Source organism: Pleurodeles waltl, chromosome 6 (assembly GCF_031143425.1).
Source record: "Pleurodeles waltl isolate 20211129_DDA chromosome 6, aPleWal1.hap1.20221129, whole genome shotgun sequence".
NCBI classification, from domain to species: domain Eukaryota; kingdom Metazoa; phylum Chordata; class Amphibia; order Caudata; family Salamandridae; genus Pleurodeles; species Pleurodeles waltl.
In genome coordinates, this window is record NC_090445.1 from 1,405,060,868 (window position 1) to 1,405,192,183 (window position 131,316).

The 131,316-nt window shown below is 47.3% G+C and overlaps 1 protein-coding gene across 1 annotated transcript; it reads left to right on the forward strand.

Annotated features, from left to right (window-relative positions):
- Positions 1-2,308: 2,308 nt before the first annotated feature.
- Positions 2,309-121,551, forward strand: CFAP107 (cilia and flagella associated protein 107). The gene is made up of 4 exons (XM_069240754.1): positions 2,309-2,557; positions 96,437-96,550; positions 117,318-117,489; positions 120,969-121,551. Exons 1-4 carry the CDS (start codon positions 2,453-2,455, stop codon positions 121,250-121,252), a joined length of 675 nt encoding a protein of 224 aa, XP_069096855.1. The 5' UTR covers positions 2,309-2,452; the 3' UTR covers positions 121,253-121,551.
- The last annotated feature ends 9,765 nt before the right edge of the window (positions 121,552-131,316 follow it).

Here is a 131,316-nt window from a genome sequence, read left to right on the forward strand (position 1 = left end):
TCTTCCATTGGAGGGTTCATAGGTTGGCTTCAAATTATCCAATCAAAAACTACAGTTCTCAAGCTTCTACCTAGGCATACATTATCCTTGGAGTCGGGAACGTAAGTTGCAACATATTTTACCAATTAACTCACTTTCAGAGCGTCCATTGTCTGCACCTGCAGATTGACCTTGGAGCAAAAAGAAGATGCCAGGCTGGCACGAAACCTTAAAGATAAGCATGTGAACCGATCTCACTGGAAAAGTACAGCTTCAAGCAAGAATACACGTTTATTAGCACATTGGAAAAATACGAGCATCTAAATCGTGAGACATGGCAACTAGGCCAAAGCCTCCACTGAAGTTATGCTAAGCTAAAGCATTTCCAACAAGCAAATCATGGCATACGTTTACGATTATGTCAAACTAGTACAATTCTAATACATCACGTTATATAAAGCACGCTTATAAATGTTGGCAAACTACTCTGAGGGCACATTTGTCCCCGTACAATCTTTATTAGTTCGGTTAAAGTCACACTTGATTATTGCAGCACTACGTTTATGCGCTAATAAATGTAAAACCTTCATTTCTGCGTCATCAGTACCCTGAGAGTCAAGAGTAAAAGGGGTGTACTTGTCTCAGTGCAGACCAACATTAGCATGGGCATCAGGTCATCAGAGGCAAATGAAGGCAAGCACCACAATTGTGGGCCAGTAGTCTCTTCTTGCCCTGTGGGCCACTAAATTGGGTCTGACGCCCACATAAGTAGATTGCGACTATTAGCTTGGTTAATAACTTTAACTATGCACATAGTTTGGTGTTAACCATAGCATTTCCATCAAAATGTAACTCCAATTTCTCTATGAGAAATTTCAGGTTCTTTACTATTTTATATGTGTTCTCACCTAAACACCCCACTTGGCGATTCTTCACTTAATTTAAAACTCAGAAACTCCCAGTGGGGGAAAATATCTAGACCCAGATTTACTAAGGCTTTCCATCACTTAGCGTTGCATTGCACTGGCACAAAGTTGCACCTGGTATTTACTACACTGTGAAATACCTTTTTTCTCATTGCAAAAATGCTGCTTTATATCAAGAAGGCTTTACTAGGGCATATAAGCACAAACACCCACAGGTTCTAAGGCCAAGTCTGATCTACTATGCTGGGCTTTGGGTCCAAAAATAACACAACGGCGTAATCACAGGGAAATGTGTTCAGTTCTCAAAAAAATACCAACACGTTGCATGTGTACTGCAGTGCACAGCACACATCCAAAGGTGGAATCTTTCTAACTTTGTCTTGGCGTAAGAGCTAGTACTAGAAGGCCATGCCTTCAGTACAAATCCGATGTTAAACAGCGCACACTTACCTCTATATCATGAAACAGCGCAATGCAATGTGTAAGGCAGCCCTGTTAGTGCACCAGTGCAGTGGATGACAGCAGAAGCAGTCCAATCTTAGTAGATACGGCCCTGCTGGGGTACCCCCCATGTGCAATGCAGCAGTGCAAAACTGGATGTTACATTGCATGAAAAAAATAATACATATGGTCCTTGGTCTTACAATGTTACCTTCAAATATATTTTGCTATGCAATTGTCACATTCAAGACCTAGTTCAGGTTTTATTCATATGCCTAATGTTAACTGTATCTTGTGAATTATAATTACCAATGTTGGGAACCTGGAAAGTAAACACATTATTTGAAACTATTTCTGCATTGTATAAGGCTGATTCGATCAACATTTCTTAGAGATTTTATAAAATGTTAGGATATTTTTATCATTATCATGTTAAGGTCGTTTAGTAAGGCTTGGAGGTTATTATTAGTATTATTATTAATAATAATATTATGTCCTATGAAACTTGCAATAAGCTGACTCACGTCCCAAAAAAGTCTCCCAGATGACGCTGCATTTGATTCTGCACACACCACTTGATTCACTCTATATATATACACTCTACGTCGGGGTGTATCTATAGGTCCTCTTCTCCCCTGTTGCTTGCCTCCCAGCATTTCTGCGGCTGCTCCATCCTAATTAGAAGCTCAAAGCGTTTGAATCCCTGAGGACATACCGGGCTTTTCAAGTTCTTTTAAAAGAGGGTACCACCGTTGTGTATTTTCAACACGTTACTGAATGTTGCGGTACTTGAGATCGACACTATATCGGTATAAAAACCCGAATAGTTAGTTGTATTTCGGAGCGAGCTCAGGTGAGTCATGAGAAGAATGTTCAAAGAGCAGAACACGCCGTGGCCTGAAGAGTGTTTTGGCTTCCGTTCCCATGGAAACTGTAAACAATACCATCAAGAATGGAGCGGGACATCAGAGAGCTTTGCTGGATCTGCCCTAGAGTGCCCTAGAGCGGTTCATTGAGGCGCTGAGTCCGGGCAAATCAAGAGACCACCGTCGGACACTGCGATCGGAGACACCTCTTTGGCCACCGAGGCGCTACAAAGCTCCACTATGGCAAGAGCTGTCTGTCCACAGCTCTCCATTCCTGGATGGCGAGTAGAACAGAAGTACTCCAACAAAGTCCTGGTTGGAAACTGGGTCGAAGAAAGAAAAGAGGTAAGGTCCCTGAAATGCATTTGTCATTATTAACAGTCACCATTTATTTAGGGCGCTAGAGTGGTAAACAGTGCGGTTTTCGGATGGTTTGTCTTGTTTTTGAGTGGCCTGTCCCCAGTATAACCTTAAGGAGTTTTGAGGTCCTATGCAATACATATTTTAGACGCCGCTGAGAGAGAGAGAGAGAGAGAAAATAGGGACGAGATAGAGAGAAATCCAACTTCCAATAAGGGCTCTGGACAATTGCCCGTTGCCATTCCTTAAAATGTATTTTCCTGTCCAGCAGCTCACAGTGACCAAGTATAGGTCTCCAAGGGCCAGATGTATCAAGAAGGCCTTTTGCGAGTCGGAAATAGCGATTTTTAAGAAATCGCTATTTCTGATTCGCAAAATACAATGTATCACATTTGCGAATCGGTAATAGCGATTTCTTAAAAATCACAAATGCTATTACCGAATCGCAAATTGCGATACCGGCCCCATTCGCACCTATGGGCCTGTAGGCCCATATTTGCAAACTTTTAGCATTTCCAAAATTGCGATTTCTTAACTGGAAATCACAATTTTAGAAATGCAAAACCCCAGGGTGCTGGGGGCCTAAGGCCCCCTCTGATGCACACCAAAAAGTTTTTTAGGACATGTAAGGTGCACACATGCCTAAAGGGCATGTGTTCTTTACATGTACATTTTAAAAACACATTTTAAATGCATTTTTTAAATTTGCACATGGTTACCACTAAGTTCACCTTAGTGGTAAATAGCGATTCCTTAATGCCCAATTCGCATTAAGGAATTGCCTCTTACATGTGCTTTAGAAATCGCAAATAAGGAATCCTTATTTGCGATTTCTTATTTAGAGAGTCGCAATTTGCGACTCTCTAAACAGGGCCGCAATTTTAAGGAATCGCTATTTTAGCGATTCCTTAAAATTGCTTTCAGAATGCCTTTACTACATTCTGAAATGGCTTTTTGCATTCGCACCGTTTGCGAATGCAAAAAGCTTTCATAGATCTGGCCCCAAATATTCTGCTTTTTGCCACTCTGTTCTATGTTGGTAATTTAGAATGTAGAAGGTGTAATGGAAAAAGGAATGTTGGGGATAGAATGTAGTGGGGGTTCTGGGAGAAAGAATGTTGAAGGATTTATTTTATGCTGGACTTTGGAGTGGAGATGTACTATGCTGTCTTCGATTAAACACACTTCAAGTTTATCACTGTGTGTTTGTGGATTTAACAATTGGTGACGAGTGACGACGCCGGCTACTACTTTATTCAGCTCAGATGCTGTGTCAAACCAAGGTGCAGTATCGGCTTAACCGAACCTGTGTTTTCTACTTGGAAAAGAAGTTATGCATCGTGTCTCCATCTACGATCTTTGGCGGTAGGATCACGGTGTAGAATTACGATATTTTGGGAGGATAATTATCATTTTTTCGGCGAACGCTTCGTATTAAGGAAGTGTCCTGCCGGTGACCGTTAAAACTGTCGGGCAACTCCGTCTTTTATGAGACGCGCCACATAACGTGTTTCATTGTCGCATGAGGATTCCAAGTGCACGGGTGTCTCAGCGTTTAGCCTTAGACACGTGCAAATCCTCTAATCCGCGTGTAAGGTGTTGAAGTCATCCAGACACTGCACTTCAAAGGAACTAGGGGCCAGATGTAGGAAACCATTTGCGCCTCGCAAACGGCGAAAAACGCAGTTTGAGAGGCGCAAAAGGCTGAACACGATGCAGAGTCACGTTTTGCGAGTCGGTACCGACTCGCAAAATGTGATTCCGACTTGCAAATAGGAAGGGGTGTTCCCTTCCTATTTACAACCGTATCGCGATGCTGAGTTGCTTTGTGACTGCGAAAGCGGTCGCAAAACAACTCGCAGTTACCATCCACTTGAAGTGGATGGTAACCCATTCGCAAAAGGGAAGGACCTTTGTGAATGCCCACAAAAATATTTTTTCAGAGCAGGCAGTAGTCCTATGGACCACTGCCTACTCTGAAAAAACCGAAACCAAATGGTTTCGGAATTTTTTCTTTTTACAGCTCGTTTTCCTTTAAGGAAAACGGGCTGCAAAAAGAAAAAAAAAACTGCCTTATTAAAAAAGCAGTCACGGACATGGTGGTCTGCTGTCTCCAGCAGGCCACTATCCCTGTGAGTGGCTAGACCCGCTATGGGGTCGCAAACTGCGACCCACCTCATTAATATTCATGAGGTGGGTCTTTGCGACCCCATAGCGAGTCGCAGAAGGTGTTTGAGACACCTTTCTGCTATGACTCGCAAATTGCAAGTCGCAATTTAATACCTACCTACATCTAGCCCTAGAAGTGGAAAACCGTACCTCCTGGTGTCTTCGTTCTGCTCTTCGTTGATCCAGGAAGTGTTTAATTTTTTTTTTTTCTTTTCTCTTTCTGACACCACTTCCTGTGATGAAAATCGTTGTAGGACAACAATAAAGTCACTGCACTTCAAAGGAGTTAGAAGTGGAAAATCTTACCTGCTTATATATTCGTTCTGCTCTTCATTCATCCAGAAATTGAGTTTCATCAGTTTAAAAAAAAATCTTTTTCAAACCACTTCCTGTGCTGAAATCTTTGTAGGACAACAAGGAAGTCAGGAAGTGTGAGAACTGGAGTTGTTCATGTATTGATGAAAGGAAAAAAGTTTTTTTTTCTATTGTTTTGTTCCACTGGAATAGTAACTTTAGGATTGTTGTTCTTATTTTTGCTCGCAATAGAAACTGTTGGAACTAAGGGCCAGACGTATCATCACGGCCCTTTGCGGGTCGGAAATAGTGATTTTTAAGAAATCTCTATTTCCGACTAGCAAAGTGCCATGTATCACATTTGCGATTCAGTAATAGCGATTTCTTAAAATCGCAAATGCTGTTACCGAATCGCAAATTGCGATACCGGCCCCATTCGCAGCTATGTTGGCCCATATCTGCAAATTTTTTGCATTTCCAAAATTGCTATTTCTGAACCAGAAATCGCAATTTTGGAAATGCAAAAGCCCAGGGTGCTGGGGGCCTAAGGCCTCCTCTGCTGCACCCCAAAAATTTTTTGGGGGACATGTAAGTTGCACATGTGTGCTTTACATGCTCAATTTAAAAATGCATTTTAAATGCATTTTTAAATATTGCACCAGGTTACCACCTGGTTTCTTTTCATGGTATTTTGCATGTGCAAAATGCCATTCTGCGAAAAATCGCAATTTGCGATTTTTTGCTGCATCTCCTTGCGATGTGGATTTTGTGAATCGCAAATTGCGACTCTCAAAACCAGGTCACAACGCAAAAAATCACAATTTTTGCGATTTCTTACTTTTGGTCTACGAATGCCTTTCATGCATCGCAGACCACTTTTTTGCACTCGCAAACGGCCCAATTTTGCGATCCACACCGTTTGCGAGTGCAAACAAATTTCATATATCTGGCCCTAAGAGTACTATTTTACAGATTTCACATGATTGTCTGAATTACATTTTTGTGTACAGTGTCTTGCTGTTGGGAAGAATTGTCAGAAATGTGGTAGGATTGGACATTTTGCTTGTGTGTGCAAAGATCTTAAGAAAAACAGTAGTAGTATGAGAGGAAAAGTGGCGAGTATGAGTAGTGGTAAATGTGATGAAGGATGACACGGAGATGAGGAAGAACATAGAGCAATGGTTTTGTCACTTAAGAATTGTGATGGTCGTATTAGACAACCCAGCTGTGTGGTACGGATAATGGGAAAAGATTTATATCTGATGGCTGACTCAGGATCACCTTGGACAATTATTACACAGGAATATTTTGAGCAGGTAATTGAAAGAATTTGGAAGATGTCAGACTAGAGTGAACCTGACATATTAGCTGAGAGTTTTGATGGTTCCAGCATTGATGTTATTGGTTTTGTGGAGACGGAAATTGTTTTTAAGGATAGATGTGCTTTGAAAAAATTGTATGTAGCCAAGAAAGGAGTTAATGTCCTGAGATGGAGAGATCAAGGGAAATTGGGAATTATATTGAATCCCAGAAGTAGAGAACCTGTCTTAGCAATAGAGAATGGTGAGACAAAGGCGTGGTTAGTATCGAGTTTTCCTCAAGTCTTTTCTAACAAATCGGGAAAGTTAGAAAACTACAGAATCAAGATTAAGGCTAATGCCAAACCTCTTGTGCAAAAACTGAGAAATGTTCCAACATGTGTCAGAGAAGAATGAAAACAAATCTTGTAGGAAATGGTTAAGGATAATGTAATTGAAGAAATTGAATCGTCGGAATGGGTCTCTCCAATTGTGTTGGCCCAGAAGGCTGACAAATCGTTGAGGTTGTATGTTGACTTGATGGCAGTCAATGCGAACATCATTGTGAATTGTCACCCTTTACCAAATACAAATGTGGTGATCAGCATGTTGGAAGGAGCAAGCATCTTCTCCACATTGGATTTGAGATCGGCATATCATCAAATTGAACTTACGGAAGATTCTAGACATCTTACAGCGTTTATCACACCATTGGAGTTGTCTCAATTTAAAAGAATGCAGTTTGTGCTAGCCTCCGTGGCATTGTTGTTTCAGAGAGCTATGTATCATCTGTTCAAAGATATGGACAGGTATGTGAAGTGTTTCCAAGATGATGTCCTGATATTTATTAAGAATAAAAGTGAGCACAAAGAGCATGTTGTGAATGTTTGTGAGGTATTAAGGAGGAGTGGTTTGACATTGAAAGAAAAGAAGTGCACATTTTTCTCAAAGTCTGTGGAATACTTGGGTCACACAATATCAGGAGAAGGGGTGATCCCGAAACGATTATTGATGAAAGCTATTGTCAATGCTCCTGCTCCTGACAATCGGGATAAATTGTTATCGTTCACAATTCTTTATGAATATTATAGTAAATTCATTAAAAATTTGGAACGAAGACAGAACCACTGAGAGAACATGCATGAAAGGGGGTTCAGTATGTCTGTACTGATAGACAGAAGACTGCATTTGAGAAGATAAAAAAATAAATTGTTGATGCCCCATCTCTACGGCCCTTTTGTGTGGGAGCCCAGTGTGTTGTGACTGTAGATGCTAGTATGTATGGTATAGGTGGTGTGCTATCTCAGTGTTGTGGAAAAGACAGATGGAATGTTTCATTTGCTTCTCGTACATTAACAGATGCGGAGAAGAGGTATGCTGTGATAGAAAAAGAACTGTTGTCATGTGTTTGGGCAGTGGAACATTTTCGGAATTACATTTGGGGTTCAAAATTTATTTTGCAGACGGATCATAAGCCATTGGTTGGAATTCTGTCTCCAGGCGGTGGGAGAAATGCTATTGCTTGTATTGCCAGATTAATTTCCAGTATTGCTTCAAGGTTGAGTTTGTACCTGGGAAAAGTAATGCCGTGGCAGATTGTCTATCGCGACTTCCTCAAGATGATGGAGAGGAAGTTGATGGGTTTTGTAATGAGCTAGAGAATTATGTTGTGTCGGTTTTTGGTTACATGACTAGTGAATTTGCTGGTATAGAAGTGGAGGTGTGGAATAAATGTGATGAGGAGGATTTGTTATTTCAAGAACTAAAAAAATATTTGCGGTGTGGTTGGCCCGATAAGAAAAGAGTTTCTGAAGAGATCATGACGTTTCATAAATTTAAGGATGAGTTAGAAATTGAGATTGAACTTTTGTTAAAAAATGGTAAGTGCGTTCCTCCTAAAGGACTGCAGGAAGTAATTTTAAAACTGGCCCATGAAGGCCATCCGGGCACGTCTTCTATGAAGAGGCTAATATGTACTTGTTTCTGGTGGCCGGGTTGGATAGAATGGCAGAGAAGGTGGTGAGAGAATGTGGTGTGTGTATCAATGCGGAGAAGATGTTGAGAACTGTTTCGGCTCCTCTTTTGCCGGTGCCCTGGTGGATTTACCCCGGCAGAAGTTAGGGTTTGACATTTCTTGTCCGTTTCTTTTCCTTCTTGCAGAACCACCTTTGCATTGGTGTTGATTGATTATTACTCTAAATGGCCGGAAGTGAAGTTGGTTTCTCAGATTACTTCTGGTACTAATATTGAGTTCTTCAAGGAGGTGTTTTCCAGAGAAGGATATCCTGAGGTGCTGATATCTGATAATGGGGTTCAGTTGGTGGCAAGAGAAATGAAAAGTTTTTTTAGGTATGTATATTGGATGGTCGGGCAGAGGAAGGGTGGCGCAACAGACCAAAAGCTATGTTCACTGTGAGAAACAAAAGAATTCAGTTGATGGTAGATTCGGGATCCCTATATACGATTGTACCCAGAGACCTATTTAAGCTGCATTGGCGTGAAGTACGTTTACTTCCCAAAGATTTTAAACTTGGAGGGTATCAAGGAGAAAAAATAGAAATAATAGGTTATATGTTAGCTAAGATTGAGTTTCAAGACAGATGTATACAAGGAAAGGTGCATGTGGCAGAAACTGGACCTCCAATACTGGGATGGGAACATCAGTATGATCTGCATTTGATAATCAATCCCAGGGCACCAAATCAAGTCATGGTAGTTGATGAGATTACAGTAACACAGATACTGGAAGAGGCAAGTACAGTGTTTTCGGAGAAAATTAGAGAGCTCAAGGGCTATGTACACAGAATAAAACTTAAACCTTCAGCAACCCCAATTCAACATAAGGTGCAGAGAGTTCCGATAGTAGCTAGGCTAGGAGTTAAAAGGATGCTTCAGGAGATGGAGGACCAGGACATCATTGAACTAATAGAGACGTTGAGTTGGATTTCCCCGGTTGTCATCACTAGAAAATGAGATGGTACCTTCAGATTTTGTGTGGACTTACGCCCTTTGAATCAAAACATAGTCATAGACAACTTTCCATATCCCAATATTAATGAGCTAATTTTGATGCTTAGAGAGAAGTATTTTTCCAAGTTAGACTTAAGAAGTGCATACCATCAGATAAGGTTACGTGATGAATCCTAACAACTTACACCATTTATAACAATGGAAGGGGTATTCCAATTTACTAGGATACCATTTGGACTTGCATCTGCAGCTGGAGTATTTCAAATGATTATTGGTCAAATTTTGAAGGGGTTCGAGGGTGCTGTGTATTTCCAAGATTACGTTTTTTTTTTTTCAGACACTATTGAAAACCATAACATAGTACTTAAAATGGTGTTGGCTAGGATAATTGAAGCTGGACTAAAACCTAAAAAAGAAAAGTGTACATTTTGTGTTGAAGAGGTGGAGTATCTGGGGTACACATTGTCTTCGTCTGGAGTGAGGCCGAAGAGAGACTTATTAGAAGTGATAAGGAAGGCACCATGCCCGTTGGCTAGAGATCAGTTGAGATCTTTTCTAGGTCTTATTGAATTTTATTCGAAATTTGTAAGAGACTTTGCAGACAAAACTGAAAGCATGAAAAAGTTGTTGAGAAAAGGATGCAAATTTGAGTGGATGGATGACCAGCAGAAGTCTTTTGAGAACATAAAGAATGAAATGTGTTCAGCAGGAATTTTAGCTCCATTTAATACGAGATACACACCCCTAATAAATGTGGATGCTAGTGCAGTGGGTTTGGGAGCTGTACTAACGCAGAAGCATAGGGATGGGGAGAAGACTGCAGCGTTTGCTTCGTGTTCATTGACACATACTGAACAAAACTATGCTGTCATAGAAAGGGATGCATTGGCAGCAGCATGGGCTGTGGAATATTTCAGGATGTATGTGTGGAGGTTACCAATAATAATACGGACTGATTAAAATCCATTAGTAAGACTTTTGGTACCAGGTGGAACTGGGAAGGTGTCTGCAAGGTTGGCTAGGTTGGCAGCACGCTTGCAGGAATTCCAGTACACAGTGGAATATATCCCAGGATGGAGGAATATTCAAGCGGATGGGTTGTCCAGGTCACCTTTACCATGGTATGAGGTAGACAAGGATAAGGTGGAGGCGTGTGAAAGTGAGGGTGCGGTTGCCAGTATAGATGATGTGATGGAGTGGGCTGAGGGAGCGGTGAAGGAAAAAACATAATGTGACTGCATGGGCAAAGATGCAGTGTTGCAACAGGTCATGGACTTGATGATCAAGGGAAGTAGGAGAGAGAGTACGGTGCCATCATCAGTTAGTCCATATATGAAAGTAATAGATGAGTTGATGGTGTACGACAATACAGTTATGGTAAGAGGCGATAGAATAGTGCCACCCGAAGATTTGAGATATGGGTTATTTAAAACTGCACATGAGGGTCATTTGGGTCAGACTTTAATGAAGAGGAGACTGAAGGAACATTTTTGGTGCCCAGGTATGGACAGAAGGTGAATGATTGGGTTGAATGATGTGATGACTGCAAGGCAGGGGAAAAAAGATTGAAAGTCGGTGAGCAAGCCATGATGGGTGCAATAAGTGATCCGCACATCCCAGGCATACAGTTTGTTTAGATTTTATGGGACCCATGGGGAAATTGAATTGTGATTTGAGATATGCCCTAGTGATGATGGATGTCCATAGCAGATGGTTGGTGGTGAGATTCATGTGCGATATCACTACTCAGAGTACGATAAGGACACTGGAAGAAGTGTTCAAGGAGGAGGGATACCAATATAAAATGATTACTAACAATGAAACTCAGTTGGTATCTGAGGAAATGACTAGATATTTGGAACATAGTGGGATTTACCATACGTGCACCTCATTATATAATCCCCAGGCAAATGGCATGGTGGAAAGGGCTAACCGCATTGTGAAAGGGGTGGTCCAAATGGCTATAGCAAAAAGAGGGTATGTAAGGAAGATGGTGTGCGACTTGGTATGGGCATATCGTACCACCAGTAATCTCTCTACAGGGAGGGTACCTTTTGAGGTGATGAGAGGGAGGAAAGCAAACATGAAAATGTTTCCGGCTTGGATGAAGAGGGTGATGGGTCAAGGAGATTTAGATAAGAAACAAAGAGAGAATGGGAGCAGAGTAGATAAGAAACAAAGAGAGAATGGAAGCAGAGTAGAGGTTGGGGACTGGGTGAGAGTGAAACCCAGTAGGATTAGTGGTGGGATAACCAAATTTCGAGGTCCATACTAAGTGAAAGAAGTACATGGGTCTTTCATCGTTTTGGAAAATGGAGAAAGGTGGAACATGCATAGGGTAGCGTTGCATGAGAGAAGAAAGGATGGAAATGTGGGAAGAGGAGATGATGCAGGCAGGGTAAAGTGCAGTGAGTTTACGATGATGGATGATGGAGAGATGTTAGGCAAGGAGGAGAAGGAACGAGGTACATGTTCTGGAATTGAAGAACATTGAGACAGAGTAAGAAGTGTTAGACAGAGAGTGCCACCAAAGTATTTGGCAGACTATGGGCCAGATGTAGGACGCCGTTTGCATGGCGCAAACTGTGAAAATCGCAGTTTGCGCCATGCAAACAGCCTAACGCGATGCTCATTCACAAATAGGAAGGGGTGTTCCCTTCCTATTTGCGACTCGCATCGCAATTCAGAATTGCTTTGTGACCGCGAATGCGGTCGCAAAGCAACTCGCAGTTACCACCAGTGTCACACTGGTGGTAACTTATTCGCAAAAGGGATGGGGTCCCCAGGGGACCCCTTCCCCTTTGTGAATGTGGGCATAAAGGTTTTTTCAGAGCAGGCAGTGGTCCAATGGACCACTGCCTACACTGAAAAAACAAAACCAAATGGTTTCGTAATTTTTTTCATTTTGCAACTCGTTTTCCTTTCAGGAAAACGGGCTGCAAAATGAAAAAAAAAATGCTTTATTGAGAAAGCAGTCACAGACATGGAGGTCTGCTGACTTCAGCAGGCCACCATCCCTGTGAGTGCAGGGACTCGCTATGGGGTCGCAAAATGCGACCCACCTCATTAATATTGATGAGGTGGGTCTTTGCAACCCCATAGCGAGTCGCAGACGGTGTCTGAGACACCGTTCTGCATCCGATTTTGCAAATCGGAAATTGCGAGTCGGACAGACTTGCAATTTCTGATTCGCAAAATCAGTATTTGCTACATCTGGCCCTATGTGTGTTGATACATCATGGGTATATAGTTGGTATTCATTTTTAGGAAGGGCAATGAATGTATGGATTGTAAAGGGAGAAGATATGTTGTAAAGTGAAATGCTGAGCTGTGTTCTGCATTCCAAGATGCTGGGAGCGTTCTCTCTCTTGAGTCAGTTGGCAGTTTACTGGTGGCTGGAGAGGGAGCACTGACAGCATCATTGTAAATGGTCATTAAAGATACTTATTTATCGTATCTCGAACGAAGAGTCTTTTTTTTCTATAACACAGTGACAATGCCATGAACCTAAGAATGAAAGGCTTGGTTCTGGCGATAAACTATCCCTTGTGGGTTACTTCCATTAAACCTGTTTCAAAGTGCCAGTGCATTGTCCCATAAATGGGAAGAGGTACAGTATGACTAGCCGAAGCTCAAACAGTTTGTTAACGTAGGAGGCACCACACTGCAGCATGGTACTATGATAGTAGTATCAATCAATCAATCAAAAAATTAATAGAGCTCGCTACTCACCCGTGAGGGTCTCAAGGTTCTTTTGGGGGGGTGAGGGAGGGGTTACTGTTCAAACAACCATGCCTTGAGGTTTGTTCTGAAGAGTAGGAGGTCTTTGGTGTTGCGGAGGTTGGTGGGGATGGAGTACCAGTTTGTGGGGGCGAGGTAAGAGAAGGCCCTGCCTCCTGTGGTGGTACGTTGGATGCAGGGGACTGTAGCTAGTGCGAGCTCAGCTGATCAGAGGTTGCGGGTGGGAGTGTGGAAGTTCACTCTTTCGTTGAGGTAGGTCAGGCCGGTGTTGTGGATGGATTTGTGTGCATGTATGAGGATCTTGAAAGTGATTCTCTTGTCTATGGGGAGCCAGTGAAGGGATTTGAGGTGTGGTGAGATTTGTTCGTGGTGGGGGAGGCCAAGGACGAGGCGTGCAGCTGTGTTCTGGATTCTCTGGAGTTTGCGTTTGCGTTAGAGTGTGGTGCCGGCGTAGAGGGCGTTACCGTAGTCTAGTCTGCTGCTGATGAGTGCATGGGTGATTGTCTTCCTGGTCTCTGGGGGAATCCATTTGAAGGATTTATTTAGAGTGTGGAGTGTGTGGAAGCAGGAGGATGTTAGTGCATTGATTTGCTGTGTCAAGGAGAGGGAGGGGACCAGTATGATTCCGAGCTTGCGTACGTGGTTTGCGGGGGTGGGTGCGGCGCCTAGGGCGGTGGGCCACCAGGAGTCGTCCCATATGGTTTTGTTGGGTCCGAAGATGATGATCTCGGTTTTGTTGGAGTGAAGCTTGAGGTGGTTAGTTGTCATCCAGTTGGCGGTGTCGAGGAGAGCAGCGTGTAGGTTGGTTATTGCGGTAGTGGGGTTCCGGGTGAGGGAGGGGAAGAGTTGGGTGTTGTTAGACCTGACAGCCTTAGGGTGGTCACCCCTAACTTTTTGCCTGCCTCCCTCCACTTTTTGGACACTGTTTTTGCTGGTTTTTAGACTCTGCGCACTTTACCGCTGCTAACCAGTGCTAAAGTGCATATGCTTTCTCCCTTTAAACATGATAACATTGGATCATACCCAATTGGGCTATTTAATTTACTTATATGTCCCTAGTAATGTGCCCTGTATGTGCCCAGGGCCTGTAGATTAAATGCTACAAGTGGGCCTGCAGCACTGGTTGTGCCACCCACTTAGGTAGCCCCTTAACCTTGTCTCAGGCCTGCCATTGCAAGGCCTGTGTGTGGAGTTTCACTGCCACTTCGACTTGGCATTTAAAAGTACTTGCCAAGCCTAAAACTCCCCTTTTCCTACATATAAGTCACCCCTAAGGTGTGCCCTAGGTAACCCCTAGAGCAGGGTGCTGTGTGGGTAAAAGGCAGGACATGTATCTGTGTAGTTTACATGTCCTGGTAGTGTAAAACTCCTAAATTAATTGTTACACTACTGTGAGGCCTGCTCCCTTCATAGGCTAACATTGGGGCTGCCCTCATACATTATTGAAGTGGTAGCTGCTGTTGAAAGGACTAGGAAGGTCATATTTAGTATGGCCAGAATGGTCATACAAAATCCTGCTGACTGGTGAAGTTGGATTTAATATTACTATTGTAGAAATGCCACTTTTAGAAAGTGAGCATTTCTCTGCACTTAAATCTTTCTGTGCCTTACAATCCACGTCTGGCTGGGTTTAGTTGACAGCTCCTTGTGCATTCACTCAGACACATCCCAAACACAGGATACTCAGCCTCACTTGCATACATCTTCATTTTGAATGGGTCTTCCTGGGCTGGGAGGGTGGAGGGCCTTCTCTCACACAAAGGACTGCCACACCCCCTACTGGGACCCTGGCAGACAGGATTGAACTGAAAGGGGACCTGGTGCACTTCTAAGCCACTCTTTGAAGTCTCCCCCACTTCAAAGGCACATTTGGGTATAAAACAGGGCCTCTGCCCTACCACCTCAGACACTTCCTGGAGAAGAAACTTGTAAGCAGAACCTGCATCCTGCCAAGAACTGCCTGGCTGCCCAAAGGACTTGCCTGGCTGCCCAAAGGACTCACCTGACTGCTTTCTCTGAAGGACTGCTGTCTTGCTGTTGCCCTGCTGCCTTGCTGTTCCCCGGCTGTGGTGAAGAAGTGCTCTCCAAGGGCTTGGATAGAGCTTGCCTCCTGTTCCCTGAAGTCTCAGGACCAAAAAGACTTCTCTCTTGCAACTGGACTCCTTGTGCGGCGAAATATTCAACGCAAGCTTGCTCCGCGGTGAAAAATTCACCCCACTCCGACCCAGGATGACGCCGCTCAACTTCGCAAGGAAAAGATCGACGTGGCGCCTGCGGTGCGACCGGAACTTTGATGCACGGCCCACCAGATCGACGCGCAGCCGACCTGGTACGACGCCGCCCGACTCCCAGAGGGGAAATCGACACAGCGCCTGCCGTGAGGGAGAAATTTCCCCGCATCTCCCACCGGAACGACACTGACCATGCCAACAAGCCCAGGATTCCACGCACAGACCCTGGGGCGTCTGAAAACCCCGCAACCCGAAGAGGAGGCCCGTCCTCGCGCCGGAAATCGACGCAACATCTTCCCCACATGGAAAATAATGACGCAAGTCCATGTGTGAAGGGGCGAAACTGACGCACACACCATTTTCCACGCATCTCCTCCTCTGCTGCCCTTTGCTGAGATTTTTCACTCAAACCAGGTACTTTGTGCTTGAAAGAGACTTTGGGGGTCATTCCGACCCCGGCGGGCGGAAACCTCCAAAAGACGGCACCGCGGTCAAATGACCGCGGGGGTCATAACAACTTTCCCGCTAGGCCGGCCGGCGATCTTCAAAAGATCGCCCGCCGGCCCAGCGGGAAAACCCCTGCAAAGAGGAAGCCGGCTCCGAATGGAGCCGGAGGATTTGCAGGGTTGCGACGGGTGCAGTGGCACAATCGCGATTTTCAGTGTCTGCAAAGCAGAAACTGAAAATCTTTGTGGGGCCCTGTTAGGGGGCCCCACGACACCCGTTCCCGCCAGCCTGGTTCTGGCGGTGAAAACCGCCAGAAACAGGCTGGCGGGAAGGGGGTCGGAATCCCCATGGCGGCGCTGCAAGCAGCGCCGCCATGGAGGATTCCCTGGGCCAGGGGTAAACCGGCGGGAAACCGCCGGTTCCCCTTTTCTGACCGCGGCTTTACCGCCGCGGTCAGAATTGCCCATGAAGCACCGCCAGCCTGTTGGCGGTGCTTCCGCGGCCCTCTGCCCTTTTCAAACCGCCAGGGTCAGAATGAGGGCCTTTATATCACTTTTCAGTGATATCTTTACATGTTCTTATTGCATCTTTGATCGTTTTTGACCTGCAAATATCCTGATAAATATCATGTATTTTTCTAAGCACTGTGTGGTTTATTTTTGTGGTGCTATATGGTGTTATTGTATGATTTATTGCACAAATACTTTACCTTCTAAGTTAAGCCTGACTGCTCAGTGCCAAGTTACCAGATGGTGGGCACAGGATAATTTGGATTGTGTGTGACTTACCCTGACTGGAGTGAGGGTCCTTGCTTGGACAGAGGGTAACCTGACTGCCAACCAAAGACCCCATTTCTAACAGGTGTCGTCTGCGTAGGAGAGGATAGTGATTCCGTGTGGTCTGAGGATGTTGGCTAGGGGGATCATGTAATTGTTGAAGAGTGTGGGGCTGAGGGAGGACCATTGGGAGACTCCGCAGATGATCTTGGTAGCGGTGGAGTGGAAAGGTGGAAGGCGGACACTTTGGGTCCGGTCGGTGAGGAAGGAGGTGAGCCAGTCTAAGGATTTGTGGTGAATTCCTGTGTTGTGGAGGCATGTGCGGAGTGTGTGGTGGCAGACAGTGTCAAAGGCTGCGGAGAGGTCTAGGAGGATGAGTGCGACGGTCTCCCCTTTGTCGACTTTGGTCCTGATGTCGTCAGTGCATGCGATGAGGGCGGTTTCCGTGCTGTGGTTTTTGCGGAACCCGGATTGTGAGGTGTCAAGAGTGTAGTTTTCTTCGAGAAAGACGGATAGGCGGGCGTTGACTAGTTTCTCGACAACCTTGGCGGGGAAAGGGAGGAGGGAGATAGGGCGATAGTTGGAGAGGGCCTCCAGGTCGGCTTTGTTTTTTTTAGGAGAGCGGTGATTTCTGCTTGCTTCCAGGGTTCTGGGTAGGTGGCGGAGTCGAAAGAAGAGTTGATTATGTCGCGGAGTATGGGGGCAATGGTTGGGTTGGCTTTGTTGTAGATGCGATGAGGACAGGGGTCGGTGGGGGATCCGGAGTGGATGGAGTTAATGGTTTGTTCGGTTTCTTCGTGTGTGGTGGGGGCCCAGGTGGTGAGTGTGGTGGGGGGTCATGAGTGGGGGTTGAGTTGGGTGAGTGCGGGGTGTGTGTGTGTGGTGGGTGTGTGTGGTATGAATCTGTTGTGGATGTCCAGGATTTTGTGGTGGAAGTAGTTGGAGAGGGCGTCACATAGGGGCTGTGTGTGTGTGGGGTCGATGTTGCTGGCTTTGGGTTTGGCTAGCTCTTTAATGATGGTGAAGAGTTCTTTGCTGTTTTGGGAGTTGTTGTCAAGGCGTGTCTTGTAGTGATCTCTTTTGGTGGTGCGTATGAGTTGGTGATGGGTGCGAATGGTAGTTTTGAGGGTGGAGAAGTTGGTTGTCGAGGGTTCTTGTCGCCATATTTTCTCTGCTTGGCGGCATTTGCACTTGGAGTTCGGGGGTGAACCATGGCGCGTTCTTGATGTTGCGGGTGGCGATGTGTTTTCTGAGGGGGGCTAGTGTGTCTGCGCAGGTAGTGATCCATTTAGAGAGGTTGTGAGCTTCTGCGTTGGGGTCGTTGGTGTGGGGGGGGAGGTTGTGAGCCAGTTGTGAGTTCAGGCGTTCTGTGGGGATCTTGTCCCACATGCGGTAGGGTGTGGTGTGTTGATGGTGGTGTGTGGGGGGTTTGGTGACGGAGAAGTGGACGCAGTGGTGGTCAGTCCAGTGGAGTTTGGTGGTGTGGGAGTAGGCTATGTGTTGGCTTGAGGTGAAAATTGCGTTGAGCGTGTGTCCTGCTGAGTGGGTGGGTGCGGTGACCATAGTAGAGTTTGATGAGGGACTGACTGGTCCATGAAGACCTCTGGGTTCAGAAAAACTCCCTGGGTGATGGTGTTGGTTATTATTTAGAGGCATAGAGGTAAAGTAGCATCAGGCACCAGCTTCCCCTAGCACCTGGTGGTAGGCACTCTTTCTCTTGCATTCATTAGCTGTTTCTGTGCGTCTGTTGGGAAGAACTAGACCTGAAGTCACAGGGGGTGTGATTTGTTTCCAGGTGCAAAGAGGGGCTGAAGAGCTACTTCATGCTTCCGTACCTTAAAGATGATAAGGAAGATTTTCAGATTGCTCCCAATCAGCATACGGAATACCATCATGCATGTTCTTGTCACAAAAAAAGGTGGACTGCGGCAACACCCTCTATCCCGAGACCACCAAAATGCACTGGAAGGCTGCAGACCATTCAGAACCCAGGGACCAGAATCACTCTCACCTCTCCACACTGCACTCCCATTACACCACATCTGAAGGAGCGCCACTTGCTCCCTATTCACAGTCGAGCACAATTCAGACTCCTCACCCATACTTTCCAGGCATTTTATAACACTGGCCCAGCATACCTCAACAATCGCATCTGCATTCACAAACCTTCTAGACACCTTTGCTCGCCGGACTCCTACTTGTACAAATCCCATGCATATGGAAAACCAGATCCAGCGGTTGAGGCTTCTGCATTATTCCTAAAGTGTGGAACGGCCTGCCACTATATATTACAGCCTCCTCCTCACTTCTTGAATTCTGCAAGAAGCTAAAGACCTGGCTTTTTGAGTAGTCCCACTACACCCTAAGTGCCAGATTTATTGAAAAGTGGCGTAGTGCTGCACCAAAATTGGCAGTGCCACGCTGCGTCACTTTAGAAACGCAGGGAAGCACCGTATTTAACTGAATACAGCTCACCCTGCGATTCCCCCTGCGCTGGTGCTAAATTTAGCTGCCAACGCCAACGCAGGCATCCTTGCACCATCATGCAAAGATGTCTGAATTGAAGGGTGTGATTGTTTATGTGGGGGAAGGTGTCCCTTCCTGCACATAAACAATCACTAATGGAGCTTTATCACTTCTGTGTCGCATTGTGCAGCACACACAGAAGTGCCAAAGCGCCATGTTGAAATGATTGTTTATGTGCAGGAAGGAACACCTTCCTGCACATAAACAATAATTTCTGGCATTTTGCTCTTTCTATGCGTGCTGCATAGTGCAGCACGCATAGAAAAAGCAAATAACGAGGAGGAATAAAAGTATTCCTCCTCGTTGCACCCTGCTAACGCCACCATGGGGGTGGCGTTAGATTTTGGCGCTGCCTCAGGTTTACGAAATTTCATAAATCTGAGGCAGTGTCAAAATGCAGTGGGTGTTGCTATGGCACGTCCATAGCAACACCCATTGCACGCCCCGTTCACGCACAGTGCTGTGTGGGAAAGGGCCGTATTTACAAGGTGGTGTTAAGCCACTAAAAGTGGCTTAACGCGACCTTGTAAATACGGCGCAGTGCTTAGCACCACAGGAGCGTCACAAAAAGTGATGCTCCTGTGGTGCTAGGGGCCTACAAATACGGCCCTAAGTATGCCTAAACTCACAACTCTCCCGGATGATAGTGCACTCTACAAATCTGTATAACATAACAATATTTTCAGTGCCTTAATGATGCCTATGATGCTTGAGATGATTCTAGTTTGATTTATAAGCTCCTGGCTTTAAAAGAATAGTAATCGTTCTGTAGTTTTGAGCTTGGCTGGTACTGATCTAGTAGATTGAGAGGCAGGTATAAGTAAGGCAACTGTAAGGGCCAGGACCATAATGCTAGTTTGCTAGGAGTGAAACCTGTCAGAAGGGTGTGTTTTTCTGCAGTACTACAGAGATCGCACCCCCATGTTGCTTGCCTGAATGAGATGAAAGCCCAGAAGGAGTAGATTTTCTCAATTTAGATGGTTTTTGGGTCACCCAAACAGTTTGTCAAGGAATTACAAGAATGCTTTGATTACTGTCCTAAAAGGAAAAATATAAACTTGTTCATCTCCAGTTGGGCCTAGAACAGACTACCTTCACATATAATTCTCTTGAGTCGCCTGCCAAAACAGGAAAAACCTACTGCAATCAGCTCCAGGCATACAGTAGGGATGGTGGAGTTGGCTAGGACTGGGATGAGGAAGAAGAATGTAAGCATTGAAATTAGTGGTAATTAATCGAAGCATTACCTTTTCCTCACTTCTGATCCTTATATCACGAGGAACTGCCAAAGCAGGCATTATTAGTATTGCCACTAAAGGCATCCAATCAGGAAGGGCAAAGTTGAGACACCGAAGAGGATGTACTGAACACTGAAGGTCAATACCGCCTTAGGTGTCAAAGCCAAAGTAAGTGTGGACAAGCACAAGAAGCCCAAAACAGAAGGCATAACATTAGAACCAGTACCGTGAAGCCCCAACATACTCATCGGGCAGTTAGTGGCACTGAAGAGATCAGATTGACAGAAAGACAGGGGGCTCCTATTATAGGAGCCCAAGTCCACCCCCAACTCAGTGACCAAAAGGGAAACTCAATTGCCTTCGATTGAAGGAGCTTCAGTGCCACACGCAGACCAAACACATCCTGAACTTAAGTCCAGAAGGAATCCAGCGAAGGGCAGGACAAAGAGTGGAACCATTATCACACAGCCCCCAACAAGCCTGGCAGAGAAACAGTGCATCACACAAGCCAAACAAGAGACAGTCAGATATATTGCATATTAGAAAGCCTCAAACCTATGTGTGAGCAAAAGGGAAAACCCTAAATCTAGCCCACACCCACAAAAAGAGGGGTCTCTCCTGTGTTCCAGTGAAGGGGCACCAGCGTTGCAAACACAACAGACGCACTCATTCCAACGTTTAACAAGGAGCAGACTTAGAGGGCCCATGCCCAGGCCACACAGTCTATAGGGTGGATGGGGTAAGTAATCCACATCCACAAGACAATGATCTACAACATCTTCTCAATGATAACATTCTGTACACGGTACCAAATATCAGCAAGGAGCCAGGAATATGGAGGCCAAATAGCAAAAGCAAACACTAACAGCCCCAAATAGTTCAGTAGGGATTTGTGGGTACACACACTGCTAGCCAAACCCAGGGCACACGCCCAGCAGTGGCCCAGGAAGCCAGCAAAAAGCAGGGAGGGAAGCAGCATAAACAAATTGGTGGAAAAAAAGAAAAAAGCTGCACACTGCAGAAAAAAAAACTTAAGAACTCTCACATAATTCAAATATAAATATTAGTCTTCCGCTCCTTATTTTCAGCTGCCAATCGAGTCAGACAAAAAGCAACTTTTATTATCTTTATTTACAATGTTCTTTAAAGCTCTATCCGATTAGTTACATATGTGCATATTTTGTGGCAATTCAAAATAAGCAGGGAATCCACGATCATGTTTAGTGCCTAGATGCTTCTAGTTCTGGTGGCACTATGGTGGTCATTACAACCCTGGTGGTCGGTGTTAAAGCGGCGGTAAGACCGCAAACAGGCCGGCGGTAAAATATTTGCAATTACGACCGTGGCGGAAACCACCAACAAAGACAGCCACTTTAACACTCCGACCGCCACGGAGGTACAAACAAACAGCACTACGGTCACCGCCAACAGACAGGCGGGAGACAAAGTACCGCCCACAGTATCACAACCTACCAATCCGCCACCTTTTCTGGGGCGGATTCACCGTGGATAAAAACACGGTGGAAACAGGATTCCGAAGGGAAAACGCTCCCTTCTACACACCCCACGAGGAACGAGGACACCGTGGATCCGGAACTCCAAATTCTCCCTGCAATAGACTTCCTGCTCCTCTACCAGGAGCACAAACGCCAGCGGCAAAGACCATTGTGAGTACTGCACGTACGACACAGGGGAGGGAAAAAACAGGGACACACACGCAACACCCCCACCCACACCCTCACACACACACTAATACATATTGATACATCACAGTTACAACCCCAATCCCCCCGGAAGAATGCAAAGACCAAAGGAACTGAGTGTAACCATTGTAATATATTAAAAGCAAGTACGCAAAAATATATATATACACCATTAACAAAATATACAGCAGCATAGTAGTCCAGGTAGTGCTCCAATTAAGTGCGTGGAACACTGGGCCCACACGGTATGGGCAAGGCCCACACAAGATCCCCGACCATGATGGAGAGAACACTGCAGGGGCATCAGAGAGCAAGAAAACAGGAACCTCAGGGGGAGGGAAGGGGGGGCACCTCAGCCGGTTGAGTGCACGATGCCAATTCCACAAAGGGGCCACATGCCCACTGTTCAATCCTGGGGAGTGCAAAGACACAGTCTCTCAAGTCTCTACAGTGGGTGGGTTGCCCACTGTTCCATTCTGGGGAGTGCAAAGCCACAGTCTCTCAAGTCTCTACAGTGGGTGGGTTACCCACTGTTCAATCCTGGGGAGTGCAAAGCCACAGTCTCTCAAGTCTGTACAGTGGGTGGGTTGCCCACTGTTCCATCCTGGGGAGTGCAAAGCAACAGTCTCTCAAGTGGATAACAGTCTCCACTGGTTCTGGAGGGGGCATGGTGCCCAGAGTGCTTCATCCTGCTAAGGACAGAGGTTGTGGATGGATCTCTCCACTGGTTCTGGAGGGGGGCATTGTGCCCAGAGTGCTTCATCCTGCTAAGGACAGAGGTAGTGGATGGATCTCTCCACTGGTTCTGGAGGGGGCATGATGCCCAGAGTGCTTCATCCTCCTATGGACAGAGGTAGTGGATGGATCTCTCCACTGGTACTGGAGGGGGCATTGTGCCCAGAGTGCTTCATCCTGCTAAGGACAGAGGTAGTGGATGGATCTCTCCACTGGTTCTGGAGGGGGCATTGTGCCCAGAGTGCTTCATCCTGCTAAGGACAGAGGTAGTGGATGGATCTCTCCACTGGTTCTGGAGGGGGCATAGTGCCCAGAGTGCTTCATCCTGCCCGTGACGGACTCAGTAGCGTCAGTGCCTTGGTGCTCATGGGCCAGCGTTGCTTGAGACGCCAGTAGCCTGTTCAGCGGTGCTTGAGACAGCGGTGCCGAGTTCAGCGGTGCTTGAGACAGCAGTGCCCTGTTCAGTGGTGCTTGAGACGGCGGTGCCCAGTTCATCGGTGCTTGAGACGGCGATGCTCTGTTCAGCGGTGCTGGTGCCCTGTTCAGCGGTGCGTGAGACGGCGGTGCCCTGTTCAGCGGTGCTTGAGACGGCGGTGCCCTGTTCTGCGGTGCTTGAGACGACGGTGCCCAGTTCAGCGGTACTTTAGACGGCGGTGCCCTGTTCAGCGGTGCTTGGAGCGGCGTGCTCCTTTGCCGTGACTCAGTTGCTGGCGGTCCTTCATGGCCCAGCGGGGCTTGTGCTGGCGGTCCTCTCTGGCCCAGCGGGGATGATGATGGTGGCCTCCTGGGCAGCAGGGCTGGTGGCGGTGGCCTCCTGGGCAGCAGGGCTGGTGCTGGCCTCCTGGGCAGCTGGGCTGGTGCTGGCAGTGGCCTCCTGGGCAGCTAGGCTGGTGCTGGCGGTGGCCTCCTGGGCAGCAGTGCTGGTGCTGGCGGTGGCCTCCTGGGCAGCTGGGCTGGTACTGGCGGTGGCCTCCTGGGCAGCTGGGCTGGTGGCGGTGGCCTCCTGGGAAGCTAGGCTGGTGCTGGCGGTGGCCTCTTGGACAGCTGGGCTGGTGGCGGTGGCCTCCTGGGCAGCAGGGCTGGTGCTGGCGGTAGCCTCCTGGGCAGCAGGGCTGGTGCTGGCGGTGGCCTCCTGGGCAGCAGGGCTGGTGGCTGTGGGCTCCTGGGCAGCAGGGATGATGGCGGTCTTCTCCGCCGTGCTGCTCTTCCCAGACTTGCTGAGTTTCTTGTGCCCCTTCCCCACCTTGGAAGGTTTCGCAGCTGAAACCACACTCCCACCTGGACCCCTGGGAGCGGCTTTGGTGGCTGGAGTCTTCCCCCTCTCCCGCCGGGCACTGGCCAACTTCTGATGCTTCACAGGTGGGGGACTGTCTGTGCTGTGGCTCCTTGCCACACTGGCTGCCCTGGTGGCCGGTGCACTCCAGATTCCGATGACTACAAGCACCACTGGTCGCGGAGATGTTGTAGCTGAGGTGCTAGTTCAGGACCTAGGAGACGGACAGGGTGGGGGAGGTGTGAGAAAGAGGTTAAGGTTGGACAGGAAATTTTTGGGGGAGACACTGTGATGGGTAGCTGAAGGGGGTTTGGGAGTGGAGGAAGAGATTGTGGTTGTAGGAGGTGTTCGTTTGCTGACTTTGGGTGAAGGTGCATGCGCTGGAGGCTGTCATGAGGTGGATGGCTGTTGGGTGGGTGTGTGCCTGCGTTTGTGTATCTTGGGAGGGGGCGTCACAGATACATTGGGAGAGGACACAGGGGACGTGTGAATGGTAGTGGGGGTGGTGACTGCACGTGAGCGGGGTGTGGTGGTGGGTGTGCTGGTGATGGACGTAGTGGCTGTAGAGGTAGTGCATGCAGGTGTGAGTGTAGACGAGACTGGGAGGGAGGAGGGAGACGAGGAGGAGGGGGACACAGTGGAGGCAGTGGATGTTGGTGTGTTTGCATGTGTCTGATGCTTGCGCGAGTGCCTGTGGGATGTGTGGTGCTTATGTTTATAAAGAAAAATACACTGTTCCAATTGAAGAAGGAGAGGATACTCAAGGGGGATCCTAATCTTTAGGAGCAGAAGCCTCACACACCTGTGAGGGTGTCATGCTTCATCATCGGCATTGCTCCTCGTCAGACTGGCGCTGCAATATCTGACGGGCACCACGCCAAATGGGGGGGCTCTTTGCCGGAGTTCTTAATTGATGAAGATGCCACAGCCCTACATAAGAGTGTGGGGAAAGGAGATCAAACAAAAAAGGGTTAAGATTGACTCTCTAAAACCGAAGAGAATAATCCATTTGTTAATCAGCACGGAAATCAGAGGCCAAGATTTAAAAAAAACGAGGTATAATCAAAAGAGTGAAACAGAGGCAATGCTCAATCACTCTATCGTAGAAGAGAAGAAGAACAGAGGGTGGAGAATTTCTAAGCCAACCCTCATCAGGGTCAACATGTTTCGCGTCGCTAGTGGCCCCTGAGGGTCCGGTGACACTTCTTCAGGACCAGTTAACTATATGTATCTCCTTTTAAAAAAATCACATGGATAAATACACACAAAAATAGTCAATACAAGCGTATCCAGTCACTTACACTAGTGTTGGGAGGAACATTTAGTCCTATCTGTCGCCCATCCCCATTTTAGGAACGAGCTACATGGGATAACATGGACCAATCGTCAGGAGTGAGACCAATTGTCAAACGGTGCTCCTAACTGCGTGCGACCTGCCCGTGTCCGTGTTTCCCGATGCTGGAAGAGGAGGGGGTTGTAGGAGGTGTAACTTTTGGTGATTTGGGTTCAGATGCATGTTCTGGAGGCTGTCGTGAGGTGGATGCATGTTGGGTGTGTGTGTGGCCGCGTTTGTGTACTTTGGGAGGGAGCGTCACAGACACACTTGGAGAGGACACAGGGGACGTGTAAATGGTAGTGGGGGTGGTGAGTGCAGGTGAGCGGGGTGTGGTGGTGGGTGTTCTGGTGCGAGTCCTAGTGGCTGTGGTGGTAGTGCATGCAGGTGAGAGTGTAGACGAGACTGGGAGGGAGGAGGGAGACGACAAGGAGGGGGACAAGGTGGAGGCAGTGGATGTTGCTGTGTCTGTATGTGGGTGATGCTTGTGTGAGTGCCTGTGGGATGTGTGGTGCCTATGTTTGCCTGAGCTTCCCTTGTGTGTTGACGTGTTTGCATGCTGGTCTGATGATGTGCTTGGGATAGGCTGGGGTACAGGGGATTGGGTCTGGGTGGAGGAAGTTGGAGGGGGGAGGCTAGAGACAGGGACAATGGCTGCCATCAGTGCTGAGGCCAGAGTCTGAAAAGCTTGCTGAAGGGCGTCTGACCAGAATGAATGCCCTCCAGGAATGCATTGGTTTGTTGCAACTGCCTTTCTACACCCTGGATGGCATTTCAAATGATGGACTGCCCAACAGTGAGGGACCTGAGGAGGTCAATGGCCTCCTCACTGAGGGCAGCAGGGGTGACTGGGGCAGGGCCTGAGGTGCCTGGGGCGAAGGTGATGCCCAACCTCCCTGGTGAGCGGGCACGGGGAGAAGGCTGAAGGGCTGCTGGGAGGGCGGTGCTGGAAGGGTGGGTGGCGGCTGTACCTGTAGAATGGGGGGGGGCACGGATGTTGCCGCCACCACAAGGGAGCTCCCATCAGAGGACGAGTCCGTGTCACTGGTCTCAGCTCCTGTCCCTGCCGTGGAGCTCCCCTCACCCTTCGTCCCACTGGTGAAGTCCGATTCCGTAGTCTGGCCCTCCATGGCCATGTGGGATGCAGCCCCCTCGTGCTCCTATGCCACTGCTCCTCTGCCTAATGAAGCTAATGCACACAAGAACAGGGAGACCACAAAAAGGGGGGGACGACAGAAGAAAGACATGTTGAGTGCATGCATTACCGCTACCGTTGGCAGACACAACAGACACAGAAGCCCCCTGCACTACGCCACGCTCTTGGGCTCCACTGTTCAATTCCTGGGAAATGGCCTACTAGGCTATGGATGACATCTGCACACATGGATGACACAGGGGCTTGACTAGGTGTACTTGGCACTCTACAGAGGTGCAGTGGGGTGTCACATGGACTGCCTTACGGAGGGACCTTGCCTACGGAACTCGCCCTGGCCTAGGGAAACCCACAGCCCACCTCCCCCACCCAGACCCCTTCACTGCACGCAAAATCAGCAGAATGAGAGTGTACTCACCCCCTTGTGGCTGCTGTGATGCCCTCAAGCGCCCATCCAACTCCGGGTACGCCACCGCCAGGATCCTGAACATCAGGGGGGTCATGGTGCGACGGGCACCCCTCCCACGTTGGGAGGCCATCCCCAGCTGAGCCTCCGCCATCTTCTTGCTCCAGCGGCAAATGTCCTCCCATCTTCTCCGGCAATGGGTGCTCTGTCTGTGGTAGACCCCCAGGGTCCAGACGTCCTTGGCGATGGCACGCCAAATATATTTTTTCTGGTGGGCGCTGACCTACATGAGTTGTACAGGGGGAAGAGAAACTTATTACCAACTGCACCGTCAAAGTGATTGGCCCCATCCCTACCCTTGCCATGTGGCACATGCACTCACCGTTGTTTCATGCACGCCTCACTCTCCCCCCTTCCTTCTTACATCCACCCCTCTCCACACAGGCATAGCCCATACAGCATGCTCCCAGTGTACTTACCTGTTTGTGTGGAGGACCGTAGAGTAGCGTGTACTGGGGGAGGACCTCATCCACGAGTTTCTCCAACTCCTCCGCTGTGAAGGCAGGGGACCTTTCCCCAGTCGCACGAGCCATTGTCTCTTCCCGACCGAGGTCACAGCAGCACTTGCAGTGTAGGTACTCTCCTGTCGAAGATCAGGTATCGAATGATTGAACAGATAGAAAATGGCGGTCATGTCCGTGGTGGTGCGTATCGTCACCGCCGGCGTACATCGTCATTGGCTCCTGGTACCCTTAGTGTCCAATGTTAACCACTGCTGCATTGCACCACGGTCTTCGACCGCCTACCGCAACAGTGTACAACGCCAGCGCAGTTACCTCACATCCCATTGTCCCACTTTACAGGTCAGGCAGCCGCCATTTCAGGGGCCCACATGGCTTCATTCTCAACTGCGTCACACATACCTAGGCCTAGACTCAACACACAAACAGGCCACTTTTTAGATTATGATTGGTGTTCTGTGTAAGCTGTGCGTACGTACCTCTGAGTTGTTTGACTCTGTGCTCGCTCTTGTCCTTCATAGGCACCGTCCGCTGGGACATGTGAGGAGATGGCGGCATCCTCTGGTGTACCGATCGTTGGTGGACCTGTCGACAATGGAGGAAAGAAATGTGATAATCACATACAGGCTTGACTGTGCCACAATCCAAGCACTGTGTACCCAGTTGGAGCCAGACCTGATGTCAGCTATCCGCCATCCCACAGGAATCCCCCCTCAAGTGGAGGTGCTGTCAGTACTCCATTTCCTTGCAAGTGGGTCATTTCAAACAACAGTGGCCATAGCATCAGGGATGTCCCAGCCCATGTTTTCCAACGTGTTGTCCAGAGTGTTGTCTGCCTGAGGTGGAGGATTTGCCTACAGTGAAAGGTGATTTCTATGCCCTGGGACATATCCCCAACATCATAGGTGTCATTGATGGGACACATGTGGCTTTGGTCCCCCCCACAGGAGTGAACAGGTGTACAGAAACCGGAAGAGTTATCATTCGATGAATGTACAGATGGTATGTTTGGCCGACCAGTACATCTCCCATGTGAATGCCATGTTCCCTGGCTCAGTGCATGACGCCTACATCCTGCGGAATAGCAGCATCCCTTATGTGATGGGTCAACTCCAGAGGCACCGTGTGTGGCTATTAGGTGAGCACATGGAAGCTAGTCAGTGGGAATGGTTGTATGGGTCTGGGGCTATCCCTCCAGGTTAGTGTGTGTCTAACAGTTGTACCTCGCCATTTGTAGGTGACTCTGGTTACCCCAACCTGTCATGGCTACTGACCCCAGTGAGGATTCCCAGGACAAGGGCAGAGGAACGCTACAATGAGGCCCATGGGTGAATTAGGAGGTTGATCGAGCAGACCTTCGGCCTCCTGAAGGCCAGGTTCAGGTGCCTCCATATGACAGGTGGATCTCCATTCTACTCGCCAAAGAATGTGTGCCAGATCATCTTGGCCTGCTGTAAGCTTCACAACTTGGCTTTGCGACGACAGGTGCCTTTTCTGCAGGAGGATGGTCCAGATGGCGGTGTTGTTGCAGCTGTGGAGCCTGTGGACAGTGAAGACGAGGAAGCAGAAGAAGAAGACATGGACAACAGGGACTTAGTGATCTAGAAATATTTCCAGTGAAACACAGGTAAGAATACAAACCTGCCTACTACATGTACTTAAACACTACTACCTCGCTACTGTCTGTCGTTTTCAGCCAGTGTATGGTCACTGAGTTGTCACTTTCCGTTATGATTTCACAGATCTGGGTCCCACAGTGTGGCATCTGCTTTGATTCCTCATGGACTAGAGCTGTGTGACATAGGTATGTTGACATTACAAGTGAAAGAGCTTTTTTCCACAGTAATTGCTAATACAATATTCCGAAATCACTGACTGACTCCAGATTGTTTTGTGCTTTAAGGGTGTTTATTTTAGTGCTCAAAATTGGAGGGGGTAGCAAAATGGTGAGGGGTGATGGCAGATGAATGTCCATGGCAGAGTCCAGTCTATTAGTCTCACAGGTGCATTGACCAAATGGGAATAGAAAGTGGAGCAGGGGCAGTTTAAGTATGGACAGGGTGACAAAGTGGGACAGTAGGATGACAATCAGGGTGGTCTCATTTCTTGGCGGGGGTCTTGGCATCGTTCTCTGTCTTGTTCCTGGATCTCAGGGACCGTTTGCGAGGTGGTTCTCCCTCTGCAGGGGGTAGGGTGCTGGTGTGGTGGTCCTGTGGCGGTGCCTCCTGTCCAATAGTGCTGGCGGGGGTGGTGGGCAGTTCATCGTCCAGGCTAGTGTCAGGGGCCCCTTGTAGTGCCACAGTGTCCCTCCTGGTTTTCACGAGTTCCTTCAGCACCCCTACGATGGTGCCCAGGGTGGAATTGATGGTTCTGAGTTCCTCCCTGAAGCCCATATACTGTTCCTCCTGCAGGCGCTGGGTCTCCTGAAACTTGGCCAGTACCGTTGCCATTGTCTCCTGGGAGTGGTGGTAGGCTCCCATGATGGAGGAGAGGGCCTCGTGGAGAGTGGGTTCCCTGGGCCTGTCCGCTCCCTGTCACACAGCAGCCCTCCCACTTCCCCTGTGTTCCTGGGCCTCCGTCCCCTGGAACGTGTGCCCACTACCACTGCCCCCAGGTCCCTGTTGTTGTTGGGGTGGTGGGTTAGCCTGGGTTCCCTGTAGTGGTGGACACACTGCTGATTGCCGTGTCCTGGGGACGGAGGTATGGGCCCGCTGGGTGGGTGCTGTGCTGGTGTTTCCAGAGGGGGGAAGCTCTGTGGTGGCCTGTGACTGGGTGTGGGGAACCGACTGTCCCGAGGTCCCCGATGGGCCGGGCTGGTCATCTAGATCCAGTTGGACAGAGGTGCTGTCATCACTGTGGGCCTCTTCTGTTGGGGGTGTGGACATGTGTGGACCCTCCTGTCCGGTGACTTTGGGTAGGGGTCCTGCAGGGGTATAAAACGATGTTTATTACATCTGTATGTGACATGGTGTGCAATGGGTGGGTGACCGTGTACCCCAGTGCTTGCGTTCCTGTGTGGAGCTTGTGTGATGATAGTTTAGGGGGGTTTATGGGTATGTGCAGTGGCCATGCTTTAGTGATGTGTGTCCATGCGTTGTTGTTGCATGCAGGGCTTGGTGTTGGGATGGGGGGTTGTGATGTAGGGACATTTGTGAGGAGTTAAAGTGATGGCGGTGAGGGTGAGGGTGGGGGTATGTGCTGGCATGCAGGTAGGGTGGGGGATGTAATAGTTAAGATTTGACTTACCAGAGTCCATTCCTCCACCTACTCCTGCGAGGCCCTCATGATGCAGAATCGCCAAGACCTGCTCCTCCCATGTTGTTAGTTCTGGGGGAGGAGGTGGGGGTCCGCCGCCAGTCCGCTGAACCGCAAGGTGGTGTCTTGAGACCACGGAACGCACCTTCCCCCGTAGGTCGTTCCACCTCTTCCTGATGTCCTCCCGATTTCTTGGGTGCTGTCCCACTGCGTTGACCCTGTCCACTATTCTTCGCCATAGCCCCATCTTCCTTGCAATTGAAGTGTGCTGCACCTGTGATCCGAATAGCTGTGGCTCTACCTGGACGATTTCCTCCACCTTGACCCTGAGCTCCTCCTCCGAGAACCTGGGGTGTCTTTGCCGTGCCATGGGGTGGTGTAGGTGATGTTTGGGGTGGTGTGTGGGGTGATAAGTGTGCTGATATGTAGTGGTGTGTAGTGTGAGGTGCGTGGAAATTATGTGGGTGATGATGTTGTGTGCCTGTGGATGCTAGTATTGTTGATGGTGGTGTCTCTCTCTGGCCTCCTCGCAGTAATTGTGGTCGTAGGGGTTTGTGGGTGATGTGGGTGTGTGTTATATATTGTATTGGGTGTGTGGGAGTGGTGTGTGTATGTGTATCAGGTGTGTGTATTTGGAATTGTCCAATGTGGCTGTGTTTTGTAAATGTGTGTGTATTTTGAGCGCAGCGGTGTGTACCGCCAATGGAAAACCGCGGTTGAAAGACCGCCGCGTGGATTGGTGGGTCGTGATAGTGTGGGCGTATTTCTGTTGGCGTGATGGTGGAGGTTTTGTTATCGCCAGTTTATCACTGACCTTTGGTGTGGCGGAATTATGTGGGTGTCTGAATTTTGGCGGATTCCGTGTTGTGGGTCATAATAGCTGTGGCGGTTTTCAGCAGCCGCGGCGGTGTGTTGGCGCTCTTCTGCACGTCGGTAAGCGGCTTTTACCGCCAATGTTGTAATGACCGACTATGTGTTGTGTCCATGTATCATAATGGCCCATTTCCAAATGTGTTTCAACTTTCTGCTCAAGCTAGAGACCCTTCATAGGTTCTCGGATGCTTGTTGTTCAGTGCGCTTGCCACAGTTTTGGGGGTTCCTCATGGTATCAACTATCATCCCATGTGGCATGCCCCCTTAGTGTAGGTGATGGAACTGAACTTCTCAAGGTCTTGGCTTAACCAAATAAACATTTAATTTCATAACAAACATTTCACTTCATAATAATGTCCCTGTATTCATATTGTAGCGTAACCAAACATTTAATTTCTTAAAGGATTTGGGGCCATATTTATGAAAAATGATGCACAACTGCTCTAGCGCAGTTGTGCATCATTTTTTTAAACGCAAGCTAGCGCCATTCCTTAGAGCCACCCTTGCATCATATTTAAGAAATGACGCACGATGGCGCTAAGGAATGGTTAGCGAAAAAATGACATTACCTATTGCGACATGGCCTATGGAAATATGATGATAATGCTGCAAAAGTGGCGCTATACCTCTTTGTGGCACGTAAATGTGTCGCAAAAAGGTTAGTGTCATTTTTTTACCACATTAGCGTCAAAACACAACACACAAGCAGGAAAAAAGTGTAAATTGAAGAGAGGATAGAGTTTTCAGGCCAGGAGAGATCTCAGGGAGACACCAAGGGGCATATTTATACTCTGTTTGCGCTGGATTTGCATAATTTTGTTTTTACGCAATTGTGGCACAAACTTAACTCCATATTTATATTTTGACGCTAGATATGTCTAGCGCCAAAATATTGGAGTTAAAGTCATTTTTTGCCTGCGGAAAACTACCTTGCGTCAATGAGATGCAAGGTAGGCGTTCCGGGCAAAAAAAGAATCAAAGGCCCTAGCGCCTTATTTTTCCTCACGTGCACAAATCACGCACGGGAGGAGGAGGGCCTTAAATAATGGCGCTAAGCCTGCTTAGCACCATTATTCAACGCCTGGGTCAGGGCAGGTGTTAGGGGACCTGTGGGCCTTTTCCCATGGTCAGAGAACGTGGAAACCGCCCACAGGTGCCCTCCCCTGCCCCCAGGGACACCCCCACCCACCTTCATCCACACCTGGAGGGCACCTAACGATGGGGGGGACCCATCCCAGGTAAGTCCAGGTAAGTATTTTCATTTCTTTTGCAAAGTGCCATAGGGGTGCCTAACTTGGGCCCCCCTACATGGCACTGTGCCCAGTGGCCATGTCCAGGGGACCTAAGTACTCTGGGCATGGCCATTGGGCTGGAGGGCATGACTTCTGTCTTTACTTAGAGAGGAGTCATGTCCATGGGAGTTGTGCATGGAAATAAATGACGCTAATCAGTTTAGAGTCATTTTTTTTACTCTAACCTGACTAGCGCCATTCTTTCACACACAACCTCCAGTTTACCTTACGCCTCCCCCACCCAGTTAGCATCAATAATTTTGACGCTAACTGGGCCTTACCACCGGCTAGCATCATAGCTTAAATATGAGGCCCGGCTGGCATCCAGGAATGACGCTAGCTAGCGGTATACTTTTTGATGCAAACCTGCGCTAACGCAGGTTTGCTTCAAAAAGTATAAATCAGGGCCCAAGTACCAGCCAGGAAGGTCCAGAAAAGTCCCAGGAGAAGGAGAAGAGAAATCACAAGTGCCGCCTTAGTAAGGAAGAGCATGACATCCTGGTCAGAGAGGTGACGGAGCACCAACACCAGCTCTTCGACACCTCCAAACTGCCAGTTGGAAGGAGAGATGGAATATGTCAGGAAAGAGTAGACAAAGTCAACAGCGTGGCAGAGGTGAAGAGGATTGTCTCCAAGTGCAAGAAGCGCTGGCATGATTTCAAGCGCAGGACTAAGGAGAAACTGGCCAGGAACCAAAAGACAGCACAGGAGGACCTGGATGAGCTGGAGGAGATGATTGCAACGGTCATCCCGGAGGAGCTGGTCACTGGAATCGCAGGGCAGCGCAGACTACCAAGAACCACCACAAATGCAAGGTAAGTTGTGGGTGGGGGGGTATCTGGAATTCCATAAATGGCAGAAGGGGAAGGCACATAGGACACACTCAATGCATGCTAAATTGTTGCGTCGGCACACATAGGCCCTGAATCAAGACGTGCCATCCCCACCCAAGCCACACATGTACTGATGCTGTGGTTGTGCTATGCACTCCAACATATATACAATGTCAACATAGGCCACTCACTACAGGTATTGTCCACCATGTAAATATGCAGCACATTGCCTGGAAGGGATGTGCAAATAGTGTGGCTGTGCCATGACTACACCCATTGCATATTGTCAAAGCCTTTGTACCAACACAACGTAGACATCAGAGACTAGGACGGAAGTCAATACCACCCTAGGGGTGGTGTCAGGGTGGTATCTCAGGCCAAAATGCTTCCCTTCCGCCTTGTCACATTGCCTTTACTCATGTGTGCTGCATCTTGCAGCACATATTAAAATGCCACCTTAGCAAAAATAGCTTGTACATGTGCAGGAAGGGACACTTCCCTGCACATGAACAAATCATCTCCTCAAGGCTGGCACCCCTTCATCCTACTGCAGCAATGGCTTTGTTGGTACATAGAGAACAAATCTGTGCAGGTGCAGGGGGGATTGCAGGGCTGTACTGTATTCAAGTAAATATGGCACATCCCTGCATATTTAAACTGGTGCAGTGTAGTGTAACACATATTGCAGCAGCCCTGAGCCATGCCACATTAGAAAAATCGGCCCTACAGCTTGTAACCTGTGGATCACAACCCATACACGGTGAACCACAACAACTCAGAGACAACCATATGCGCCATATGGTAATGGCCATAAAATAAAACAGGTACAACACATGGAGCATGTCTGTGAACATCATGTGTGCAGCTGTACAAGTAGCTGCAATCTCACCATCTGACAAGGTAGAAGCCCAGATCAAACAGTAAATGATGGTGCATGCAGCTGTGCCAAATTAGGCAGAATCATGCACCGTCATTTTCAAAAAGCAAGGATTCACCATATTCATAAGAATACTGCGCTCCCCTGTGTACCCACTGCACAAGCAGTAAGTTAGCTGTCGTGCACCACTGCAGCCACCCTTGCACCATAGTGCAAGGATGGCTGTGTTGAGGGGGGGATTGTGTTTGTGCAGGAAGGAACACCTTTGTGCACAAGAACAAGCGTAAATGGCAATTTGCTCTTCCTATGTGTGCTGCAAAATGCAGCACACATGCAAAAAGCAAACTATCTAGTAGAAATGTAAGCATTACTCCTAGTTTTGCATGCTAACGCCACCCCTGGGCTGGCATTAGATTTTGGCGCATCTTCCATTTATGAAAAGTCGTAAATCTGAGGCAGTGGCAAAACGCAATGTGTATTGCTGCGGCACGCCCACAGCAGTACCCATTGCACACACCTTTCACGCAAAGTGCTGCGTGTGAAGGGGTCATATAAACAAGGTGGTGTTAAGGCACAAAAAGTGGTTTTATGCCAACTTGTAAATACAGCGCAAGGCATTGCGCCTCTGCAGCCTCACCAAAAGTGACACTCAGGTGGTGCTCGGGGCACCTAAATATGCCCCAAAATAAGATTAACTTTACACTACCTCATTGCAGAGGATGATGGCTTACCTCTTGCCAAGCTGCCTGTCCTGGATTGTACAGATGAAACATGGATGAACAGCTGCCAACCATCAATGAACAGACTCTCCAGGATGTCCTAGGATCACTCCAGAAACCACCTCCAGGCGCAGGGAAGACACACAGCGTTGCGGGGTCTCCACATGAACCACCTAGCTACCAATACACACCACCAGCCAGTACTCACACAGCCCTGGACTCTGAGGACCCAGAGATCACCTTTCAGAGGACATTGGTAGGAGTCCGGGGGGAGCTGGCCAAGCAGGTGCAGGTGGGGATGGAGACCATGGCAGGCAGCCTAGAGGGAGTGCAGATGTGCCTCAGTCCAAATATGGACAACTGAGCTGCCATCAGAGGCACCCACTCCCCGCTACGTGGACTCCAGCTTTCCCTGGCTGGCATAGCTGCTGTCATGAGGCAGAGGCTATAACAACTGCCCTCCCAAACTGGCAGCAGCAGAGAAAAAGCTGGGGGCTATGTAGAATACCCTGGAGTCCATACAGTGGGAAGTGGCATCCCTCAGGGAAAACATCGCTGCCTACCACTGTGATGTTGCTGGGGTGTTGAAAAATCAGCAGTTACTCCTTGCTGCAGTGATGCCTTATGTGTTCCCAGAAATGGCAGCTGCCGGGTCCTTTGACTCCACATATCTCCTGAAGTGTGTGTGGCCCCAACTGCACTAGCCATGGCACAGGAGGTACCACACTCATCAGAGAATGAAGATGTGTAAGGAATAACATTCACAAGGAAAAGCACCCGGTAGCACCAGTCTGTGCCACATGGACAGTTTCTCCTTAGTTCTGGGCTTCGGATCATGCCAGTGTTGTGACAGTAGGAAATGTTCCCTTCTTCACCCAACCACTGTTGACTTGTATGCAATGCACTGTCATTGTCTCTTTCTTACCAATTGGCAATTTTTTACCTCCTCACTACTAATGCACACTACTCCTAACCACGTCTCATGCCTTGTCCCTCAACCCTGGACTCTGATTATGCTACATATGGCTAATGTTCACTCATGGGATCTGTGAACTGGACATTGTATAGAATTCATAAATACACTTGCACCTGTAAATAAAACACCTTGTACATATGTAGCATTTCAGCATGTACTGTGATCCATCTACCCAGCTAAATGATTGCATTGTATGAATCCATGTCAATGAGTACAGAATATCAGTACATGAGTGCATGACGGGTCAGGCACAAAGCCACACGCTAGGATCCTAACATGAGAAGGGAAGGATAGTTTTGTTGGCTAAAACCAACTTATTCTATACAAATATTGAACAGATATCCTCCGAAGCTGACATATGTCATGTATGATTCAGAACAAAGTCAATGGTAATTTATCCAGATGGGAGTACCAGTACAACTTATTTGTATGGTACAGGAGAAGCTAACCTTATTAGTGATGGGCACCTGTCAGTGTTGCAGGATACAGTTCCAATTTTGCCTATTGTCAGGTGTGCCCCACTTGCCAACAATGAAACTGCAGGACCCCACCAACGACAGTTGAAATTCCAGACTTACCTGTCCAAGATAAAGTATACATGCACATTGTGAATGGCAAATGTATGAACTAGTTCACGTTATTTAGCAGCCAATCTGACTGCTCCTTGGACATAGGGGATGCACATGGTAATCATTGGAAATCAAGACAGTAAGCATACCCGAGACCATTCCTCCATCTTTGCCAGTGCACTCATAAAAAGCCCCAGACACTTGATCAATTTCTTTAAAAATTAGTCTAATAGAAACTGGATTTATTGAAACATTTCTAACTACATATATATACTACTAACCTAAAAACTACCCTATACTAAACTAACCTACACTAACTTAACTTAACTAACAACTACACCTATCTAACCTATTCTAAACTTATCCTACACATGTAACACCACACTCTAAACATCATCCCCCGGCCCCCTTATGAGACAAGATACAGGTAGGACAACATAAACTATGACTACACATGTTCTAACCTAACCTATGGCCTAAACAAATATATATTGTTTTGGTATTTTTAATACATATTTTTTGAATTATTTTCATACACAAATACCCCAACATGACCCCCCACCCAACCTCCCAGCTATAAAAAGAATGTAGAAAAAAACACCTCCTAACTATACTTAAACTAACCTATGCCTACCCTATACTAACCTAATACTACCCATCTAAAACCTAATCTAAAACTATGTACAACAGTAAAAGAGAGGAGAAGGAACTGGGAGGCTCATTTAATTTTTTCATTTTTTTCTTTATGTACTTCAGTATCTTCCTGTTGTCAGCACTCTCTTCCTCCAATTTGTCCAGTCTATTATCTTAGCCATGTCCCTTTCGTGTCAATTTCAAATTGGCTGCCTGCTACTGCAGGAGGTGGCTAAAGAGGTGCCTTGCTCCTAACAGGTGCAGCTGACGTGGAGGGGCTTAGACCTGCAGAGACCCCTGCACCCTTGATTTTTTTCCCAACACTGTCCTTTGTTTGCTGCGGCTGTTGTAGAGGTCCCCCATGTGCAAACACATGCCATGCCCCAGTCGCCTTTTCCTTGAGGAATCTCCTTCCCATCCTGCGGTATCCAGCATCTACTTCCATAATGTGCCGGTAGCATTCTGCCCTCTTGTGGAATGTGTGCCTTTGGTCAGGTGTCATATTGGCAGCTGAAAAATGAGGAGAATCAAGCATCAGATTCAGCATTGGGTGGAGGTTGAACAGACACATAATGTACGCTGCACCTGCATATAACCCACACCGTCCACCACTTATTCCTCAACAATAACTTACTCCTCATCTATGACTATTTTCTACCAGCCATCTATAGTATCATGTACATGTCACTGGGATGATGGCTTTCCATTGTTGACCATCAGGGCCCAGAGGTGAGTGAACTAAATTGTCCATGATCAACATTTGTGTCATCAAACTTGTGAGGATCACGTGCCCCAACAAATCTGGATTTCCTGTGACCTTGTTCATAAGGGGGCTGTGAATGCAATCCACCACCTGAACACCCCTAGTGAAACATCAGGGCTTTCCCAGCAATCGTGGATGCAAGGTGGGGGGCCATATGACAGGGGGTCTGGAAACCTATCACTCGTAATTTGAAAGTTTGGTAAATCATCATTCATGTGTCCTGGTGTAAGACCTGGCCTGAGCACACGTTACAAGGGGCCACACCTTTGCCCATGATGTGCCCATGTGTACAACTAATGTACTGTCCCCAGAATTTTTGGCCAAAGCCTGACCTGCACATCAAAGTTGTCTACACATTACAGAACTAAAGCTCCCTACCCTGTGCTATGTTGTGCTACATGTGTAATACAACACACACAAGGTGGCTGGATGGGTGCCTTTAGGCCCACAGTGAGTTTGGCACTGCACTGGGTGTTGCAACAGTATCCTGATATGTTGAACATCATGTGCACATGCATGTCAGACATCATCAAAGTACCAGGTACGCACTCAGCATTCTCATCATATGCACATGTGATCTGACCTACATCACTCACAAATATCATGGTGGCAGGACCATGTTGTGAATACTGCTGAGATCTAGCTTGGGAAAAATCATAGACTTTTCGCCCAACCATATGGAGCTAAGTTGTCACCTAATTGTGTACACTACTGACTGTTGTCCAGCACAATATGGGTCCTTGCACTACTACAGCCTCAATATATATCTGAACGGTAGTGAGGCACCTGTGCTGCATGTGTATCCCACATACGCCCCCTAGAGACCTCCAAAGATATAACCTACATCTCTACCATATTTTAGTAAGTGTAACCTATGTGTGGCACACAGTGCTGTCAATAGTGCTGTGACAACGTAGTTGTCAACAGGCATGCTATTTACATAAACAGCTACTCTGACACCTATCATGATAGACATCAATGAATATATGGCCAGCCATTCTCTTTCCTAATACCGACAACTCCATGTCAGCACACGTTGCCCCTTGTGCTACAAGCAAGTCATTCCCAATCCTCAACATTCCAACAGACATGATTTTACCATCCATACTCCAATGATATAATATCATTGGTCAGGCAAAACCCTTATTTATAGCATTCAACACATCAGACTGATTCACACCGAACCCTGGATTGGCACACATGACGCACAAGATGACACTTAATGGCTGCATCGAGGTCTTCTAATCGGGCCACCTCACCAATGGTATAGGGTGGAGGTCCACCTGCAAGACATGAATGGAAAACATTTCTTAGTGAAATTTGTACATACCAGTTAATGGACGACATTGTTCACTATCAACTTGTTAGGCTCAGTGGGTAAGTCATCCTAGCTGTAGATCGGAGCAACTGACAAACATCTATGCTCAGTCAAGCACACATGGAGGGTCATTCTGACCCTGGCGGGCGGCTGGAGCCGCTCGCCTGGCGGGAACCGCCAAATGCCCGCTCCGCTGTCAGAAGACCGCGGATGCCATTCTGGCTTTCCCGCTGGGCCGGCGGGCGACCGCCAAAAGAGCGCCCGCCGGCCCAGCGGGAAAGGCCCTGCAACAAGGAAGCCGGCTCCGAATGGAGCCGGCGGAGTTGCAGGGGTGCGACGGGTGCAGTTGCACCCGTCGCGATTTTCACTGTCTGCTAAGCAGACAGTGAAAATCTTTATGGGGCCCTGTTAGGAGGCCCCTGCACTGCCCATGCCAGTGGCCCCACAACACCCGTTCCCGCCATCCTGTTCCTGGCGGTAAAAACCGCCAGAAACAGGATGGCGGGAAGGGGGTCAGAATCTCCATGGCGGCGCTGCTTGCAGCGCCGCCATGGAGATTCAGCCCATGCAGGGGAAATCCGGCGGAAAACCGCCGGATCCCCTTTTCTGACCGCGGCTTTACCGCCGCGGTCAGAATGGACTGGGAAGCACCGCCAGCCTGTTGGCGGTGCTTCCGTGGTCCCCGGCCCTGGCGGTCTTGGACCGCCAGGGTCGGAATGACCCCCAAAGTCTCAGATAATGGAGATCCAAGCACCTATAAACCATCACATTCACAGACACTCCCATGGTGCTTTTCACTGCAACATTTATACATGGCATTGTCATGCAGGTGTTTGTTAGCTCTACACCTCCAGGACCATATGGGACTGCATGACACTGTGTACTGCATCTGAGGGGCATGCAATGGTTTTTGCAGTGGATATCCCATTGTGAAACCCATAGCATTTGAGCCTTCCCCATATGTTCTAGACATCTAACTTATTGTCTCAGAAAACTGACAAACAACTGCCCAGGGGTTGTATGGGTCTTCCAAAGTGTTGAGAAATGCTGTGATACATCCTTGTGTGAAGTAACTAATAAGTATGTGCCATCACAAGGCACACACATAAGCAATAATGCATTGGGAGTTTACTCATGTTAAAATAGTTGTTCCTACCTGCACATTGACTAATTGAAACTATGGATGTATTGCCAATAGTGTGTGGCCAGCCATTGTTGGCATGGTAAAATGCGGGTAGATATATGCCTCAACAGAGACACACTTGCTCTGTGGTCAATGGATGCATTTTTTGGTGCAGGTTACTGAGTAATGTGCCAGTGATGGAGCAGATGCAGGGCAGCACCTTACTGACAGTAAGGTGCAGCAGGCCTGTGGAACTAAATCATCACATGTGTGTGTGGTAATAGACATAGTTTGGGGTGTATGTGATACACAATGTACAAGAAGAGGAAACTGTTAGTAGTCTGTAGCCAGTGCAAAGTCAAGCTCCCTTACATGGCCTTGGCCAATGACACAAAGGGGCAGATTGAACGATAGTGGCGTAGCACCAAATGTATCACTACAGTCCTTGTCGCCTTCAGTGCACCCCTTACCCCCGCCATGTGTGCACCTAATGAGAATTAAGGCACAACATGATGTAGGTAGGGTCCAACTGCATCTATTTATGTGTAGGGAAATGATGTACTCAGCAGGAGTTGCAACACAACAGATCATCACAGCTTCTGCTTTGTACATGGGGGCCCATCACATACATTACTTATATGCCCCCATATAACACCTGCTCTCAGCAGCCGTTCAAAGTGCATGAAATGTGGAATTTAGATATTTCAAATTTTTCCCAGAGGCTTTTACATTTGCCTCCCAAACAGGTTTTGGGCCCCCCTCCCGTACATGATGCATGGCGTAGGCCTCATGTTGTGCTGCTCAAATACGAGTTGCCCTATGCATGCATCTCAACACTTTGTAATAGTTGTTCAGGGAAGATGATACATCTGCCCTGCCTCAACTTCATTATTGTACATTGGATTGGCAGCCCTAAGGTGACGCTGGGGCTCTTCATACAGGCAGTATATGACATGTCCAGATCCATAACCATGACTCAACCATATCAGCACCTGTTATGCACATGCAAATAATGGACTCTGTATTGAAATGGGATACTTGCCAACTGCTCCACCAGTCTCGATGTCCAGGTGATCCAGCAGATCTTGCTCCTTTGTGATGAGGTCAGCCCAGCGGTGTTTCAATTGGTGGTCATTTCTTCCTGTGGCAAAAACTCTTGTCAGGTGGTGGAGCACCTTGCCCCACCACAACTTCCTGGCCCCTGTGCGTAGCCCTGTATGACATGGCCAACGAGTACCAGCATCATGGGAAGGTAATGCTGTACCAGCCATATGAAGCCCCCCAGCTCATCTGTCGACATCCTAGCCTTCCTCCATTTCCGTGATATAATGAACTGCAAATGCAGTTGGCCGAAAACAAAACATTTCCCTAAGACTACCCCGACTACCCCAAATACCCAAACAACTATACTACCCCAGACAAACACCCCACAATACAGTGACAGATACAGAACACTTACAATATAAAAGACAGATTAAATGACAAATAAAACACAACAGCTACAGGGCACAGCACAAAAAACACTCCCTCCAAATACTCCAAAACTGCAACAGCACCAGCTCCACACACCCTCACACAGTCACAGACAAAAAGACTGTGAAGTTAAAGTGAAAGAGGACTCACTGTACCATGTATGCAGGCAGGATATCCTGTTTCATCGCTTCCTGGGCCTGTGCATCACGTTTCCAGTCATGCGTAGTTTTTTTACGCATGACAGTCATGCATCTATTTCTTTCCCTGTGTGCGTGGAAAGGCTTGTGGACGTGCAATAGATGTTCAGAGGCTGGGCGTCTTTTAGCTTAGGAGAAATGTATGGTATATGCGCATGCGTGTCCATTTTTGATGCATGACAGTCATGTGTCAAATTTGTCCTCATTGTGCATGAAAAGGCCTCTGGACGTGTGATGGATGTTCAGGGTCCAGGCGTCTTTTACCCATGAAGACAAGTATAAGGTTTAGGCGATTGTGTCTATATTTTTGACGCATGACAGTCATGCGTAATTTTTTCACCATTGTGCGTAAAAAAGGCCTGTGAACGTGTAATAGACACTCAAGGGTCAGGCATCACTTTACCGATGTTGCAGAGTGTAAATTTGAGCTGTTTGCATAATTTTTTTGATGCATGATGGGATTGCTTGGAATTTTGCAAAGTGGGCCTTGAGTGCACCCAGATTCACTTACCATATCACATGGGCTATGCAACAATGTTCTAATTATAGTATGGTTACATGTGTGTAACTATCCAGTCATATCTTTATGGTGACATTGGTACGTTGACCCTATAGGTTTTTTTTTATGAATCTGCTGCATGCGATTATTCATACCTTGTGCATATGTGCATGTGTAGCTACATTGTGTCTGTCCACATACATGTTAGCACATGAGTACTATGCGTGTACATATGTGTCTTAATACTAATTTATGGGAGTACTGCATTGTTATGTCTGATGTACAAATGTACATATACCAACAGCACAAAATATATGATGGCCTATGTCCAACACATGGTAAGTCACGTAACAACCATGACAATTTGTACTCAGGGTATACAGTGGACGTTACCCCTGCCAATTTGCGTGTGCATGTGTGTCCACTCTGTGGTGTGTTGTTGGTTTCGCCTATATGATGCTCTGCTACATGTGTGACATATACTTCCCCATGCATCATAGTTGAAGGAGGTGGCATGTACACATGTGTCACTGAAGGTTGGTATATGCCGTGTGTGTGTAAAGAAATGTGTAGTGTCATTTCAGTAACATATGACCACAGTGGTGTGTTCATGGGATATGAAACCTCACATCACTATCTTCCTGCATGGACACATGTTGGACTTTGACAAATGCATGTGTAGTCATATCAGTGCTACCAATGTTTCCGTATGTCAGAACACATGTGAAGGTCATTTCTTTCAGTCACAGATCTTGTGATACCTATGCTCTTACTTTTGTGCTAGGTTGCCTTTTGTTTAGAATCCTGTACACATTACCATCCCTGAGTCATTACAGCGGTACATGTGTGCTGAGATGTGGTATATGTGTGCATGCCTCCAACTAGGCACTCACATTTGTCCACATCATGTTTGTTATGACTGTCACATACAATGGCATACCACTGTCTAGTAGTGTTGCAGTCTGGCATAGATGGCAGTACACTCCTCATCACTTCTGTGGGAGTTTGTGAGGCTACACAAACTCATTGTTGCATGTGAAGGGACAGGTTTACGGAGCTCCAGTTTACTCAGCCCACTGTGCACATGCATCAAGCCCTTGTCTATGTCATAAGTTTATGTAGCCAGAGAAGTGGTGTTAGGGTGTTTTGAGGAGGGATCTACCCTCTTCATGATTGCTACTTAGCAGAACAATCCACACTCCCCTGCAGTCAGACACATGCACAATTGTGATCAAACAGACCGGGATATCACATTTTCCTCTGCTGTAATTGATGTCAGCCTTCCTCTCTCATGTACACAGGACAGGGTACTTGCATGTGTAGGACATGTCTCATCATTCGATGTCCTTAGTAATTTCCATGGGCAGCTTGGTTAGGGGTTGTATATCTGTTGTGACTTCTATTTTGGGAATGTGCCAGGGTGCAGATGGTGTTGTCTGTCATTGCCTCCTGTCATGTCATGCAATGGGCAACTAACAGATTATGGTAGTGGCAAAAACGACTGGGTTATGTACTGACCTGGCCACCCTCTCTGTACATATGTTGGATGTTGACATGTAGTCATTGATGTGTTGCACAGTCAGTATTGGGCTATGTGTGGTCCTTCTCCATGTTTCCCGAATTACTTGCAAGGTACATATTGTCTCCTGCATTGCTCCCATTCTTGAGGCTGCTTGCACTTTGTACACATCTTCTACAGCAACATTGTCTGGTCATACATGGGCAGGATGCAACATGTGACTTGTGTAAATTGTAGATGTACACATCTTCTATTACTGGCTACATGATAGTTACCGTTCCATTGATTGTATTTGTGAGATGTAATAAGTGCCACGCACACATGACATTACATCTGCCACAGCACTTGTGTTGTCTCCAAGTGACCTCCCATGTTGTATTTGCAAGTATCTGAGGGTATCTGTCAGCTGTACATCCACAACCTCCGTTGAACATGGGTATGCATTTCTTCCAGCATGCCACAACCTAGGTAACCCTTACCATGACTGAATGATGTTGAGGTGTGAAATTATCTCAGTGCTGTTTTTTTACCAGCTAAATGCAATATATATAGCTACTTCTACTCCTATTCATTTTGTGAGGGGTGTCTGACATTTTTGAACATTGCTGGACATAGTTGCACATTGCACACCTGATTCCCATGCTGGAGTACACCAGAACATGTATTGGATAATTTGTAACAACTGTTTATATCCTGCACTTGTTCTGGCATGTGATTGGCAATGATAGGTGTGTATTGCTGTGTGCTGTGTGATGTTCTTATACAGAGCATACTAGGTAACCATGCTGACACATATAATGCATTGTTGGTACTAGCAAACCCTTTGCTACCTAGGACATACACCTGTACATTAGTCTTCACATGTTTAGCTGGAATTGCTGTAGGTAAGTGTCAAGACAGCAACTTGTGTGAAAAGCGTGCATCTTATGTACATAGGGAGTGTAACACACTCTGCCTACATTTCACCTCAACAATTATTTGGTGGTGCATTGTCCATTTAATTCTTAGATCCTGACAATGGGTAATGTGTTTGGATAGCGATTAACTGCTTAATTTGTCTGGCAACCCGTAGCCCACTCCACAGCCAACATATGTGTGCCATAAGTGAGGTACAGTCCACCGTGTGTCAGGGTTACGCCCAAAGGCAGTGCCAGGACATAATCCAACAGATACACTGTGCAGGCTCTCCCTCTAACATTGGTTATAATCCCTGTACAATTACTGAAGATCCATAGTTACCAATGCTGCCCCCCCCCCCCTTGTCACACATGCACCATGCAGGCAAAGAAGTAATCACCCTGAGATGTGACAGTCTTCAGTTTCTACATTACTTAAACACCATTGGATCACAGCCCCTACCTTACGTGTGCACACCTTGCATACATCCTGGTAGGTGTGGTGTTGATTTGGGGAAAGGGCTGGAATTAGCACCTTGCCCACTGGACGGCAGAATATATTTAGTGGTGCATTGATTTAGGCCTTCAAGAGTCACATGCCTGTGAATTGGGAGTCACTGATATGTGAAATGGAGGCAGTAGACCCTCTTACATCACAAACGATGTTGCTACCATACTTGTAATATTGTGTTTCTTATCTTCTTCCTGAGGTTTGAGTTACATTCCAACAGTATATGTAGTGGAGAATGAGTAGACCAAGGAGATTCAGGTGCAAAGTATTGTATTTGTGCTATTTACAATGTGATGATGATATCCAGTCACTATGTATAAACGTTCTGTACTATGTGGGGTCTCCTGCAAACTCCTGCAGCTGTGTTCTGTTGTTCTCCCTCCAAATTAGCTGCTCCATCATCATCCTCCTCCTCATTGGGGACCTCAGCCTGTTCATACCAGGGAACATTTGTTCTTATGCATATGTCATGGAGGAGTGCATATGCCAGTATGATTTTACATACCAGTGGTGGAGCATACAAGAGGCTTCCTCCTTTCAGGGCCAGGCACCTGAACCTTGACTTCAGAAGCCCAAATGTCCTCTTCACCACATTGTGTGTTCTTCTGTGCCCTTTGTTGTATGTACTCTCTTCCACCATTGTGGAGTTGGCAAATAGAGTAATAACCTATGGATGTATGCCATAACCTTGATAAGCTGGAAATGAATGAGAGAAGATGTGTTGATAAAGCATGATAGTGGTTTGGAATATACCGTGGCAGTTGTTAGTTGTAGGCGGAGTGATGACTCTGACATGCTTGTGGTACTGTATATGTTCCTGTGAAATGGTTTCATAGGTCTGTGTTGATGGACATGACAATCTTAGGTAGTGTCTCAGGGACCTGGGAATTTTTATATTGATTCCAAACTGATGGTTAAACCATTGCAAAAATGTGTTGTGTACTCCATATTTGAGTCAGTGTCCTATGTTGGATGGAACCTACCGTCTCCTTGCACCACAATGGTGTCAGATGTAGAGACACCATGGTAGCCCTACAAAGCCAAACTGCCGTCCATGTTACCATGTGGCACTATGCATGCACTGCGACACTTAGTTACCCTTAGTGGCAGATGATGGTTGTGCAGCCATCAAGTGTACGAGGGTGTGCATCATACACTTGTAGGATGACCTAATTTAGTGCAGTAGTATCTCCTAGCTTCCAATACAGTACATGATTTATCACAGTTACTTTCAACACATGCACAGTGCAGGCTTTGGGAGGAGGCACACCTACTTTTACCATGGGTCCCTATGTACTGTGCATGGAAGGTAAGGTATGTATTCTATACTTCTGCCGAGTCCTACTATGGCATGCATGATCCTTACGGTTGTGCACAAACTCTGCACCATGGTAGAACGTTTCTAGTATATGGAACAGACATTTTGGTGTTAGGGGGCGCTAAGGGGCGCATATGAGGTGGCACTGGAGTAAGTGCTGCCCCATTTCTCATGATTTTTCCCCATGGTCTTTCATGGCAGATTAATTTGTATTCCTATGTGTGTGACACAATGCAGCAGACAGGTGTAAGTGCACATGTTGGAAAATGGGTTATTGGTAGGGCAGGTAGGTACCTACACCTAGCAACAAGCCACTAACCTCCACATAGGTACAGTTAGGTCTCAGTAAATTAATCCCAGCTCAACCCTTGGTAGCTTGGCAACGAGCGCCAAGGCTTAACTTAGGAGACAAAGTGTAAAGCATTCAAATATCACAAAACAGTAATTAAATAAAACACAGGAAACAGTTTAAAAATCCAAAACCAATTTATAAAAATAGTTTATATTTTTATCTTTAAAATGACACAAAAACGATTAAAATCGGTTCAGGGGAACCGGAGATATGAATTTTTAAAGAATTATTACTTTTCTAGCGCTTAGAAACAAAAAGCGCCAATCGGGTCATCTGGTTGCACCTCGACCGGGGCAAAGTCAAACTTTCAGGCCGACCGCGATGGAGCCCTGCTCGGCTACAGGTCGCGGGAGGCCTCGGTTAAAAAGTTACCTTCTGACTTAGTCTTTATTTTGAAGTTTTTCTTCACCGGGACGAACCTGCCAGTTGAATCCGACCTCCTGGAGCCCTTGTCCGGATACGCGATGTGGGTTTCCTCGGTGGAGACTTTTACCTTCGGACTTAGACGTTTTTTCGAGATGAAAATCCTTCGACCGGGGTAAACCTGGATCTTGATCCGACGTCCATGGAGCCCTTCTCGGATACGATGGCTGGGAGGTCCCGGTCAACTTTTTACGTTCAGACTTAGGCCCTCATTCTGACCCTGGCGGTCGGTGATAAAGCGGCGGCCAAGCCGCCAACAGGCCGGCGGTCTAAAATATGCAATTCTGACCCTGGCGGGAACCGCCAACACAGCCCGCCAACTTAACACTCCGCCCGCCACAGCGGTACAAACAAACAGCGCGGCGGTTCCCGCCAACAGCCAGGCGGCAGACAATGTACCGCCCACCCTATTACGACCCACCAATCTGCCACCTTTTCCGGGGCGGGAGCACCGCCAATAAGAACACGGCGGAAACAGACTACGAACGGGAAAACGCTCACCTCTACGCACTCCACGCGAGATTCCGGCAGTATGGAACCAGAGTTGCAGGTCATCCCCGCACTCCTATTCCTGCTCATATACCAGGAGCACGCCCGGCGGCGCGGAAGACATCGGTGAGTACTGCACCTACGACACAGGGGAGGGAAAAGATTACCGGCACACACCCACCCACCCACACCCACTACAACACACACATCAATGCATTCCCACAGATCACTGTCACAACCCACAAACCACCCCCCTCCGAAATAATGCAAAGACCAAAAGAAGAGATCATAAACGGGCAGATATATTGAAATATGGACACCAGTAATCCCAATAAATAAATAAACTATGTACAAAATATATACAGCTACTAAATGTAGTCCAACCACTGTCCGTGGATCACAGGGGTCCTGTGCAAAGGGGCAAGGCCCAGTCCCACGACAAGAACTCCACGGAGAGAACACTGCAGGGGCATCAGAAAGAAAATAGGACAGGCACCTCAGGGGGAAGGGAAGGGGGGGCACCTCAGCCACTTGAGTACACGACGCCAGATCCACGAGGGGACTCCATGACCACTGGCCCATCCTGGGGAGAGCAAAGCCACAGTCCATACAGTCCATACAGTGGGTGGCCTGCCCACTGGGCCATCCTGGGGAGAGCAAAGCCACAGTCCAAACAGTCCATACAGTGGGTGGCCTGCCCACTGGGCCATCCTGGGGAGAGCAAAGCCACAGTCCATACAGTCCATACAGTGGGTGGCCTGCCCACTGGGCCATCCTGGGGAGAGCAAAGCCACAGTCCATACAGTCCATACAGTGGGTGGCCTGCCCACTGGGCCATCCTGGGGAGAGCAAAGCCACAGTCCATACAGTCCATACAGTGGGTGGCCTGCCCACTGGGCCATCCTGGGGAGAGCAAAGCCACAGTCCATACAGTCCATACAGTGGGTGGCCTGCCCACTGGGCCATCCTGGGGAGAGCAAAGCCACAGTCCATACAGTCCATACAGTGGGTGGCCTGCCCACTGGGCCATCCTGGGGAGAGCAAAGCCACAGTCCATACAGTCCATAACAGACCCCACTGCCACTGGAGGAGGCAAGTTGGCCAGAGGACATCCTGCAGCCCTGCCCGAGATAGATCCTGCCCTGCCACGTCTGCCAAAGGGCCAGCGGTCCTTGCCTTGAAGGGCCCAGTTCAGCGGTGCTTGAGACGGCGGGGCCCAGCGGAGCGGTGCGTGAGACGGCGGGGCCCAGCGGAGCGGTTCTTGAGATGGCGGGGCCCAGCGGAGCGGTGCTTGAGACGGCGGGGCCCAGTTCAGCGGTCCTTGCCTTGAAGGGCCCAGTTCAGCGGTGCTTGAGACGGCGGGGCCCAGTTCAGCGCTCCTTGCCTTGAAGGGCCCAGTTCAGCGGTGCTTGAGACGGCGGGGCCCAGTTCAGCGGTCCTTGCCCTGAAGGGCCCAGTTCAGCGGTTCTTGAGACGGCGGGGCCCAGCGGAGCGGTGCGTGAGACGGCGGGGCCCAGCGGAGCGGTGCTTGAGACGGCGGGGCCCAGTTCAGCGGTCCTTGCCTTGAAGGGCCCAGTTCAGCGGTGCTTGAGACGGCGGGGCCCAGTTCAGCGCTCCTTGCCTTGAAGGGCCCAGTTCAGCGGTGCTTGAGACGGCGGGGCCCAGTTCAGCGGTCCTTGCCCTGAAGGGCCCAGTTCAGCGGTTCTTGAGACGGCGGGGCCCAGCGGAGCGGTGCGTGAGACGGCGGGGCCCAGCGGAGCGGTGCTTGAGACGGCGGGGCCCAGTTCAGCGTTCCTTGCCTTGAAGGGCCCAGTTCAGCGGTGCTTGAGACGGCGGGGCCCAGTTCAGCGCTCCTTGCCTTGAAGGGCCCAGTTCAGCGGTGCTTGAGACGGCGGGGCCCAGTTCAGCGGTCCTTGCCCTGAAGGGCCCAGTTCAGCGGTTCTTGAGACGGCGGGGCCCAGCGGAGCGATGCGTGAGACGGCGGGGCCCAGCGGAGCGGTTCTTGAGACGGCGGGGCCCAGCGGAGCGGTGCTAGAGACGGCGGGGCCCAGTTCAGCGCTCCTTGCCTTGAAGGGCCCAGTTCAGCGGTGCTTGAGACGGCGGGGCCCAGTTCAGCGTTCCTTGCCTTGAAGGGCCCAGTTCAGCGGTTCTTGAGACGGCGGGGCCCAGCGGAGCGGTGCTGGAGACGGCGGGGCCCAGTTCAGCGCTCCTTGCCTTGAAGGGCCCAGTTCAGCGGTGCTTGAGACGGCGGGGCCCAGTTCAGCGCTCCTTGCCTTGAAGGGCCCAGTTCAGCGGTTCTTGAGACGGCGGGGCCCAGTTCAGCGGTCCTTGCCTTGAAGGGCCCAGTTCAGCGGTTCTTGAGACGGAGGGGCCCAGTTCAGCGGTCCTTGCCCTGAAGGGCCCAGTTCAGCGGTTCTTGAGACGGCGGGGCCCAGTTCAGCGCTCCTTGCCTTGAAGGGCCCAGTTCAGCGGTTCTTGAGACGGCGGGGCCCAGTTCAGCGGTTCTTGAGACGGCGGACGGTCTATGGCCAACTGCTAATTGCCTGGTGGTGCCCTCCTGGGCAGCGGGGATGGTGCTCCTTCACTGCCCACCTGGACTGTGGGTGGTGGGGCCCTCCTGGCCAGCTGGGCTGGGTCCTCCCTGGGCAGCGGCTATGGGGGTGGTGGGCTCTCCCGGGGCAGCTGTGCCGGTTCCTCCCGGGGCAGCGGCTATGGGGGTTGTGGGCTCCTCCTGGGCAGCAGGCCTGCTGCCTGACCTCTCCGACTTGCTGCCCTTGCCCTCCTTAGTCGTGGGCCTGTGGCCCTTTCCTCCCTTTGGAGCTGTGGCTGGTGACTGTCTCTGGGTGGTGTCCGGGGGGGATGTAGAAGGCGGGCTCCTGCGGCGCCCCTTCCGCCTTCTGCTCCTCTTCCCTGGGGGTGGGCTGGCTGTCCCCTTGCTGCTGGGCGAAGATCCAGACATGCGGGCTGGCGGGCTCCAATACCCCTGCACCCTTGTCAAGGGGGCTGCAGGGCTGGTGGTGGCTGAGGTGCTCTTCTTACCCCGACGAGAAGGAGGGGGGGGGCTCAGGGTCAGGAAAGAAGTTAGTAGTGGCGAGGAAGAGCTTCTTGGGACAATGGAGAGTGGTAGGTACAGTGGGAATGGGAGTGGAGGGAGAGGATGTGGTTGTAGGTGAGTCACGTTTGCTGTCTTTGGGTGCAGGTGCAGGAGGGATAGGCTGTCGTGAGGTGGATGGCTGTTGGGTGGGTGGGTGGCTGCGTTTGTGTGGTGTGGAAGAGGGGGTGACAGACACAGTGGGAGAGGACACAGGGGACGTGTAAATGGCAGTGGGGGTGGTGACTGCACGTGTTCGGACTGGAGTGGAGGGTGTGCTGGTGATGGAAACACTGGCTGATGGTGAGGTGAATGGAGGTGTGAGTGTAGACGTCACAGGGAGGGAGGAGGGAGACGAGGAGGTGGGGGTCACAGAGGTGGTAGTGACTGTTGGCATGTCTGCATCGGAATGTTGCGTGTGTGAATGTCTGCGTGATCTGTGGTGCTTATGTTTGGATGAGCTTCTCTTGGGTGTTGAGGTGTGTGCAGGCTGGTCTGATGGTGTGGGTGGGACAGGCAGAGGAACAGGAGACTGGGAGGAGGGAGTTAGTAGAGGCAGGCAGGAGACAGGGACAATGGCTGCCGTCAGTGCTGAGGCCAGAGCCTGGAACGATCGCTGATGGGCAGCCTGACCCGAATGAATGCCCTCCAGGTACGCATTGCTGCGATGAACCTCCCTCTCCACCCCCTGGATGGCATTCAAAAGGGTAGTCTGCCCAACAATGAGCGTTCGGAGGAGGTCAATGACCTCCTCACTGAGGGCAGCGGGGGTAACAGGGGCAGGGCCTGAGGTGCCTGGGGCGAAGGAGATGCCCGGCTTCCTGGCAGAGCGGGCACGGGGCGAACGCTGAGGGGCTGCTGGGAGGGCGGAGATGGTGCGCTGGGTGGCGGCTGTACCTGTAATGGCGGGGGGCACGGATGGTGCCACCCCCGCAAGGGAGCCCCCTTCCGAGGACGTGTCCGTGTCGCTGCAGGGTCCAGTCGTCCCCGTCGTGGAGCTCCCCTCGCCCTCCGTCTCACTGGTCCAGTCTGACTCTGTGGCATGGCCCTCCTGGGCCATGTGAGATGCAGCTCCCTCCTGCCCCGATGCCACTTCTCCTCCGCCTGATGATGCTGATGCACACAAGCACAGAAAGACAAACAAAAAGGGGGGGGGAGAGAGAAATAAAGGGATATTGAGTACATGGATCTCCGGTACAGTTAGCGGACATGACAGACACAGATGCCCCCTGCACTAAGTTGCGCACTTGGGGTCCGCTACGCATTCCGTGGAACATGCCCTACACGCCTAGAGTTGACAACTGCACCCATGGATGACACGGCCCAGGGATGGCTGTACTGACAAACTACTGAGGGTGGTGGCTGGGGACACAGGGGCTTACGGGGGTGCCCAGCCTACAGATATCGCCCTGGCCTAGGGGGACCCCCAGCCCTCCTCCCCCAACCAGACACCTCCACTGCGCGACAACAGAGTAGATAATGCTTGTACTCACCCCCTTGTGTCTGCTGTGCTGCCCTCACGCGCCCATCCAATTCAGGGTAGGCCACCGCCAGGATCCGGAACATCAGGGGGCTCAGTTGACGGCAGGCACCCCGCCTACGTTGGGAGGCCATCCCCAGCAGAGACTCGGCGGTCTTCTTGGTCCCGCGGCGGATGTCCTCCCACCTCTTGCGGCAGTGGGTGCCCCGTCGATGGTGGACCCCCAGGGTCCGGACTTCCTTGGCGATGGCACGCAAAATCCCGATCTTCTCATGGGCGCGGACCTATGTGACACGTACAGGGAGGGAGAAATACCACGTTCAAGTTTGTCAGCATTTTCCTTTCCAGTGGCCCAACGCCCCCCATCCCCGCCAGGCCCCCCGCCATGCCCCCCGCCAGGCCCAACATGCCCCCCATCCCCGCCAGGCCCCCCGCCATGCCCCCCGCCAGGCCCAACATGCCCCCCATCCCCGCAAGGCCCCCCGCCATGCCCCCCGCCAGGCCCAACATGCCCCCCATCCCCGCCAGGCCCCCCGCCATGCCCCCCGCCAGGCCCAACATGCCCCCCATCCCCACCATGCCCCCCGCCAGGCCCAACATGCCCCCAATCCCCGCAAGGCCCCCCGCCATGCCCCCCGCCAGGCCCAACATGCCCCCCATCCCCGCCAGGCCCCCCGCCATGCCCCCCGCCAGGCCCAACATGCCCCCCATCCCCGCCATGCCCCCCGCCAGGCCCAACATGCCCCCCATCCCCGCCAGGCCCCCCGCCAGGCCCCCAAGCCAGCCAGTGGCCCCAAATCCATATTGAATTAAACTCACTTGTTGGTCTGGAGGACCGTAGAGTAGCGCATACTGGGGGAGGACCCCATCCACGAGTTTCTCCAACTCCTCTCCAGTGAAGGCAGGGGCCCTTTCCCCAGGTGCAGCAGCCATTGTCCCTTCCAGACCGAGGTCACAGCAACACTTGCAGTATAGGTCCTCTCCTGTGAAAGTTCAAGTCGCAAGTGGATAAGTAGATAGAAAATGGCGGTCACGTCCGCGGCGGTGCGTACCGCGGCGGTGCGTCCCGCCACCGCCGGCGCCCTTCGCCATTGGCTCCTGAAACCCATAGGCTTCAATGTTAACCAATGCGGCTTTGCGCCGCGGTCTTCGCCCGTCGCCCGCCGCGGTGTGCCACGCCAGCGCATTGACCTCACATCCCATTGTCACACTTCACAGGTCAGGCAGCCGCCATTTCCAGGGCCCACATGGCTCAATTTCAACTGCGTCACACAGGCCTAGGCCTTGCATAGCCACTCAGACACGCCATTCACTGCATAGAGAATCGTATACTGTGCTAGCTGTGAGTACGTACCTGTGGGTTGCTTGACTGTGTGCTCCATGTTGTCCTTCCTAGGCACCGTCCGCTGGGTTGGGCGAGGAGACGGATGAATCCTCCCGTGTACCGACCGCTGGTGGACCTGTCGACAATGGAAGAACGCCACATTATCCTGACCTACCGTCTTAACCGTGCCACTATCCATGAACTGTGTGCCCAGCTGGAGCCCGACCTGATGTCCCCCATCCGCCAACCCACAGGGATTCCCCCTCTGGTGCAGGTCATGTCAGTACTCCATTTCTTGGCAAGTGGGTCATTTCAGACAACCGTGGGAATTGCTTCTGGGATGTCTCAGCCCATGTTTTCGAAGGTGTTATCCAGAGTGTTGTCTGCCCTGATGAAATCCGTGAGGAGCTACATCATTTTCCCTGAGGTGGGCGAATTGGCTACAGTGAAGGGTGATTTCTACACCCTTGGACATATTCCCAACGTAATTGGTGCCATTGATGGGACCCATGTGGCTTTAGTTCTCCCAAGAGACAGGGAGCAGGTGTACAGGAACAGAAAAAATTACCATTCAATGAACATCCAGGTGGTGTGTTTGGCTGACCAGTACATCTCGCATGTAAATGCCAAATTCCCAGGGTCAGTGCATGACGCCTACATCCTAAGGAATAGCAGCATCCCTTACGTGATGGAACAGCTACAGAGACACCGTGTATGGCTAGTGGGGGACTCTGGGTACCCCAACCTGTCGTGGCTACTGACCCCAGTAAGGAATCCCCGGACCAGGGCAGAGGAACGGTACAATGAGGCCCATGGGCGTACTAGGAGGGTGATCGAACGCACCTTTGGCCTCCTAAAGGCCAGGTTTAGGTGCCTGCATATGACAGGTGGATCCCTAATGTACTCACCTAAGAAGGTGTGTCACATCATCGTGGCCTGCTGCATGCTTCACAACCTGGCTTTGCGCCGCCAGGTGCCTTTCCTGCAGGAGGATGGTCGAGACGGTGGTGTTGTGGCAGCGGTGGAACCTGAGGAGAGTGACGAGGAGGAAGACGACGGGGCTGAAACAGACAACAGGGACAGAATCATTGAACAGTACTTCCAATAGGACACAGGTAACATTTCAAAGATAATTTAGTAAATGTTAACTACTCTCCAGCATCTCTGCTGCCTGTCTATTTGCCCCAGTGTATGATGACTGAGTTTTGGCTTTTCCCTCCCTATTTCAGATCTGGGGTCCCCACTACGAGTCCTGTGCTTCGTTTCCCCATGGACTACAGCTTTGTGGCAGCTGTTTGTTGACTTCACCATGTACAAGGACATATTTGCACTGTCATGTCAATTACAATCTATTGAAATCACAGCCAGACTCCAGATATTTTGGTGCAAAATAGGTGTTTATTGCAGTGCTCAAAATGGGATGGGTGGTTTCAAGTGGGTGGGGGCTATGGTGAAGGAATGTCCATGGCAGAGTCCAGAGTAACAGTCACACAGGTGCATTGTCCAGAGGCCTGTGGAGAGATGGAGCATGGGCAGTTCAAGGATGGACAGGGTGACAATGTGGGACAGTGGGATGACATCAGGTGGTACCCATTGCTGGCGGGGGTCTTGACATCCTACTCTGTCTTCTTGCGAGATCTCAGGGCCCTCTTGCGGGGTGGTTCTTCTCCTGCAGGAGGTGGGGGTCTGGTGGGCTGCTGCTGTGCGGGGGCCTCCTGTCCACTAGCGCCGGCGGAGGTGGTTGGCTGTTCTTGGTCCAGGCTAGTGGCAGGGGCCCTTGGGTGTTGTTCAGTGTCCGCCCTGGTGTTTACGAGGTCCTGCAGCAGCCCTACCATGGTAACCAGGGTGGTGTTGATGGCTCTGATGTCCTCCCTGTACCCCCGATAGTGTTCCTCCTGCAGTGCCTGGGTCTCCTGGAACCGGGCCAGTACCGTCGCCATCGTCTCCTGGGAGCGGTTGTATGCTCCCATGATGGTGGTGAGGACCTCGTGGAGAGTGGGTTCCCTGGGCCTCTCCTCCCCCCCCTGTCGCACAGCTGCCCTCCGAGTTCCCCTGTTTCCCTGGGCCTCTGCCCCCTGGCCGGTGTGCCCACTACCACTGCCCCCAGGTCACTGTTGTTGTTGGGGTGGTGGGTTATCCTGGGTGCCCTGTAGTGGTAGACACACCGCAGATTGACGCGCCCTGGAGACAGAGGCATGGGCCCGCTGGGTGGGAGCTGTGCTGGTGTTCCCAGAGGGGTTAGGGTCTGTAGTGGCCTGGGCCTGTGTGAGGGGAACCGACTGTCCAGAGGTCCCCGATGGTCCGGGCTGGTCATCGGTGTCCAGGTCGACAGAGCTGCTGTCATCGCTGACGGCCTCTTGGGTGGGGGGTGTGGAGAATTCTGGCCCCTCCGCCGCGGTGTGTTGATGGTCGGGTCCTGCAGGGGTATAGAGGTATGGTTATAGTTTCAATGAGTGGCATATGGGTGTATCTGTGGGTTCTCGTGTCCCCAAGTGCTGGCATTCGTGTGTGGGGGCTTTGGTGAGGGTGGCTTGTGGGGGGGATGTGTATATGCATTGGGCATGCTTTGGTGATGGGTGTCCATGCTTAGTGGACGCATGCAGGCCTAGGTTTTGGGATGTGTGGGTTGTGATGGTGAGACATTGGCGGGGAATAGGTGTGCTGGGGGTGGGGGTGAGGATGGTGGTGGGGGTGAGGATGGTGGTGGGGGTGAGGGTGGGGGTGAGGATGGGGGTGGGGGTGAGGGTGGGGTTCGAGGATGGGGGTGAGGGTTGGGGTCTGATTTGGCATGCAGGTGGGGGGGAAGCAGTATTGAAGCTTCAACTTACCAGTATCCATTCCTCCGCCGACTCCTGCGAGGCCGTCAGGATGCAGGATGTTCAAGACTTCCTCCTCCCATGATGTGAATTGTGGGGGTTGAGGTGGGGGTCCTCCGCCAGTCTTCTGCACGGCGATGTTGTGCCTGGATACCATGGTACGCACCTTCACCCGTAGGTCGTTCCATCGCTTCCTGATGTCTTCCCGATTTCTGGGGTGCTGTCCCACTGCGTTCACCCTGTCGACAATCCTCTGCCATAGCTCCGTCCTCCGGGCAATGCTGGTATATTGTATCTGTGTGCCGAACAGCTGGGGCTCTACCCGAACGATTTCCTCCACCATAACCCTGAGTTCTTCGTCTGTGAAGCGGGGTTGTCTTTGGGGTGCCATGGGGTGGTGTGTATGATGTGTGGGGTGGAGTATGTGTATTTAAGTGAGTTGAGTGTGGTGGTGTGTGTTGTTTTGTGTGTGGATAGTGTGTGGGTGATGGTGTTGAGTGGCTGTGGCTGTTATTTTTTGGATGCTGGTGTCTCGCTCTTGCCTTCTTTATGAATTTTTTAGCGTAGGGGTTTGTGGGTGATGTGGGTGTGTGTTTTATATTGTATTGTGTGTGTGGGAGTGGTGTGTGTATGTGTATCAGGTGTGTGGGATTCAAATCGTCCAATGTGGCTGAGTTTTGTTCGTTTGTGTGTATTCTGACCGCGGCGGTGTGTCCCGCCAATGGAATACCGCGTTTGAATGACCGCCGCGTGGATTCGTGGGTCGTAATGGCATGGGCGTATTTCTGTTGGCGTGACGGTGGAGGTTTTGTCACCTCCACCTTTCCGCCGACCGCTGGTCTGGCGGTCTGTTGTGGCGGTCGGATTTTCGGAGGTTTGCCTTCTGCGGGTCAGAATGACCGTGGCGGGTTTCCGCGACCGCGGCGGGATTATGGAGGATTTCTGACCGGCGGTAGGCGCCTTTTACCGCCGAGGTCAGAATGACCACCTTAGTCTCTTTTTTGGATGTTTTTCTTTACCGGGACGAACCACGAAGTCATGCCGGGTCGCGGTTGAGGCAAGCCGGCTAGAATTTCCGCGGCGGGTCGGTCCCTCTCTGGAGCTTTTTTCCAAAAATTCTCAAATCTTTTCCAAACTTCTGGGGCTTCACCCAGATGTTCTTTTAAGGTTCTTTTGGGGTCCACAGCTCACCCCAAGGGTCCAGAAGTTCTGTGATGGTCCTTGGGGGGTGCGGACTTCAACTCCCAGAATGCACCTGGTGCAAACTCCTTTTTGGCCACTGGACAGTGGTCAGCTGGTCGCTTTCTTCAGAAGTTGGTGCAGGGGACTCTGGTTAGCAATTTTTCACCTGTAGCAAACAGGGAGTCCCTCCTTGAACCAGTTGAAGCCAGGCAAAGTCCTTCTTGTGGTGAAGCCCGAGTGTGCAGCTGGTGCAGTCCTTCTGAGTGCAGGTTCCAGGTGCAGGCCAGGGGTCCAGCAGGGCAATCCTTCTTCTTCTTTAGTTCCTTTCTTGTTGAATTCTGGAGGGGATCTGAGGTGTGGGGTCAGGTCTGCCAGTTTTATCCTTGCTCCTGGGTGAAAAGCAGGGGGGTCCTGATCCTCCAATCAGGTACAGGGTCGTCCCCCTGTGATGACCACTTCCTGGGAAGTGTGGCAAAAATCCATCCCAAAAGGCAACAGTCTCTAAAAATCCAACATGGCTGAATCTGATTTTTGGAGGTTACATCTGGCTGAGCCCACCCACTGGTGTGGCTAAAAATCATAAACACACCCCTCTCCTGCCCTCTCCTAATCTAATCAAGGGGGCACCTAGTTGTCTGGGGTTGCAGGATGTGGGGGTGTTGCTGGGTGCTCCAAATGTCCTTCTCTGCCTTTGAAGACCAGTTTGGCCGCCCTCCCCCTTCCTGCCTCACCATCTGCTGAGGGGAGATTCTCTCCCCCCAAGCACATTCTTTTGTGTGAAGTCAGGCCACTTCACACCTCATCAAGGCAGCCTGGCAGAAGCTGCTGCAGGCTGGCCAATCAGAGCACAGCAGCAAAAACAATGCAGAGCTGAAATTGGCAACTTTTTAGGTAAAGTCTAAACTTTTTACCTGGACAAGTTATATTAAATCCAACAACTGGAAGTTGTGGGATTTATTACAACAATCAATTTGATACCAAATTCTTGGTATGTAACCTTTAAGGAGACTTTAAAATTTAAAATAAAGTCTAGCCTATGAAGGCCATTTACTTCAATGAGGGAAAAACGAATTTGGCTGTTTTTACCTCACCAGGGCTTATAAACCTATTTTTATAAAGTCCCTGCTTATAGTTACATGGCACCCAGCCCTAGGGGCACATAGGGCACACCTTAGGGGTGACTTATATGTAAAAATAAGGTAGTTTAAGACTTTGGAAGTACCTTTAATTCCAAAGTCGAATTTGCATATAACTTTAATTTAAAAGCAGCCAGCAAGGCAGGCCTGCTTTTAAAATGACACTGGGCACCTCAGCAGTGCACCTAGGTGTGCACCACCTATGCTGTGGTCCCTAAACCTACATGCCCTACCATATACTAGGGACTTATAGGTAGGTTCACTTAGCCAATTATAATTAGCCTAATTTGCATATTGATTTTACACAGAGCACAGGCCCTGGGACTGGTTAGCAGTACCCAGGGCACCATCAGAGTCAGGAAAACACCAGCATAAAGTGGAAAATGGGGGCAAAAAGTTAGGGGGCCTCTGCAATCAGCCCTGTTTTCCCACAGCACACTACAGGCATGTCAGGTATGTGTAGATGATATGTATTTGGTAATGACACTACTTGGGTGGCATTTGATATAAGTGCTGCCAGAGGCTTGTACACCATGATTTACGTGGGGCTGTGCGTATGTGTAACTTTCTTTAAACAGCCATGGCCTATGCCATTGACATAGCTGAGCTATTCTTTGCTTGGTGTAAGGAGTGTGGGATCTGTATTTAGTTGTCAACCAGTGGACACTTGTAGTGGTTTGTGGGCAGCTTCTGTATGCAAAGGGGACATGGCTCCACCTATCCAAACGTGGTGTGCCAGTCAGTTTGTGGCTGCGTTATGTTCCAGTGGGTGTATGTGTTTGTGATGTGCAATGATTGTGTTGTAGTGTGGCATGTTGCATATGTGTTGTTGCCTGTACATCTGTGTTCCCCCACCCAAGTGTATTTCGTGTGGTGTATGTCTTGTTTGTCCTACATGGTTAGTGTGTTGTGTGTGTGTAATGTTTGGTATGGTGGCTTACCTACGAGTAGGCCATTGCCATATTGCCCATCCTGGACCCACTCGTTCATAGTGGAATGGTGGACTATGTAGGCATCATGGATGCTGCTGGGATATTTTGCTAGGATGTTAGTGAAGAGCCCATGGTGGTCCACAATGGCCTTCACATTGATTTAATGGGTGTGCTTGCGGTTCGTATATAGATGTTCAGTTGCTGCAGGTGGCACCAGTTGCACATGGGTGCAGTCTGTTGCTCCCAGCACTTGTGGGAACCCAGCAATTTGGTAGAAATCTTGCTTGGTTTCCTGCTGCCGTTGCTAGGTGTTTGGGAAGCAGATGTGGTGGGGTGTGAGGCTCATGATTTTGTCCAGGACCTTAGGTAGGAGGACCGAGAAGGATGGCTGGGACATACCAGCCACTTGTGAGCCTGTTATCTGAAAAGATCCAGACACCAGCATGTGAAGGACAGTGAGGAGTTTTGTCATGGGTGCAAAAGTTGTGGGAGTTTGCACCCTTGCTGTGATGTATGGTGCAGTGTGGTGCAGCAGGCGTACAATGGACTCCCGGTTCAGTCGGTACATCCTGATGACATCTTGTTCCCTGAGGCCAAGGATGGTTGTCCGTTGTCTGAAGAGCCTCTCCCGCCTTCTGCGCTGCCTTTGTGGCTGCTGTGATGGTGTTCGGGTTGCTGCGGTGGTGGTGGAGGGACCTGTGGTCTTGGCTGACATCTGCAGCGTGTGTCCTGGAGGCTGCAAATGCTCCTTCTGTGTCTTTTCCTTGAGTGGTGGTGTGTGGGCCTCTTATTAACACCTGGTCTGACCAGGTGTTAAATTTTGACACTAATTGGACTTAGCATCATTTCTGCGGTCCACTTCCTTAGTATGCGTCGTTTTTACATCTGGAGATAAATATGGTGCTAGAGGGCTAGGGTAATTTTTAAGAAGGGAACACCTAGCTTGAATCTCATTGTCACAATGAGATGTAAGGTGGGTTGGTGCTTCCTAAAAATGACACTAACTTAGATATTTTGACTCTAAATGAGTCTAGCATCAAGATATAAATATGTAGTTAAGTTAGCACCACTTTTGTGAAAAAAAAATATGATGCAAAGGTGGAACAAACGTACCATAAATATGGGCCTTGGTTTTTACAAAACATTCTTTCTGAAACCTGAACTGTACTCTAAAGAGCTTTTGGAGGAAACAAAATTTGCTAGCTAAATGTAATTGCTCGATCAGCAACTACCTCTACAAACTGCCGAGTACCAAGTAAAAACTGAGGGCCAGGCTTATCAATATTAAACGCAGTGCAACATAGCAAGACAACTTGCGGCGCTATATCAAATGGTGAGGACACGAATTTGCAATATCCACTAACATATCTCACATTCCTGCCTTTCCTCTCCACTGGTGAAGTAGTGGCTGCCAAGTGTCAGTGCAGGCACCTTTGCACCATGCAGGCAGGATTGTTTTTGTGCAGGAAGGCACACCTTTCTGCACACAAAAAATCCTATGAGGCTTTTTCTTCTTTCTATGTGTGTCTCAGTACAGACTACTTTAGCTTTCGGGAACACACTTCACATCACTACTATCAGCCACACAAAACACAGAATGCATATTTAAACAGAATGGGGTTTTTGATCATTCATTTCAGCTGTTGGCTTGTTTGCGCGATCCCTCTAAAGGCATTGGCTCTGGAGGCTGTTCTTCATGTCTTGGATCAGCCAACAGAATTTTGCAGATGTTTACTATTTTCTGTGGTCCATATTGAGACTCCTTAAATATCAGCCTTGTGCTCTAGCACAAGGAGACCTGGATTTACTAAGCAACTGCATTTTCCTTGTGTCATGCAAGGCAACACAGTGGCTTAAGTAAGATTTACAATGTCACGAAGGGGCAGTTTGCACCACCTTCCCTGTTTTTGTGAAGAAATGTAATGCAAAGCGGTGTTGCATTACAATTTGTAGTAGTAGGTGTTTCATGGGTGGAGCATAGGCATTCCTGTGTATCCACCCTCGAGATTTGACACAATCCAAGATTTACTACAATCAGTAAACCTGAGATTGCGCCAAAATGATACGCCACCCCAATCATGGCGGGATCAGGAAAAATATGTTTATTTCTCCTTGTTATTTCCTTTTCTACTTGACATCCATTCTGCATTGCACGTAGAAAGAGGAAATTGTCTGTTTGGATTATTTTTCTGGCAGAAGTTATCTCTTCCTGCATAAACAGAATGCTGAACCTTCACTGTTTGGCGTAAGGCAGCTTCAAGTGTGCCAGCGCAGGCAGAGATCTAAGGTGAGTTATAATTTAGTAGATAAGACCTAGTTCAGTGCTCCCTTTAATGCAACGTAGCAGCTTTACTTGCTGCCTTGCGTTGCGTCAACCTTTAGTAATGCAGCTGTGCAGAAGCAATATTTGCATTTTGTTTTTTGTCGTTTCTACCACCAGACACTCACTGGAAATTCAGAGTCCCCTGCTCGTTAGTTTTCTGTGCTGGCAGTGTGTTTTTAAGTATTGCCTGACTCAATTACCCTGGCCTCGCAGTAACTAGTGGTACACATTAATTCTTCCCACGCCACTGCTTCCTGCAATTTGCCTTTCGTATTCAATACACAAACACAACACGTGCTCTACAAAGGCTTCTCAGCAATATAACCAGAGGTTGCCTTAGGATAAGTCAATCAGATCCCTGAATCAGCATCCAGCCTACAGCCTACTGAGCCCATGGCGTTTTGGGGTTTTAAGGGAGGTGCTGACCTCTCTGTCCTGCAGCACTCTGCAACAGGATTCTAAACAGGATCTGCCTAGCCCATAGAGCAGTCTGGCAGTGCCCGAAGGGCTACTCTGTCAACTCAGTAAATTGCCTGCTTTTTGGCTGTTTGTGGGCCTGTTTTATGGTTTTGTGGGCTGTTTTTTACTGTTGATTTATTTCTCTGATATTACCACAAACAATGCCTGCAGCAAGCACAAATGCGTGCAGTCTCCCATACCTTGCAAAACATCTATACAAGATGACTTTATACGTTTAAAACTACAGTGATCTGCAAATTTGGGCCACATTTCTAGTTATCTGGTTTCTAATAGGGGCACTTCTATATTTCCCTTGCCTCTATTGTTCGCTATAGGAGAGTATTGCAGTAATAACAATTGGTCCTGAGTTTAAACTTTCTCGTATGGGAGGCCGTTCCTTCTCTTCTATAGGCCCAGTCTCTGGAATGTGCTGCATATACAACTTAAATCTTGCACCTCACTGGTTAATTTTCGCACACAATTAAAGTCGTGCCTATTTTAATTTGTTGGAATCAGGCCTTCCTACCTGTAACATAAAGAGCCTGGAAACTCCAAGTGGGTAGCTGTTCGCGCTATATAAGCATTTAATAATGATAATATATGTGTACGTATGTGTATATGTTGTTTCTGTGCCTGGCATGTTTGTGGATCATTGCATGGGTTGTTATACTAGATATCTATGAATTTCTGCTCTCTTTTTATCACACTTATCTACTCATCACTCTTATGTCATGTCTCTATCAAACTATCCTCCATTCTCACTCGGACTCATCCCAAATCCCTTCGACCACTTTCATCTCCTAAATATCTCTGCCTAAGCTCTTCCCTCCACCTCCACATCTAACTCACCAAACCTCACTCTACCTCTGTGATCTCCCACACAACCCTACTAAATTCTCCTGCATTCATCTCACCCTGCTACTATGCTCTCCCTAACCCTTCCACATCCTCTTTCTCCTCCGCTCCCCTTTTATTCATCTCAAGCCTTTGGATTGAGTAAATGAAGGATAAACTCCCAACTAACACTTCTGGATTTCTTTCCTCCTCCACCCCTCCATTACTCCAGTCAATCTAACTAACAAACTCTCATATCCGCAACTCAAATTAACTCATAATAATACTAAAACTGTACTCCTTATTTAAATTATACTAATCCATCACTAATTCTTGTTGGGTACCGGAGTAGCGTGCTACTCATCGAAAAGCGCTTCGACGCCTCGTCAGGGGTAGTAAGCGCTATATAAATACGATTACAATACAATACAATACAATAATAATAATAATAATCATTGGCCATCTGTGAGGAGCTTGACTAACTTCAAGGCTAGGCTGGAGTACATATAAACCGTTTTAAACATTTTTAAGGCTGTAGTAAATTTACAAGTGCATTTTGTAAATTATAATGGTCTCATTCTGTTATTGATGTGTGTTTGTATTAGCATGCCTTCCAACTCATTCCATACACTTCCCTAAACACTACCTATTTCTGAGCAGTTATTCCCCATGTTCCCACCACTGCCACGGGTGTCTCCAGCATTTCATACAATATGGTATACCTATATATGTGGCCATCTCTGCCACTGTGGGGGTTTTGTCCACACAGACCGAGTAGGAGAATTTCAGCTATAGGTTAATGATTTGTATTTTGTAGTGGCATTTTATAGTATATGAGTAGTACTACTGGAGTACCAATGTTTGTACTACAAAATGCAGCTTGTGAATCAGTTCCCTTATGTATATCAGCATTGCCACCACATTTCCTTATATCACATGCCCCTTATTCAGCCTTTCCAAGCTTTTTGAAAATTTTACATTGTATGGTCTCACACATGCTAGTATACAAAGTACTACTGGCTACAAGTCCAGAACTGACTGAAGGGAACACATTTACTATTATGGGCACTTTATAGCTGTGCATAATCATATTCGATTTACTCCTATATGTAATGAGCCCTGTTGGCAGCCAGGTCTCAGGGAGTCTTGCCTTGTCAAGTGGTTTCAGGCAGAGTTTCCTACATCTTTACAAGGACACCGTTTCAGAGACTGTACCCCTGTATTGATGAATAAGGCCTTCAGCCACCAGGAAAGGGTCCTATATCCTGCACAGATAACAAAACTAATTTGCAGCAGAGCAGGGCAATGAACCCCGAACAAATAAAAACATGGAGGGCTGAAACCTGGGGGACTGGACACACTAGACAGCAGCTTGCCTTTTCTGGGTAGAGCAGCAGTGTCTTAATTGCCTTTGAGAATGTCTACCCAGGCTATGGGTGGGGGCAGTGGCGTGGCTACCAATGGTGCAGCATGTGCAGTGCACAGGCACCCAGAGTTCTGAGGGGCCGCCATAACCCTGATAATCACTGCATTTTACTGCCTCAACAGCTGTCAATTGAACCATTTTCCTTGCTTGCACCGGGTTCCATGGCATCCTTTCTACTCCTCTTGGTGGAGATGTGTATTAAGGCCCTGATTCATACTTTTTGGTGCAAAACTGCACTAACACAGGCCCGTATTTATACTCCGTTTGCGCCGAATTTGCGTCGTTTTTTTCGACGCAAATTCGGCGCAAAACTAACGCCATATTTATACTTTGGCGTTAGACGCGTCTAGCGCCAAGGTATTGGCAAATAGCGTCATTTTTTTGCGTGAACGCCTTCCTTGCGTTAATGAGATGCAAGGAAGGCGTTCCCGTCTAAAAAAATGACGGCGACGCAAATGCGTCGTATTTATACTCCCGGGCAAAAATCACGCCCGGGAGTTGGCGGGTCAAAAAACCCCGCATTTGCGCCACTATTTAACGCCTGGGTCAGGGTAGGCGTTAAGGGGCCTGTGGGCTCAAAATGAGCCCACAGGTGCCCTCCCCTGCCCCCAGGGACCCCCCCTGCCACCCCTGCCCACCCCAGGAGGACACCCAAGGATGGAGGGACCCACCCCATGGACATTCAGGTAAGTTCAGGTAAGTATAATTTTTTATATTTTTTAATTTTTTTTGGGTGGCATAGGGGGGCCTTATTTGTGCCCCCCTACATGCCACTATGCCCAATGACCATGCCCAGGGGACACAAGTCCCCTGGGCATGGCCATTGGGCAAGGGGGCATGACTCCTGTCTTTACTAAGACAGGAGTCATGAAATGGCGTCTGGGCGTCGTAAAAAAATGGCGCAAATCGGGTTGAGGCGATTTTTTTGCCTCAACCTGACTTGCCCCATTTTAAGACGCCCTAACGTCATTTTTGCCCAACGCCGGCGCTGCCTGGTCTACGTGGTTTTTTTCCACGCACACCAGGCAGCGCAGGTCTGCTTGCGCCGGCTAACGCCATTCCATAAATACGGCGCCCGCATGGCGCTTCAGAATGGCGTTAGACGGCGCTAAATTTTTTGACGCTAAACTGCGTTAGCGCAGTTTAGCGTCAAAAAGTATAAATATGGGCCACAGTTTTGCACCAAAAAGTTTAACAGCGGCTTGCACCATTTCTGTGCACCAGCTGGGCACCATATTTATGGAATGGTGCAATCTGGTGCAAAGGGTAGGCTAGTGTAAAAAGAAAATGACGTTAGTCAGGTGGGGCTGGCGGTATGGAAGCAGGGGGTTCTGCACCAAAAATGATGCTAGGCAGGTTAGAGTAAAAATATGCCTATAGTCATTTTCTGATGCAAAACCATTCATACCACATGACTCCTGTCTTAGAAAAGACAGGAGTCATGCCCACCACCCCAATGGCCAGCACAGAGGACCAGGGTCCCTTGAGCATGCCCATTGCACCAAGTGCCGTGTAGGGGGGCCCATTTCAGGGCCCTCAATGGCAATAAAAAATGTTTTTTAAATACTTACCTGTACTTTCCTATACTTACCTGGGATGGGGGTTCCCCATCCTCCGCTGTCCCTCTGGTGTAGGTGGGGGTGTCCCTGGGACCTGGGGAGGGCACCTGTGGGCTTATTTCATGGTGTTCCACCATGGAAATAGGCCCACAGGTCCCCTAACGCCTGCCCTGACCCAGGCATTAAAAAACTGGTGCAAAGCAAGCTTTGCACCATTTTTTGACCCCTCCTTCCCCCTGTGTTATTTTTGCACAGGAGGATAAATAAGCCGCTAGGGCCTTAGAGTCATTTTTTGCCTGGGAACACCTACCTTGCATCTCATTAATGCAAGGTAGTTTTCGGCAGACAAAAAATGACTTTAACTCCAATATTTTGGCGCTAGACATGTCTAGCACCAAAATATAAATATGGAGTTAAGTTTGTGCCAGATTTGCGTGAATAAAAATTACTCAAATCTGGCGCAAACAGAGTATAAATATGCTCCTATGTTTGGAGGAGGAATAAATAGTTTTAACATGTTCAGCACCATGTCCACTACTACTGTTATTGTCACTTGGTAGTATCTGTCAACGGTCCCATCCAGCATCTAACTCTCAGAGATAGGCTTTCACTACTACTAGGGTCGATGAGTATGTACTCAAAAAGTTGTTTTCTGCGAATAAAAGATAAACCTATGTTTGGAACAGTTAAGGAAGTACCTTGAAACTCTCCTTATTTGGAAGTGCTTTTGTAAATAATAACATATTTCTTTATGCCTAAATGATCTTTAAACTAATTTGGAAATTAAATCAGTGAATTTATTAAGATGTTTTGGCTAGCAGTTCACATTCTGTGTATCCTTCTGACCTAGAGCTTAGGTAATTGTATTAATTTTGAAAACAATTTTATCGTCTGCTTGATCAAATATATTGTGACAAATACATTATTTAAAACACTGGTAAAGGTGGTAGTCCTGCCTTTAATGTTGTTAGCATGCTCATTTGCACATGTGTCTGCATGCATTAGCATATTTAAACCAAACCTACTGGCTTTAGCAAGGGTTGTTAAATAGTTATGTTGTATAGAATGCCTTTTAGAAGGCACAGATATCTGCACCAGCATATAATGAGTTTCTGTTAGTGCCACTCAATATCATTGCGCTTCTGGGGAAGGCCAGAGAGATTTCAGGAGACTATTTGTATTGTGGAAACAACATTTTAACTATTATCAACTGAAATACTATTAATCGGCTCTTACAAATCAGTCATGAGAGTCCGAACTGTGTCATTTTGGGAATACACCTTATTAGTTAGGTGCAGAGTTGCAAAAAAGGGCTTTGGCTTGGCAGACTTTTTTGATAGAAACACTGGAGCAACTGGCAGTAAACTGACATTGAAGTGCCTTGCAAAGCAAGGGGGTGTACATTTATTTAGTTACAATAGATGGAATTGGCATATTAATAAGTAAAAGTGATCCATCAGCAGTTGCCTTGTCTTTTACTTTTATCAAAAGAATCAAAGGGCTAATTATGATATTAAAAGATTCAAAGGGCTACTTATAATTCCTAACCTAGTTCTGCATGGACAGCCACAAGCTCATATCTCCCCTGCCTTGCAGGCCGACACTGGTTACCAGTTGCCAGAAGATCCACCTTCAAGCGCTTTATATCACCCAAAAAACAATGTATGGCAAACGACCACTTTTCATCAGGAAGAACATTGCAAAATACATACAACAAAGGAACCTTCCGTCTTGACTGGCACCCCGTTCAGAATCCCAACACAGAAGAAAAAAACCATTGGTGGACATTTTCCTCTGTCCAAGCAGCCAAGCATGGAGTTCCTTAACCCCAAACATAAGATCCACTGACAACCATCTCAGCTACATATTAATCAAGAGTTGGCTCTTTATTATATGACCCCAGCAATGGATGTTTATGCATTACAGATATATGTCTGCGTATGTAAATAGGCTTATAGGTGATAACACATACAAATAAAACATTATATGCATATTAGTAAACAACATACATGTGTATTGCTGACATTGTAAATATTATTCCATGTATGTACTTATTGGTGTAGATATATAGGGATCAGTTCCTTGTACACAAATATAATGACGTTCAATGCATATGTGTGTATGTATGGATGTATAATTTTAGATATGTAGACTTGTCTATATGCATATACATATGATGTTAAGCTATTAAAGTGATTGTTATTTAAAAAATGTATTCTTTAGATGTATATTTCTGGAAATAACCATGCTTTGCATGGAATTCACCTAGATGTTTGTCTTCACTATCCTGTTTTTGCTGTACCCATTTTTGTTGGTATTGGGGCTCTACACACTTTGCTCCTGCTAATCAGTAGTATAGTGCTTGTGCACATAGTAAAATAAGTATAATTTCATTGGCACAGGTAATGTACTTATAAGTCCCTGGTAAAATAAATGCTACAAGTAGGCTTCAGCACTGATTGTGCCACCCACTAAAGTAGCCACTGCAGTCTGTGTGTGCAGTTTTAAAATTGACATTTTGACCTGTCAAATAAATCTTTTTCCAGGCCAAACCTTCCTTTTAACACTTTTAATCCACCCTTACAGTTAGGCCTTAAAAGCTCCTAGGGCATGGTGCATGGTATTTAAATAGTAGGACATGTGTATTTGGATTTTATGTCTTGGAAATGAAAAACACCTAAGGTCATTTTTCACTGTGAGAAGGTTAGATTAACAGATTAACACTGGGTTAGTTTATTATATTCAATAGGTGATATCTTAAGTTTGGGGAGAGCTAGAGAAATAATTCCTGCACTCATTTAAATTGCAATTTAAGATTTTTAATCGTAAAGTCAGATTTTTTAATTACTTTTACAAAAATGGCACTTCAAAAAAGCTGCAATTTTTCTGCCTAAACCAAATGTGCCTTTCTACCATTGTCCAGGGTCACATGACTGTTAATGGCTCTCCTGTAGTGTGATGTGTATTTCTTCCAGTCAGAGGAGAAAAGAACCTTTGGTGTGGGGAGGGGTGTTCCTCACCTGAGCAGGATGGCCTGAGGGTTGTACGCAGCCCAATCCTGAGCTTTAAAGGGAGGCTTGAGGGCTGTACCTAGTCCCTTCCGGATTTCTGAAGATGTCTGACCTCTGCCTGGCAAATGCTTGCCTTCTGTGTCCCTAGACAGATGGCAGCCAAATCCAGGGTATAGGTAAGAACTGACAACAACCAGTTTAGTGTTAGACAAAGGGGGTTTCCCTCACCACACACAGGCTGGCATTGGGTATAAAAGTGGGAATGGACGCTCAGAACCTTTCATCAGAACTTTATCTGACCTGTGGAGTCTCAAAAGAAGGGCTGCTTTGCTGTTTGAAGCCTGAAGGAAGACTGGACCTGTTTGCCTTGAATGCAGGACCCTGGAAGAGACTCTAAGATTAGGTTGGCTGACCTCCTGTTTGAGCTACAAGGAGACAACAAGCTTCCAGATGCTTTTCCCTGCCACTCCCTACCTGACCAGTGTCAACTGGATCTGCATGAACCTTGCTACAGACCTAGAGAATCCTAACCCCAGTAAGTGTGCCTCCAGGTGCTTGACCCGTGACTGGTGGAAAGAACTGTCCCAGTTTCCTTGCGAAAGCAAGTTGACTTCACCATGACCAAGTTGCAAACTGCATCTGATGAAACTGTTATTGAAAGAGGCCCCAAACTTGGCAGCCCAGAGCTCTTTACATCAACAGCAACGCCCAGCAGCACAAAGTTCTGATTGTCAACCAGATATTCACGCCGACAATGACTGCACTGCCAACTTGAAGCTCCGACCGAGGCCTGGGAAACCCACTGTCAACAATCCCCTCTCCAGATCAAGCTTGCGACCCAACTGCCGACTACCTCATTGATGAGTGCTTCTCAATTGAACCTGGACTAAGTTTGAATGTAAACTTTCCACCGGGATGAACCTGGTTCCTGTATCTGACCCATTCTCCATCACGGTTGGCCTTAACTTTTGACCTTGACCCAGCCCAGCATGACAAGATAACCACGATTGGCTGTTTGTGCTTTTTGACACTATTTCTACTGAAAACTTTAAAAATTTATATCTCCAATTTTACTATCTGAAGTTTTGTTGTATTGGTGTCATTTTACTTATTACATTTTTCTCTGTTTTTTTAAATTGGTTTGAGATTTTTGTTGGCACTCTCTGACTCATTCCAACCACTTTCTGACTACAAAGGACTACTAAACGACATTTTCAACTGTTCCATCCTTTATCCATTTCATCTAACTAATAGGTGCACAAGTTCACCACTCTAATAACTTCACACATCTTCCTATTTCTAATCCATGTCACTTCATCTAACCATTACTACAGTAAATGCATGAGATCTCTAGAGCACAAACTTTTTTGGATAAACAGATTTTATTAAGTTTTAGTAGAGAAATAACACATAAAATAAAGAGACAAAAACAACAATAGAGCTTCATGCACTCAGTTCCATTCCCCCCTTCAACCCCGCCTACCTCTTTCAGAAGTCAAACTACATTGCCAAAGACTCTAGTGTTGAAGACAATCCATAGTACTCCCACCATTTACCCCAAATCTTGGAAAGCTTTGTGGTGCATCCCGGGGCAATGTAGACTGGCTTATCCAGTTTAGTGCACTAGTCCATTCCAGCACGCCATTGTTTCAGTGTCAGTGGGGAAGGTTGTTTCCAACTGAGGGCTATGTCTATTTTAGTGACCAGAGTAGCCAGTCCAATTAACGTTCTTTCTCCATTAGACCCTTCCAGCTCATCCAGCACACCCAGAAATGCCACCTTCAGCGTTAATTGTTTGGAAGTCTCCGGGACCGCTGAGAGGGTAGCACCAACCTGGGACCAGGACGGGGCAATCTGTGGGAATAGCCATACCATGGGAAAGAAATCAGCTTCTGAGGGCTGGCACTGGGCACTCCTGGGATGAGTAAGATCTGCGTATGATCCAGTCTCTGGGGAGTCTCATAGGTTTGGTGCTGTTGGATTAGTCATAGTTGGACAGAGATCGCCAACTTCCCAGGAGCCATACAAGCCTCCCACCATTCAACCTCGTCAAGTTCCCCAATCCATCCCTCCCTCTTGTGACACAGTGATTCTAGTGACCCAGGTACATTGCCCACGAGGGCTCAATATAGTTTCAAAATTCCACCCCTACCCAACCTCCCCATCAACAGTTGGGCTTCATGGGGATTAAAGTCTCGGAGACCATGCAGATCCTCACTGTATGAATCAAGAGCATGGCGCACCTGTAAGAACTGATGGAATTGGGTATGGTAGAGAGAGAGAACTGGGTCTGGAGTTCAGCAAAGGAGTACAGGGTGGACCCATTTCAAACATCAGTCAATGTGTAGATTCCTTGAGTGGCGTCAATTTCTCCAGCCAACAACTCCTCCACAGTGGAATCTGCCCCATCAGACATCTACTCCAGTCGATAAATCAGAGAGCCATCTTCATATCAAGAAGACCACCATGGTGACCTCCGTAAGTGGAAGGGGAAGTGGATGACCATACATATAGTACATCACGCCATCCAGACCCAAACTGCATAGCCCCAGTTGGTATGCTGGATTGTCCCATCCACACGTTAGCCAGTCATTCATAACCAAAAGATGGGAGGCATAGTAATATAAGTGGATAACTACTGCCCCAAACTTTCCCTCATAAACAGAACGATGACTTGTACCTTGAGCGATGCGGTGAGAACGACCGTACCAGATGAAGGAGTAAAGTAGTGCTGCAACCTGCCTAAAGCAGGTGTTTGCAATGTGGAGCAGAAAATTCTGTAGTATGTATAAAAACTGGGGTAGCAATTCTATCAAGAAAACATAGTGGGAGAACCTGGCATGCAGTTAGTCTGGTTATAGTGCTACTCAAGAGTGGCACCAAGTTAAGAGCCTGGGTGAGGTCCGGTACGGTCGCAATGTGCATTCCAAAATATTTGAAGCTGAGTCTGGGCTAAGGAGGATGCCGACCCTTCAGTTGGTCCATGTACTGTTCCTTCTCAGAAGAATGAGGAAAGATTTTGCCCTGTTGAGACACAGACCTGAGGCCTCCACAAAAAGACAGTGGAGCTCGAGGGCTTGTGTGCCGCTGGGTTTGCTAGATAGAGGAGAACATCATACATGTATAATGTAATTTTGTTTACAAAGGCCCTCGTCCGTCACCAGCCCTTGAGCTGCGTATTGCACCTAACCAAGCGTGACAAGGGCTCAATGGCCAGGGCGAACACCAGCAGGGAAAGGGGACAACCCTGATGGGTGCCCCGTTTCATTGGAAATGTGCTTGACAGCATCCTGTCGAGTCTGACCTGAGCTGTCAAGTGTGAGTAGAGAAGGGCCACCATCACAAGGAAGCGGGCTACAAAGCCCATGGGGTTGACAAGCAGCAAAGCTACATCACCTTTCAGTATTCCCACTTGAGCAAGAGCACTTTGAAGGCATTGCATACATTGTTGGGTCCTATGGTTGGCATAAAGTCTGGCTACATAAGGGAGGTGAGGACCAAGTGGAGCCTTGTTGACAGGATCTTAGCATATATTTTAATAGCCACATTTATCAAGAAAATGGGACAATAGAACCCACAATCCAGGGAGGGTGCAGTGGTTTTGGGAATAACAACAATGATCGGTCGCTAGGTCTAGATCCTGAGGAAAAAAACCTTTTCCAGTGGCTTCTATTTAGAGCAGGAGTAGAAGTGGGACTAAATTGTTGCAAAATGTGGAATAATATTCAAGGGGGAAGCCATCTATGTCCGAAGTTTTCCCAGATTTCAGGTCTCCAAAGGCAGCATGAATTACATCTTCTGTGATTGGTTCCTCCAAGATTCTCTGTTGGATCAGAGTTAGAGAAGGAATCAGTATGTCATTGAGGAGCAGTTGAGTATTCTGTACAGGGGGCCGCAGATTGCGAGTATCAAGCCACAGATAATAGGCCACGAACACTGCTGAAATCTAAGTGGCTGTAGAGACCGTAGATCCCGGCTGGTCAGTCACAACAGGATTAAATCCTGAGACAATATCCTGGGTCGCCAGTCGATATAGGAGCACACCACTTTTGTCACCGTGCTCATTGATACGATGGGTGGTCACATGTCAGCAGTGGTGTGCCTCACAAGAGAGCAGTAGCTGTAATGCAGCTCTGTCTACATTGAGCTGGCGGGTGAGCGTCTCAGTGGCCACCCAGACTAGCGTAGATTCATTGCTAAGTATGCGAGTCTCCAAGTCCATAATATCTTATTGATTATTCCTCTACTTGCGCGTAAGATAACTCCTCGCCCAAACCTGAATCATTGGCTTTCTAGCCACTATGAGAGTACCAGGGCTATGTACGAACCCTGTATTAGTGTCAGAGTAGGAGGAGAGCCCTTCATACAGGTGTTCCACCAGTCGCTTGTCTACCAGGAACCAAGCATTAAGATGCAACATGTGGCGAACAGAGGAGACCGAGTTACCGAGCCAAAGAAGTTTTGGGGAGTGGTCAGATATACCCGGGGAAGTATTGAAGTTCATGTAGTGACAGAAACATCTGCCACCGAAAGAAAGACATAATCGATCCGATACACCGTCTTAGTTGGGGCCGATGTGTGCAAATAGGCCCTATCCTGTTGATTCCAAACTGTCCAGGCATCACAGAGTCCAAGGGAGGTCACCCAGCCATTTAGGGAATAGGATCAAGCATGTTGATCCCTAGAGACAGGACATTCACATCTAGGAGCAGGTCGGCCACTGCATTGAAATCGACCCAAAGATCAATGTGCAGCAGGGCAGGTTGGCCACGAGCTGAGTCAGGTCATGGAGAGTTTGTGTTTGCAAGTGTGGAGGGAAATAAATACTGAAGATGTTGTAGGGTTTTTCTTTCAGCTCACCTGGCACTCCCATGTATCTACTCATGGGATCATGTAGTATCTGGGTGACCACTAGAGTGAAAGTTTTATGATGGAGGATCATCGTACCTCTTGACCCTCTGGCAGAGCCAGTGTGAAAGACACAATTGTAACCAAATCTGCCAAGAAAGGGGCGCCTGGTGGCCATGAGGTGGGTCTCCTGGAGTAACACTATTCCTGGTCAGTGTCTGTGGAGAAATTTGAGGACAATAGTATGTTTGATGCGGTCTAGAAGACCGGTTCGTTCCAGGAGAGGAGGCTATCACCCATTGTGGAGTTGGTTTGGATGGGAAGTGTGTATATATTGGAAGGAACACAGATAGGGTATTTGGGAAGAATGGCCAGTGGCAAGGAACAGAGAACCCAGAAAGAAAACAAAAACAGTAAGTCAAGTCAAAGCAAGCAATCAATACCCACAACAGTACCCCCCATAGCCTGCACCCCACCCTTCTACCCCGGAAGCATCTTTCATTCAGTAACGTTCCCCAACAATCATGAAGGACATAACTGGGCTTTCAAAGAGGACTGCCAGAATACAAAATGATCAAAGTAAAGGATACAAAGACTAGTAGGCACCCTGGGTCAAGGGTGAGTGTCTGTCAGTTTGTGAAACTTTAAAGATCACTGTGTGACCATCAAGGATGTTGTGTCATTGGATGCACAGATGACCTCCTCTCCCAGGGAATATCAGGGTTGGCGGAGTGCTTCACCATCTCCAGAGTCAGGATGAGATCCAGGACGATCAAGGTCAGATGATGCAGGGGATCAAGTGCAGCCTCCCTTTCCACTCCTAGATTCACAGTGTCAACAAGAACAGGAGGGAGCAGTAGATGCCTGTGAGGATTTCAGGACCACCTGCACAATGACTTCTGGAGGGTCATGGCCGCGAAGAGACCACTTCTCAGTTGCCCATTCCCACACTACATCTGGGGGGGCGCCTTATTGAGTGCGGGAGCGATGCACTACTCGCAGCCTTGCAGGAAAATGCAGCATGTAGGGGATGGACACTGCCCTGAGCTTCTGTTTCACTGCGTCAAAGGATTTGCATTGCAGCAGGGTGACCCTTGTATAGTCAGGGAATATCATTATTTGTGATGACTGATAGAGGAGCTTATCTTGGGTGCGTGCCTCATGCAAGATTGCTTTGCAGTCTTGGAAGTTAAGGATTCATGTGACTAATGTGCCCACTCCACCACGAACCATGGTCAGTGTGAGGCCTCAGGCGTCCCGGATTGGATGCAAAAGTCTTTGAGCGGGGGGGTCTCAAGCCCATTGGGAATCCCACCAAGGGGAGGTTATTCTCGTAGGATCGATTTTTGGAGTCTCCTGCCCTGGCTCAAGCGTCTGAACCGTGGCCAGCAGGGGAAACATTTTAAATTTAATGTCAGAGGAATCATCTTCAGGGCTGGATATGGGCCCTTCTACCTCTGTCACTTGACATGCCACATTGGAGAGGTCATGTCTCAGGAGGGCCACGTCAACTCCGAACTCGCCAATTTTGGCTTCCAGGGGCTCTTTGGATGACTGGATGACTTGGAGGATGTGGTGCACATCAGGTGAGACTGTGCCTATCAAAGCAGGGTCCCTTCCTGTAGACTTCTTCGGAAGGTTGGGTGCCAGAGTGGCAAACTTGTCGATGTTGGCCTGGGAACCTGAAGTCAATGGTTTTTATTTCCTCATATTCGCTGACCAGAGAAATGAGCTGTGCCAGTCCCCTTGGAAGCCACATGTCACAAAGTTCATGAAGGAGCAGGATGTAACTAGAGGATTGGATCTCTCACCCTCTGCATCTCGGTACCTGTGGCAGATCGTGCAGAGCTAGTAGGTGATCCCGCCAGACCACTTACCCTGGCCCCGGGGTAGCACAGGCAGCTGGGCAGGATGTAGAAGCATTAGAGGCTGACCCAGTAGGGTTCCCAGACCGTCAAAAGTGGATTGAAAGGTTCTCCTCAGCTCCCCGGTGGGAACAGGGAGTCATAGTGGAGAGGTCCAGGTAGCAGTCAAGAGAGGGAAAAGCCCAATCATAAGGTGCATGCAAGGTCGATATCCACTCAGTGCTGGGAGGCTCACTCACACCCCACCATGCCAATGAAGGCAGAGTCAGGTGGCAAAGATCAGCGGGATGTGGAGGACCCAACACCCCTGTGCTGAGGATCAGCAATGTCTCAGCCCAGTGTTAGGTGTTCAAGGTGGGGAAGGCAAGGATTTAGAAAAGTGTATTGCAAGGCAAGTGGGCAATAAGAAAGGACCCACCACAGGTACCTTGCTGTTGCAGTTGTTGATTCTGGGCGGCATGTGGCTGTATTGGTGCACAGGCTGTTCTTCCTCCGCAGCCCCAGGCCCGCCCACATGCATTCAATCAGGTGCCTTGTGCCACATCAGAAATCCAATCCAGGCCCCAGGTGAATGTCTTTGCAGTCAGTCAGGTCCAGGCTCAGCAGGTTGCCGTGTTGCAGCAAGGCTCGCAGTCCATCTGGTGACTCACCACCTTAGCCAGGGGTGCCGGGTAAGGTGGGGCTACAATTTCAGTTACTCGACAACCACAAGTTGAGGTGGAAGTTAGAGGCTCTCGTAACCAGGGATGCCTTTCAACCAGAAATGTTGCGCCTCTGGGTCATGGTCCGCAGGCCGCTGCCATTTTGGGAGAATACGGGAGCAGCCTGGTCCAAGATGATGCCTGCAGCTTCCAGCCCTTTGGGGGAGCAGGGATCAAACTAGAGCTGTCCCCGCCATGCAGCGGGACAAGGGAGGCAATACTAAAGTAAAAGGGGACCCAGGGACTCCATAAGTAGGGGACCCATGTAATGAGGGAGGAATAAGGAGGCCTCGGTAGCCTGGTTAAGATCCATCCTCCATCATGGCTGCATCAGTCACGCCCTCTAGAGCACAAACTGAACAAACTTACCACAACTAATAGAAAAGAAAAACTAAAGCATGTATTACTACTATTTAGCTCTAACCTTGGGTTTCGGACTAGCGTGCTACTCACAACAGAGAGCTTCAATGCCTCATCAGGGGTAGTAAGTGCTATATAAATACAATTTACAATTGCAATGACTATAAATACATCCATAATTATATTTGATATAACTACTAATTAGCATTTCCCTGTGTCCACAAACTAATGTATGCATTTATATTTCAGGGCTCTCTTGTCCTCAAATTGAGTAATTTTTTTAACCAGAACTCAGTGCAAGAGAATCCTTTTGGGCAGGATGGCACTACCAGATGTACCAGCTTGAGAAGATCAGTACGTTGGCTGTTGTCCAGTCAAAAAAGCAGGACCAAAAACAAAATGTCCTTCTAGATGCTAAACAGTTTGAAAGGCTTGTCCAACACTGATACGGATGCATATCAGGAAAAAGGCACTATACTTGCTCTTATGCATAGTTATTTGGTGGGTTTTTTTGTGGTGGAAGAACAATTTGCATCTTTGTTGGGAAAACAAGGCAGAAATGATGAATGGGTACCTAAAGCTGACAAGCCATCACACTAGCAGAAACTTTCTATGACTTTACCTCATGGAAGAGGGAAGTTAGGCCCATATTTCTACTTTTGTAGCGCTGCATTTGCATCATTTTTTAACGCAAAAGCAGCACAAACTTACAAAATAGAAATATGGGGCATATTTATACTCTGTCTACGCCGAATGTGCGTCAAAAATTTTGACGCACATTCAGAGCAAACCTTGCCCCATATTTAAACTTTGACGCCCGGGGACTTTAAAATTATGCCGTGTGCGTAATTTTTGGGATGCGGCAACCCGCCTTGTGTTAATCATATGCAAGGTAGGCGTTCCCGTCCAAAAAATGACTTAAACGGCTGTGTGTCGTATTTATGCTTTTGGGCAAAAATGATGCACGGCCGGGAGGCGGAGCCGGAAAATGACGCACAGCCCGATTTGCGTAAAAAATTAACGCCTGGGTCAGGGCAGGCATTAAAATGGGGCAAACACACCTGTATTTAATCAGAACACACAGAAGCAACAGCAGAGCAGCAGAAAAGTAAAAGGGAGACATGGAGGTGCTTCTCATCCAGCGTGCACGCAGACGCAGAGCCCAGCAGCAACAACAGCAGCTACCACAACACCAGCAGGGACCCCAAAGGCAGCACAGAAGGCAGGAGAGAATATTCCGCACCAGAACAACCCTTTATGGCCTCAGGGAACAAGACATCATCCAGAGGTACAGGTTGAATTGGCAGGCCATTCAGCAGCTGCTGCGAAACATTGAGCCACAGTTGGCACCCACCTTGCTGATACCCGCACCATCCCAACAGAAACCAAGCTGCTTGCCATACTTCACATTCTGGCAAGTGGCTCTTTTCAAACAACTGGTGACCTGGTTGCCGGAATATCACAGCTATCATTCTCTGCCTTTTTGCTCAAAGTACTGGATGCCATCATTGGACTCACACCCGCCACATCTGCTTCCCTAGCACACTGCAGAAGCAGCAGGAAACAAAACAGGGGTTCTACCTCATAACAGCAACCCTCTAGGACACACAACACATACACCACAACAACAACATGTCGACAGGAACACACTGAGGTTGTGACATCGCTAGCCATGTTTCATAGGTCACCATTGAACCTGTCACACATCTGAAATTACTGTACAGCCTAATGTTAAGATGTGAATGATCACAACGTTTGGAGTGTGTTGCCTAAATGTCACCTTGCAAATTGTAAGTGTCTCAATTATGTTTACATTAATCCATTGCATGAGTCTAAAGGTATGTGATGTCCAGGGTACATTGATATGAACGTGTTAACAACACTGTCAATTTTTACCTGTGTATGGAACTATCATCTCACCCCCAGTGAAGACACAGGGACACCTGTATCTCAAGTCACAATGCTAGGGAGGGCGCACTGTACTGCAAATCGCAAAGCATACTGCTGACAGCCGGTCAGCAGCCAAACACTCGTTCAGCCAAGGAAACAACACAATGCAGATGGTACATCCTACAAGCCTAGGATGCAACACAATAACACAAAAGAGTCACAGACAACACAAGACAACTACTGCCATGCAAGCTGATATAAATGGGGCAAGCTACATCAACATGATCCCATTCATTTTCTATTGCAGCTGATCAGGGGTATGGGATCCAGCCATGGATTATGACACCTATTGGCAACCCATGTACTGCAGCAGAGCGTGCCTACAATGACGCACATAGGAGGACATGCAGCATAGTCGAGAGGACCTTCAGCATCCTCAAGTCGAGATTCAGGTGCCTCGACATCACTGGTGGTAGCCTCCTATATTCCCCTGAAATGGTCTGTAAGATCATTCTAACATGTGCCATCCTGCACAACATTTGCATAAGAAGGAACATTCCCCTCCTGAAACCAGAGCCACACATGCCTGAAGAGGAGGATGGTGGCCTGCAACATGAGAGGGAACAACAAAACAGGGCCGCCGGATTGCATAGGCGCCAACATATTGTGAACAATTTCTTTTAAATATAATCACCATCACAACTTTATGAACTAATGTAAATAAACACTGATAATAATCACCATATCATGGTCTGGCTAATCATTTGTGCTCACCTTTATCTCTAACTATCAGAATAAGAGTGTTGCCTCATGGAGCATTGCTGATACACCGATCATGACACAGAACATCCCAGAGCAATTGTGATGCGTATCATACAACGGTCACATACACACACACTGTAAATGACATAGATCCTGTACATTTCACCTTTGAAGGGCAATAGCAGAGGACCACACCTATTTCACACATACATGTTGGAAACATGGTTCATCGCAGCATATGGCACACAACTAAGACACCATCACTCAATAAGGGGAAAACAAGCCTCATACATGAGGCAGTTGATGTGCTTTTGCATCAGTAACAGGAATGTATGACCAGACCCTTGACAGCAGTAAGCCCAACTGCATCCAATCTTTGCAAGGACTATCTGTGACTAGAGTTCCATATAAGCAGAACATAGAGAGCACAAGTGCCACACATATGACAAGCATTGCACACATGACATTCCATGTACATGTCAGCCCATTTCCTAACTCCTGACACACCCATGCACCTGGTCACAACCCACCTGTCTGAAGATGTCCCTGGAATAGTAATATGTGTACCCCGATATTCCCTCCTATACACACACAGACTAACAATAGTAATCCAGTGTGCTACACCCTTTCCTATGGTATACCATTGTCATAGTACATCTGACTACATGGACATCAGGTCAATTAATACACTGGCTTGTAGTTTCTAAGCCCTGTTATCACCTGTAGATTGCTTCCTGTGTGAAAGGTACTGTTGGCCATTTCAATGCAAATCTCACCTACACGACTTGTGAGAAACTGATGCAGCCCACACCTGTGATCACCTCCATGCACACCACCCATTTCAAAATGCACTGCCCTTGCGGATGACTGGAACAGCTTAGAAGTTGCCATTTTGTCAAATACATTGTTATTCATTTCTAGTAATGAAGCCGTGTAACACAGCCCTTGGGTTCATGTGTCACCTTCAAAAACACAGGACATACACAGCTTTACATGTCAACTGTCTAGTTCTTCCTCTGACCAGTCTTAGTCAGACCACTGATTATGTAACTTGTGAGACTGCTGGATCCAGTTTAACCCTGCATCCTGTCAGCCTGACTGGCACCTGTCTGTGCGTCACCCTAAAGATTCCCTGTGGCTACATATCACACTTGCTTTACCAAACCTCTCATTCCTCAGAGGGTATTTTGTCATGTGCCTCATCAATGCATACCCAAATACATTGTATAGCATCACTTGTTTTTTAATTGTACCATATTTGTTAAATTGTCTTTGAATACCAAAATCATGGCCCATCCCTTGTCTGGGTCTCATTTATGCATGAACGACAAAGTGTGACAGTGTCCCAGGGCCCTATGCAGGGATTCGGTCCGGTGCCTCCAGCAGAACCAGCAACCTCTGATAATGTCCATGAAAAGTCCACAAATGTTAGGACCCTGACAGTTCACACGCTGAATTACATTGCTCACAACATATTGATGGGCCATGTGTGGTGAATAGCTGCGAAAATAATCAGCACAGAGGCTATGATGTTCCCAGATGCAGTGGGAATTTCAGAGGCTAACCTGTGTACAAATGTTGTAATCACACCTGCCGGAACATGACACCTGAGACATGATCTCACTCAGCACCCAAAGGTTGCCCTGTTAACAGTCTCCTTATACGTCTTCAGTGACAGGGTGAGTGACAGGGTGAGACCATCCCATGTAGGTTCTCATGTCCTCATTGACTTTACTCACATTGATCTCCGAAGGATACTCAGTAGATACAGGAATAGCTGCCAATCACTCTTGATGAGACCTGGACGTAACTGTGACAACATACACCCCTAAAAATATACAGGATCAACATTGGATCACACACATGAACAAGACACCTCTGTGCAATTGATCACTGGAAATATGTGGACACGTGCTGCCTCGTATGCTGGTCCACCACAGCCACTGGAGAGTTGTGGCTCAGTTATATGACCTCAACTGTGGCGTCATAATACATTTGTGGTTCACCTTTGGCTGCCTGGGCCAATTACATGATACCCACTTCGTCTATGCATGTGCCTGACTCACTGTTGGATTCACCAACAAGTGCCTAGGAAGCAGTTACCAAAAATCTAGGACATGGGATGGTGAAATTGTGGACCATTGACATGAGCAAGCGTCTGCCATCTATCTGGTGCATGCTTTGTCATTTGTGGTGTCTACTTTACCCAAAATCTTGGAAGTGCACACAACGGATGTTGCTACATGTATGACTAACCCATATCCTCTCTCATTTCCACAATGACTTGCATCTAAGGTTTGGACACATTGACTTCACATTCATACAAGCATATTTTCAATAATGCATCTTGTGATGCACACACACTGGGTCAACAACTACATTAGTTGCCACTGCACACACATTGAGCCATAGGCATTGAGGTTTTGTAATTATGTATGTGACCTTGCTATCCTTTCCTGATGCCAAACATGCCCAAATTGTGCAATACATATATGTAGGCCACACATATGGCCATCTAGTGCGTCAGCCAACCGTCAAACTCCTGTTAAGGAAGTAGCGGGTCATGGTCCGCTGCAGTATGATGTCTCACATGTGAACATACACCATCAACACCAAAGTGGGTGCAATCAGCCTATCTCAGTTGTGTCCCAAATGTAACATAACATAAAAATTGAAAAGATCCCCAAAACCAGTTCATGCACTGAAATCTTGACGTTTTTATCGGTATGCGTCATTTTTTTCCCACCAATACAGATTGTGCATCATATTTTTTGATGCACAGGAGTGAAAATTAGGCTGCATCCAAACAATTGTAAAGACAATTTCCTATTATTTGGATGCAGCCTAATTTTCACTCCTGTGCGTCGAAAAATATGATGCACAATCTGTATGTGTGAAACAATTTGACGCATAACGATAAAAACGGCTGCCATTTTATGCAGGATGTGATGTAATAGGATATCCCGTTTACAGATTATATACAGTGGGTGTACTTTCACTTTCACTTTGCAGTCTGTGAATCTTCTAGACTGTGTGGCTGTGTTCAGAGTGTTGTCCAGTGATTTTGTGCTTTGGTGTCCTGTGTGCTATCTCACTTGTTACTTTGTGAAATAAATATTGTTGTTGTATACTGTCTGGGTGTGTTTTGTTTACAATTGTCCGGGATTGTAGTGTATTTGTTGTTTGTGGGAGTCTGTTGTGGGTAGTGCTAGTTTGGGGTTAGTTGGGCTCTTTTAGTTGTTAAGTTTACTTTTTTTTGTACTCCTACTTTACCCCTTTTCTCCTTTCTTCTTCTTTCTCCCCTATTACCCTTTTCAGTGCTGAGATGTTGGGTAGGCCACGTCTTGGTGAGGAGGAGTTGGGGGGTTCATATGGTTGGTGTGCCATTTCCTCCCACTCATGATCTAGGCAGCGGGCAGGGTGATACAGGGGCATCACACTAAGGTGCGAAGAATCCGGTGGGGAAAGGTCCTGCATCACTTGCAGCGTGTGTATGGGAGCCAGAGGAATAACCACCAGCTGAAGCACCGCTGTGCTGCCCTCATCACCAGGGAGCAAGATCTGCTGGGCCACCTGGGAATAGTGATTGGTGGCCCTGTTGGTGAGTACAAATCATGTAAATGTGCACATGTAAAAGCTCTGTAGTGACAGCAGATGATTTGTACAATATCTGCCAGCTAAGTTGCTGACTGTGTGTAATGCTGCGGAAACATAAAGGGTAATTGATGCACTATGTGAAGAATCACAATTGCTAGCTGTCAGGAAGCACACGCTCTGCAAACTTACACGATACTTTTGCTTAATGTAATTTGGTGCCACCTTTGTGTCAGACAACAAAACAAAATAGGAGCCAATCATGTCTATATAGGTCACTTTTGCCAGTGAAGTATAGATGTATTAAAAGATTGGCAAACTTTGTTGACGAAATAGCTAGACTGACTTTAGAAACACTACATGATGCAGAAAATGAGTGCTGGCTTCACGTCAATTGATGATAGCAATGTGGCCCAGACATATGTCTCATGTGTGTCTGGTGAGTGTGAAGGGGAAAGCGTTCACGGAAGTTCTATGAATGTTAGGGATTATTGTGGTCCTTCATCTTTTTGGATACATGTCAGATCTGGATTTGAAAACATCGGGAAAAGGTGTAAGGTGCCCTCAGCTAACATCTTAAACTGGTATTTGGAGTTTATTGTGCCACATTCCAATTAGGGATGGCAGTCCAAAGGGGTTCATATCTCTATGTTTGGTGCAAATCACCATTGCTGGGCCATATCAAATGAAGAAACTGTAACAACATGAGGGCTTGCAAATGTCCCTGCCCCTCTGTACATTGTACCTATGTGTCATAAATGTGTCATGGCCACACAGGCTGTTTGACTAGTAATGCAGTCCTCAAATAACCAGGCTTTGAATGTCTCTCTTGGATGCACATGATGAGACGATTATACACCATTATTATTTCTGCTCACTAATGAAGGAGCATGTTTGCCACCACATGATAGTTAGGGCCACTGCATGTGTGTAGATATGTGTGTGACTGTCACAGGAGACCCATGCTATGTACATGTTGGCCATGATATATCAGATGCAGTATCATCATGTCTGAATGGCTTTCATTACTTATGTCAGCTTACACATTGTTTTTGTCTTTGAAATTGTTGGTCAGTGCACATATTCTGAGCACATTTCTTCCTTCAATGCCTTACAGGTGGACCGGCACCCTACACTGTGGGAGAGGTGGCTACATTTGAGGACCCCGACCACTCCAGTAAGTGTTGATATGTCTGTTATGTGTTGTGTTTGCTGGTGATGTGTGATGGACTCCTGTGTGTTTAACACATAGCAAGGTGTGATGCGCTGGCTAATCATTTGTCTTGTTCCATGAGTGGGATTTCATTTTCTCAAACATTTTGAGTTGGCCAATGTTATCCTATTGTATTATCTAGGGATTGTAGGTCATTCCTGTAGGCCCCGCAATGAGAACTGGGGTGAGTCATGTGGATAACACTTGTATCAACAAGAGTCACACTGGAACTCATCTCAGATTTAGTCTGCCTGTCAGACCCACATTCTCCCAGATTAGTACTGCAAATCGCTTTACAACAGATTTCTGCTTCCCTATTCACCAAAGTACTTATTAAACTGTAGGTTGAACAACTTCCTAGCAGCATGTACTTCCACATGTAGTGCTACAAGTATGTGGAACTTGAGTGCAATGGCCTAGGTGTGCAAGCAAATCATGATCATGGGTGTTCTTGCAACTCTGTGTCTGTTGTAAGTAATGCCTTACTGGAAGTATATGATGTGGACCAAGGTCTGCATTTGCTGACATGTATGGCACTAGGATTGGTCAAAGGTTTGCTGACTCCTAATTGTTGATAGACCTTACCTGTGGTGTGTGAGTACAGCCAAACACGTGTTGAGCTTTCTATACACTCCTGGGTGTCACTGTTGTTTGGAATTGTCGTTGTTTCCCCGCCCCCCACCCCCTCAAAAACAGGCATGGGTTTGTGAATAGGGTACCTAGGACTGATGCTACCAGTATGTTACACATACATGTGAATAAGTGAATGTTATGTGGTCGGAACCTAGTATACACACTCAGGTATGGAACATGAGTACTGTACTAGCAAGTCCAATTACAACTTGCAGACCACGTAGCTCTAGATTTCCATCCCGTACACTGACATCTGTACCCCAGGCATTGGCGGAGGATGTGCAGCATGATTGTTAGCTGACAACTGGCAGAACTCAGATGGCAAGTTAATGCCAGTTGTTACTCATCTTGTAGGTTTTGGATGTGCTATGTGTGATATGACCTTTGTAGGCTGGCCTGCCATGTACTTCCTCAGGGACATTCAATGATCTGTATGGTGATATGAGCTGTTACAAGTACAGTAAATGTATTGTCTGATTTACTTCTTGTGCCATTTCACACAATGCAGTTCCTAATGTAAATTGTTTGCCTTTGTCTTCACAGCTGTGAACATGACTCCCATCCAGGTCGGTGAGTTCCAGAGGCGGGCCATGAGATACCAACATATCCTGCTGCTGGATTCGGGGTTCAGGAGGATGGCCCGTAGATACCGGAATGAATGGGCCTCCAGGGCATGGAGGGCTTTCCCACAGGGTGGCCCTACTTTGCCCACCACTGCCACCACCAGCACAACCACCAGTTCCACCCAGGTGGCAGCACCCAAAGCTGGGACTGTTGTCCCAATGTCTGTAGTTGCCCAAGCAGTGCAACAACTTCAGGGCAGCCCACAGGCATTGGCTCTACACGCCCACAAACCTCCTCCGCCGGTACCCAGACTGCCCCAGCTGCTACAGTTGACCCTGCAGCTTTCGAGGCAATGGGACGTCAAATGGACCGTATGCTACGGAAAATTAGTCATCTGAGCAATGATGTTCGCCATATGAACAGGCGTGTGCGGTCCATAAAGCGGCCCCTCCGGAGGGCCAACCTCTAGACTTTTGTATATGGACATGATTCCCTCCCCTCCCTCCTCTTTCCTTGTTCTCATACTTAGGGGGCTTAGGGGTTTTATTGTTAGGTTAGTATAGGCTGTTAGTTTAGTTAGTGTTAGTGGGTGGGGGGTGGGGGGGCCGGAATCTTTCTATTTTTACTTATTGAGTGTGTGGGTGGGTGGGAGGCTATGTTGGGGTTCTTGTGTGTTTAAAAAAATATATATATATATAAAAATATAAAAAAATATATATATTTGTTTAGGATAGTATAGTATGTGTTTAGGTTAGTATCTGTTGTCCTCCATTTGTCCCATCTCATAAGTGGGGTGGGGGTTGATGTTTAGAACTTTTCGTTACATGTGATAATTAGGTTTAGGTTAGGTTAGTTAGGGACAGTTGTGGGTAATGAGTAGCCAGGGTTGATTAGGGTAGGTAAGACTTTTCCCTCAGTTTCCTCTTCTGTGATTACCATTCAATAAATATATAGTGAACCCTTTACAGTATGTGTTAAATGCTTGTTGATCATGGCCTTGGCATTAGTGTACATTAATTTTTTCCTATTACATTTGTGTCCTATGCTACAAACAAATCCCAATTGAGCTGTAAGATTTGCAGCTACCCCAGAGCTACCTTGCAAAGATTCCACCATTCGTTTCAACCACCAATCACAGTTAATATGGATCCCAACATGTTTTTGTCAATAAGTATGTTTTCTAAGTCACAAACAGTGCTTCCAGATTTGGTATTGGGGGAACAGTTTTAGGTCTGACTGCAGTGTGATGTTCAAGGACACCCTTATAAGATGAGTTGTCGTAAGGACTCTTGTAGTATCATCTTCATGACTCACATAGATCATTTGTGACACTGTTCAGCATGATTAAACTCAGACACCTTCATTCATGCAGTTTTTGGAGTGTTTGCTTAGATTTGTGTGCACTGTTAGATGTGTTAGTATTGCATGTTGACAACATTTTGCGGCCACTATTTGATGACTTAGATATCCCTTGAAGAAGCATTATTCTGTCCAACACAGCATGATGGTGTATGGTTTCTCACTTCATCAGATATTAACCTCAGGAAGGGCAGAGTATGATGCAGTCCTGGCCACTGTGCAGATTTATATGACTGCATAATTTCAGGACAGTTGTATTGACAAGCTATGTTATTTGACAGGAGGCACAGTTCAGTTATCTACTGCACAGTTGATGTATCACATTACCCAGAGACAGATTTGTTGTGTAAGTGCTATTTATTGAAAGGTGCTGTAGTGCTATATGTACATTGTCCATGATCGTGAGTCCATTATAGTGACATCTTCCATTGTGATCCTACACAAGGGGTAAAGGAAAATGCTTTTGACATGCTGGGGTGATGTTTCAGACGTTGCAGAGGGACAGGATTTGCCAATGAGTAAGAGAAAGACAAGCACTGGGCAGGCTGACAAGATATACAGTGGTTAGCAGAACAGTCATTGAGTACAGTTATTGTAAGACTGGCACGTTACAAAACGCAGGACCTCGGTAATAGTTGGCCATGTGGCAGGGACTAGTGCTTCCGGGTACTTTTCCGTGTGAATGTGATCTGTTCCATGTCTTCTTCTTCTGATGTGTGTGTTGCCTCCTCTGTCTTTGGTGGTGGTGGTTGTGAATGGGCAGCACACACCTCAGTGTTAGAAGACATGGAGTCAGACATCCCGGTCACTGCTACCTGTGAAGGTCTTAAGGGCAGTACTGCTGCAAGGAGGATCTGCTGATTCTTAAGAATAGCAGCAATGTCACAATGGTAGGCAGCCAGGTCGGCCCTGAGGGGGTCATGATTGCATTTGTGCATGCAGTGGAAGGTTTGGGGTGTGAGGTGTTGTGGCAACTCCCTTACTGCAGTAATGAATTCCTTGACAGTTTCTTGTAGTCCTTGCAGGATGGATGTTAGGGCTTGCATGGCTGCTGCCTGATCTGCAGATGACATCATGCACCAACGCACCCACTCTAGGCTGGCTGCCATAGTTTGCATCCCCACCCGCACCTCATTGGCCAGCACCTGCTGTACCCCAACTACAGTTCTCTCAAAGCTGGTGCCTGTGTCGTCTGAGTCCTCAGCTGTATTGGAGCTGGCAGGTCTTACAATTGGGGTGGTGGGTGGATCCTCTGCAATGGCTGCTTGTTCTGTTCTCCTCCTTGTGACTGAAGGTGGGGTCTGGAGGGTTCCAAGGACATCTTGGATGGTCTGCTGGGGAATGCTTGTCAACTCGTCATCCATGTCATCAGGGTATTCTGGGACAGGCATATCTGCAGGAGATCCATTGTCCTTTGAAATGAAATGGGGTACAATTAGTGTGTTTGTGTTGTGGCTTCTGTGATGTGACATGCCCGCCTTGGGATGATTTCACATTGTGATCTTGTTTCCTGTTCATTGCTCCAGTCTTTCAGATGGGCATTCTCCCAGGCCTATGCCCCACCTGCATGTCACATGTATTGTGGTAAGTTATTAGACTTGTCAGCATCATCTCCTCTAGGTGTTGGTTTTGGCCAAATAGTGATTTACCACCTTCTTGTCCTACTCAACCCTGCGTCTACTTCCATTCTCATGGTGAGACCTTTCACTGGCTGTGGGTGCGCTGATGGCACTAGCAGCACACTTAACAATCTGGATCTGCCCCAGTCTCTGATCTTTCACATCCACTTATATGTAGTTGACATGTAGCGTAGCCTATGCATAGCATTGTAATGGCACGATATGGATGTTGGAATTGGTAATGTGTACAGCTGATGTTAGGGAATGTGTGGTACATTGGATTGCCCTGATAGTCGTAGCAGTGTCCTATTTCCTCCTCTGACTGTGCAGGTGTATTTCAGTGACTAGTTACATGTGTCCTCCCCCTCAATGCTATTGTCTGAGCAGTATGCCATTTGGGATGTTACATTGTGACCCAGGCACAGGATGGACCCTGACATATGCAGCATGGGTGTGACCTTAGTGCTGTGTAGCTCCTGATGTTGATGACATTGGCTGATGTTTGCGCCAAACTATGGGCATTCACAATTGACAGGACGGGAACATTTGTCTTGTTTCAGGGCATTGCTAACTTTGTCATCCTCAACCCTCTAATTTAGGTATGTATGATCCATGGGGACGTTACTGCCATTGGCTACTTGAGCTGCACACAGAGCGGAGGTGGTAGTGGCAACTGTTGTCACTGTTACATTCCAGTTGTTGGTATGGCCAGAGGTTGTTAATTGGGCCCTAGTTAATGTAGGGGGTATAGTGGCTGATGTGTGCCGGGATGTCAGTTTGACATTGTGCCCTTCCCTCCTGGCGTGGCTTTACCTTTGCTCCATCGTTGGCATGGCAGCATGCCCCCATAGGACTGTTGTTTGGTGTAGTGTTATGGTGTGCCCCAGCTTCTCTCTGTGCAGGCCATGCCCCCATGCCATACCCCTTTACCCATTCCACTCCCTGGATATCATGACTTCCATGCATTTTGTGGTCGGTATCCCCCCTGCTTGCAGATGACATTAGTGCATTATAATTCCCCATGCGACTTACCCTGCATGTGTGTTGTCTCCTGGTAGTCTGCGCTGTCCTGTCCTTGAATCCCTGTGACGATCTCCTCAGGGATGACTGCTGCGACCATCTCCTCCATGTGGTCCCGGGCCTCCTGGTGTGCTGGACTCCCACCTCCAGTCTGCAGTGCTGCCTTCCTGGCCATCTTTTCCCTGGTCCTGCGCTTGCAGTCATGCCAACGTTTCTTGCACTCAATGACTTTTCTGCGTGCTTCTGCCACACTGTTGATCTTGTCAACAATTTGTTGCCATATTGCCTCTCTCCTACTGATTGGCAACTTTGAGGTGACAAACAGTTGGTGCTGTTGTTCCGTCACTTCTTTAACCAGGATTTCCTGTTCTTCTGCACTGAAGCAACACTTTATTTTCTTCTTTACAGTGTCCTGGTTCTTGTGTGGGTCATCCTGGCTTGTTCCTGGTCTGTTGTCATCTTCCTGGGGTCTGTACAGGAATTTGGGATTGATTTTGGCTCTCCTCTGCTGAAATGGCTGTGTTCGCGGGGAATTTTGGCGCTATTGCGTAAAAAAACGCCACATACCCGGTGTGTGGTGTCGTAAATCGACCCACAGTCTTTTCCGCTGCGTTAACGTCATTTTGCTTTACGACTTGACGCTGCGTGTGCGTAAAAAAAAAAGACTTACACCTGTGGTTTGCGCCGCTGGGCGTCAAAGTGTAAATTTGACGCCCGCACAGCGCACCAAAATGCCGTTAGCTGGCGGTAATATTTTTGACGCAAAACTGCGCCAGTGCAGTTTTGCATCAAAAAGTATAAATATGGGCCTGAATTTTGTAAGTTTGCGCCGCTTTTGCGTTAAAAAGCAGCGCAAATGCGGCGCTAAAAAAGTATAAATATGGGCCTTAATTTTAGGTTTAAGGTATAGAAAGCTTTAGCTCTTTGCTGTGGAAGACCTGTTGTCTACAGTACACAGCACAAGTAGTGGGCTTTGAGACATCCTCTTGGTCATGATGCCAATTATTTATTTTCTCAGTTTACCTCTTCTTATTTGATGACGTTCCTCCCTATTCTTTTATTTGTCCACACTGTGTAGCGTTTTGTCTTTAAATCCTTTCTGATTAAATGAGTTGCTTCGGTCAACTCCTGACAAAGGGGGCTATTTTTCAGCTTTACTTTAAATGTACATTGGACTGAATCACTACTGCTTTCGGCTATTCCCTCTCTTTTATTCTCCTTTCCCCCCCCCCCCCCCCAGTCACCTTTCATTGTATTATCTCACACGCTTACTCCGTATTTAAGTCTTGCCTTAGGCAGCGTACATTTTTTACATTTTCCCTACCCTTAACCACAGAAGGACACCGGGTAAAAAATATTACATACATGTATTTAATTTGAAAATATATATTTAAAATATATTAAAATGTTTTATGTTAACTTTTAATGTAAATTCGTTTTATGTATTTTCATGAAATGTATAACTATATAAAAAAATGCAGCAGCTCTATCAAATTCATTTTGAATTAGAACTTTAATTCATGGGAATACATTAAATTAAACGTACAACACTTTTCTGAAGTTTACATTTTAAAATATATTCCCTCCAGAAGAAAATATACATGTATACGTCGACGTGGAATGTACCTGGGGCACAGGAAAGCCTGAATTGGATCTGAAAGTTCCTATAAATACTAAAGTTCTAATGTCATGTCCTGTGTCTAGACCATTAACTCTGCTTAGCTGGAACATAGCAGGGCTGCGATCCAAATCTGACAATTCGGACTGGAAGAGCTTTATTTCCTCCTAAGATATAATTTGTCTACAGGAGACCTGGTCCAAAGATACGTTCCTTCTGAACGGTTTCACCTCTCTGTGTCAGCCAGCACTAACTTCCCAAATGGGGAGAGCTAGTGGCGGCCTTTTAGTTCTTGTCTCCGTACATCTTCCGCTTTTAAATGTGTCTTTAATCTGGTCTTCTCTTTATTTTATGGTTGTCTTGGTCTCTATTAGTGGCCTAAAGGATATCCTAATTTTAAATTTTTACAATAACATCCCTCGGGGCCTCCTTATGGGTCATCTGGAAGAGGTATCGGACCTCATAGATTCTTCACATGTTTTGTAGAATAATGATCTAATTATTATCTGGGTGGGCGATTTCAATACTCCTCTGTGCAGCAAAGAACACATGGACCTGTGTGCCTTTCCTGCATTTTAACCATACATCTGAAGGAGATGCCTTAAACCTTTTTACTTCTAAATTTCATCTGGTTCATGTCACCGAGAAATTGGCCCCCGACGCCTGTAATACACCAACCTTTACAGGGAATTTGAGGGGGAGCACTATCGACTTCATACTTATCAGCTCCTCTGATTTTTATGTAATTCAAGAATTTAAGATTACGCCTCATTGTGCGAGCGATCATAACCCCCTTAGCATTATATTGGACCTAAAAAATTTCCAGGCACCCAAGAATAAAAGCTTGAGCGCTGCCTCTGTTTATAATCCAAATTGTGGCATACGTCTAAAATGGGACAAAATAGATCCAAAAATTTTTAACCAGGAAATTGTAAGAAGTAGGTCTGACTCGATTCATATGGGTCTGTCCCAGCAGTTAGATTCTGACCGCATAGTGCGTGAATTTGAATCTTTAAGCACTGACATCTCACGCGCCCTGGCGGCGGACAGGCCCGCGAAGGGGCCGGTGGCCCACAGATGGTTCGATTCTGCGTGCTCATCAGCCAACAAAAAACTCAAAGATGCACTTAAAGCAGTTCCTCTCTCCCGTCAATTAGTTAAAATAGCAAGAGACGATTATAAGGCTGCCATTGACAAACAGAAATCAGAAATTAGGTCTAGGGCCTGGGGCAAACTTTTGGCTGCATCTGAGCAGAAGGATACTTCTAAATTCTGGAAAGTGATAAATCACTCTTACTTTTCTGGTAACCACTCTTTGGCCAATGAATGTCTTATTGCTGAGGACGTCTGGTTAACTCATTTTAGGAAAGTCTTCTGTTCAGGAACTTATGAGAATTCGCATGTAAATCCTTCTGCACCTTTTATTTTAGACTCCAAAACTAAGGCCCCAAACATTATTTTTGACCTCTATGAGGTCAAAAATGCCATTGATAGATCAAGGCAGGGAAAAGCTCCTGGCCCGATGGGGTTCCCGCTGATCTTTTTAAATTAGAAATTGATCTTTGGGGTCCGTTAGTTACCAATGTGTTGAATAGTGTGGTAAATAGTAACGTGCCCCTCTCATGGAAATCGGCTATTATTGTTCCTATCTTCAAAAAAGGAAATAGACAAGATCCTTCTTGTTACAGACCAATTTCTCTTATCGATTCGACGGCAAAGATTTTAGGTAGCGTGATCCTGTCCCGTTTAGAAGATTGGGTGTCCGTGGCCCAGATTTTATCTCCTATTCAATTTGGTTTCAGACCTGGTGTAGGCACAGTTGAGCAAGTTTTAAACTTGCAGCTGATACTCAGCAAATACGTGACAGTCAAAAAAGAGTCTATTCACATGGCTTTCATTGATCTAACCAGTGCCTTCGATATGGTTAATAGGTCAAAGTTATGGCAAATTTTGGAAGCCTTAGGCTGCGATCCGCCTCTATTGGAGCTTATTAAACGCCTACACACAGACCTAACGATTTCTGTTCAGGCCGGCTCACATGGGCAGAGAACCTCCCCCATCCCGTCAACTAGGGGTGTAAGGCAGGGATGTATCTTAGCCCCTTTTCTTTTTCTGATTTACATTAATGGGCTCTATGATTCACTGTTAAAACATGCAAAGGACATACCGAAGATGGGCCAGAGACAACTTCCAGTTTTATTATATGCTGACGATGCAGTTTTAATTGCTCGTACTGCAAACGGTTTACAGGGACTACTGGATGTATTTTATGATTTTATGTTGAACCTTGATCTGAAAGTAAATTACCCCAAGACTTTCGTTATGACTTGTGGCCCACGCAATACAAAGTCTAAACAATTTACTATGGGAGGGCACACCCTTATTAAGGTCAAAGAATTTTGTTATCTAGGCATGTACATGAGTTCTTCCTTGTCCTGGAAGACACACATTAATTTTAAGCTCCAACAGTTGATAAGGAACAACGAAGCAATTTTTCGCTTTTCAAATAAATTAGGTCACAGACCCCCTGCACAGTTGAAAACTCTTTATAATTCCAAATGCACTGCATCAGTCCTTTATGGGGCAGGCGTCTGGGGCTATAATAAAATACCGTCTCTTCAGAGTGTTGAAAATAAATTTCTGCGCAGATTATTGTTGGTTCCAAAATGCACCGCAAATATAATCTGCCATGAAGAACTTGGTCAGTGCTTTTTGGAGGACAGGGTCTTTATGGCCCCCCTACTGCTCTGGATCAGATGTTGGTCAAACCCTATGGCAAGTTTGGTCCAAGACTGTATCTCTGATTGTCTACAATTGGAAAATTCAAATAGGATTCCCTGGCTTATGTTTCTGCAAAACATTTTTGAGAACCTAGGGCTTAGATACATGTTTGATGATCCTCATTTGTTAACCACAAACTCTAGGTCTGTCTTGAAGTCTACTTACTCCAAGCACATATCAGAGCAGAGATTTTATAGTTCCCTGAAATTGAAATCTTTTGATTCCTACTCTCGGATTGTGACTGTTCCATGCCTTGAACCCTATTTGACTTGGTTTTCAAGTTTTAGAATAATTTCCTTTTTAACACTTTTTAGACATAATCTAATTCATTTTAAGGTAGCTTTCCCCGAACCATGTTTCTGGAAAAAGGACTTACCACTTTGTCCCTGTGACTCCAAATCAACTCAGAGCACTTTGCACTTTTTTCTTTTTTGCCCTTTATACGCTGCTCCTAGAGGGGCCTTTATTTTACCCACGTTACGCCTTCTTAGACCCATTCATTATAAGGAAGCCCTACTATATCTTCAGAGATTGCCTGATATTCAAATTTGTCATCATGTATTAGACTTCGTCACAGCTTCTTTAAGTATTAGGAAAAGGCCTGCTCCTTTTTAAAAAATTTATGTACGTATAGTATATCATTTTAAAGCTAATATTTGTACTTTTCTGACTTTGTGATTTTTAATCATGTCTTGTATATTTATCTATGTATGTCAAGGGGTTTCAGATTGGATGCTCATGTGGTGTTTTCAGCAATGGTTTTAAGTTTTATTTTTTACTATTTATAGATCGGTAAATGTGTCTTGGTTTGTACTTTTATGGCAATTGCCAAATAAAGTTATTTGACTGACTGACTATACATGTATGTATATGTTTTAAAGTGCATCCTGACGTTTTCTAGCGCGGCAAGGGAAAGAGAGAGGCAGAGGCTGTTGGTCAAGATGTCGTAATGGAGACGGCAGTGGTCCTGTGGAAGCTTTCATAGGCTGCTGCTGCTCCAGTGTCTTCAAAGGAACTGTCAGTTCCAATGTTCTAATGCAGGATAAAGTGTGGCTTACCAAGAGGGTCAAGGAATCCATGACTTTGGTGGATCACAGATTTTTTTAAGTTGTTTTTCCATTTTTATTATTTTCCTTCACAAACTCTGATTTTCTGGAATATCCGTACTCCAAATGAGGTCCAATAGTTCCCATAACCTTAAAAGGGCTTTAGGAAATACCATTGAGTATTGAGAGAAAAGCTGCTGAAGCAGAAGAATCACTAACGTGTGCTTAATATTGTGAACTGCAGTACATTGCCCACTGCTGCATGAAAAAGCTTGCGATATAGACAACCATGAGGTCTTTGTGTATGAACGTACATATATTTATTACCTAATAACTCGGTTCTGTACGTGAGGTGATGCGTTGGTGAGTCCATCATCAGTTGTACGCGTACTACAACTACAAAGAGTAATTTTTAAGTCTGTGCTCTGTTCGTCATGTCCCATTTCATGTTTTAATTTATGTGTCTGTCAAATCATGAATTTGAAAGATGTATGTGTGTCAAATATGGATCATTAGTCAGATTTTCTTTCAAATAAGAAACTCGATCGACTTGTTTCTTTTTTTAATGTTAATGTTTATAGGAGACATTAGAACTTTCAAATTCTCCGTTTAAATAATGTGTATGGGATATATGGAAGCCACTGTCATAGCAGAAACGCAACATTTTGATTTTACATCTATGTGTTATTTTTTCAGTTTATGAGGAAAGACTATGGGACTGCAAAGAGCTGTCAAACGATGGACTTCATTCCATTTCCTTGTAGCAAACCAGATACAATAGTAACACGAGCGATCAGAAGGAGAATGGAGGTAATTTGAAGAGTGTTTTATTGGTGCTGTTTGCTTCACAAAAATGTTTAAAATAAGAACAATTTCAGTGAGCAAGAAAATTCTGAAACTGTGCCAAACCACCGGTTTCAAAAGGGTTCCCCCTGACCCACAGCATAGATGATTTTGAAAAATCATGAAGTCAAATAGTCCATGTTACAGTGTAATTTTCTTGAACTGTGGCTAAAACACAAATGTTTTACCGACCATTTTAAATATCCTGATTCTTCATGGCTTCCTGAAGAGCGCCACCTTGCTTTTGGTTTTTGAGTGGGTCTGCCCTTAGGAACATTTTTAGCAAGAATTGCTAAAGCCGGTAGGTCTGATTAGTATTTTTTGGTGTAAATATTATATAAATTGAGAAGCTTATTGTTTTGGGTGTTTTATTGTGACCTGCACAATTAGAAATCCTTAGGGGCTGATTTAAGAACCCCTAGAGCCTCCTTGTGCCATATTACTGTCCTTTTTTTTACTCTAATGTGGCCCAACAAGGCCAAAGTCAGTGCGCCAAATTTACAAGGTGGCCCAATGCATGCATTGGGCCACTTTGTAACTCTGTGTGCTACATTTTGCCTGTGCCAGGAATAATGAATGCAAAGCGGGCTTGCCCCGTTATGGGTGCCGACAAAATGACGCAAAGAAATCTAAGAGATTTATTTGCATCATTTTTTCCGGCACTCTTATCATCTGCTCAGAGCAGGCATTAAAAGGAGGCACACCATTGTTTTCAAAGGGTCTCAATGGGCTGCGCAGGATTAGCGTCAATATTTTTTACCCTAGTCCTGCAAAGCTCTGAACTAGTGCCAAAAATTGTGACGCTAGTTTCCTTAACTGCCGCCATGGTGCGCCGTATTATAGATATGGTGCACATATGGTGGTGTTAGGGGGATGCTAAGGGGCTCAAATAAAGTGGCGCTGCACTGAGTGCAGCGCCACTTTCCTTAAATCAGCCCCTTAGTTTTGTAGAATGGTTGGTGCTACATTGCATTTTAGAATGCGTGATTTTGTCCTTTATGTTTCTGTGTATTTTAAATGACAGTGGGTGAGATATTATGGGGCAGAGTTACAAAACTGTCACCAAGTGCAGAGCATCGATAAAAAATGCAGCGCTTCAGCACATGACAGGGAGGGCGCAAGAGAGCACCATAGCTACAAAGATATGGCACTTCCTCTCCCCTCTCTATCGCTGGTACTGATTTCAGCATCCATGCACCAGGCACACACCTTTTTGCGCCATAGTGCAAGGGTGTGTGCGTGAGTCTAGCATAGCCTTTGTACTGGAAAATGCTATGCTTAGACACACTTTAAAACTTTTCCTGCTTTGCATGGGTGCATGCAAAAGTCATAAAAGAAAGGAGAAATGAAAGCATTTCTCCTTTTAACGTCTGGTTTCAAATTGCGTTAACTTTTGGCACAAAACACTGTGTACTATGGTTGGTAGATACAGTTTTGCGTCAAAAGGCATGGGTGATTGCATGGGAATGCCCATCTACCACCCATCTAATGCACACCTCAGAGCTATGTAACGCAAAGCAGGCTTTGCATTACTTTTAGGATACTTTCCGGCTCAAAACAAGTCTTGCGCTGGAAAGTAAAATAGGAAAAAAACATTTTGTGCTGATTAGCATCACTTTTGTGATGCTAACCCAGCGCAAAATGTTTGTAAATCTCCCCGTATGTGCCTTTGTATTAAGTCTGTAAATGCATATATGGTGTGAGTATTGTCCTCTCAAGACTGCCACTAGAGAGCTTGCATAGGTGGTTTTTCAGTGTTAAACTAAGCTTTCTCACACCATGCTATATCTTTCTCTATTCGACTCTTGCACAATATTCAGAGTACCCCCTTCATTTCAAATCTGTGTTGGGCTCTGTAACAACCAGAATGTTGATTAATCAGCTGCCTCTGTACACACCTCTCTTCCATTCCTGAACCTATCTGTCTCCAGTCTTCTGGCTGGTCTCTGCCCTTGCATCTTCCGCTGTCACACGTTTTCTCGCTTTCACTCTCTCATGCCTTCAACCTCGTGCTCCCCCCTTTCTCGCTGTTCTGTCTTTTCACTCTTTGCGCATTTTGACTCTTATTGTGTTGCCTGTTGTGCCCTTTCCCCCTTTACTCTTTTGGTTCTTTTAGCTTGTTTCTTTTTTTTTGTTGCCTTTTATGCCTTTTTTTCGCAGTTTTATAAAGCTAAAACTCAACCCGAAATTATTGGAGTGCTTTACACGAACACCAGTTACATTACAGCAGGACACATTAATCTTTTGTAGGCATAGGGATATTGAGTGATTTGCCCAGAAACACAGGATGTTGTGTCAGTGCCCAGACCCCAGCCTGGTTCCCCAGTTCCAAAGTCAGAAGCTCTAGCCCTTGCGCTTCTTCCTTGCCACTCTTTGCTCTTCTTTCCCTTTCCACCTCTTACTCATTTGTCTTTTGTGCCTTTTATCTCAGATTTTTGCTCTTTTTCCTCTTGCACTCCCACTCTTGTTCACTAGCCTTTTGTGCATTTCTCTGACTTTTGCCTATTTTTTCTCTCTTCGTTTTTGCTCTTCTTTCCTATGTTATTTTGCTATCTTTTTGATGCCTCCTTCCTGTGCTCCTTTTCCCTCCTCTGACCTCCTGTGCCCCCTCTTCTCTGCCCGTTCCTTACCTGTTCCTTCCCACACCTCTTGCTCCTTTTCACGCCCTGCTAAGCCCCGCCCACCACCTGCTGCACTCCTCCCCCTCCCAGGATCTACTTAATGGTGGTCGCAGTGCAGATCTGCACAGTGAGTGCGCTGCTGGTGCACCAGGGGAAAACTTGTCTTCACCCATCTGAGCCTTGACTACGTCCTGCACTGCAAACCCTGGTCCAACCGCTCTCCAATGGTATTCCGCAGCATCCCTTCAGACACTAAATACGGGACTCCTATCCCCCTGCTGCTGCCACACTGCACCGCACAACACTGAAACAGGTGTTGCTTTCACCCACTGCAGTTTTGTGTGCAACAGCCCACCATCTACCCTAGCACCACCTACACACACCCAATGTACACACAGCACACCTCCAACTAGCAAACACCATGCTCCTGAACACCCTCCCGCTCAGCAAACATGCAGTGGAAATCTAGGACCTTATGGACAACAACACAATGGAGCTCCTCTTTATTACAGATATGTGGCTGACTGGCGAGTTGGCACCCAACATTGCCATGGACATCCCAGCAGGGGACAGGATCGCACAACAAGACTGCAAACACAAACCAGGAGGAGGAATTGCAATCATTTTCAAGGAAATCATCAGCTGCACCACAACCACAGGGAATGCAATCCTCTTTATGTTGTACCTACACTTCAAACTGCGAGTCTCTGCTTCCTTCACCCTGAACGGAACCCTCATCTATCATCCGTCTGGTGTATGAGCAAGTTTCATCAACAACATTGCAGATTTAGTTGCCTCTCTCACCAGTGATTCCAAAACCTACATCTTGCGAGGAAACTTCAACTTTCACCTAGAAGAATGGAGAGTCACCAGCTCAATCACACTATGTGAAAGCCTAGGAATCCTCGGACTGACACAACATGTGACCACCTTCAATGGCATCAAAGATACAACAATCACACCTCTCACCTTGACCGATCCTGGAATTGTCCACTTCCAGATCAATATCCCTCACCAAACGAAGCCTGCCACCACCTGCCTGACCAGCTGCAGCTGGAGTAGCATCTCAGAATCAAAGTAGTCCCACACTGCACACGATCCAACTCCACCAGCAACCTAAACAACTTTGTCAAGCAACTCGACAAGTAGCTCACACACTGCTCTGACTCCTTGGCACCCTGCAAACACATCTACCAAAAGAGAACCAGAAAGCGGGCAAGTTGGTACAGAGAGGAACTCTGCTCAACCAAACAATACTGCTAACAATAGGAAAGAAGATGGAGAATGAATCACAAAGAAACGGACAAAGACACCTTCAAAGCACACTGAAACAGTACAGGCTACTAGATCAGAGAAACCAAGAAGAAAGCCTTGACTAAATGCATAAGTAACAGTTCCAGTAGCTGCAAACAGATCTTTGCCATCATCAAAGGCTTCAGCACACCAGCTTCCACCACCATTAGCATCACCCCCTGCCAATACCTATGGGACAAACTACCTGAATTCTTAAGCTACAAATTCAATACTATTTATAACAATTTCAACCCTCAACTGACCCCCAGCAGCCTCACCTCCTTCCAACACACAAAAACCCTTGGAAGCACCCTGACTACATGGAAAACAATCACCATGGAAGGAGTGCAGCCAACATCATAGGAACCATCATTGAGGCCCCAATTGACCCTGCCTCACCACATTTACAACGTGGCTGCTTTCCCGATCAGTGAAGTACTCATCCACATCCTGAACACCTCCATCTCCACTGCAACATTCCTGGACACCTTGAAACATGCAGCTGTCAATGCACTACTAATGAAACCATCACCAGACCCCACCCAGACGGCAAACTTCTGTCTGAAATCCCTACTACCTTACCCAGCCAAGGTCCTGGAGAAAGCCATTAACAAACAACTCACCCACTACCTCGATGTACACCAACTCTTGGTCACCACTCAATCAGGCTTCAGACTCAATCACAGTACCAAGACTGCCCTCATTGCAACAACCAAGGACATCAGAATGATCCTGGTTCAAGAAGAAACAACAGCCCAACAGCCAAGACCTCTTGGCAACCTTCATCATGGTCTCCAATTCCACCTTGATCAGAAAATGTACTTGAAATAGCAATTGGATCTGCTCCTTCCTCACAGGAAAAACACAAAAAGTCAGCATTCCACCTACACGGCAGAAGCCAGGAAACTCATATGTGGACTACCCCAAGGATCATATGTCAGCCCAACTTTGTTTAACATCGACATGACCCCACTGGCTGACATCATCAGATCGCACGGCATCAACATTCTTTCCTACACAGAGGCTACCCAACTGATACTCTCTCACTAACAACATTTATTTGACAAAAACCAACCTGCAGAACTATGGTATTCACCCGGGTGAGATCCAACTGCCACAAGCTCAACTCAGACAAGATTGAAATTGTGAGTTTTGAATGGAAGACCTCTACTTGGGATTTCACCTGGTGGTTGGCAGACCTCATTTGCACACCAACCTCCATTGGACATGCCAGAAACTTAGGAATCATCCTAGATGACAAACTAGACATGACAGCCCAAGTAAATACGGTGACCTCCACTTGTTTTAACATCCTTAGGATGCTGCAAAACGTTTTCAAGTGGCTACTTGAGAACACCAGGAAAACAGTCACACAGGCCCTGATAACCAGCAGGGTTTACTATGGCAACTGACTCTATGAAGGAATTACCAAACATCTCCTGAACAGGCTCCAGACCATCCAAAGTGTTGCAGAAAGACTTGTCCTCGACCTACCACAATGCACCCACATCACTCCACACTTCAAAGAACTTCACTAGCTCTCCATACACAGATGCACTCAATTCAAACTCCTCATGATGCACTCAGTTCAAACTCTTCACAAACACATGCAAAGTACTACACAACCTAGACCCTGCCTACTTCAAAAGCTGCATAAACTTTCACCAACCTTCCAGCCACCGCCTCTCAGCCAGAGTCTCACTAGCAAATGCACCTCTCATAGACAAAAACAGAGCAGGAAGTCGCACCTTCTCCTACATCTCCTACAAAGCATTGAATGACCTCCCACACCACATCAGGGACTCCTTGTCTATTCTTGAGTTCCAAAAGAAGCAGAAGACCTGGCTTTTCAAATAATTTCTCCTTTGGGGACTGCCATCAACCGACATGTGAAGCTCCTGGATACCCTCAAGTGTGATTAGAGCGCTATCCAAATATACTCTGCATAACATATCATAACATAACATAACAATGTTTTACCCCAAAACCTTGACCTTGTGGCATGTCTCCACTTTGATTTATCTTCCTGGAAAACATACATGACCCTATTTCCATTTTAATTCTATGCCAGGTTTTGTGGCATCCCCTGTCTTTCTCTTTACATAGATAGCATTTTCTTGAATCTTTTACTCATTCCTTTGTCTCCATCCCTGCAGTGCAATGATTGGTGGAGGAATCTGTAGATGGCAGGTACTAACTTGTTCACATCTGATGCACGTGATCATCAGTACAGTGTTGGACATAGATGCTGTTTTCTTGTTTATTGACCTCGGTTTCCACATATTCTTGATTTCTGTGCTTCATTAACTTTTTTTGCAGTGCATCCTTGTTTCATGAGCTTGCACTGTCTTTAACTGCATCCTCGTTGCCTGAACCTGTGCTGTTTAGGCCTGGGTCATTGTTTCTATACTTGTACTGTTCAGCAATGTTTCCCTGTTTTCTGAGTAGCACTATTTCAGTGCAACTTTATTTCTTGAACGCTTATTACATTCAGCAGTTACCCTTTTTTGCAGTCCTTTGCCTTTGTTGCTCCACAGTCTGTTGCTCCATTCCAAGTGGATAGGGGTTGGAGGAAAGGATTGGCCACATCTCTCTGGGCCTGCCTGCACAGAGGCTCAGACAACAGATGCTGTATTTAGTGGCTGCTTCCTTAACTTTCTCCAGGGAAGTCTATACTGATTTGTCTTTTGGAATAAATGTGTACTCACTCTTGCCACCCACCAAGCAACTTGGTAAGATGGGTTAATGAGTGCAAATTTTCCTTTAAAAGGTCAGGGGGATCAATTTGCCAGATCTGAAGCCACTCTGAGAGAACCACTATAAGGCCAGGTATGGTTGTGCATAGTCAAGCCGGTATGGTCTCTATCCCACCAAGGATTGCCACCATCACACCAGTGATACCCACCATAATGTTAGACCTGCTCACCATGGTGGTGTTGGGCTCTTGATGGGCAAGGATCGCTTGCCTGAAAGGCATGTTCTTTTTATTGCTTACCAGCCAGATATCCACCCACTTACAGGCTATGGTGGACCGGCTTGTGGATTTGGAGCAACGGATTGAGAGTCCAGTTCCATTTAATGTTCCATTTGGAACATAGGACGCTATGTTGATTTGTCTGCTGGTCTAATTGTTATTTGCTATTGCCACACACCTAACAAGTTGATAAGATCCCTGCTACCCAGTGCTAAAGTGCAAGTGCTCCCTATGTGAAATTTTATGTGTAGTTGCCTTCATATAAGATGAAGATGCTGCCAGTATAACAAGGATACATACCATCATGTTAGGAATGACAAATCGAAGGCAACGGGTGTCCCCAATATAGCAAAGAGAGCTAACAAAAGGCCTGGTGTGGGTTAGTTATTCCAGGGATGTGCAACATCATACCAGGATGCCCACCATTTTGCAAGAAATTGCCACCATCATACCAGGGATACCAACCATCATATATGGCATGCTCAACATTCTGGTGGACACTAAAAAATGCACAAAAAGACAGTGACACACACATACATATTGTTAGACCTGGCATCCTTGGCATGGTGTCCCCTAACTTTTTGCCTCTACTTCCCAGGTTGTTGCTGTGCGCTGGACCTTGTTTTTGCTGGTTTTGTTACTCTGGGCACTTTACCACTGCTAACCAGTGCTAAAGTGCAAGTGCTCCCTAAGTGAAATTGTATGTGTAATTGGCTTTCCCATAACTGGCTTATTTGATTTTCTAATAAGTCCCTAGTAAAATGCACTAGAGGTGCCTATGGCCTGTAAATCAAATGCTACTAGTGGGCATGCAGCACTGACTATGCCACCCATATAAGTAGCCCTGTATATATGGCTCAGACCTGCCACTACAGTGAAGTGTACCCACTTGCTAGGCCCAAAACTTCCCTATTTGTACATGTAAGGAACCCCTAGCTAGCCCCATGGGCAGGGTAAATTGTATGTTAAAGGTAGGACACGTACTTGTGTGTTTTTACATGTCCCAACAGTGAAATACTAACAAACTTGTTTTTTATTTTTGAAAGGTCTATCTCTCTCCTAGGTTAACATGGGGGCTGCCTTTAAATATCTTTAAAGTATAGTTTCCCATTGTGAGCAGATAGAAATATGGAGTTTGGGGTCTCTGAACTCACAATTTAAGAATACATCTGTTTGTGAAGTTGGTTTTTAGATTGTTAGTTTGAAAATGGCACTTTTAGAAAGTATATTACAAACCACAGAGGGTGACCCCAACAAAAACCCAAGGGGCTGGGTAAGTTATAAGTACAAAACTACATTGCCCAATCGGGAACCAAATTAAATAACACATGCATCCATAAAAATCACATGCAGCATTGATATGTAATCATTTAGAAAACATCCTTTATTCTATATATAATTATACATATATTTTCTAACCTTATAAAAAATTATTTCTGAAATCCCCTATCAAAACACCAAAGTAGAAGGACATAATGAAGTGCAAAAAGGTCAAGTGCTCGTGATGAAAAGAAGAATAGAAAAAGAGCATAACTCACAAACCTATCAAACCAAAAAACAAAAACTTTAACAGATTGCCTGCTGCTCAATCCTTTTTACGCATTGAATCACTATGTTTATAAAGGTATCAAATCCCCACTAAAGTTCTTCAATCCTATAAACAGAAAACACATGCAGGCACAACCCTCATCGTCGATGTTTCGACCCCCTCTGGCTCTCGGGCCGATTCCGGGCTCACATACGGGTCTTCTTCAGGACTAGCAATGATAGGGGACCTGCTTAATACAACATGTTGCTTAAGATAACAAGCTTCTTCAAAAACCACATCACGTCGCCTCCAATCCCAAACAGTTATGAATTTCCTCCTTCAGGCGTGGGCTTACATTTTACCAATGCTGTTCCATGGTGCATATCTTCAAATGCCACTTTTTCCTTTGAACAGCCATCAGCAGCTTTGTTTGTTTTCCACGGCTTCACTTTACTAGTTACTAGAAGATGCATATAGAATAAAGGATGTTTTCTAAATGATAACATATCAATGCTTCATGTGATTTGTATGGATGTATGTGTTATTTAATTTGATTCCCGAGTGGGCAATGTAGTTTTGTACTTATAACTTTTAGAAAGTAGGCATTTTCTTGCTTATACCATTATGTGACTCTGCCTGTTTGTGAATTCCCTGTCTGGGTCAAACTGACAGTTGGGCTGTTTGTGAATCTCCTCTAGACAGTGACACAAATGGAGCTGGGGTGTAGCCTGCATATTCTGATGAGCCATCTGAGCTAGAGTGGAGGGAGGAGCGGTCACTTACACATGAATGGGCTGTGCCTGCACTCACACAATACAGTCTCCAACCTCCTGGTGTGGGTCTGTGGACAGGCCTGGACAAGGCAGGCTCCTGTAAACAACAAACTTTCCTTTTAAGTTTGCCTACTTCAAAGGCCGAAAGGGGTGTAAGTAGTGGACACAAAACCCCAGATTTTTAGATCACTTCTAGAATCAAAAGGAACCTCTGCCAAGGAGGCGAGCTGAAGAGCTGGAAGAAGAGTACTGCCCCTTTGCCTGTGACTGTGCTTTGCTGGGTTGGCCTGCAGTTGCTGCTTCTGTCTGAAAGAGGGCAAAGACTGGACTTTGTAGTATATTCCTGCTTGGAATCTCTAAGGGCGTAAACTCAGCTTGCTCCTGTTATGAAGTCCCAAGGCCATCAAAGACTTCATTTGCCAGCACCTGTACTCTCTGCTGAAACTCCTGCCCTGACAAGTGGTGCCCTAGTCAGTCCTTGGGACCTTGAGAGGTGAAGTTGTTAGAACAAGGACTGAAATCCATTCACAGAACACCGTGCGGGGAAGATTTTGACGCACCACCTGCAAGGCAGCTGAATAACGACACGCCAACGGCTTTGCTGCTAAAATCAAGGCTCCACCTGCTTCTCAGCTGGGAGATCGACGCTTTGTGGCTGGAGAAACGACTCAACACCTGCTTGCAGTGGCTGATAACAACGCAAACCCCATGCAGCATGATTTTCCAACACTGTGCGTCCAGATTTCTCACGCATCATCGCTGAGCATTAAAGTTATTGTGAACCTGTGCAGATCCGAGGTGCCCTGTCCAGAAATCAATGCATCACTCTCTTGCGGGGGAGAAAAGAGACACATCAGCTACCCGACCGGAGAAGAAACCTCCCTGGCATCACAACACATTGCTGACTTTTCCGATGCACTCTAGCCCGTGCAGCTTTATTTTTTATGGAAACCAGGTACTTTGTGTAAAATCAATGTTTCAATTGTTTTCTATGGAGTAAGACTCTTAGGTGGTCATTACAACCCTGGCGGACGGTGTTAAAGGTGCGGTAATCCTGCAAACAGGCCGGCGGACAAAAAAAGGGGATTATGACCCTGGCGGAAACCGCCAACAAAGACAGCCACTTTAACACACCGCCCGCCACGGCTGTACAGACAAGCAGCGCAGCGGTTACCGCCAACAGACAGGCGGGAGACAATGTACCGCCCACACTATTACAACCTGCCAATCCGCCACCTTTTCCAGGGTGGAATCACCGTGGATAATAACATGGCGGAAACAGCTTTTGCAATGGGAAAACGCTCACCTGAGCACATCCCACGAGGAAAGAGGACACCATGGAGCTGGAATCCTACCTGCCCTTGTTTTTCTGCTCCTTTACGACCAACAGCTACGTAAGCGCAGAAGATACCGGTGAGAACTGCACCTACGACACGGGGGAGGCAAAAGTTAGGGAGACACCCACCAAACACCCCCACCCTCGCATATCACAACATACACACCAATGCAGTCACAAAAATCACAGTAACAACCCACAATCCCCCCAGGAGGAATGCAAAGACAATGCGAAATTCGGGCAAACATTGTAATGTGCCAATATACATGTCATACAAAAATATACAGATATATATCTCAAAATCACTCTTATTTACACATACAATCCGAGAAGTAGTGCAGATATGTACAAAACAATGTCCGTGCATCAACAGTCCTAAAATGCATGGGCGAGGCCCACAATAGATACCTGACCAAAATCGGAGAGAACACTGCCGGGGCATCAGATAGAAACACTACAGGCACCTCAGGGGGAGGGAAGGGGGGGCACCTCAGCCAGATGAATGCGAAGCCAGATTCACGACGGGGCTCCATGCCCATTGATGTATCCTGGGGAGTGCAAAGCCACAGTCTCCCAAGTCTCTACAGTGGGTGGTTTGCCCACTGTTCAATCCTGGGGAGTGCAAAGCCACAGTCTCTCAAGTCTCTACAGTGGGTGGTTTGCCCACTGTTCAATCCTGGGGAGTGCAAAGCCACAGTCTCTCAAGTCTCTACAGTGGGTGGCTTGCCCACTGTGCCATCCTGGGGAGTGCAAAGCCACAGTCTTTCAAGTCTATACAGTGGGTGATTTGCCCACTGTGCCATCCTGGGGAGTGCAAAGCCACAGTCTCTCAAGTAGATGCAGGTCTCCACTGGTTCTGGAGGGGGACTGTTGCCCAGACTGGATGAGTCTCCCCGTGAAAGTACCTGTACTGTCACTGTCCCAGCTGCACATGGGATAAAGATGCCTGATGTGGCGGTTCATTCATTCCTACACGGTGCATGCCCTGTTCAGCGGTGCTTTTCCATGGCGGTCTATGGACTGTTCAGCGGTGCTTTGCCATGGCGATCTTTGCCCTGTTCAGCGGTGCTTTGCCATGGCGGTCTTTGCCCTGTTCAGCGGAGCTTTGACATGGCGGTTCAGGACTGTTCAGCGATGCTGTGCCATGGCGGTTCAGGACTGTTCAGCAGTGCTTTGCCATGGCGGTCTTTGCCCTGTTCAGCGGTGCTTTGACATGGCGGTCTTTGCCCTGTTCAGCGGTGCTTTGCCATGGCAGTCTATGGACTGTTCAGCATTGCTTTGCCATGGTGGTCTTTGCCCTGTTCAGCTGTGCTTTGCCATGGCGGTTCTGATACGGACATTGGTGTGTGGCATGACGATCTCTACACTGGGCATTGGTGTGTGGCATGACGATCTCTACAATGGGCATTGGTGTGTGGCATGACGTTCCATCATTGCCCAGCGGGGCTGTGGCATCCTGGCCCCTCATGGGCTGTGACTCCGGCGGTGGTCTCTGGACCAGTGACGATACTTGTGCCCTCCTGGGCTGTGACTCCGGCGGTGGTTTCTGGACCAGTGACGATACTTGTGCCCTCCTGGGCTGTGACTCCGGCGGTGGTTTCTGGACCAGTGACGATACTTGTGCCCTCCTGGGCTGTGACTCCGGCGGTGGTTTCTGGACCAGTGACGATACTTGTGCCCTCCTGGGCTGTGACTTTGGCTGTGGTTTCTGGACCAGTGACGATACTTGTGCCCTCCTGGGCTGTGACTCCGGCTGTGGTTTCTGGACCAGTGACTATACTTGTGCCCTCCTGGGCTGTGACTCTGGCGGTGGTTTCTGGACCAGTGACGATACTTGTGCCCTCCTGGGCTGTGACTCCGGCAGTGGTTTCTGGACCAGTGACGATACTTGTGCCCTCCTGGGCTGTGACTCCGGCGGTGGTTTCTGGACCACTGACGATACTTGTGCCCTCCTGGGCTGTGACTCCGGCGGTGGTTTCTGGACCACTGACGATACTTGTGCCCTCCTGGGCTGTGACTCTGGTGGTGGTTTCTGGACAAGTGACGACGGTGCTGGCGGTTGTGTCTGGACCGCCGGAAATGATGGCGCACTTCTCCGTCGTGACACTCACAACAGGCTGGGCAGACTTCCTCTGGACCCTCCCCACCTTTTTTGGAGTTACAGCTGACTCACCAATCGCCTTCAATCCCATGTCACTTGTTGTCCCACCAGGAGTCTTAAGACGGTCCCGTCGTCCACTCTCCAATTTCTGAGCCTTTACAGGGGGTGGGCTGCCAGTGCCTTGGCTCCGGGTCCTACTGCCTGCCCTGGTGGCCGGTGCACTCCAAAAACCTGGAACACACACCACTGGTACTGGCGGCTTTTTGGCTGAGGCGCTACGACGGGACTGATGAATTGGAGGGGGGGTGGGGACAAAAAGTTCAATTTGACATAGGGACAATTTCTGACGGACACTGGGATGGGTAGCTGGAGGGGGTCTGGGAGTGGGAAGAGGAGGTGGTTGTAGGAGGTGTCACTTTAGCTGTTTTGGGTGCAGGTGCAGGTACTGGAGGCTGTCGTGAGGTGGATGGATGTTGGGTGAGTGATTGCTGGCGTTTGTGTACTTTGGGAGGGGGCGTCACAGACACACTGGGAGAGGACACAGGGGACGTGTAAATGGGAGTGGAGGTGGTGAGTGCAGGTGAGCGGCTTGTGGTGCTGGGTGTTCTGGTGCGAGTCCTAGTGCCTGTAGATGTGGTGCATGCAAGTGTGTTTGTAGACGAGACTGGGAGGGAGGAGGGAGAAGAGGAGGAGGGGGACACAGTGGAGACAGTGGGTGTTGCTGTGTCTGTATGTGGGTGAGGCTTGCGTGAGTGCCTGTGGTGTGTGTGGTGCCTATGTTTGCTTGAGCTACTTGTGTGTGTTGACTTGTGTGCATGCTGGTCTGTAGGTGTGCTTGGCATGGGCTGGGGTACAGGAGATTAGGTCTGGGTGGAGAAGGTTGGAGGGGGGAGGCTGAACACAGGGACAATGGCTGCCATCAGTGCTGAGGCCAGAGATTGCAGGGTTTGCTGAAGGACAGCCTGACCAGAATGAATGCCCTCCAGGAATGCATTACCATGTTGCAACTGCCTTTCTACACCCTGGATGGCATTCACAATGGTAGACTGCCCAACAGTGAGTGACCTGAGGAGGTCAATGGCCTCCTCACTGAGGGCAGCAGGGGTGACTGGGGCAGGGCCTGAGGTGCCTGGGGCGAAGGTGATGCCCACCCTCCTGGGTGAGCGGGCACGGGGCGAACGCTGAGGGGCTGCTGGGAGGGCGGTGCTGGTAGGGGAGGTGACGGCTGTACCTGTAGAAGTGGGGGGCACAGATGGTGCCGCCACCACAAGGGAGCTCTCATCGGCGGACGAGTCCGTGTCGCTGGTTGGTGATCCGGTGGCCGACGTGAAGCTCCCCTCGCCCTCCGTCCCACTGGTGCATTCAGAGTCTGTGGTGTGGCCCTCCATGGCCATGTGGGATGCAGCTCCCTCGTGCTCCGGTGCCACTGTACCTCCGCCTGATGATGCTGATGTACAAAAGGACAGGGAGAGCAGGAAAAGGGGGGGGACAGAACAAAGAGAGTTTTAGTGCATGGCATGCCGCTACTGTTGGCGGACAAGACAGACGCAGCAGCCCCCTGCATAACACCATGCTCCTGACCTCTGCACATGCAATTTCTGGAACATGGCCTACATGGCAATGGTGGAAATCTGCGTACATGGATGCCACAGGGGCAACTATACCTCAACTTGGCACTCTGCTGAGGTGGGGTTGAGTGCCACATGGCCTACATTACGGAGGGGCCTTGCCTACCTAACTTGCCCTGGCCTAGGGACAACCACAGCCCACCTCCCCCAGACACCTCCACTGCACGCAAAGTCCGCAGAATGAGGTTGTACTCACCGCCTTGTGTCTGCTGTGATGTCCTCAAGCGCCCGTCCAACTCCGGGTAGGCCACCACCAGGATCCGGAACATCAGGGGGGTCATGGTGCGACGGGCACCCCTCCCACGTTGGGAGGCCATCCCCAGCTGAGCCTTCGCCTTCTTCTTGCTGCAGCGGCGAATGTCCTCCCATCTTTTGCGGCAGTGGGTACCCCGTCTCTGGTGGGCCTCCAGGGTCCGGACCTCCTTGGCGATGGCACGCCAAATGTCCCTCTTCTGGTGGGCGCTGACCTACATGACATGCACAAGGAAAGAGGAACAGTCATTACCAACTGCACCGTCAATGTGAGTTTTCCCCTCCCTACTCTGGCTATGTGGCCCATTCATTCCCATGCATAACTGTTCTATGTACTCTGCCCCCTTCCCTCTTCCACCTAGCCCTCTCCACCCAGGCCTAGCCCATACAACGTGCTCCCTGTGTACTAACCTGTTGGTCTGGAGGACCGTAGAGTAGCGTGTACTGGGGGAGGACCCCATCCACAAGTTTCTCCAACTCCTGTGCAGTTAAGGCAGGGGCCCTTTCCCCAGACGCAGCAGCCATCGTCGCTTCCAGACCGAGTTCACAGCAGCACTAGCAGTGTAGGTCCTCTCCTGTCGAAGGTCAGGTATCTAGTGAGTGAACAGATAGAAAATGGCGGTGACGTCCGCGGCGGTGCGCATCATCACCGCCGGCGCACCTGTTCATTGGCTCCTGGGACCCATGGGGTCCAATGTTAACCAATGCAGCATTGCGCCGCGGTCTACGACCGCCTACCGCGACGGTGTGCAACGCCAGCGCAGTTACCCCACAATCCCATTGTTCCAGTTTAGAGGTCAGGCAGCCGCCATTTCAGGGGCCCACATGGCTTAATTTACTACTGCATCACGCATAGCTAGGCCTATACTCAACACACATACAGGAAGGGTTTTTTGTCTGGTGTAGTCTTGTGTGTAACTGTGGGTACATACCTGGAGGAATGGTGACTGGTTCTTCGCTGTTGTCCTTCTTAGGCACCGTCAGCTGGGACATATGAGAAGATGGCAGAATCCTCCGGTGTACCGACCGCTGGTGGACCTGTTGACAATGGAAGAAAGACATATCATTGTCACCTACAGGTTTGACCGTGCCACAATCCAGGAACTATGTACCCAGTTGGAGCCAGACCTGATGTCACCAATCCGCCATCCGACTGGAATCCCCCCTGACGTGCAGGTGCTGTCAGTGCTCCATTTCCTTGCAAGTGGGTCTTTTCAGACAACTGTGGCCATGGCATCGGGATGTCCCAGCCTATGTTTTCCAACGTCTTGTCCAGAGTGTTGTCTGCTCTGCTGAAACACGTAAGGAGATACATCATTTTCCCTGAGTGGGGGATTTGCCTACAGAGAAAGGTGACTTCTATGCCCTTGGACATATCCCGAACGTCATAGGTGCCATTGATGGGACCCATGTAGCTCTGGTCCCCCCCGCAGGAGTGAACAGGTGTACAGGAACAGGAAGAATTATAATTTGATGAATGTCCAGATGGTCTGTTTGGCAGACCAGTACATCTCGCAGGTAAATGCAATGTTCCCTGACTCTGTGCATGACGCCTACATCCTGTGGAATAGCAGCATCCCTGATATGATGGGTCAACTCCAGAGGCACCGTGTATGGCTATTGGGGGACTCTGGTTACCCCAACCTTTCCTGGCTATTGACCCCAGTGAGGAATCCCAGGACCAGGGCAGAGGAACGATACAATGATGCCCATGGGCGGACTAGGAGGGTGATCGAATGCACATTTGGCCTTCGTAAGGCCAGGTTCAGGTGCCTCCATATGACAGGTGGATCCCTATTCTACTCACCGAAGAAGGTGTGCGACATCATCATCGCCTGCTCCATGCTCCATAATGTGGCATTGCGACGCCAGGTGCCTTTTCTGCAGGAGGATGATCCAGATGACGGTGTTGTGGCAGTTCTGGAGCCTGTGGAGCCAGTGAACAGTGATGAGGATGAAGCTGAGGATGAAGAAAACGACAACAGGGAGTCAGTCATACAGCAATATTTCCAGTGAGACACAGGTGAGAACATTTTCTGGTTTAACATTACATTAACTTTCACACGTCTACCTCTATCCTGTACCTACATTTCACTCACTATTTGTTCATTGAGTTGTACCCTTCCATTTCAGTTTCACAAGTGTGGTAACCTACGTGTCAACTGCTTGCATCCTTCAAGGGCTTGTGATGTGTGACATTGGTATGTTAGCCTTACAATGGGTAACCCATTATGACACTGTAATTGATAATACAAAGTTCCAAATCATGGACTGACGCCAGATTTTTTTGGCTTTCAAGGGTGTTTATTTAAGTGCTAAAAAAATCAAGGAAGGTTGTAAAATGGTGATGGGTGATGGTGGAGGAATGTCCAGTCTATTAGTCTCACAGGTGCACTGCCCATCTGGGCATTGGAGGTGGAGCTGGGGCAGTTCGAATCTGGACAGGGTGACAATGTGGGACAGTGGTGGGACAATCAGGGTGGTCTTATTTCCTGGCGGGGGTCTTGCCATCTTGCTCTGTCCTGTTCCTGGATCTCAGGGCCCGCTTGCGTGGTGGTTGTCCGTCTGCAGGGGGTGGGGTGCTGGTGTGGTGGTCCTGTGGCGGGGCGTCCTGTCCACTAGCGCCGGGGGAGGTGGTGGGCAGTTCGTCGTCCTGGCTAGTGTCAGGGGCCCCTTGGAGTGCCATGGTGTACCTCAAGGTCTTTTGAATGTCCGTCAGCACCCCTACAATGGTGCCCAGGGCCGAGCTGATGGTCCTGAGCTCCTCCCTGACCCCAAATACAGTTCGTCCTGCAGACGCAGGGTCTCCTGCAACTTGTCCAGGACCGTCGCCATCGTCTCCTGGGAGTGGTGGTATGCTCCCATGATGGAGGATAGGGCCTCGTGGAGAGTTGGTTCCCTTGGCCTGCCCTCCCTCTGTCGCACAGCAGCCCTCCCAGTTCCCCGGTGTTCCTGTGGCTCTGTCCCCTGGACCTGGTGCCCACTACCACTGCCCCCAGGTCCCTGTTGTTGTTGGGGTGGTGGGTTACCCTGGGTGCCCTGTAGTGGTGGACACACCGCTGATTGGCCTGTCCTGGGTAGGGAGGTTTGGGCCATCTGGGTGGGTGCTGTGCCGGTGTTACCAGAGGGTGGCAGCTCGGTGTTGGGCTGTGGCTGGGCAAGGGGAACTGACTGTCCTGAGGCCCACAATGGTCCGGGCTGGTCATCAGGATCCAGTGGGGCAGAGCTGCTGTCGTCACTGTGGGCCTCTTCTGGGGGTGGAGTGGTGTTGTCTGGACCCTCTGGTGTGGTGACGTTCCTTCGGGTTCCGGCAGGGATATAAGAACATGATTATTGCATGTGTGTGTTTCATGGTGTCAAAATGGGCGTGATCCCCAGTGCAGGCATTCCTGTGTGGGGGCTTGTGTGGTGATGGTTGGGGGGGTGTTCTGGGTATGTGCAGTGGGCATGCTTTAGTGAGGGGTGTCCATGCTTAGTTGTGTCATGCAGGGCTTGGTGTTGGGATGGGTGGTTGGTGTCATGGGTAGATTAGTGAGGATTTGGGGTGATATGGGAGGGTGTGAGGGTGGGGGTGTGTGATAGCATGCAGGTAGGGTGGGGGATATGATAGATAAGATTTGACTTACCAGTGTCCCATCCTCCACCGACTCCTCCGAGGCCCTCAGGATGCAAGATGGTCAGGACTTGCTCCTCCCATGTTGTTAGTTGTGGGGGAGGAGGTTGGGGTCCCCCGCCAGTCCGCTGCACCGCGATGTTGTGCCTGGATACCGTGGAACGCACCTTCCCCCGTAGGTCGTTCCACCTCTTCCTGATGTCGTCCCTATTTCTTGGGTGCTGTCCCACGGCATTGACCCTGTCGACTATTCTGCGCCATAGCTCCATCTTCCTGGCTATTGATGTGTGCTGTACCTATGAGCCACATAGCTGTGGCTCTACCCGTAGTATTTCCTCCACCATGGCCCTGAGCTCCTCCTCGGAGAAGCGGGGGTGTCTTTGGCGTGACAGGGGGTGTTGTGTGTGATGTGTGGGTGGTGTATGTGTTGATGAGTGTGGTGAGTGTAGTGGTATGTGGTGTTTTGTGCGTGGATGTAGTGTGGGTGATGGTGTTGTGTGCCTCTGTGTGATGGGGTTGTCAATAGCTGTGCTGTCTCTGGACTTCTCTCAGAAATTCTGGTTGTAGGGGTTTGTGGGTGACGTGGGTTTGTGTTTTATATTGTATTGGGTGTGTGGGAGTGGTGTGTGTATGTGTATCAGGTATGTGTATTTGTAATTGTCCAATGTGGCGGTGTTTTGGAGACGTGGCGGTGTGTACCGCCAATGGAATACTGCGGTTGAAAGACCGCCGCGTGGATTCGTGGGTCGTAATAGCATGGGTGTGTTTCTGTTGGCGTGGAGGATTTGTTTCCGCCAGTTTATCGCTGACCTTTGGTGTGGCGGTGTTGTGTGGGTGTCTGAATTTCGGCTGATTCCGTGATGTGTGTCATAATAGCTGTGGCGGTCTACCGCGGCGGTGTATTAGCGGTCTTCTGCACGGCGGTAAGCGCCTTATACCGCCAATGTTGTAATGACCCCCTTAATCTTTTTTAAATTCTTATCTGGCATTGTGTATGTTGGATTTTTGTCCTTTCGGTCCTGTTTGATTTAGATAGATAATACTTATTTTTCTAAACTGGTGTGGTGTCCATTTTGTAGTGTTTTCACTGTATTACTATGTGTGTTGGTACAAATACTTTACACATTGCCTTTGAGATAAGTCTGACTGCTTGTGCCAAGCTACGCAGGGGGTGAGCAGGGGTTATCTAAGTGTGTGTATCTCCATTGCCGTGACTAGAGTGAGGGTCCCTGCTTGGACAGAGTGCAAACTGACTGCCAACCAGAGACCCCATTTCTAACACATATTAATACATGAACATGGTTACACAAGCGCACACACACACACAGAAAGTCACAAGCACATACTCAGGTACACAAACAGCATGAGTTCACTAGCCAACATAGCCCCTGAACCGCAAGGGTTGCTAGGGGGATGGGAATTGAAGGTTTGGCTGGCCCATGTCACTCTACGCCTACACCTACACCGAGGTTCAAATAACAAATGTGTCTTTATGGATTTTTCTCCAGAACTAATTCTGCCATTCATGTATCAAACTGATAAATTATCTTAATGGGACTAATGCTTCCTGCTACGATCTGCTTTGATATGCTGATCTCTAGATCAAAGCTTGACATAGCCAACTCACCCCTACATCCTTTCAAGGTTGGTAAATTGAGTATAATTAAACTGGGTATTAGTAATAGTTACACTTGACTTCCTGTCACGTGTAATAGAAAGACGTTCTACTTTTTTCCACATCTGTTCTTTTTAGTGTTTGGTGCCCCTTATGATTTTCCATGTGTTATGTGAAGAAAATAAATGAATCATTACCTAATGTACATTTTTTCCTTCAGTTTCCTAATTTTCTCACTTGGCAGTGCGACAGAAACTAAATCATCAAAATATTGACCCAGATTTATCAGCTTTGCTGAGGTGCAAAATCAACAAAAAAGAAACAAACCCGGCACAAGGTGCTGATTTGTTATTTCCAGAGCACAGATTTGTTTGCATCGGGAAGTTTCTAATAAGGAAAACAAAGCAGCACTTTGAGTTACTTTCTGTCAAGGGGGTGTCCCATGGGTGGTACATAGGCATCCCCACGCTATCACCCACAGGTTTTTAGGCAAAGCCCTATCTACTAATCTTTGTAGCTAGTGCTTGGCGCCAAGAAAATACAATCTTCTGGGAGGGGCAAAGTAGGAGGAAAGTTTTTTTTCTCCAAAACTTTGCATGTTTACAGCACACATGCAAAGTGGGAAACGATTTAAAGTGTGTCTGAGCATAGTATTTTGTACTTCCTTTATAAAAACTAGAAAACGCTAGACTTTGGTGCAAATGTGAGTGCATGGTGCTAGGGAGTCAGAAAGTGTGCCAGAGCTTTGAAGAAAGCAGCAGTGCCATATCTTTGTAGAAAATGGCCCAGTCTTGCTCTCTCATGCAATGTGTTGCTGCGCTGCATTGCGTCAAATCTTAGTAAATCAAATATTAGCCCCTTCATGTTTATCTTCAGGTTTTTCAGTGACCTACCATTAAGAAATCCTCCTAAACACACATTATGCTGTCTGGAGTGTTTGACGTTTACAATGGTTGCTTTGCATAACCGTGATTTTTATTTCTCCGCTTTTCCATTACAGGGCCTGCCAAGGCATCTTCTACTCACTGATGGGGAACTTAACTCAAAAAATCTAGTGTCGCAGTATGACGACCATTTCCTCAGACATGGGAACTGCGCCCTGCCTCCACTTCGCCACTGGGACAGACAAACCCAAGGCTGGATTCCTGAGCGATCTGATTATCCCATTCGAGGTTAATTTTTGTCTCTCAAATTACAGATTATTCAGTACAATAAAAGGGAATTTCATGAACCACCGAGTTCAGTCTTGTTCTAACTACCAGTATCATTAGAAGATAATTATATACAATTCAAAATGCAACCTTTGTAAATGATAGAGAAGCATGAATTCCAACCCCAGACATCATTAACCGGCTATACCTAGAATTTCATATAATTGCGCAACACAGTATTCTCAGGTCATACTCATTCGGAACTTTTCCATCCCAGACGTAATAACATTAACTGGCGCTGTCAATAGTGTCAATGAAGGGGCCCTACTAAGAAGAACTTTTCCTGCTCTAGCTGTCCTCTGGTTAGTTCCACACCTACGTCCAATTGTGATCGATGTCGTTTTGAAATCTTATTGTCCTGGAACAAATTTAATTCTTAGATTTAAATATTTACACACCACAACCGACCAAAGGAAACACAAACAAGGGAAATGGCGTATGTGTTCTTCTACACTGCACTGGCCAGCTCTTACAGAGTTACAACTGATTCACTTCTGTAAATGGGTGTAACTTCAACTTTTGCATGTTGCAACCCATTTACAAACGTTAAAAACGTGTGTAAATCATTAAGAGTGCATAATTTAAGTGTGTAACTTATACCTGCACACGCTTTTATTACGTGTGTTCTTGGTGGGGGGGGGGGGGGAGTGGGATGGCGGTGGATACGGAAATCTTATACAAGTAAAATGCAACGCCACTTAGGTGCAACTTGTTTGGCATTTACAAAAATGTTTAAGTACATTTCCGACACGTATCTGCACGCTTAAGTGGAAATCCCACGAGAACTAGTTTCAGGGAGGGTGGTGAGCAGCAGCGGCAGGTGCCAGGGAAAAGTAGTGGGGCAGTGCGAGCAACGTCGTGATTGGGCGGAGGGGGCTGGCTTTGCGTTCCATCGGGAACCAGGAGCCTGTGCCTGCTATCTCTCCACCGAGCATCACAGCAGGGTTGGAGAGATGTCAGTGCGCATGTTGGTCCTAAGATGTCTGGCCAACCCGACAAGCGGACTGACAGCAGTGCCCACCACTTGGAAGAAGTAGAGAGGGGCCTGTGAGATACAAAACAGTTACCTTGTTTATCGGGGCTTAATCCATTTAATTATAGAATAGATTTAATTTCTGACGAATGGCAATAAATTACATTTGTTATCGACACATCAAAAGATAACTTGATGTTTTGAAAGGATCTCAAAGGGTGTACTGTAAGTTTGCAAATTTTGTGACATTTTGTTTTTAAATCGAAATTAGTTTGTTAGTTTACCACATCATCCTCTGCATTGCCTATTTCATTGTACCGTTGACACACACTATGTCATAGTTTGCGACCATTCCTTTCAAAGGGTGGGAAATATATATTAACGTTTTGCAAGGACGGCCACGTAGTGCAAAGTGGCGAAAAGCAACGAAAAACATAGCGTCAAATTACTTACCATTAAGAAGGCCTCCAGGCGCAGCGCCACTTAAATGCCTGTACAACCATTAGTAAATCTAGGCCGATTTTATTTTATACAAAATACATCAAGACCTTAGTATCAAATGTAAGTCAGTAGGAAGAATATTAACTTTCTCCGTATGCCTCCCTCTTGATCAATCCTGTTGATTTTATGACATTTAAACTCTTTTGGCCTTATTCCCAAAAGCTATTTTTGACTCTGCCAGAGGTGCAGAGATTTCCTCACACAGAGGCATAAATGTAGTAGTTAGTTTTCGAGGGACACTGAAGACTTCAGTACGAGATGTAGGCTATGCTTTGTAGTGGGTTGGCCATTTGCATGTTATTGATTGCGCTCGAGAGATTACTTATCGCAAAGGGTATGGTATAGAGAAGTGTGTATAATAGTAGCTTGGCCACCTAATGGGGCTTGTGTTTTTTAAAACTTTTATTGAGTGGACCCACGGTACTCCCGTGGGAGCCAGTGCGTCCCCTGTGTGCACCTGCGAGAGTACCACTGGACTGGCCATTGGAAATTATTTTTTCTTTTGCCCCCTGGATGGGGAGGTCCCTCTAGGAGCTACCTGTAACTACAAGGATGTCAGGGTAACCCTTCCCTAACCTCTTGCACGTTTTCATTCAAATCTAGGACATGGGCACTGAGTCCTGTGTTTAGCTATGGCAGGAACAACATTTGTTTCATGTTATGGCCAGGCAATTTTATCACTTGGTCCCTCGGGGGTCAGTGGGATCAGTCAATCAGAATGCTTTATTTTCATGCTGAACTCCTGTGGGAGTACATCAGCACTAGATATCCTTATTTTTGTAACCTTAAATTTATAAACATAGCTAAAAAGGTTTATGCAATAACAAAATGGATGCTTTCTGGATGAAGCTCTAGCTTTCTGCCAAATCTGAGCCGTTTTTTTCTATATCCTCTAATTCTTCCAATGGAAGTTGCATAGAGAGAAAGCGCTTTGAGGCACCCCTTTCCTCAGACACCACTTGATGAATAACCTGAAACTTTCCAGGAAGGAGCTGAGGTAGATGCATTTGTCTGGAACGTTTTGTGAAGATTCAACAATCGGTGCCAAAGTTATAGAAAAATAAAAAACCCTCTTCCTATGGAAAGTCTAGCTTAACTATATGTAGACAGTGCCAACCAACACAGTGTAAACATCTGGAAAGTTTCTAATGGTATCTTTGCAGGCATGAATTTGGTTGTAGGAATTTCTACCCCCTCATTCTCCTCACAATAAAGGCAAATTCCATCTATAAGAGGATCTCCATTTACACCTATTAGGAGCTACCCATACGCATACACTTCTGCATTTATAATTATCTCTGTGAATGGGGCCATTTGTTGTACCCTGTTTATGTGTGGTGGCCCCTAGATGCATGAAATGCTACTAATAGCAGCAGTTTTGCTCAGATTGTGTTCACTTTCTAACTTAAATAGATTTTTCGTTGCTTTTCTGTGGTGTATATGGCTAGCCAGTCCCTACACCCAGAAACAGCTACATTAATGCTTCGAGTGCTCTCAGCTGAAATGTAGAAAATAGATTTCGACATTATGTGGAGCTCTTGGTGCATGCTTTCAAAGAGGCACATGAGAGCTCCAAGGTGAATGTTTCCACTAAGTGTTCATCTACTTGTGCCTTGTATCAGGGTTATAAACTACAGAAAAAATCCTTTAGGTGTGCATGTGTGGTGTGCAAATGGCAAAAGTCCTAAACAATCAGTAGATCCATCCAATGAGGAGCCTAGAACTATTTAGAAATCTGCAGGCATGAAACCGGATAGTTTAATGGGATCATCTAATGAATTATGTGACAATGTATTAAAACCCCAGCCAACACTATAAGACAAAGGAATGTTCTAGAATGTTTTTTGTTGGTGATTGCTTGTAATGCAGGGCTGGTTAAAGAGAACTGTTATCTTCACTGGATGTTCCTTTAATAGAGACGATTGCTGCATGAGTATTGAATAATCTTCTCTATTTGCTGTTGCAGAGCCACCAACCAACTTTGGCCTACTTCAAGAGACCTCCAAAAAATGGAGAGCGAAAATGAGTGATGACCTGAAAAGTGTCTATGCTGATTCGTATAGGCTACCTCCAAGGTCTGCCATGACCTTTCCTAGGTTTGCGGTTGCCCCACGCATACTCTCCAGCACCACACATGCACCTAATAACCTCTGCAAGGATCTAGAGTTGAAAGCACATCGATACCTGCAAGTTCCTGACCATGGTGTAAAAATCATCACAGAAGTTCCACTGATAGACCCAGCCTGTTAAGATAAGAACCGTGATATATACCTGTTTGAATTGCTTACTTTCCAAAAGCTCAGTGGATAATCTGTCTACCCATGTAAAGCCCACCATTGCAACCACAGACTTGTCACCACCAACGTTTCCATCACTTATGTCAACCACAATAAGGCGGATGTTGCTGAAAAATTAAAATATTGAAATAAATGCAAAATACACTTTCTACTTAAACTGTGATAAGTGTATAAGGTCATAACAATGATTAGTTGTGTTAGGCGCTTAAAATAAATAAAAGGTTATGGGTCAATTAAAGGAACAGTACTCAATGTCGGTGTGCCCTTCATCTCTCCTGTTATGAGCGCTTGTGCAGCATATTATTGTGATATTTTAGTATTTGACACACTTTTAAAATTCAAATAAGATAAATCCTCAACTGGCAGAATTTGTGGAAATTTTGTGCCTCATGAAGTCATGTTCTGACATCATCATTATTGGTACACTTTCAGCCACGAATTGTCATGCCTCTAAATAAACATTGAGAACATTTTCGTTGTTAATAAGGGAAAACGTATACTTCATTAAACATTGTGCATTGAAAAAGTTGCATGGATATTAACAAAGTGTGCATTAAAAAAGAAGTGACTAATTAAGAGTTTGATGGACAGGGTACTCCACATCAAATGTGACAGAGTACCTCATCAGAGTTGAGCTGACCGTCATGTTTATGCCAACAGAAATCTTCATTGATGTCCCAACTGACTTGGTCTAGTTGGTGTAAGTACATCAGCCTGTCTGCCCTAGAGTCGATGGTCTGATGTCCTTTTTAGTTCAAAGCCTTCCAGACAGTGGAGTCATCTCGTTTGCTAAAGACATTTTCGGGACATTGAGATAGATGACCTAACAATGTATTACACCTGTGGCTTACCATTGGCTTTGTGGTTTGTAACTCAGATTGTCTAGCTTTCTATTTGCTGGCTTTATTTGCTTTAGGTTGTCCAGCTTGATATGGTCCCCCCATCCCAACCTTTTTTATTGTATTCTTCCACTAACTTGCTTTCTGTGAACAGTCCTTTACATGTTGTTCTTATCTTGTCACATTTACTGTGCATTCAAAGACAGATGTCAAATGTCAAACTCTCTCTTCTGAGGCAGCCTCATGTTTACTTTTCTTTCTCCAATTTCAAAGAGAGAGAATTTATGTAACAATCCTGCTGCTTCTCCATGTAAGAGGAAAGGGTGTATGGTTTGTTTTTTCTAGCACACAACAAAAAAGAACTGTGCTGATGTTTCAGAATATATCAGAATTAGTACAAATTAAACACACTTTTTTGTAATTCTGAAATGTGATGGAAACAAATATGCAGTAGGTGATGACATTTGCATACATTATGGTTAGTGTGAAGTAAAAACATATTTTGCTGCAAATGTGATGGTCATTTCAATTGAAAATGCGTTGTCTGTAAAGACAGTGTGCTACCACACCATGCATACTCCATTCTATGCCACTCCACTCCATGCCCTTCCAGTCCATGCCACACCATTCCACTCTACAACACTCCACTTCACTCTAGGACATGCTACTCCACTCAACGTCCCTTCACTCTAAGACAATCTACAGCATGCCACACCACTCGATTCCAAGTCACTGCCATCCACACCACTCACTCCATGACACAATCCTCTCCACTATGATCCAATCAATCCCCTTCTCTCCAGTCTACCCCACTCCACTCTAACCCAATCAACTCCACCCGAGTTCATTCTTCCCTGCTGCACCCCAATCTACCACACTCAACTCAAATCTACATCACCCTGCTCCAATCCACCACACTCTACCCCACTTCACTCCAATCCACTCCAATCTACTCCACTCTAATCCAACCCAATCAGCTCCACTTTACCACCCCACTTCACTCCAATCTACCCTTCCAGGGTCTACCACACTCCACTCAAATCTACCCTACCCCACTCCAGTCTACCCCACCCCAATCTACCCTACTCCAATCTACCCCTTCCCAATCTACACACCACACGTCAATCTACCTCTATCTACTCCATTCCAATCAACTCCACTCCACTCTACCACACTCCCCCCAATCTGCCACACTCCACTCCAGTTTACTCCACCCCACTCTACCCCAATCCAATCCAACCCAGTCCACTCCATTCTATGTCACTCCAATCTACCCCACTCCAAACTACTCCACTCCAATCATCACTCTTCATTCCACCCCACTCCAATCTACCCCACTCCAATTTTAATCTGTCCCACTCCATTCCAATCTACCCTACTCCACTCCACCCAATCTACCCCAGTCCATCCCAAACTCCATTACTATCTATCCAACCCCACTACTATCTACCCCAGTCCAACCTACCACAATCTACACCAGTCAAATCTACCACACTCCAATCCACCTAATTTATCCCACTCCGCTCTAATCACCATCACTCCACTCTCCCACACTCCATTCTACCCTACCCAAATCTACCACACTCCACAACACTCAATCTACCCCACTCCAGTCTCCCACACTCCACTGAAATCTATCCCACTCCAATCTAACCCACCCCACTCCAATCTACCCCACCCCAATCTACTCTACTCCAATCTACCCTCCCCATCTACCTCACTCTACCCCACCCCACCCCACTCTAATCTACTTCACTCCGCCCTGGCCTACAGCACTGTGCCCCACCCAACTCTACCCCAGTCCAATCCAACCCAAACCACTCCATTATAAACCGCTCCACTTCAATCTACTGCATTCCATTCAACCCCAATCAACCCCACTCCAAAGTACCCCAGTCCAACCTACTCCACTCAAATCTACCTTTCTTGACTCCAATTTTCCCTACTCCACTCTAATCTACCCCAGTCCATTTTACTCCACTCCATTCCAATGTACACCACTCCACTCCAAACTTCACTGCAATCTATCTAACTCCTCTCCATTCTGTTTTACATCACTCCACTCCAATCTATCCTACTCCACCACAATCTACCCCACTCCAATCTACCATGTACTGTGCGGGTTGGATTAACATAGGGTAATTAAATATTATTTAATGTCAAAAAACCCTAGAAATTCACTTGAAAACCGAAAGTTATAGGAACATTATAGTTAGGAAATCAAATTTAAAAGCCCTTAGAAATTCACTGAAAAAAATAAAGGTTAGAGAGACATTATAGACGAGGTGCAAGTTATAGTTACCTTAGGGCAGAAGTTATGGTGTCTTGCAATAAGTATAACGATAACTGTTGAATTCCTATGGTTTTGTGAGTGCAAAATCGAAATCTACTAAGAACATCCCATTGGTTTCTTAGTGAATTTTAAGGTGTTTTTTTAATTCTACTTCCTATATTCCTATAGTAGTTATAGTTAGGACCATGATTCCACAGAAAAAGCATTTTTGATTTGTCTATATCTTTGACTAATCTTCACAAGATTTCCCAGAAAAAGCGTGCCATGATTCTTGCTGTGCATGGAAGGTTTTGGGGTGATTCATGAGGTGGGGGCCAAGAAAAAGGGGGTGGGGTGCCAAAAAAGTGTGTTTCTCATGTTAATTCCCATAGGAGCTTTGAACACGACTACAGCCTGAACCACAGGATGGAATTAAACCACATTTGGCAGAAAGCTAGCTTTCAGTATGCTGATTATGCTTTTGTTTTGTGGTGTAAATATATTCAGTAGTGTTTGAGATATTAAAGGGGAAACAAATTTGTATATCTAAGGATGTGGATCCTCCCCAACGACTTTGTGAATAATATGAGCTTGTGCAGGGAAATGCACAGCTCTGATTGGCTGCCAACATTTCAACAAGGAGGAGTTGGCAGCCATCTTGAGACTCAGAAAAGAGGTGGGGCATGAGTTATAATTACCTTAGGCCGCAAGTTATAGTTACTTGAATAACTCTAACAATAACTGCTGAATTTCTATGGTTTTGTGTGAGTAAATGAAGAACCTAACTATAACACCACTGCAACCTTTGTTTTTTTCAGTGAATATATATATATATATATTCACTAATAAAACAAAGGTTACAGGGACATTATAGATATAGGGTGGGTGCGCGAAAGCTGTGTGCCTCTGTGAGTGGGTGTGTGAGTGCTTTTGAGGCTCTGTGAGTGGGTGTATGAGTGGCTGTTTGGGTATGTGAATGGGTGTGTGAGTGGCTACATTTGTGTGTGTGAGTGGGTATGTGTGGCTGAGTGGGTGTGTAAGTGGTTGGGTGGGTGTGCGAGTGTGTGAGTGAGTGTGTGAGGATCTCTGAGTGAGGTTATGTTTTTTAAAATTGTGGTCTGGATCCCTGAATCCTCCCCAAATCCACCCGAATCTACCCGAATCCTTGAGGATCCGGGGAGGGTCCATGGCTGATCTTGTGGTAAAAAATGATTTTGGACAATTTCTTGCCCATGAGGGGTCCCTCACAGACCCCTTTATTAGTCTCATGGGGTCAGGGTACCCCTACCCTGACCCCTTCTATTACTTATTATCTTTTTTTCCCTTTTGGGATCCAAGTCCAGATGAACAAAATAGCTGCCAGCCAATCATGACATTTCTGTTGGTGCGTGGATTTGCGAATCCGAGGAGAATCTGAGGAGGATCAGCGTCCCTATACATAAAAATTAGAGTTTTTTTTTAATATCTCAAAAACTACTGAACAGATTTACACCAAATAATTAAAAGTGCTCTTTCTGGACCAACAGCTAGCTACTTTTCTGCCAATATTGGTGTCATTCCATTCAACGGTTCAGCCTTTATTCCTGTTCAAAATCCCTATAGTAATTAACAAAGAGAAAACACATTTTGGGTCCCCCCCTTTTTCTTGGCCCATGCTTAACGGAAACTTTCAAGACAGCAGCTTTCATGAGAGTTGTATTTTTTCAGAAAATTTTGTAAAGCTTCGTCAACTGGCACCAAAGATACAGGCAAGTAAAAATGCTTTTATCTTTAGAAATTAGGTCCTAACTATAACTACCTAGTGGCAACTGTCACTAGGTAATATAGTTCAGAACATTTTTACCTCCAGCATCTCTAAGATCTGCCCCAACTTGGATCCTTCAGATATATAAGGCTCCTGATCAGGACCCTCTGTTCCTAAGAGTTGATCCTGCTCCGGATTTAATCATAGTGGTGCCTGCACGGAAATCACACTCAGCAGCGTCTTCCACCTCTTTGGTTCCTCCTGACAAAGAGAGTAGGCAGATTGATGCCCTAAGGAAAAAGATGTGTGGAACATCTGCATCTAACATAAGGGTTGCTAGTCTCTCGGATTTGCCTGAAACAGATGATAGATGCCTGCGGGATTTGCTAGCAAGATTCACAGAAGAACTGCCTGAGGAGGAAAGGCAGCATTTCCACAAAATACTCAATGTGGGGGGTCTGGTTTTGTCAAATTGTTAGTGCAGCTGCAGATGCATTGGATCTAACTGCACATTGTTATGCATACGGCATCTGTTGAAGAACATCCTGGCAACTTCTCACTGAAGTGAAACCCGAGGCACAAAACAGTATTATGAACCTGCCATTCTCTCGTAATGCCCTGTTGGGCAATTTGTGCAGGCAAGTAGATGTCCAGGATGAAAACAGAATTGGATAATCTCAAAGCTGTGGGCCTAGAAAAGAGAAAGGAATACTGTAGAAGATACAGGCCATATGACAATTGGTATTTCCAGAAAAGGGTTAACACCCCTCACTGACAACAACATCAGCAGCAGGCTTGGTCACATTTCCATCCTTGCAGACCACCTAGAGGAAGAGATTCACAACACCAGCAACACCAGCCTACAGTAGGAGGAAAGCCTGCTGTAAAACAATGAGTCATCACTTCCCTCTTCTGTTGGGGTGGAAGTGCCGTCAATCACTTGGAAGAGTAGCAGTTAAATACAAAAGATAGAAGGTCTTAATTATTGTAAAAAATTGTTATTCTCTTCACTTCAGGCCCCCTCCTCCTACTGTTCGTCTGGAAAAATCTTCCCGGTAACAGCTAGACCTCTTGCAGTTGGAAGTCATCACCCAAATGCAAAAAGAAGCCATAGAGTAGGTTCCATACAATCAAAGGGAATCAGTCTCTCAATCAATAAGCATTTGTATAGCGCAGCACTGTCACCCCTAGGGCTAACAGGGTGCTGCGGGTGGTGAGTCTTTTTCTGAAGTCTTCTAGGGAGGGTGCTGCTCTGAGATGGGGGGGGCAGGTCATTCCAGGTTTTGGTGGTGATGTAGGAGGAGGAGCAGCTGTGTGCACAAGGGCAAGGGAGGAGGAGCACAGGTGTCTTGAGAATACATGGAATTTCAGTCGATGGTTGATATAGGATGGTCCTTGATTGTGTAGAGCTTTGCAGGTGTGCCTGAGGATCTTGAACTGGCATCTCTTCTGCATGGGGAGCCAGTGGAGGTTTCCGAGGTAGGTGGTGATGAGGGTCCATTTGGGGAGGTCCAGGATGAGTCTTACTGCCGCATTCTATATGGTGTGGAGTGTTTTGAGGAGCTGGGAGGAGATGACTACGTGGAGAGTGCCACCATAGTCGAGGTGGCTGGTGATGATAACCTGGGTGACAGTTTTTCTGGTGTTAACTTGAATCCATTTGAAGATTCTGCAGAGCATGCGAAGCGTGTGGAAGCAGGAGGAGGCAACTGCATTGATTTGTCATTTAATGTTCAGTTTGGTGTCGAGGGTGATGACTAGGTTGCATGCATGGTCTGTAGGTGTGGGTGTTGGTCCGAGTTCTGTTGGTGGGGGCGCGAGTTATAGTTACCTTAGGGGGGAGAGTTATAGTTACTTGAAATAACTATAACTGCTGAATTTCTATGGTTTTCTGCGAGTAAATTCAAAGCCTAATATATATACTAACACACACACACACACACATATATATATATATATGGGCAGGACTATATTCAATGCTTATGACGTGGATGAAGATTCCCCTGGAGGATAGTTAGGATTACAGGTAAGCAATTTATCCTTCCCGTGCATCCACCCATGGATTTTATGCAATTCCAGATTTACTATGGTTTATAAAGCTGGAATTGCGTTTTATCTGTACCCCTTCCACAGAGAAGGCTAATAAGGAGAAATATGTTTATTTCAACTAGTTACTTCCTTTTACTATGCATGATGCATTTTCATCACATATTAAAAGACAAATGTGCCTCTTTGGATTGTTTTTGTGCTGGAAGGTATTTCTTCCTGCACAAAAACAACACTGCCCATAACACAGGCCTCTTTTCACCATGGTGCAAGGGTGCCTAGGTTGGCACTAGCCAGTAAATAGTGCACCAGCGCAGAGAGAGAGCTGAGGTAGATATGGCACTTTTCAGCTCTCTCATGTTTATACATCACAGCACTTGCTGGCCTGCTTTTGTATGATCTTTGTAGGAAACTGGCCCCTTGTTTGCAATACCTCCCACTTTTTGCCTGATATCTGATGCTAACTTGACTGAATCTGTGCTGGGATCCTGCTAACCAGGCCCCAGCACCTGTGTTCTTTCCCTAAAGATGTGCCATTGTTTCCACAATTGGCACACCTCTGGCACACAGATAAGTCCCCTATAAAAGGACCAGTGGTACCATGGGCTAGAGAGATCCCTAAGGGCTGCAGCATATATTGTGTTAACCTAAGGGACCCCTCACCAAACACATGCACACTGCCAATGCAGGTTGTGTGGGTTGTTGGGGAGAGAAAGTTAAAGTCAACATGGTATCCCACGCAAGGTGCCATGCCCACAACTCACTTCCTGTGGCATAGGCGTTACAGTCCTAAGGCAGGGTGCACTATACCAAAGATGACGGCATAGCTGCATGAGCAATATGCCCCTCCAGTGTCTACGTCCATTCTTAGACATTGTAAGTGCAGTGTGGCCATAATGAGTACATGGGCTGGGCGTTCATCATTGTGAACTCCACAGCTCCCTGATGGCTTCACTGAAGACAGGGAAGTTTGCTATCAAACTTCTCAGCACAATAAACCCACACTGGTACCAGTGTTGGATTTATTGGAAAATGCACAAAGAGGGCATCCTGGAGATGCTCCCTTTATTTTACCAAATCCTTTAGTGTATAGCTGATCAGTCTGTGCCAGCCTGCCACTAATAAACAAGTTTCAGACCCCATGGGGCGAGAGCCTTTGTGCTCTCTGGGGTCAGAAACAAAGCCTGCTCTTGGTGGAGGTGCCTCACACCTCCCCTCTGCCGGAACTGCACAGTGAGCCTCAAGGGGTTAGGCCTTCTGTTACAGTGTCCCAGGGCACTCCAGCTAGTGGAGATGCCCTCTCCCTGGAATAAGCCCCACTTTAGGCAGCAGGTCCAGCGGGAACATTATGTAAAACAAAGAGGAGTGACCAATACAGCTAGGACCATCCCTAAGGTGCCGAGACCTGAAGTGACCCCCTGCTTGCAAAATCCTCCATCTTCGTTTTGAGGAGAGGGACCAATAGGGATAGCAATGTGCCCCCCTCCCCAAAGGGAGTGGGCACACTAAGGGTGTAGCCACCCTCAGGGACAGTAGCTACTGGCTTCTTGCCATCAGACCCCTGTAATGCCCCTAAATCTAGTATTTAGGGACACCCCTCAACCTTGCTCACCAGATTCTTGGAGACCTCAAAAAGAAAAAAAGAAGGACTGCAGAGCCAACCCCAGCAGTGAAGACTCCAGACAACAACCGACTTGGCCCCAGCTCTACCAGCCTGTCTGGAGCTTCAAGAATCCTGCTACAGAAAGGTGACACATCCTGCAGGACCAGTGAACTCTACAAACCCCCAAAGGACTGCCTGCCCAGCAGAGGACCAAGAACTCCTGAGGACAGCGGCCCTGTCCAGAAGAAACCTTGCAAAAGGCCTCCAGAACCGCCCCAGATCAGCGAGCCATGTCCACTCTGCACCTGATACCCATGGCCCAAGTCCAGGTGGCCCACCAGTTCAGAGATGGTCCCCAGGCAATTCAGACCTCAAGTCCACCGTGGGATGACCCCTCCTGGCCAACACGACGAAGCCCGCAGCCAGAATCAGGAGGTCCCCCCGGACCGAGTGGATCTGACGAGGATTCGAAATGCCCAAAGGTACCCCTGCACCCACAGCCCCCTGGCCTTGGGGAATCTGACCGACAGACCATCAGTATCCAGTAGGCATCTCTCCTTCCTGTCCAGCATTTGGTTTTCCGGAACAGACCCCATGTACTCAGCATGTAGCATCTTTGTGACCCCCGCAATCCCCCATTGAAAAGCACTGGGCACCCGATGCTGTGTTTGCACCCTGCACCCGCCTGTCCCTATGCTGCTGATGGTGTATGTTTGGTGCTGACTTGTGCCCCCCCACCGGTGCTGATCTAAATACCCCAGGCTTGTGTCCTGAAACTGTGTGTACTTATCTGTAATCTGTGTTCTACCAAGCACACCCAGTTCTCAAAGGATTCCATTGAAAACCCAACACCAACTTTGACCTCTGAACCCGGCTGGCTCTGAGTTGCTGGTGGTGCACTTTTGCGGTCAACTTGAACTTTCACCAGTGGACATCCTAACTCCCAAAGACTGGGATAGTAAGTCAAGTACTTGGCTGTTAACTGTGCTCATACTTTTGAGGACTGCATTGATACCTAGGAGAAATTGCACTGTGTCAACTTTTAAAATTGAAAAGTGTTACTTTATGTAAACTGTTTTGTCTGCAAAACCTACATAAACTACATTTGATACATATGCTTGATACTTTCAACTGTACTTACCTGCAACAAATACCTTTTGGCTCTAGCAATACCAAAAATATATTTTTGCATATAAAAACATTGGTCTGGAGTTATTCATTGAGTGTGTGCCTCATTCTTGACTGCTTGTGTAAAACAAATGATTTGCATTACTCTCTGTCAAGCCTATCTGCTCAATCACTCTACCACAAAAAAGAGTATTAGTATTATCTACTTTACCCTCTGTTAAGCCTCTGTGGAACCCTTGGGCTCTGTGCACAATATACTTCATTTTGGTATAGTATATACAGAGCCAGCTTCCTACACTGGTGGATCAGCGGTGGGGTCTATGACTTAGCATTTGCTAGACTACTCAGCCAATATCTGATCACACAACTAAGTTCCCAAAATTGC

Coding starts and splice junctions, on each gene's coding strand:
- CFAP107 (XM_069240754.1), top strand. CDS start 2,453: ATGGCAAGAGCTGTCTGTCCACAGCTCTCCATTCCTGGATGGCGAGTA. Junction 2,558..96,436: donor GGGTCGAAGAAAGAAAAGAG/GTAAGGTCCCTG, acceptor TTATTTTTTCAG/TTTATGAGGAAAGACTATGG. Junction 117,490..120,968: donor ATCTGATTATCCCATTCGAG/GTTAATTTTTGT, acceptor TTGCTGTTGCAG/AGCCACCAACCAACTTTGGC.